Raw genomic sequence first — 144,179 nt, forward strand, 5'->3', positions numbered from 1 at the left:
AAATCAAAACCAAATGCAATAAAAAAAATGCCTAGATTGCTACTGATGTTCAGTATTAATGCAATAAAATCCAACAGTCACCATGTCACTCAGTTCGACCGAGATAGGTATACCTTCTCCGTCTGTGAAACTATCAACCATAGAGAAGGACTGCCGATGGGAGAATACAAGGTCGACCTGCGAAGTAAATGGTGTGACTGTTGAAAATTTAGGGCGTTACACCTACCTTGCTCACATGTCATTGCCGCATGTACTAGTTTTTGCTACGACTATAAAACATTTGTCGATCAAAAATTTACGAATGCGTGTGTATACTTTGTATACAATATCCCTTTTGACGTGGTTCACCACCAACATGATTGGTCAACTTATGTAGGCTCAAAGGTGGTTTCCGATTCAGCCATGCGTAGAGCAAAGAAAGGTCGTCCCGCAATTACTCGCATTAGGACTGAGATGGACGTTGTGTAAGATGACCGGTTATTCTAAAAAAAATTGCATTAATACTGAACATCAGTAGCAATCTAGACTTTTTTTTTATTGCATTTGATGTGTATTTTATTAAATATTTATTCTCCGTTTAAATGTATTGTACTTTTAAATGTGTCATATTAATAAATAATAAATATTTTCCCTAAAAAAATAATCATAAATATTGATTTCAATTATTTTTTTAAAATTTTTAAAATTAATTCTATTAAAATATTTAAATGAAAAACGAAAATAATTAAATAAATATGTCTCAAGTTGGACTTGAGACATATAATAAAGACAAAAATAAAATAAAATAATGCAAACTTTGAGAAGAGGATGTATGTCGCAAGTAGGAGTTGAGACATAGGGGGTATGTCTCAAGTTGGAATTGAGATATAGGGTATGTCTCAAGTTGGACTTGAGACATAGTGGTCAACTTTCTAAAAGTATGGTAGATTTGAAATTTTGTTTTCAAATAGGGTAGTTTTTAATTTTTGGTTTGAGCAATTAGCAAATATATATATAACTTTGATTTTGAATTTCTTTAAAACAAAGCATACAACATTGTGTGTGATATCTAGGTTGAAGATATTGAATATATATTTTTTTTGTTAAGTAGTTTAATGATTAGAGTCTCACACAATTTAATTGTGGAGAAGTAGGGTGTCCGGGGTTCGAACCCCGATCACTGCATATAATATGCGATATTCCTTAACTAAACTCACGGGGATGAAGAGATTGAATACTTATTAGATATTATTATTAAAAAAATATAAATAAGTGAATGCTCTGGTTCGAGAATTAAGCAACTCCTGATAGCAGCCTTTAACTGAGAAGCGAAATGATGAGACATATTTATGATTTTAATTTTTCATTTCACTGCAAGATTGTGGACCCCTTTTTCGTGGAAGTTGCGTTTGCCCCTTTGTAACAATCATATATTCATCATCGACCGTAACCTATGGCGTACTATAATAACAGTGTTTAAAGTGCATGAATTGTATGTAAGTCTGGTCTATTAAGTCATCAATTTCAATTTTCATGCCTTTGTCTTCTTCGATGTGTCCATGCATGTTCTCGTGAAACACATGCAATTTTTATTTTTTTTTGAGGATGCAAAATTAAATTATTGCCATGGTTTTTTAATGGAAATATAAATGATAAATGTTTCTAGTCTTATCTAATGAAGCATTCTAGGGAATTTACGATAGAAATATTCAACTTTTAAGTATTTAAATTGATCTTATGTGCACACTTCAGTTATTTATAATTTTTTAATCATAGTATTTATTAAGTACTCAATCTCTTCAACTCATCTTCTTAAAAAAAAAAAAAAAAAATAGGTCCCACAAATTATTATTCTATATCATTTCATTTCAACAACACCTTCTAATATTAAAAATGTGTAGGCCACACAAAATATAAGTGCTTATATTTAAGAATCTCAACTCAATAAACACCTTCTACTTTTTCTCCTCCATGGAGGTATCTATGTGCAACCAATGCTTATTGTGTTAGGCTCCTTCCATTGAAAATGGTCCTATAAAAACATGTCGTAAAATGAAATATATTTAAAAAAGTTATTTTTAGTATGTTTTTGAGTCAGTTTGGTAGACAATTGTAGTCATTATAGAGGAGTTTTAGAAAAGTTGTTCATGGTTTAAGGGTGTTTTCAATTAAGTCATGCAATTTTCTTTCTTCCCTAAATCAGACAATTTCATAGGTTTTTAGGTCTTTTATTGTCAAATCATGTAATTCAGCAAGCAAGGCACCTCATGAAAATTTTAGAAGACATGGAATGAAAATTTTCAAGGTTCTATAAAGCTTTGAATACATTACAAGTTGGAAAAATTATGTTCCAAGAACAAGTTGGAGAAGGAAAACACTTGAAGAATGGTGAAAAATACATTTTCTGCACTGAGGATGAAGCCACCTCTTTTTGATATTCCCAGATGATCCTTTTGTACCTGTGTTTTGACATAGAGAATTGGTTGCATATGAGGAGATGTCAAATATACTTTTGACTTGCCAAACAAAAAACAATTATTGAAAATATCTAAATAAATGATGGTTTAAGAAGAATATGACGCACCACAAACATGATCCATGCGCCCCAGGCGCATCAGAGACAAGATTTCCTCTAAGTAAAATGACCATGCGCCCTGCACATGCTAGAATGTTCTATGAAAAAACAACTTTTTGTTGATTTTTCCTTGCGGGTTGGAGGAAAAGGCCCAAAATTTCAACCCAAACTCAGTAGAAAATATGCATATGGATAAAACTCCATACACACAAAAATGTTCATTCAGAATTTGGCAGTTCAAGAGGAAGGCGACTAACTGGAGCATCTCAGAGCAGTCTGAAGCCTCCTACATTTTCTGTTCTAGAGTATGTTTTTCTTCTTTTTGATTACATATTTTGTTACCGTGATGACATGGATTGCAACCTCAGATGCCACATATTCGAGCATGAAATAGATAGAAAATTTTGAATTTGTTTGGTCTTTTTTTTTTTTTGACAATATAACAATTTGTAATGACTTTCGTTTCAAAGAAAAATCTAAAAAAAAATAATTTTTTTTTTATCAATTTCGTCCATGAATATGTGGCATATGAGTTGGGAGTCCACATCAGCGCTTAACGTTATACGTTATCACTGTTAACGATCCAACTTGATGGAGGAACTAAATTGATTGAAATTCATCAAATTCAAGAACATATTGTCCATTTTGAAAAGTTTAGGGATGAAATTGACTGGCATGTGTAAATTGAAGGATGAGAAAAAGCCTATCCACTTAACTTGGAATATGCAAGGCGAAAAATTCAATTTGGCTTGAATATGTATGCAATCTTATACCAACATATGCTTGTTGATTTGAGCATGACAATCTCGGTCATCATAACGACATATGCTTGTTTGACATAAGCATATTTGTCTCAATCTGCGTAGCCGCATATGCATTTTTTCCTTCTTTAAAACGACTTACTAAATTTATGTAACATATATTCATCACCACATCTTGAGTATCATAATGACTTACCAAGATACTCATTGTTATACCCTGTTTTTGGACCTAAAAATACTGGGCCCAATTGCATTTCAAACTTTGTCAAATATCAAATTTCAACTGCACAGTTCAAATTGTCTCTGCTACGCAGTGTTTTCAATCACATTTTACCTATGTTTTTTATGCATAAAACCTTTCGAAATGTCTTTACTTGTCTTGTAAGTCACTCAAAAGTGTCTCTGAATCATTACATTGCTTTTTTTCTACAGTTTATTTCAAAATTTGCAAAAAAAGTCATACAGAAGGGTATTTTGGTCATTTCCTGCAGTGGGACCCATTTTCATCCTTGTGACTGTCTCTGAGTCTTTTCAGATTGTTTTTTTAACATTTCATCAGTAAACCCTGTTAAATTCATTTCAAACTTGCGTCTGAGTCAGTGTTAAGTCAATTTGAATCTGTTTAGGTCATTTTTAGCCCCAGGGGCATTTTGGTCATTTCACACGAAATTTTGGCATAGAGAGGTTACTTTGAAGTACCTCATTTAGGCCATTGGCTCGTTTTAGTCCGTTTTATTTCGCTTTACGTTTAGTCAAATTACATATTTTTAATTCATTTTTTATTTTTACTTTGCATTTTAATCCTTCAACTTTTTAAAGATTGCATTTAAGTCCAAATTGTCCAATTCTCTTTTATTTTTGAGTCTGTTTTACAATTGCAGTCCAGTCCTTGTCATTTCACAATTTGCAGATTGGTCCTTAAATGAAAATAGCAAGCAGCGCCCAAGTGAGCAAGCCAGGACGCGTGTCAGTTCTTTATTGGGCCAAATACACATCTGTCAGCTTATAAATACAGTGCACAGTGCCACTCAAAAGAAAAAAATCACACGCCACATCACAAACAGAAATCACACTCTCTCTCTTTTCAGTTACAGATCAAAATCATCAGATTCATCAAGAACACCAAGAACAAAAACCCTAACCGTTTTTCCAGAAACCCTAATTTTCATCAGAATCAACATTTTTTAGATCAACTCTCAGAGATTCTGTGGAATCTTCATCACAGAATTGACCGTTTCTCTGCAATTCCAAACGCGAGCTCGCATTGAAGCAAACTCAAGCGTTGATCGCAGAGGAAGAAGAAGAAGGAAAGAAGCAAGGTTTACACCGAAGAAGATGAAGATTCAAGGCTAACAAGAACCACACTGATTTATTTTCAGTTTCCAGAAACGAAATCAGATCAAAACAGAAGCAAGATTTGAAGATTTTCCGAAGAAATCAACAATCTCCATACAAACTCAGGTAAACACGTGAATCTTCATCATTCTCATCATCAAAGCCAATAACAAACTCAGAGAAGATGTAGATCTGTGAAGTTGAAAACATTTAAGCCAAAAATCTAAAAAATTCCAAAAAACCGTAACACCAAAAGCACAGATCTACATCATCCAGGCCGTTAATCTCTTCATCTTTTCGTAAAAAAGGATCATCAGTACGTGAATCAACAGAATCTTAAAAAGATTCAAAGAATTTTATCAAAAAAAAAAGCAAACTCTAATTTTACGAAAAACGTAAGTGAGAAGACCAGATTCACGTTGATTCACGTAGTGTTTGTAAAAGCCAAGGCCAGAATCGTAATCGCAGTGAAAAGACGAAGAGAATGATATGATTTTCATCAAATTCTGGGTTGAAAGCTCGCCGGAACCCTGGGGAGCTCACCGGAGAAGATGAAGGTTCCGGCGAGCCTACGGTGGCTCCAGCCAGACCTTCATCTCTCACGGTGGCTCAACCCAAAATCTGGTGAGCTCATGCTAGAGAGAAGACAGAGCACTTGTGGTATAGAGAGAGAAAGACAAGGGGAAAGTGAAACCCTAGGTCTATCTCACCTCTTTTATAGAGGTTTTATCCTCTAAGCCCAATGGGCTTACGCTGTTGGGCCTAGGGTTTCAGCTTTCCCTTGGCTTCTCTTGCTATACGCGCCCCCCCCCTTTGCTTCCTGCACCCCTGCTTGCTCCAAATTTTACCATGAAATCCGAGGAAATTACCACGTAATTTTTACTACTTTCTTGATAATTTTTAGTGGTATTTTGCTTGGAAAAGACTGGTAAAAACATATGTGTTGTTTTGTTAGCGTATTTTACTATTTTAGTTGTTTTCTTCTCGTATTTTCTCCGTCATTTCATGTGCATAATGTTCGTGTTCGTCATGTTTGATTTGCATACTATTCCATGTGAATTTTGCTACTGTTTGCTATGCATATGTCACTGTTTTGATGTGTTGAGTTTTATTCTTGCATCATGCGCATTATTCATCACATGTTTCCGGCTTATTTTCATCGTCACTTTACCGTCTTATGCCATACTTTCTTCCATCGCTTTATGCCATATTCCTTTTTTACCATTTTCTACTAACATTTCCTTTCATGTTGATCACTTCATAGCACTTCATTATCTTCACTATTGTCTCCGTTAGTTTAGTTTTCTTTTTTTTACAAATTGTAATTCATTCGGTGATGTAATATTTTACCATTGGTTTGTAGCTTGGCAAAGAGGCCATAGAATGTATTTAGGCAATGTTGTAATATGGACTATGGACACTATGACGCACCGGCACGCACACACTCACCTTAGATGTATGCATAGGATTGTATGGTTAGATAAGCGTTAGGTTTAAATACTTAGAAAAAAAATCAACTTTTTCCAAGACATGCAAATAACCTCACTTGAAAACCTTTTTTTGAGAATAAAAAGGAGTCAAAACTCCTTATTTCCCCTTTTATTTTCTTAAGTAAAACTTTTAATGAATCTTAATCCTCCTTGGACTTTATTTTTGCAAAATGACTAATTCCACCTCACACTTTCCAAATCTTATGCCCTTGAGGCCTCTCATCTCTATTCTTCAAAATCTCTTTTCAAACTTAAAATCAACCAACAAAAACAAAAAACCATTTTTGAGAATGAACTACGAACGGTTTTGATCCCTTAAAAGGGTACGTAGGCAATGAGTCAAAACTCATCCAAGCCGAAATAAAATCAAAATTCTACTTCTTCTCACCCCCATTCTTAACTAATCACACCTTCTTTTTTACAAATAAGCAATAAAACTAAAGCGTAGAAATCAACTTAGGAAAGCGGTTCTTATGGAATACCATAATCGCTCCGGGTGCCTAACACCTTCCCGTAGCGAAAACGACCCCCGAACTTAGAATCTAAGGGTTTTTCTCAATTTTGCCCTTCCCAAGAAAAAATAGAGAATATCAACGGTCAAAAGGTTCAAGTCCAATTAATGGCTTGGCACCCAAAAACCACGATAACAGAAATGGCGACTTCACTGGGGACGACATTGTTTAGCGGGTCGCGCCTAGTTTTCCTTAGTTTATATTTACGCTTTGTTTTATTGCTTACATATGTGAATACTTGTTTACTTTCATTTGACGTGTGGGGTGAGAATATCAAAAGTCCTAACCCGGGCTGAGTGAACTTATGTTTAGGTAGAGATATAATCGACAATTCGATCCGGGGGTTGCCTCGTGTATTGGATTATGCGATCAATCTCACATAGCTGAGGCATTTTGAAGGTGATATTGTCGGCGTGTGTTGTCATGCTTAGGCACTTCACTTTCAATTGTTCGACGAAGCTATGAACCGTAGTTACCAAACCCATCCTGGCCTTTTTAGGACGTAGTGCGGTGGCTAAATTGAGTGTTGTCTCAAACTTTAGTCGTCACGCGATACTACACTCAAACTAGACCTTCTCACAAATAATCATGGAACGGGTGTCGTCCTGTACTACCATGATATATGTGAGAGAGGTTGCAGTTTGGGAACTGTGTTAGAACCTTGGTTACTACTATCCAAAGCCTTAGTTCACCGGACGCTGTGTCCATCCGTGGCCCTGTTACTTTGAATCTCAACCCACCTTGTTCTTTGTAACTAAACAAAACAACCATGCATACATGCATTCATGCATAAGTTTTTTTTCACGCATACATCGAAGATTTTTTTAGACAGATCGAAACATTGTAAGACACCGCAGGTGTGAACTTGTATTCATAAGTTTACCATTGTAAAACCTTATTTTGCTTGTTTAACAGTGTTTACAATGTTTCGAATTTGTTTAAAAAGTCCTTCGATGACATTAAAAAGAGTCGTTTTTGCATTTGCATCTGCATATCATGCATCATATGCATCATACATCGGTCACAAAGGCTTCCAATTGCTCACTACTTCCTGGTTCCTCTGCCACAGTTTGAAAAGTGGCTCGTGCTCAGAAGGTCTACGAACCTGACAAAATCGATCGAACCAGAGAATACAGAAGAAGGAAAAAGGCTATGGAAGAAGAGAACGCTCAGCTCCGTACCGAGTTAGCCACTCTAAGGGAGGAATTGGCTAAAGCTAATGATGTCATGACTGCTCTGCTAGCCGCTCAAGAACAATCAGCTACGGCTATCCCTATAGCCACAGCTGCACCGGTGACTACAAGCGTGCTCCCAACCACATCTGCAGACGCTCGCTTTGCTATGACAGCTGGGTTTCCGTATGGGCTTCCACCGTTCTTCACTCCCAGTACTGCAGCTGGCGTTTCTGGTACTGTCAATAATGGCCAGATTCCTGGGAAGAACCATGTCTCTGTCAATACCACCTTGCCTCAGACAACGGCCACTCTGGATCGATTGAGCTATCGGGGAACTCCCTTGGGAATGAGCACCTTTCTGGTTAAAGCCTTCGACGGATCCCGTAAGAACATTCTTGGGGAGATAGATCTGCCAATAACTATCTGTCCCGAAACCTTTCTGATCACGTTCCAGGTCATGGACATCAATGCTGCTCAGCTACCTCCGTCGTACACGTATGCGCAATACTCTCAGCATCCCTTCTTTCCACCATTCTATCATCAGTATCCTTTGCCATCGGGTCAACCTCAGGTACCCGTTAATGCCGTCGTCCAGCGAATGCAACAACAGCCTCCAGCTCAACAACGACAGCAGCAACAGGCTAGACCTACCTTTCCTCTGATACCAATGTTATATGCTGAATTACTCCCGACTCTACTTCTCAAAGGGCACTGCACAACCAGACAGGGCAAGCCTCCACCTGATCCATCGCCTCCCAAGTTCCGTTCGGACCTCAAGTGTGATTTCCATCAAGGTGCTATGGGTCATGATGTCGAAGGATGCTACGCGTTGAGGTACATTGTAAAAAACTCATAGACCAAGGAAAATTGACCTTTGAGAATAACGTCCCTCATGTCGTCGACAATCCTCTTCCGAATCACGCTGCTGTAAACATGATTGAGGTATATGAGGAAGCTCCCAGATCGGACGTTTGTAACGTTGCAACTCCTCTGGTGCCACTACACATCGAGTTATGCCAAGCCTCTCTGTTTGACCATGATCATGCCAGTTGCCCAGAATGCTTCCATAATCCTTGGGGTTGCTACGTTGTTCAGAATGACATCCAGAAACTGATGAACGACAATTATCTGACTGTCAATGACATCCAAGAAGGACAAGCTGCTGGCTGGGGCAAGTTAATACAACTCCTTGAGAATAAGCATAAAGAGGGTCTCGGATATTCCCCAACTTCAGGAGTCTCCACATGAATCTTCTACAGTGCTGAGTTTATCAATGCAATTACTGAAGAGGCGACTGGATGTAGTCCTAGGCCTATGTTTGTTATACCAGGAGGCATTGCGAGAAATTGTGATGCCATCAACATTCATTCAATCATGCATGTTTCCGAATAATGTGTCTTGTTGCTTAAGTGTTTTGTTTTTCAAAATAACCATCCTCTCGCTCTGCCCGAAGCGAAAGTGATATTTCTGGAAGGGCGTGTTTGTTTCGGCATCGCCGTTATTAACAAAAATCGTCGTTTCTTTCACGACTTTTATTTTTTAGTGATTTTTTTTTCTTTTTTTCTTGGAAATAATGGTAATACCAGAAAAAACCAAAACATCTTTATTTTTTTTATCAATTTCAAAGAACTGCATAAAAGAAAAAAAACCATTTTCTAAAATCATTCAACCATTCTATGCAGTTTGAACCATAATAAACCCGTTGAACACAGTAATCCTACGGTTCCTCCAAATTTTGAATTCCCTGTGTATGAAGCCGAAGATGAAGAGGATGATGATATACCATATGAGATCACTCGACTGCTTGAGCAAGAATCAGCCTATTGTATGGAACGATGAATGCCAGGAAGCTTTTGATAGCATCAAGAATTACCTGCTGGAACCACCTATCCTTGTCCCTCCCGTGGAAGGAAGGCCTCTGATTTTGTATATGTCAGTGTTTGATGAATCTGTGGGATGCGTGCTCGGTCAACGAGATGAGACTGGAAAGAAAGAACATGCTATCTACTATCTGAGCAAGAAGTTCACCGACTGTGAAACTCGGTATACAATGCTTGAGAAGACTTGTTGTGCTCTAGCTTGGGCTGCCAAACGCCTGCGTCATTATTTGGTGAATCATACAACTTGGTTGATATCCAGAATGGATCCGATAAAGTATATCTTTGAGAAAGCTGTTGTTACTGGGAAGATTGCACGCTGGCAGATGCTTTTGTCTGAATATGATATTGTGTTCAAAACTCAAAAGGCAATCAAAGGTAGCATTCTCGCCGATCATCTTGCTTACCAACCTCTTGATGATTACCAACCAATTGAGTTCGATTTCCCCGATGAAGAGATCATGTATTTAAAATCAAAAGACTGCGAAGAACCGTTGATTGATGAAGGTCCAGATCCCAATAGCAAGTGGGGTTTAGTCTTTGATGGTGCTGTCAATGCTTATGGTAAAGGAATTGGGGCAGTCATTGTATCCCCACAGGGGCATCACATCCCTTTTACCGCCAGAATTCTGTTCGAATGTACAAACAATATGGCTGAGTATGAAGCATGTATCTTTGGGATCGAGGAAGCAATTGACATGAGAATCAAACACCTCGACATCTATGGAGATTCTGCGCTCGTCATCAATCAGATAAAGGGTGAATGGGAGACCCACCATGCTAAGTTGATTCCTTATCGTGATTATGCGAGACGTTTGCTGACATATTTTACAAAGGTTGAGCTGCACCATATTCCTCGTGATGAGAACCAAATGGCTGATGCTCTTGCTACTCTATCTTCCATGTTTCGAGTAAACCATTGGAATGATGTGCCAATAATCAAAGTGCAACGCCTTGAAAGACCTTCGCATGTGTTTGCTATTGGGGATGTGATCGATCAGGCTGGCGAAAATGTGGTTGACTATAAACCCTGGTACTACGACATCAAACAGTTCTTGCTGAGCCATGAGTATCCGCCGGGTGCTTCCAAACAAGACAAGAAGACCTTGAGAAGATTGGCCAGTAGATTCCTGTTAGATGGAGATATTCTGTACAAGAGGAACTATGACATGGTATTGTTAAGATGTGTTGATGAACATGAAGCAGAGCAGTTAATGCATGATGTACATGACGGTACCTTCGGGACCCATGCTACAGGGCATACTATGTCAAGGAAGTTGTTACGAGCAGGTTACTACTGGATGGCCATGGAGCATGATTGCTACCAATACGCCAGAAAATGCCACAAATGTCAAATCTATGCTGATAAGATTCATGTGCCTCCGCACGCTCTCAATGTTATTTCGTCCCCATGGCCGTTCTCAATGTGGGGCATCGACATGATTGGAAGAATTGAACCGAAGGCTTCAAATGGTCATCGTTTCATATTAGTGGCAATTGACTACTTCACCAAGTGGATTGAAGCAGCATCTTATACCAATGTGACCAAGCAAGTGGTAGCTAAGTTTATCAAGAACAACATCATCTGTCGATATGGTGTTCCCAGCAAGATTATTACCGATAATGGTACCAACCTGAACAACAATGTGGTGCAAGCTCTTTGTGAAGAATTCAAAATTGAGCATCATAACTCTTCTCCCTATAGACCTCAGATGAATGGTGCAGTTGAGGCCGCCAACAAGAATATCAAGAGAATTGTCCAGAAGATGGTAACCACTTACAAGGACTGGCATGAGATGTTACCCTACGCTCTGCATGGCTACCGTACTACCGTGCGCAGTTCAACCGGGGCAACCCCTTTCTCTCTTGTATATGGTATGGAAGCAGTTCTTCCTTTGGAAGTGGAGATCCCATCTCTCCGTGTGATTATGGAAGCAAAGTTATCTGAGGCTGAATGGTGCCAAAGCCGGTATGATCAGTTGAATTTGATTGAGGAAAAACGTATGGATGCCATGGCTCGCGGACAGTCATATCAAGCAAGAATGAAGACTGCTTTTGACAAGAAAGTCCATCCTCGAGAATTCAAGGTAGGGGAACTTGTATTGAAAAGGAGGATAAGCCAGCAACCCGACCCAAGGGGCAAGTGGACGCCTAACTATGAAGGTCCTTATGTTGTCAAGAAGGCCTTCTCCGGTGGTGCTTTAATCCTTACACACATGGATGGTGTAGAACTTCCAAATCCAGTGAATGCTGATATAGTCAAGAAATACTTTGCCTAGAAATATGAAAAGAACAGCGTGGTAGGTCGAAAACCCGAAAGGGCGGCCTAGGCAAAAATGCGCTTCCCGGTGGATCGAAAACCCGAAAGGGCGGTCCAGGCAAAAATAAGGGACAAAAAAATATATATGAAAAGCTCGCTGAGATTGTACACAACTCAGGCAAGAATGAGCGTCTCGATGAGCCGAAAACCCGGAAGGGCGGTTCATGCAAAAATGAGATTGAAACAAAAGGCAAGTAACTATATCTGGCCAACCACCGTCCCCCTTGGGGCATCTGCAGCTGTTAATGACCGTCTTCATCAAAAGCTCTTATGCTTGCGAATTCAAAGTTTCTGGGAAATGTCATGATTACTGTGTTCAATGTACCACCAACCAATAAAATTACCATTTTCCAAGCTTTGTAAATCCGTGGAGTCACGCCTTCGGCTGACCACCACTCTTATACATCAATTTGAGCTTGTGCTTTTGTTTGAAACTCTGCTTTCTTTTTACTTTCAAAGCTATATACAAAACATTTTCTTTCTATTTTGATAATGATAATGCTTGAAACAAACATTTTTTTGAAAATTGAAAACTTTTTGTCTATTTTGAAAAGCAAACCTGAGCAACAGGGTACATTCAAATGAAACATGCATGAGCGAGAGTATGTTGATGTCTATTTCAATATATGTCACAAGCAGGTTCTCCTCCAGGATAGTCTGTGGTCAATGGCAAGAATGAAAAAACAGAATGAAAATGCATGAAAATGAATAGGCTCGCTAAGTTGAAAACCCGGAAGGGCGGCTTAGGCAAAAATGAGCACCCCGCTGGATTGACAACCCGAAAGGGCAGTTCAGGCAAAAATGGGGCATCGAAAAGAATTTATTTCCCCGGTGGATCGAAAACCCGAAAGGGCGATCCAGGCAAAAATGGGATGCAAAAAATGAATGAATGAAAATTGAGAAAATAACATGCAAAAAGCATTGACCACAGATGCAACGTCCATGATACATCCAACATGCCCAACACAACGGCGTTTTCCCCGGTGGAGTCTCTCAAGATTCTATCCCCAGCAAGTTGCATACCTACCAGCCCTCAGCCTTGGCTCTGATACGTCTCCCAACGACGTCATCTCCAAAGAGGATTTCCAAGAATGTGTAACATAGCACGAGCCACTACGTGCCCAATACTCTAATGTCTTGTCTTCCCCGTGAAGTCGTGCCTACAAACTGCCAACAGTCATGCATTACAAACATTCATACATGCATAATCATGCATATTACGTGCCCATGCATTTAACGAAACTGTTATATCATCCATGCATATCGCATTTCCAATGACAACATCAGTCTCAATTCAATACTCATGTCAGGTTCTCTGTCAAAACCTTGTGAGTCAATAATATCGGTCAATTTCTACCTTTCAAATCGAATCAACGTTAAGTCAATCTCAATCTATATTTTGTCAAAACAAACCAATCCCCAGTGAATATGTTTCTGTTTGGTCAAGTGGCTAGTTCAAGTCCAAGAACAGCTTGTACCTATCAATTTGCCTATATTATCGGTCGAGTGTCCAGCTCAATCCAAGAGCAGCTTGTACCTGTTAATATGTTTCCGTTTGGTCAAGTGGCTAGCTCAATCCAAGAGCAGCTTGTACCCGTCTACCTGTTTCTGTCCAGTGGAGTAACTAGTTCGAATCCGTAAGAACAACTCGTACTTGCCAATTTTCCCTTTTTTCCCGTCGAGTAACCAGTTCGCATCCAAGAACAAGCTCGCACCTGTCTATTTGCCTTGTTTTCAGTCGAGTCACTAGTTCGAATCCCTAAGAACAACTCGTACCTGCCAATTTTACATGTTTTCAGTCGAGTCACCAGTTCGAATCCGTAAGAACAACTCGTACTTGTCAATTTTCTCTTTTCCCAGTCGAGTCACCAGTTCGAATCCATAAGAACAACTCGCACTTTCCAATATCCCCAAGTGAGTTACCAGTTCGAATCCATAAGAACAACTCATGTTTGTCCAGTAACCTCTATCCCCTGTGAAGTGACCAGTTCGAATCCATAAGAACAACTCGCAGTTGTCTGTTTGTTTCATTCCCGGTCAAGTGGCTAGTTTGAATCCAAGAACAGCTTGTACCTGTCCAACTTGTTTCTAGTTTCCCGTTACTCTGCTATTCACTATCTTTGTCAATGTCTACCAATCCCGCAATGGATACGACATATTTTGTTAATTCCAATCCCCATGAGGTCTTGCATTCATAATCCAAATGATGCATGGCATGCATATTATTTGAAAATGGGTAGGCGTATTTTTACGTCCAAACACAGTGCAAATGCTAATATTTAAGTATCTTCGTCCTGTCAAGCCAAAGACTCCGTCTCTTGACTCTCCAGACAAAGAAACTTAAATAGGGGCAGCTGTTATACCCTGTTTTTGGACCTAAAAATACTGGGCCCAATTGCATTTCAAACTTTGTCAAATATCAAATTTCAACTGCACAGTTCAAATTGTCTCTGCTACGCAGTGTTTTCAATCACATTTTACCTATGTTTTTTATGCATAAAACCTTTCGAAATGTCTTTACTTGTCTTGTAAGTCACTCAAAAGTGTCTCTGAATCATTACATTGCTTTTTTTCTACAGTTTATTTCAAAATTTGCAAAAAAAGTCATACAGAAGGGTATTTTGGTCATTTCCTGCAGTGGGACCCATTTTCATCCTTGTGACTGTCTCTGAGTCTTTTCAGATTGTTTTTTTAACATTTCATCAGTAAACCCTGTTAAATTCATTTCAAACTTGCGTCTGAGTCAGTGTTAAGTCAATTTGAATCTGTTTAGGTCATTTTTAGCCCCAGGGGCATTTTGGTCATTTCACACGAAATTTTGGCATAGAGAGGTTACTTTGAAGTACCTCATTTAGGCCATTGGCTCGTTTTAGTCCGTTTTATTTCGCTTTACGTTTAGTCAAATTACATATTTTTAATTCATTTTTTATTTTTACTTTGCATTTTAATCCTTCAACTTTTTAAAGATTGCATTTAAGTCCAAATTGTCCAATTCTCTTTTATTTTTGAGTCTGTTTTACAATTGCAGTCCAGTCCTTGTCATTTCACAATTTGCAGATTGGTCCTTAAATGAAAATAGCAAGCAGCGCCCAAGTGAGCAAGCCAGGACGCGTGTCAGTTCTTTATTGGGCCAAATACACATCTGTCAGCTTATAAATACAGTGCACAGTGCCACTCAAAAGAAAAAAATCACACGCCACATCACAAACAGAAATCACACTCTCTCTCTTTTCAGTTACAGATCAAAATCATCAGATTCATCAAGAACACCAAGAACAAAAACCCTAACCGTTTTTCCAGAAACCCTAATTTTCATCAGAATCAACATTTTTTAGATCAACTCTCAGAGATTCTGTGGAATCTTCATCACAGAATTGACCGTTTCTCTGCAATTCCAAACGCGAGCTCGCATTGAAGCAAACTCAAGCGTTGATCGCAGAGGAAGAAGAAGAAGGAAAGAAGCAAGGTTTACACCGAAGAAGATGAAGATTCAAGGCTAACAAGAACCACACTGATTTATTTTCAGTTTCCAGAAACGAAATCAGATCAAAACAGAAGCAAGATTTGAAGATTTTCCGAAGAAATCAACAATCTCCATACAAACTCAGGTAAACACGTGAATCTTCATCATTCTCATCATCAAAGCCAATAACAAACTCAGAGAAGATGTAGATCTGTGAAGTTGAAAACATTTAAGCCAAAAATCTAAAAAATTCCAAAAAACCGTAACACCAAAAGCACAGATCTACATCATCCAGGCCGTTAATCTCTTCATCTTTTCGTAAAAAAGGATCATCAGTACGTGAATCAACAGAATCTTAAAAAGATTCAAAGAATTTTATCAAAAAAAAAAGCAAACTCTAATTTTACGAAAAACGTAAGTGAGAAGACCAGATTCACGTTGATTCACGTAGTGTTTGTAAAAGCCAAGGCCAGAATCGTAATCGCAGTGAAAAGACGAAGAGAATGATATGATTTTCATCAAATTCTGGGTTGAAAGCTCGCCGGAACCCTGGGGAGCTCACCGGAGAAGATGAAGGTTCCGGCGAGCCTACGGTGGCTCCAGCCAGACCTTCATCTCTCACGGTGGCTCAACCCAAAATCTGGTGAGCTCATGCTAGAGAGAAGACAGAGCACTTGTGGTATAGAGAGAGAAAGACAAGGGGAAAGTGAAACCCTAGGTCTATCTCACCTCTTTTATAGAGGTTTTATCCTCTAAGCCCAATGGGCTTACGCTGTTGGGCCTAGGGTTTCAGCTTTCCCTTGGCTTCTCTTGCTATACGCGCCCCCCCCCTTTGCTTCCTGCACCCCTGCTTGCTCCAAATTTTACCATGAAATCCGAGGAAATTACCACGTAATTTTTACTACTTTCTTGATAATTTTTAGTGGTATTTTGCTTGGAAAAGACTGGTAAAAACATATGTGTTGTTTTGTTAGCGTATTTTACTATTTTAGTTGTTTTCTTCTCGTATTTTCTCCGTCATTTCATGTGCATAATGTTCGTGTTCGTCATGTTTGATTTGCATACTATTCCATGTGAATTTTGCTACTGTTTGCTATGCATATGTCACTGTTTTGATGTGTTGAGTTTTATTCTTGCATCATGCGCATTATTCATCACATGTTTCCGGCTTATTTTCATCGTCACTTTACCGTCTTATGCCATACTTTCTTCCATCGCTTTATGCCATATTCCTTTTTTACCATTTTCTACTAACATTTCCTTTCATGTTGATCACTTCATAGCACTTCATTATCTTCACTATTGTCTCCGTTAGTTTAGTTTTCTTTTTTTTACAAATTGTAATTCATTCGGTGATGTAATATTTTACCATTGGTTTGTAGCTTGGCAAAGAGGCCATAGAATGTATTTAGGCAATGTTGTAATATGGACTATGGACACTATGACGCACCGGCACGCACACACTCACCTTAGATGTATGCATAGGATTGTATGGTTAGATAAGCGTTAGGTTTAAATACTTAGAAAAAAAATCAACTTTTTCCAAGACATGCAAATAACCTCACTTGAAAACCTTTTTTTGAGAATAAAAAGGAGTCAAAACTCCTTATTTCCCCTTTTATTTTCTTAAGTAAAACTTTTAATGAATCTTAATCCTCCTTGGACTTTATTTTTGCAAAATGACTAATTCCACCTCACACTTTCCAAATCTTATGCCCTTGAGGCCTCTCATCTCTATTCTTCAAAATCTCTTTTCAAACTTAAAATCAACCAACAAAAACAAAAAACCATTTTTGAGAATGAACTACGAACGGTTTTGATCCCTTAAAAGGGTACGTAGGCAATGAGTCAAAACTCATCCAAGCCGAAATAAAATCAAAATTCTACTTCTTCTCACCCCCATTCTTAACTAATCACACCTTCTTTTTTACAAATAAGCAATAAAACTAAAGCGTAGAAATCAACTTAGGAAAGCGGTTCTTATGGAATACCATAATCGCTCCGGGTGCCTAACACCTTCCCGTAGCGAAAACGACCCCCGAACTTAGAATCTAAGGGTTTTTCTCAATTTTGCCCTTCCCAAGAAAAAATAGAGAATATCAACGGTCAAAAGGTTCAAGTCCAATTAATGGCTTGGCACCCAAAAACCACGATAACACTCATCACCACATGTTGAGTACCAGATAAACTACTCATATCCCTTTGGATGATGAGATCTATATGTTTTCTTTATGGTGATTGACTCATATTCGTAGTAAGATCGCATTACAATCACATAAGAACCTAAAATTACAGGATTTTTGACGATTTTAAGCGAGTCTCTACAATTTTGGATCATGTCAATTTGGGTTGGGCCTTTGCGAACCGGACCGTGTCAAAATTTAAAACATATTTCTTGTATTAAATTGAAACCCATTCTTCTCACTCTCACTCAGCCTCAACAAAACAAACCCTAACCAAACAACGACCCTAGCTCGACTCTCTTCCTGCGAAGTCGTTGACTTAAACTATGTTTGTCAAATAACCTTTCTAATGGCTTCAAATAATAATGGATCTTCTTCTTCTGCCTCTGCTAGGGTTGCAAGTCAAAAAAATGCCGCTGGAAATAAGACCGGTTCATCATGGCAATGCACTGTTTCGCTTGATGCAGAATAAAAAAGGGTGAATAGTTAATTTTGTGAGCTTCCATTTACAAGAAGTGCTTACAAAGTGAAGCATCATTTGACTGGAACTAGTAGAGGTGTTCATCCTTGTATTTTGCTGGAACTAGTAGAGATGAGAAAATTATTTTGAACTTATTAGTTTTTTTTAGGCTTAATTGCTATTTTCGTCCCTTAAATATTTTTTTTGGTATCAGTTTTGTCCCATAATTAATAAAAAGTTCGTTCCTGACGAAAAAAAAAGACGTCCGTTTAAGTCCTTTAATTTCATTTATGTTACACTTTTTGGTCTCTTCCGTCAAAAGGTTAACCCCAAATGTGTTAGATGGACCAACATTATAGATGATCCATTGTAAACATCATTAATTTTTTTAATCTTAACCGTTTAATCTATTTGTTAAAACATAAACTATTGAATTTTGAAGGTCTATTGTAAGTAATAGTACACTTTCACCATCTGATTTTTTTCTTCCTTTCTTTATCTTCTTCCTTCTAATTTTTCACCATTTTCAACATCATCTTCATAAAATAAAAACCATCAAACCCAAAAACCTAAAATAATCATCATAATTTTTTTAGTACTTAGAAACTAGCAAACCCAAAAACCCAAAGTGATACTAAAAAAAAATTAAAGGACAAAAATAGCAATTAAGCCTTTTTTTTAGTACTTATAAACTTAATATTTTGAGTACTTATGAACTTAGTCTTTTGGATTTTAGGTACTTTATGAACTCATTACTTGGTAGTTATGAACTTGAGAAATGATGACTGTGTTTTTGTTATGAACTAAAGTACATTACTTGGTGGTTGTGAACTTTAGGAATGATGATTGTGTTTTTGTTATGAACTAAAGTAATTGAGTAAAATCATTCGATGTTAGATTGCGATTTTACGATTTTCGATTTTGCTATTCCCTTTCATCTGAAATAAAATCTTGATTTTTACAACCTTTATAGCATCTATATTAAGTGAGCACCAAATCATGTTTTTTATTTTCCGTCTTCTTTTATCTCTTTTGTTTTATCTTTTCGAAATTTTACTATATGCTAATTTAATTTGTTTGAATCAAAAGCATAAAAATAGTGATGTTACATTTTGCAACTATTTTCAATTATGGTTATAACTTATTTTAACTTGGGCACGATGTAAATCAAACACTTATGTTGGAAATTTAAATCAAGTACTAGCTAGAAAATCAGAGATGTTTGAATTGCTGCCATACTTCATCACTAAGAAAGTTTATTATTGGACTAAAGACAATAGGAGGCATTGTATGAATGACTTTGAACCACTGTTTTTTTGCTTTAAGAGACAAATTAAAAATGCATTGGCTTAATTGTTAAAAACTAGTATACTTTGCTAAAAAAAAACTAGTATACTTAATGCATTATAAGCCTATAAAAGACTGCTTGTAACTTCTTATTTATCAATTGAGTGACTCAAATATAGTGTTGAGTAAAATCTAACATGTATGTTAGATTTGTGTTGTTATTACGTCATACTGATATCAATTTATCTTTGGTTGTTCTTTACTATATCATATGGTTCACTGTATGCGTTTAATTTTGTTGAAAAAACGAAAAATTGTGAAATTTCACTCTATGTGTTCTTAATTGCTATATCATGATTCATATGGTTCACTGTTCCGTTCAGGTTCAGTTTCAGTGTATGATTGCTATATGGTACATGTTATAGTTACAATAATAATGACTTGTTTTTATGTTTATATAATGTTATTTTCAATTTCAATCGAAGATTGCTCTTTAAAAAAATTACGTTTTTATTTTTTTAGGACCTATTTTTATTATAAGAGTCGAACCATCAATTTTATATAGACAGCATTGGCCTGACTCCACCAATAATACCTTCCCAAACAAATTTCTCTTCCACCTAAGATCCATCACTCATATTCCAAGTTGGGAACTACAACAAGTTCATCCTTCTAGTTTGAGATGACAAGTGTTAGATATTAAGTTATTGGTCATATGTTATTGGACCTTATAAGTTTCTAAGTTACTTGTCTATAGTTTATTAGGTTTTACTATATATTTGCTTGTAACCTTTATTATATTATGTCATTGTAATCATGTGAAACCCTAGCCATCTCCTTCAGTTTGCATGTGAAGCACTATGCTATGGTGTTTCTTTTGTTTGTTTGGCGAGTGAGGACGATGCTAACAAATTGTTTGTTTAGTGAGTAAAGATAGTGCTTACAATTGGTTCGTAAATAGTTCTTGTTGAAGACAAATTTGAATATTTTGGTTGCTTCTTTTGTTTTTGGCTATTCTTTTCAATTTTGATTTGGTTTGAAATTGTTTCATCGCTTCGGCCGGTGTTTATTCTTTGGTTGCTCCTCTTTGTTGTCTATGTTATTAGTTGGTTTAGTTTATTTTTAGGGTTAAATTTAACAAAATTAAAGTTTAGTATGCTTTAGCTTGAGGGAAAGTATTTTAAGTTTATATTATTGATTATGCTTTTCGTTTTTTGCTTGAAAAACTCTTGATGTTTCTTGGTGCATCGTGAGTTTGAGGGGATGTGTTAGATACTAAGTTATTGGACCTATGATATTGGGTCCTTTAGGTTTTTAAGTTACTAGTCTACAATTCATTAGGATTTACTATATATTTAATTGTAGCTTTTATTATATTATATTATGTCATTGTAATCATATGAAATTTCCTTTGTTAGGTTTAGTTTATTTTTAGGGCTAATTTTGTAACAAGCGTAAGGGTTAGTAAACTTTAGCTTGATAGGTAATATTTTGAGTTTATATTATTGGGTATGTTTTTCACTTTTTGTTTGACAAACTCTCGATTATTCGTGTTTTTGCATCTTGAGTTTGACGGACAAGGATTCTCTCCCGTGTCCTTTTCACTGGACATGGTGCAATGGAAATCTCTACCGTCCAATTGTTTTTTTAATAATTTTGTCCTGCACTGTAGAGTGAAACAAGTTGCTGAGATTCCACTGGACTCTTCAAGCACTGCAGGGGATCGGTTCCCAAATTTGAGGGATATGTTAGATAATAAATTATTGGTCGTTTAGATTTCTAAGTTACTAGTCTAATCCATTAAGTTTTACTATATTTTTGCTTGTAACCTTTATTATATTATGTCATTGTAGTCATATGAAATTCTAGCCGCCTCCTTTGTTATTCTCTCTAAAACCATGTATTGTTTTTTTTTTTTTGTTTGACAAATAAACCATGTATTGTTAACAACCAGTCTTTGGGAATTGAATACAAAATTTAGTCGATATGGCCTCAACTAGTCAACATGCCAAAAAACAACTTCCCCTCTCCAATATTCTTTGACATGATCTAGAAGCCAATTAGAAAGAGTGGCCCTCTTCCCAAATCCTCAACAACATAAATTCGTGCACCAAACAGAAGAGGTAGAAGGAAGACATAAAAGTACACTTATCTAAAGAAATGTTGTCTAAGTTAATTGTGATTTTACAACTTTAAATATCATATAGTACGATTGTCATCAAAGACAGATTTATCTCAGAATTCCTAGTACACATGCGACACAAATCATCTCTCATTTTTTTGGGTAAGTAAATATTCATTGATAATGTCTAGCTACAACATTAATGTGTACAAAACTCTGCTTACCGTTTAGGAAGGGTTGCAGAAAAGGACACTGATGAATCATTTGCTAGGAAGCTAGACTGAGAAAATATCGTGCACAATGCTTTACACGAGCAAAATTACACCAAATAAATTTCTCTATTGTTGAAAAATTCTCTGGTTATGAACTTTTTTTAGTAAATCTTGTTATGCATTTGTTTGTATAAAAATGGAGAGATGAGAAAAGACTTTTACATTTTTTAACAAGTCATATCTTAAAGTTTTGGATCCTAAGAATAGAAAATTTAGGTTTTTTTCACATTGAAAACATTTTATGTTTCCACTTTTTTAAAATTTTGGTTAACTTAATTTAAAATGTCAAAAAATAGATAATAGATTTATGAATAAACAATTGTGTGTATTTTTTTTTAAACACTAAAAATGTTAAAACAATTTTTTTCGAATTAACAAAGTATTATTAAGCATATAGCAACCACAAGATGTGCAGAGCTAGCCACAGAACCAAAACAAATCAACGGACGTCGTGTATAGACGGAACACCCAAAATCCATTCAGCCACAAAATGGACTCGACTATGCTTCTAAAATCACCAAAGCAAACAACAAAAAACAAGCCAAAAGCCAAAAGAAAGCGAAAACAACAGATACAGCAGCAACACTGGCAGTCTAAACCGGACCAAAACATAAAGGCAGCCACCTGCCACGAACACACCAGCAAAACAGCAACAAAAAAACTTAAACAATGGCTCTAGAGCTTCCACCCACTGAACAAAAACCCCCTCCGCCTGCAGCAGAGACTGCGGCGAAGGAACTGCCAAGCCCAAAATCACCAGCAGCACCTAACATCAACAACTGAAAGTGCTACAACTCTCTAACTTTAAATTCAGTACTTGTTAACTTTTCTTTTTGATTAATAATTTATTTTTAAAAGCGATAGATTTTATCTGACATTTGATCGTGTGATCGGTTTGAAAGTCCAGTTATGAATCCTTCTTCTTTGGAAAATCTTTAACTGTGGAGCCATTGATGGATAGGGTTAAATTCTGCATGTCAAAATGTTTTTTTGGTAAGAAACTGGTTTTCCATGTTGCTACAATGAGTAGGTGACAGCACCTGTCACATGTTTAGTGTATTTTGTTGAATTTAATATGCACGTGAATGAACTCAATTAACAGTCACACTTTCGATAAAGGCAAGTAAGAGCGTACAAAAACAAAAACACCAATGGAGATCCCACTCCCCCCAATAATAGGTTGCTAGAACTTTTTTTTCTTTTGTGACAATAATAGCATGCTAGAACTGATCAAAGTTCATTAGGCAAATTATAATAGTACTTGGATACCTAAAAATGAGATTTTTTTTTTAACTTTTCAGTTCCAGAAAAAGGCGACCTAGATAATTTGAAGTTCAATCTAAAAATAAATATAGTCTGATAAAAAATTATTTCAAGTTGAAAACTATAACAAGTTCATCCTTCCAGTTTGAGATGACAAGTGTTAGATATTAAGTTATTGGACCTATGTTATTGGACCTTCTAAGTTTGTAAGTTACTTGACATTTATTTGGTTTTACTATATGTTTGTTTGTAACCTTTATTATATTATGTTATTGTAATAATATGAACCCTAATCGCCTCCTTCCGTTTGTAACAAAATATCTCTTTTTTTTGTTTGTTTGGTGAGTCAAAATAATGCTAACAAATTGTTTGTAACAAAATTTAAGTTTGGTATGCTTTAGCTTGAGAGGAAGTATTTTAAGTTTATATTATTGAGTATGTTTTTCTTTTTTTGTTTGAAAAACTCTTGATATTTCTTGTTTTTGCATCATGAGTTTGAGGGGATGTGTTAGATACTAAGTTTTTGCTCCTATGGGATAAGTAAAAATATCTCTTTCATGACAGAGATTATCTCAGAATTCCTATTACACATGCGACCCAAATCATTTTCTATTTTTATGAATTTGTTTGTATAAAAATAAAAATATGAGAAAAGACTTTTACATGTTATATATGCACAAGAAGGGAATGATGTATAATAATAACATGAAACCATTATTTGTATACAAGGAGACAAGTCAAACCACTCTCAATATTAATTTAATGCAACTGTGTTTAAATGTTCAAACTTGTCATCCAAGATTGGAGTCAATCTTTTCTCCATTTAGGTTTTCTCAATTTATTCCTTTTCATTTTATTGATGTGTGACATGTGACAAATGTAAAAATAAGGGTTGAGATTAAAAGCTTTGCATGAACACTCTCAGCACCTTCGCCACTCACCCTTTCACTCTCGCCGATGCCGTCGTTCAGTCTCGTCTCGCAAACAGAACCGCGGTGAATCAAGACAACCACTGAAAATCAAAGCACAAAATATTTTTGAATTGAATCACAATAAATAAGGTACAACCACCGTAAATCAATTAAATCATCTATCATTGAGCTTTTACAAGTTTCTGAGAATTTGATTTAGATCAGCAATAAATAAGCAATTTTGCAGGACAAAATGGTGCCGACAGCGAAATTCGCGACGACGAGTTGTGTGAGGCTGTATGTGAAGAAGGGGGAGATCGCCGCAGCGGAGGGTGATGAACGGCGGCGGCGGCTCCGATGACAGGGAGACACAACCATGATGGTGAGAGGAAGAAGGAGGAGGAGTGTTGTACGTTTCTGAGAAAAAAGATGAAGAGAGCGCGTCTTTCTGTTTCCAGAGAAAGAAGAAAGAGAAAACATGTGTTTTGTTGGAAAGGGTGTATTTTATTTTGAGTAAATTACACTCCCTCCCCTCAAAGATGCTTGAATTACACTACCCTCCCCTCTTATGTTAAAATATACACTCCCCTCCCCTCTTATTCAAAACATATTAGAAAATATTTCACTCCCCTCCCTTGAGAGAAGCTTGAATTACATTCTTTTCCCTCTTATGTTAAAATCTACGTTTTAGTCCCTCAATATTTTTTTTTTTATTTCTAATAATCTAGCAAACAAATAATCTAACACACTTCAAAAGAAAAATAACATTGCGGGTTCATTTTAATATATCAAATTTTGAATACATATATTTCTCTATTTTTTATTCACAGTTTCATTAACATATAGTTTTAAACCCTATTACAAAATATGAAACAACCAAAAATAAAATTAAAATATGTGAAAAATTACTAAAGTCGGTTAAGTATGGTTATTTAAAGGTTAATTTTATACTCTAAATTATAAAATTAATAACAAAATATTTAAATTTAATTCTCATTGACATTTAGGTTGTAAAGAAACGAATTTATATTTTTTAAATGGTGATTCAAAATTAATATATATTATAAAAATATTTATTTATATTAAAATAAATTAAATTGTAGTCTATATTTAATTATTAAGGGAAGGGGTTGTAATTCAAGCATCTTATAGGGGAGGGGAATATAAATTTTACTTTTCAAGGGAGGGGAATGTATATTTTAACATAAGAGGGGAGGGGAGTGTAATTCAAACATCTTTGAGGGGAGGGGAGTGTAATTTACTCTTTTATTTTTTATTAAAAAGTGTTCACGCCATAGCTTTTAATCTCAACCATTGTTTTTACATTTGTCACATGTCACACATCAATAAAATGAAAAGGAATAAATTGAGAAAACCAAAAGGGAGCAAAGATGGACTCCCAAGACTACAACATTGTTTAACAAGTTATCTCTAAAAGTTTTGGATCTTAAAAATAGAAAATTTAGGTTTTTTTTTCACACTGTGAAAACATTTTATGTTTCCACTTTCTAAAATTTTGGTTAACTTAATTTAACATGTCAAAAAATAGATAATAGATTTATGAAGTAAACAATTGTGTGTAATTTTTTTAAACAAATAAAAATGTCAAAATATTTTTTTTAATCAACAAAGTATTATTAAGCATATAGCAAGCACAAGACGAGCAGAGCTAGCCACATAACCAAAACAAATCAACTGCCGTCCTATATAGGTGGAACACCCGATACCCACAACAGTACAGCCACCGAATGGACTCGACTGCGCTTCTAAAACCACCAAAGTAAACAAACAAAAAAAAAAAAAGTCAAAAGCCAAAAGCCAAAAGAAAGCAAAACACAACAGATACAGCAGCAACACACCGGTCTAAACCGGACCAAAACCCCTAAGTCAGTCACGAACACAGTAGCAAAACAGCAACAAAAAAACATAAACACCAGCAGCAGCCAAGAACCAAAGGAAAAACAAGAGCAGCACCTAACATATAAATACATTATCCCTATCTAGCATTTCTTCTTATCTCCATTATAATAATTCATTTCAAGAGTCTCATATCTTCTTATGAACAAGGTCATATGAAATATGAACACATTCTAAAAATAGAAAAGTTTTAACTTCACTTGTTAACTTTTCTTTTTGATTAATTTTGAAAAACGATAGATTTTGTGACATTTAGTTGTGTGATCAGTTTGAAAGTCCCGGAATGAATCATTTTCTTTAGGAAATCTTTAATCGTCGAGTTGTTGGAGGATAGGGTTGAATTCTCCATGTGGAAATGTTTTTTTGTACGACACTGGTTATCCATGTTCCTATGAGTAGGTAACAGAACCTGTCCTGTGTTTAGGATAGTTCGTTGAATTTAACCCATGTTGCTAGAACTTACTCCTATCAAAGTTCATTAGGCAAATTATAATAGAACATGCGAAACCTAAAAATGAGATTTTCCTTGATTACTTTTTCGTTCATGTGGAAGGGATCTTGTAATTCGAAGTTCGATGAGAGGCAAATAAAGTAGAATAAAGATAGGTTGACACTTTTAATGTGTACATCCCTTTGTATTATTCTGAAAATTTTCAATTAACTAAATATATGATTTGTGTGATTACATTTTTTCAGTTGTACGTGACCACGCAACTAAAATGTGTGTGACTGCTATTTTTCCACTTAGTTAACCAAATAAATAGTGATCACGCAACTAAAACAATGTTGTCACACAAATTATATATTTGATTAACTTAAATTTTTTAGAATGGTACAAATGGGTGTACACATTAATGGTGTCAACCTATCATTGCTGATAAAGTATGACAAAAAATTATTTCATTAAAAATTTGCTATGGTTCTCCTAATAAATTTATCTTTAGTGGGGTTCATTAATTACTTGAGCTTAATTTTTGTTTTTAAGGATTGAGCTCAATTGTTTATTTACCAAGGGGAATATTATATCATCCAACATAATTTATTTATGAAACAAACAATTATTAATTCCGTTAAAAAAACAAAATTAAAGCAATTATTAATCATGGTTACATTCGAAACAAAGAAAGAGAAAATTACAAAGACACTTATTTTAAAACATTAAATTCCAATTACAAAACACTAACTAATAGAGTTACACTAAGACGCTTTTAATCAACCTCTAGCTCCCAATTCTCTTATGGATACAATGTTATGTTTTATTAAATATAAGAGAAATAGAGAGAATAATTTAATTTTAATACACTATTAATGTGCTACTCTGGGCTAAAATATAAGTAAGAGATTCAAAAAAAGTTAATGTATCTAGTTTAAAATCTAAACAAGATACATTTACTTTGTTTGATTTTTTTTCTTCTTCTTATATTCAAGATCGGAGGAAGTAGTGCATTTTACACTGTCACAAATCACAACAGATTATATGACTTTAGAAATAATTATAATTAACGTCAAATATGTTAAGTAATATAACAACCATGATTAATTGACAGTGTAAAATGTCTTTAACTTGATCGTGCATATAAATTAAATTATGAGAGAAAGCTAGCAGAAAAGAGAGTTAGATAGAAGAGTGTCATCACATTAACATTGGATTCACACCTTGAGGATTTGTGCACATTTTAGGTCCTTCCATTAAACATGGACTCAACCTAAACATAAGAATGCAAAACTCCATTGGATTTAAAGCACCATCTCCATCCAAATCACCTTCCATTAGCATGTACACGAGCTCATCATCCTTCACCTCCATACCAAGCATGAAACAATTCATCTTCAAACTCTCAAATGTTATAAGACCCTTGTTGACATCCATAAGCAAATGAAACCCGTAGCAAAGTTCACCTATAAATGCTTCTGCTCCTAAACTCGCAACCATGGATGGAAAGTAGTCCTCAAAATCCAAGTCAAAATCCAACTCCATGTGGAAACTTGTGAGTGAAACTTCAAGTAGAAGTTGCTAGGAACAATGTGAAAGGGGATTAATTATTAGCTTGTGCTAGAAGGGTGTTGTAAGTTGTGCTTTTTATATAAAAAAATTGTGTTTTCTAAATTGTGTGAAACTAAGTTTTTTCTACATTATCCCTTGAATAATTGAGGGTAATATACCCTATTAGAGAACAATTATATTTTCTTCATCTTTATTTCTACAATCAGTTACCATTTTCATCTTAAGAATATCAAACTTCTTCATCTTCTTCATTACTCTTACAATCAGTTACTATTATCACCTTAGGAACATCAAAATTCTTCATCTCCTTCATTTAACATATGATCTTCATCTCTTTCGTTTCATAATCGAATCATATTTTTCATTAGGATTGAATTATCCCCAATTCATCATTGGAAAATCTAGGCATCATTGATAGGATTTTTTCTCCTTACAATTAGTTACCATTTTCATCTCAAGAACCAAACTTGTACATCTTCTTCATTCAACATGTGATATTCATCCTCTTCATTTCAGAATTGAATCTTATTTGTTATTAAGGGTAAATTACCTCTAATTCATCAATGCGTAATGTAGATCTCACCGCAAAACTATAGTTTGGTTGTTTTAAAATTCTAGTAATTAAACTGTCTAATTAAGCCCTTGTACTCATTAATTTATGTTTCTTATCCAAAAAAAAGTAATTAAACTGTCTAATTAAGCCGTGACAAACACCTTAGACAGACCTCCAAAAATATAAGAACATGCACGGATGGATCCATGGCAGGCTAATAGCAGACACAACCTGGAACATGCACGGATGGATCAAATGGCAGGCTAATAGGGGGAAGCTGCCCCACTTTGTTTTACTTTCTTTGGTTAATTATATGCTGTTTTATTCTGTGACCCCCCTTAAAAAATGTCATGCTCCACTAGTTTTGTGCATAATTAATCAAAGACCTAAATGTATAGAGGAATTTCTATGATAAATTAAAAAAATTGAAGTATTCCGAGACCTAAATGTTATTTGTTGATTTTTTATATTTTAGAAAATATCATTTCATAATAAAAAACATCATTTTATTTTTATAAAAATCATATTAATTTTTTCTAAATTTTATGTTAAAAAATCAATATTTATTATTACGAGGAATGAAATTTTAAAATAAATAAATTTTATATCGCCAACACATTCGATAAATAATATTTAATTATTATAATTGTAAGCGATAGAAATAAATTTTTTCTTCAAAAAACAACTCGTTTAATAAAATAACTAACTACACAACCACGATACAACATGAAAAAAGAACCTCAAGCCATGGAAAATTCTATTCAAATATATTAAAATAAGATATCGAGTTTGTCTACTAATTAAAATAAACAAGACTCTTATTTCTTCATTTTCCATGAATGAAGACCATGAATTTAATTTTTCATTTTCATTGCAAAATTATGGACCCCTTTGTCGTGGAAGTTGCGTTTGCCTCTTAGTAACAATCATATATTCATTCATCATCGACCGTATACGTATCCTATGGCGTACGATAATAGCGATGTTTAAAGTGCCATGCATGTAAGTCTAGTCTACTAAGTCTGGCCATTTCATGAGAAAGTTCCATCAATTTCATGCATTTGTCTTCTTCGATGTGACCATGCATGTTCTCGTGAAACACATGCAAAATTGATGTTTTTTAGAGGATGCAAAATTAAATTATTGCCATGGTTTTTTAATGGAAATATAAATGATAACTATTTCTACTCTAATCTGATGAAGCATTTTAGGGCATTTATCATAGAAATATCCAATTTTGAGTATTTAAATAGGTCTCATATGTACACTTCTTTTATTTATATCTTTTTAATAATAGTACTTATTAAACACTCAATTTCTCTAACTCATCATCTTTAAACAAAATATCTAAATAGGTTCCATAAATAATTATATATCATTTCATTTCAACAACACCTTCTAATATTAAAAATGTGTTTCCTTCAAAAAAAATATTAAAAATGTGTAGGCCACACAAAAAATATTAATGCTTTTATTTGAGCATCTCACCTCAATAAACACCTTCTACTTTGTCTCCTCAATAGAGGTATCTATGGCAACCAATGCTTACTGTGTTAGGCTCCTTCCATTCAAGATGATCCTATAGAAACATATCATAAGATGAAATATATTTTAAAAAAAGGGAAATGCTAATACTGTGAAAGCAAGTTCGTAAAGTGTTCGTGAATTTGTTGACAAGTTAATGACCATTGGATTAATATTTATTTAACTTCATCATATAAAAAAGGTGTTTGCTATATAGTGCGAAAACTTTAAACACGACTTGCACACGATAAAGGAAGAGTAGTGGTAGTACTATATTTTTAAATAAATAAAAGTGAACATAAATAATCATCTGAAACACATCCAAAGGTTACTATTCATTCGTTATTTTTCGTGCATTGACTTGTCGCACTAAAGAGCTTTTTCCTATAAAAAAAAAAAAAAAAAGAACATGACCCCATGTTTTTCGGCCAGCAACTTATTCAATTGGTTAGATTACATTTTGCGACTCCTTCTCCATAAAATCCTTCAGGATATATAACATTGTTGTAAAAAAATAAAATAAAAATACACACACTTTGATCCGAAATGTTTTAAGCTTTTAGTTGAAAATGGTCTATAACAGAATTAATTAAGGGTTGAGCCGGAAAAAAATCTAATTTTTATTTTCTATCACTTCTTTCTAAAGATATCATGAGTTTTTTTTTTTTTTTTTTTTATTTCGATCCAAAGACAGTTTTCTTTGGGGAGGATTGAAAGACGTGAACAAAATATCTTGCATTAGGTGGTCAAATGTTTGTAAGCATAATGTAGATGGTTGATGACAAGTCATCTTACATTATTTTTAGTATGTTTTTGAGTCAGTTGGGTAGACAATTGGAGTCATTATAGAGGAGTTGTTCATGATTTAAGTGTGTTTTCAAGTTATGTAATTATGTTTCTTCCCTTTAATCAGACAATTGTATAGGTGTTTTTAAGTCTTCCATCGACAAATCATGTAAATTGGCAAGCAAAACACCTTATGGAAATTTTAGATGACATGGAATGAAGGTTTTCAAGGTTCTTTAAGGCTTTGAAGACATTACAAGTTGAAGAAGTTATGTTACAAGAACACGTCGGAAAAGGAAAACACCTTATATAAATTTAGTAAATTGCCTAGTTGAAAACAAAAACCCATTAGGAGAGGATAACTTATTACTTAGAATGGTTTGATGCACTTGCAAAAGTTGTACTCGACGATGGATACGGGTTAGAGATCTAAGCCTTTTTCACATGACTTTGGTTGGAAAAAGGAGGTAGAAGGCTATCTGAAGAGGCCATACTCTATGGAGACAGCTGTTTATTGCTAGATATCATAGTTAGTTCTCTTCTTTTTCTCTTAGGGACTGTCCTTTGATGGCCCACCATTTTTCAACATGGTGGAGGAAAGTTTTTTTGTTATGATCCACTCTAGATTCTAACTCTCATTTGTTCTCAAACGGAGTCGCGAAGATGATTGTTGATTTTTTTGGTGACTTCCTTTTGGTCTGATGTCTGGGTGTAATATTTTACCTTAAAACAATGTTTTCCTTGATTATTTCTTATGTCGGATTATAAGTCATATAGTATTTTTAGCATCATTTAAAGAGTTATTTTTTAGTGCTTTTAGCAAGTTATCAATTGTTTTAGTCGATTTTATGTAAATAATTTAATGGATGAGCCTAGGAAAGTAATTCGAAGCATAAGACCTTGACCACATCGAATCATTCAAATTAGACAAATTTGTTATCATGCTATAATTTTTACAAGAATAACCAAGTGATTTCTTAGGATATAGTCACTACAGACGTTTTAGTAAGGAGAAATGAGACAAAAGATGATTTCTTAGGATATATTTCCAGCAGACTTTTAGTTACGATGCATGTTATATGATGTGCATCACATGACCATAAATAAGGATCAAGTTTATATCTATTGGACAATACGTGATGCATGCACTAGCATGCGCATCACGCAACATGGAACGTAATTGGATGTGTTTAGTCTCTTCGTCATACATGATGTGTGCTATGAGTATCCCAGAAATATTGTAAATTGCTCACCTATAAATAGAGACACCTTGCCTCACTTGAATAAAAAATGCTCTGATGAGTAGAAATAGGCGAAATTAAGGAAGGGTACTAGCGATTGGAGACATTAGAGGCGAGGAATCAACCATGGTTGATCCTAATTCATGTATTTTCATGCATATTCTTTTGTTTATGTTTTCAGACTGATAAATCATATAATTTAACAAAGCAAGACACATCATGGAGGATTATGGAAGTTGAAGAATGAAAATTCGTCGTACTTGAAAGATTTTTGAAGATAATGCAAGTAGAGGGAAATTCATCCCAATAAGTCCTAAGTAATTTTGAAGAAGGATGAAAAACTGCAGAATTTTCCCCTAGGAACTGTCAAAAGATCCCATGAAAGGTGTAAAAAGAAATTTGGAAAATTTCCAATGCTCCTCTACGCATGGTTTTATGATCCCTGCGAATTATGTGCGGGTTTTGTGAGTTTTCAACTATTTTCCAAGCTAGTTCCAAGGAAAAGGCCCATAATTCTCAACAAAACCTAGATGGAAAGATGCATGTAAATAGAGATCATTGGTGAAACTTATATTCGTTTAGAAACTTGGCGATGAAGGGAACATCTAGGGTTTTCCAACTCCTCTATTGAGTATGTTTTGTATCTTTGTCTTGTTTATGTTTTCTATTGCCATTCGTAACTAAAATTCCTTTGAGTAGGTTTCTAAGATGAACATCTATTTATTTTTTGGAATTAATTAATGTTAGGTTTGTAGACTATAGTTGGCCGCATTTTGTTAAAACAAGTGTTCTAGTGAGATGTTGGACAAGATGTCTAGACATGTTGGTATGACATTGTAGCGTATCTTGTTTCTTGGAGATTTGTTTTAATTGTGAGATCTCAGAATATTTATTCATAGGGAGTGTTGACCAATAAGTGTGTATTTTCTAGAAGCAATGATATGCGGTTTACTTTTGTCGTGTTTCTTAAGTGTGATGTTGTAACATTTAAGAAAACAATATATATGCTTCCGGTAAGATTTATGCGGTTTACCTATGTAATATAGGTCATTTCCGATTTCCCCCTGTAAAATATTTTTTTTGATTTACCCCCCTGTAATTTTTTTTTTGGAATACCCCCCTAATAGGTCATAAAAATCGATTTATTTTTTATTTTTTTTGCAGAAATTTTTCGATTTTTTATGACCTATTAGGGGGGTATTCCTAAAAAAATAAAATTTACAGGGGGATATAAATAAAAAAAATGGTTTACAGGGGGAAAACCGGAAATGACATATATTATAGGGGGTAAAGCACCATTAACCCTTGTTATCATGGTTTTCGGGTGCCAAGCCATTAATTGGACTTGAACCTTTTGACCGTTGATATCTCTCTTTTTTCTTGGGAAGGGTAAAAGGAGAAAAACCCTTTAAAAAGTTCTAGATTCGGGGGTCGTTTTCGCTACGGGAAGGTGTTAGGCACCCGGAGCGATTATGGTATTCCATAAGAGCCGCTCTCCTAAGTTTATTTCTACGCTTTAATTTTATTGCTTATTTGTAGAAAAGGAAGTGTGATTAGTTAAGCATGGGGGGTGAGGAGAAGTAGAATTAGATTTTTATTTCGGCTTGGATGAGTTTTGACTCATTGCCTACGTACCCTTTTAAGGGATCAAAACCGTTCGTAGTTCATTCTCAAAAAGGTTTTGATTTTGTTGGTTGATTTTAAGTTTGAAAAGAGATTTTGAAGAATAGAGATGAGAGGCCTCAAGGGCATAAGATTTGGAAAATGTGAGGTGTAATTAGTCATTTTGCTAAATGAAGTCTAAATATGGTTAAGGTTCATTAAAAGTTTTACTTAAGAAAATAAAAGGGAAATAAGGAGTTTTGACTCCTATTTTATTTTTGCAAAAAATGTTTTCAAGTGAGGTTAATTGCATATTTTGGAAAAAGTTGGATTTTCTCTAAGTGTTCAAACCTAAACGTTCGTCTAATCATGCAATCCTAGCCATACATCTATGCATACAATCCTAAACATATATCTAGGGTGAGTGTGTGCGTGTCGGTGCGTCATAGTGTCCATAGTCCATATTACAAGAATTGCCTAAATACATTCTATGGCCCCTTTGCCAAGCTACAAACCAATGATAACAAATTACATCACCAAATGAATTAAAACTTACAAAAATAAATGCTAGGCTAAAGAAAGTGGAGGGAATGCTAAATGAGATGCATGAAACATGGAAATAAACTTGTTAGTGAAATAAAGCATAAAGAGTAGCAAGAGGCAAAAACGCATAAAATGCCACAAAGATAGTAATAAAATGGTAATAAAACCTAAAATTTTGATATGAAACCTAAGGCATTTGTAGCTTCTAATTCTCATGCTATAGCAAGTTTGAAATAGTTTCTTTTATCTCAAGCTATAATCATAGGATCATTAGAAACAAGCAAGCTTAGTTTCATACCAATTTCGAGATAGAATTAGCATTTTATTATTTTCTAGAATATGCATACATTGCTCATACAATCAAGGTTTCATGAATCAATCTAAAACAGCAAAATCAACATAGGATTGTAGGCATGAGCACCTCACATTAACATATCAAATGGCCTTTATCACATATTCACAAATCAATGATAAAATTGACAAAAAACAATCATAAGAAAATAATCCAAGAAAGAATTAAAATGCCATGGATTAATCATACAAGAATTTTGCCAATCCCAATATGCAAAAATACCATAAAACATCAAGAAAATATCAAGAAGTAAGCATGGATTTTCTAGGAAATTTATCAAGATTTTTAATCAAAACATTGGTTCAAATAGCAAAGAAGAACAGTGCAAATAGCAAGAAAAAAAAAACAAAAAACGTAAAAAGCAATGGATAAAGCCCAAGCCCAAACCTAAAAGATCCGGATGCGCAGGAGCCACACGATTGATCCAGGATCCTAAAACCCTAGATCAAACGGCCAGGAATCAAAGGAGAATGGACCGGATTGGACCGGTCCGGTTCGCTGGCTTATATAAACAAGAGAGCACCGGTTTTTTCATTTTGCAAAATCCTTTCTCTCTCTAACTCTTCTCTCATCTCTCACCTCTCTCTAACCTTCACCGCCGGTGAGGATGAAGTGACGGCGGAGACCTTGAAGGTCCGCCGGAAACTTCATCTTCTCCGGTGAGACTATGAACTTCCGGTGACCTAAAAATTCCAGAACTTAAAGATTTTTGCATATTTTGATTCGTCCTTTAACCCTAAACACGAATCCAGCAGTCATTTTTTCAAATTCAGTTTGAAACGATGTAGATCTGGAAATTTGTCGTACGGCTTTGAAATTGATTTTGATCTTTTTTGAAATAAAACGTTTAGATCCTCGAAGATCTACATCGTTTCGTTGTTTAGCACTTCTTTGATGTTTGTTCTTGCTTTCAAAACATAGATCCTTATGGATCTAGGTTTTGTGTTTACGGTTGCGGTTTTTGTCTTTGAGTTCTGGAAATTTTGGATCTGTTGCTTGCGTGATTTTTACAGGTTTAAACTATGATTTTATTTGTTGAAAAGAGGTTCTGAGTTTTACCTGAGATTTTATGGAGATTCTGTTGAGTTTCTTCGGAAACGCTTGGATTTGGCTTTTGCTTGTTGATTTCCGGTTTTGAAACTGAAAATAAATCAGTGATTCTTCTTCTTCTCACTGATTCCGTTTCTTCATCTTCTTCGCCGGTTTAGAACTTTGCTTCTTTCGCTCTTCTTCTTCCTCTGTGATCAGCGCTTGAGCTTGCTTCAATGCGAGCTCGCGTTTGGAATTGCAGAGAAACGGTCAATTCAGTGATGAAGATTCCACAGAATCTCTGAGAATTGATCCAAAAAATGTTGATTCTGATGAAAATTAGGGTTTCTAGAAAACGGTTAGGGTTTTTGTTCTTGGTGTTCTTGAGAAATTCTGAGAAATTTTCTGTTTTTGATCTAACTGCTGAGAGAGAGAAAGTTAGAATTGTGTTTATGAGTTGGCGTGTGATTATTGCTTCTGAAATCTGACTTAATGCTTTTATAGCTGACATGTGTGCATTGGAACCAATAGGAAACTGACATGTGGCATCTGAACTTGTATGAAAGAGGCACGGCTTTGGACTTAAAAAATGAACTTTGGACTTTTCTGCAAAAATAAGAACTTGAGGACTAAACTGCAATTGTCAAAAAGGACTGAAATGAAAATTGGAAAAGAAACTGGACTGAAATGCAATTTTGGACCTCTTCGAGGACCAAAAATGCAAAAATAATAAAAACAACAAAAATAAAAAATAAAATTGGTAATTTGACCAAACGTAAAGCGAAACACAAATAAAATTGACAAAACGGACTAAAACGAACCAATGGCCTAAATGAGGTACTTCAAAGTAACCTCCCCATGCCAAAATTTTATGTGAAATGACCAAAATGCCCCTAGGGCTAAAATGACCTAAACAGAATCAAATTAACTCGACACTGACTCAGATGCAAGTTTGAAATGAATTTAACAAGGCTTACTGATGAAATGCAAAAAAAAACAATCTGAAAAAGACTCAGAGACAGTCACAAGGATGAAAATGGGTCCCACTGCAGGAAACGACCAAAATACCCCTCTGTACGACTTTTTGCAAATTTTGAAATAAACTATAGAAAAAAGCAATGTAATGATTCAGAGACACTTTTGAATGACTTATAAGACAAGTAAAGACATTTCAAAAGGTTTTATGCAAGAAAAACATAGGTAAAATTGTGATTGAAAAGACTGCGAGGCAGAGACAATTTGAACTTGTGCAGTTGAAATTTAATATTTGACAAAGTTTGAAATGCAATTGGGCCCAGTAATTTTAGGTCCAAAAACAGGGTGTAACAACCCTTTTTTTTCCGTGGTACGATTCTAGATTTTGAATTTAGTAGTTTTACTTGCAAGAACACCGTCCCACCTAAAGTAGAACATATTTTGGCGAGTGCCTTTTTTAGTAAAAGTGTTCAAGATATGGAAGTGAAGTTTGAGATGACCAAAACACAAAGCAATTTTTGGGTGTTTACAAGTAGCACATGATAAATATTTTCTTCTAGATATCCATATTGATGGGTTAGGCCAACATATGTCATAAGTTAAGTATCGTACTTTCCTCTGATGTCACCTCATGATTTCCTTTTTTTTTTTTTTTTTTATCGATGACATGTGCTCTATTTGGCGTAAGGCGTGTCTGGATACCTTTAAGCATCACACAGTTTATTGTAAGGATCTTCCCGGCTTCAAATACAAACATGAATTTAGGGATGTACTTTTTTATAAATTTAGGTGGACGAGGGTATCTATGTAGAAGGAGACATCTATGAACTTCTTAATCGATCCTCAAGAAGGAAGGTCGAAACGTTGACCAACAAATGTTATGGTGTATGGCTGGGTAGAAGAGAAACGAGCAACTGTGGACTTGGATGGGGTTTCCTCGTTGTGGGATTGGTGATTGGGGTCTATACCATGTGACACGCAAGCCTTAAAATTGCTTCAAGCAAAGTGGTCAAATATGACAAAACACGTTTTCACAATCAACATATTTTTATATCATTTGCATTTGATATTTTGTCTTCCTAACACAAGAGGTTGTTGACCTTCTACAAAGAATTCACCTTAACCTATAAAAATTGTATTTAATCGTCTACCTGTATTTCTATATAAATTCTCACTGAAATAAATATGATTATTTACTATCTCATCTTGTTCTTCAAATAATAATAATAATAAGATTATATCTCTAACTTTTCAACACAAACCTCCTTCCATTTAGAGATTGTCCCATTCCTATGAAGCCATATTTTAACACAGTAGACAAACACATCAAATGACGGGTTTTTTGTTCTTCCTTCTTTCCCCTAAATGAAGTTTTTTTTTTTTTTTTTTTTTTTTTTTTAAATTTCTTCTTCCTCCGAGAATTTTTTTTTTTTTTTGAAAGATCTTCTTCCACCAAAATTATATCATTCCCTTTAATAATATTGTATAAATCAATTTTAGTCGGTTAATTTAGTTTCTTTAAAAAAAAGTATATTGTATAAATAGACTTCTTTGACTCAATATATTATGCTTTAAACATTTTAGTTTATACAATTAAACATTTTCTAACCAAATAAAATATAAAACAAGAAAGAGAATTAATTTATTTGGGTAACCCAAAAATAACTTTTTGAAGCACCATTGTCAATTCACAAATTACAACCGGATAAAAATTGATGCAACATGAAAATAGCAATCCGCAATAGAAATACGAGTTACAGCACCATGAGATTGATATGTTTAAAGATGTGCGTTTTAGGCGTTTATTTGAGCTAGTAGTTGAAAAATCATGTACTGTTTCGTTTATTTCAGCTCTTGGGTGGGAGGACGGGGGAGCGGCGTGGAGGTGGAGGAGACGGTTGTGGGTGTTAGAGGAGGATATGTTACGGGAGTGTGTTACATTACTTCGCAGTGTTACTTTGCAGTTTAATTTTACAGATTCTTGGAGGTGGCAGCTGGATCCTTCTGCAAGCTACACGGTTCGTAGTGCTTACCAGCTCTTAACCACTCAGGATACCGCTTAGGTTAATCATGCGGTGTATTTGATTTGGCATAAACATATTCCCCGGCCTGAAAGTTTCAAGTTTTGCTTGGAGGCTCTTGCGGGATCGGTTGCCTACAAGATCAAACTTGTTGGATCGCGACATTGTTACAGACGTTGATGCGGGTTCGTGGCGGGTTGCGATCACTTGGAGACATCTCAACATTTATTTTTATCATGTGACTTTTAGGGCTCTTTATGGCAAGAGGTGCGATCTTTGCTTGGTGTGTCGGGACCGGACCCTCACAGTATCTCCGAACATTTGTATCATTTTACTGATTCGTCGGGTGACTTGCGTGCAAGGCACTCCTTTTTGCAACTAGTTTGGTTACTTTGTGCTTGGACTATATGGAACGACCGTAATAATAAAATGTTCAAAAATGTAGAAAATTCCATATCTCATTTATTAGATTGAAATATATCTTATAATTTTTTAAGGGTGTGTTTGGATTGAGAGTTTAGGAGTGGAAGGAAGGGGAAGGTTCACTTTTAATTTTTAAATTACGAACAACGTAAGATGTTTTATTAAAATAAATTAAGTGTTTTTGAAGTATTATATATAATCATTTATCATGTTGTTAATTCAATTTTCTAAAAATCATTTTATAATGTCCATAATTTTTTTAAAAAAAAAATAAGCCCTCCACTCCTAAACCCTCCATTCAAATACACCCTAAACTTTTTTATTTATGTTGTGCATCTAAAAATCTATTTTTTTAATGCATAAATCATATTATTCCACTTGGCCCCTCAATGCTAAAAACGTGGCTCTTGTCCCCCTCCAAGACTGAATACGAAAATGAACATAGAAGAAGAGATTCCATTCTCGACATTTATCTTGCCAATCACGCACACAAACAAGCATTTAAGTTATCAAGTATTAACTCTAGTGAGTATAAGATTCTTTTCTTATACTCATACAACTCTCATATTCGGAGGAAGCTACATGCTACTTTACAACTAGTCTAATCATATAGTACCTTATTTGCCCTAGACTTGGGACAGACCCAACTCATTTATGCCCTAAATGAATGAATGCATTGCTTATAAAAGAAAAACCTGAATATAAATCTAAACGGTCATATTTTCCATTTAGAATTATGTGGTCATTTCAATATTCCAACAGAAGATTGATCTTGGCATATTATGATCCCAGCCGACATTACTATATGGTATACTAATAGTACAATATTTGATTTGATCTTGTGGTTGAATCGTGACATTTTACCGAACAGGTACTATAAGTGTCGATACCAAATTTCAGAATCTTTTTTGAGGAAGGAAATTTCAGTATCTTGATTACGGACATAATTATTAAGTTCTAAATTGGCGTGGTATTTGATGGACGCAAATATTATAAAACTTCCTTATTTAGATGGCACAAATATAGTAGCATTAGGATAAGTTAAAATAGGAAAATGAATAACGAACAAATGATTGATTAAAGTGATAGAGAATTTGAGCTTCAATTATTGTGTTATGTGATGAAAATTTCGTACTAATTAATATCATAATAACAAAACAAAAGCACAAATTTCGTACTAATTTAGTTACCGAAAGTGTCGACGAAATAAAATTTTACATTTTTTGAATTTTTGTTACATATAACAAAGAATATTTATTATTTTTTATGAGAAAATGTTAAAAATTTAATATGATTCTTATAAACAATGAAATGATGTCTTATAAAATATAAATATTGATAAATAACTCTTCATTTCATAAAATAATCGTTAAATTGTAAATATTTGAAGCAGGAGTACCGGTACACCTCAATTTGTAAGGTGTACCGTAGAAGTTCCCCTAAAATTAACATTTCAATAAACTAATTATATGAAGAAAGAAAATAAAACAAAGAATTACATTATTTATTTTTTACAGTAAACAACTCATTCATTAGATATAAAAGGATTCATCAAGACTTGGATCCTACACTTCTAGCTACTCCAACAAATTAAAGCCATGAGCAGCAAAATTTTCGCATCTCTTTACAGAATAGCATTAACATTAAACAGACTAAATAAAAGTTGGTTAAATTATTTTTTTGTCCCTTAACTATGCTTTTGGTATTATTTGATCCCATAATTAATTTTACGTTCGTTTGAGTCCCTATAGTTCATCTCCTATTATACAACTTGGAGGGTAAACCTTTTGTTTAAGGAGTTGTACTGTTATGGATCGTACTTTAATTGATGGTTTATACCGTTTCAATCTTGATGTTAATTTTGCTCTACATGAAGGTCAATTGGAGAAAATTAATAGTTTTGGTCAAAGAAGAAGTGCAGAAACAAAAAGTGTCATTTGAAACATATTATTACAGTTTTAATAATAATAGTAACGGATCTGTTAACTAAAGCTTTACCGTCCAAGACATTTATTGACCTCATCCAAAAGATGGGAATTATGGATGTGGTCTATATATGAATGTACATGTATGGTTTTAATGCTCACATTGCATGACACATGTGAATTTAAGGTTATGTTTTTATCTATTTTCTTCTTATCCACATGATATGGTATACATTATGGTTTTGTTGTGATAACAACATGTGTGTTTGAAAAGACATGAAAAACACAAATTAAAGTATCTTTATAAAAGTATCAAGAACATTAGAGAAATCCGTATAATGGGTTCGGGTATGTTTTCCTATCTCTTATAGAAATTTATGGTATAGTGGAAATCATGATATCAAGATCTTAAATGAAAATTTGCTAACAAAATATAGCCATTAATCACACAAATAAGGAGCGTCAATGGTCATCTAAAAAACTAGAGAGGATGGGGGGCATATCTAGTAGGGCGGATTTAGACTTTAGGTATATGTGGAGTTAAAATTTTAAATAAATAATAATACAAACAATTTTTTTTAATCGACAAATATTATTACCTCATTGTTTGATACAATACATTACAATGAAAATCGTCTCCTATCCATTTGTTGAAAATGAACTAAAATGATATCATTGCTAATTGTTAATAGAACATCTCTTTCTATATAAGTTACAAGACATTCATTTAACTGTATGAAAGTGAGTGAGTGTGTTGAATGTGTTCTATCTATTAAAAAAAAGAAATAAATAGGGAAAAGTATGTGGAGCTATAGTTCCACATAACTCCAACATGGATCCGCCACTAAGATCTATACATTTGGTTCATGTGGGACTAAAATTTCTTCATCCTATAAAATATAACAATGACATTGTGAGCATAACAAACAAACAATTCAATGGCCAATTAAGAGTTACTCCTTCCATCAAAATTGTGAGCGTAACAAACAAAAGCCATGAAAATAGTTGAACGATGATGCATTTAAAAGCCTTTATTATCTCTGTTCAACATATAATGATCTTTGTTGCTTCAACTTAAAGCCTATAATGGTCTTTTGTGTTTTATTTATTATAAAAAAAAAGAAAAGAAAAATATGAAAAGTGGGCGGGGCTATAGCCACACATAGCCTCAACACGGATCCGCCTCTGAGAGGATGTGAGTGACATTTTAACAAACTATAAGGAAGGTCAATATAATTTACCCTTTACATGTTATACTAAAAAATGACAATTATTTTTTTTCTCAAGTAATCATCCATAAGGGATGCTTCCAAAAGATTACATTCCATTAAATTTAGGGCATTACTTTTTCCACCTTATGAGTATCTCCCATGTCCTATTCGAATTCTAAAATTGAAATGTTTTAATGTGTTTTGGAAGATTTTTATGAGGTGTTTATGCTATTCGGATTTAATAATCCAAATTGCATAAGGCGCATGAGAAATCAATACGGTGGAAAAAGAAGTGTTAAATTTATACATACAGTAATCAAACCAATATAATTTCAGAAGAAACATTAGTTACTTTTTTTATTAATGGACTCTTCCCCAACCCAACTTCAAAAGGTAGTATATCGGATTTGTAAAATATAAAGATTTGTGCTTATATAACCATGAAAGTCCAAATAAAATTCATAACAAGTCACATATGCTTTGTATATTGATTTTGATGGTAAGTATAGGACGATTACATTAGAATTAGAGTAATGGACTTGCAGTGCATTCCTCTATTTTATGGAAAGACATTCTAAGATAACTGTCATATACCTGACAACTATTTTAAAATGTTTAGCACTTTTTTTCAACAATGTTATATATGATATGATTTTTTTTTTTTGACCGGGATTTGAACCTTAGACTTTACATATATTATGCATTGTCCCTACCAACTGAGCTAAGCTCATGAGGGCATACATGATATGATATTATATTGTAGGTGTATTTAGTGCAATATTTCATAATACATATGTATCAATTAAACGTCATTGGAACTTAATACTGATTTTTTTTCTCTTCTCCTAGAGCTAAATTTAGCATACCAACTAATCTTTCACTAAGTAATGCTAATGCTACTCTCACCTTCACACTCTTACTGCAAAAATCTGAAGTGATCCAAACAACATAGAAAGCAATGCTATTTGGTCATCTTTAATGAAGATGCATATATGAATTTTTAACTAGAAATTGTTCCCTTAAGTTAGTACTTATACACAAATGCCAAATTTATATTAACAGGAGAATTGGCCCTTAGTTTCATATAGACTATCTTCCTTGTAACAATGTCATGGAAACATCATTATTTGAATGCAGGTTACTAGTTCCCGATGAAGAGTCGCATTGACGCGGATAAAAGGCAGGTTCCTTTGGATTAGGCAATGCTTTTTCACCATTCAGCATTAGAACTGCAGCTGACATGTCTGGCCTATCATCAGCTTTCTCTTGAACACATAAAAGCCCTATCTGAATACATCTCAATATTTCAGCTTCTGCTCCAACAGTGGAATCGCGTAGCGATTCTTCTATCAGCTCCAACGGCGTTGTTTCGCTCCACAATCTCCATGCCTAAGGATACAAAAGTTAAGATAGTGAGTTTTGAGTTTACTTTTCAATCAGTGTTATCAAAAAGATATAGTAACATAATAGTGCTACAAAATGTTATTGTTCGGCGATAAACAATTTAATGAAAATGTTGTCAAATGGCTTTTTGCAATACGTGATTGACAACACTGCTTTGAATATGCCAATACATATGTTGTTTCAAGTGGACTAAATCCTTAGACTTACATATCCAAGAAGATCAAGATCATCATAGTCACAATATTCCCGGTTCTTGTTTCCACTAATTGTCTCTAGTATAATAACGCCAAAACTAAAGACATCAGATTTCACCGAGAAAAATCCACGTGTCGCGAATTCTGGAGACATGTAACCACTGAAACACAGTAAAGAAAAAAAGGATACTGGGCTTAGAAAACATGATAGTGAATATTTATAGTTTATAAAGAAACAAATTAAAGTCATCAATTTAAGCATACTTACTAAGTTCCTACTATTCTTCTTGTTTCTCCTTCAGCTTCATCTCCCCATAATGTTCGAGCAAGACCGAAGTCTGATATTTTAGGATTCATATTTTCGTCTAGAAGAATATTGCTGGTCTTGAGATCTCTGTGGATAATCCTTAATCTAGAATCTTCATGAAGATAGAGAAGTCCTCGAGCAATCCCACAAATAACTTGGAATCGTCGAGTCCAATTCAGTAAACTTTTTCTAGTTTGATCTGATAATAAAAAGTTTCCGGCTTAGTTAGAAGAAGAAACAAATTGATCAAGGTACATAAAATCAAAACAAATGATGTATAGGAATAATTCTCCAACCAAAAATGAAGTAGTCCAGGCTTCTGTTGATCATGAATTCATATATCAAGAGTTTCTCATCGTTTTGAACGCAACAACCAAGTAGCTTTACTAGATTTCGATGCTGAAGATTGGCAATTAGCTTAACTTCATTTATGAACTCTTTTGGTCCTTGTCCTGAAGTATTGCAAAGCCTCTTCACAGCTATATCTTGTCCATTTTCCAATTTACCCTAACAATCATTATTTAGAAAGTTAGAGAAGCTAATGCGAACAAATTTCGATTAGCTTCTAGCTGATACAAGTTTTTCAGTTATCAACCTGTTAAAAAGCTCTTAAAAGTTTATAGGTGTTATGGATAAGTTAAATGAAATAGCTTATAAAAAAGTAGTGGTGCAGAAGTTAATTTTGAACTTATATAAGTTTAAAATACTCATGGTTACTATAAAATTATCCTAACTTTTTCTTTCCTACAAGTACTTCTATAAAACTATACCAACATTACATTACTTCGCACCAACGACATGGTTACCAAAAATAAATAAATATACCCATTATACCTTGTAAACCGGTCCAAATCCTCCTTGCCCCAATTTATTATCAATCGAGAAGTTATTGGTTGCAATAGCTATAGTTGATAATTCAAATATTGGTATGTCAATGTCTTCATTCTTTTTGTTGTCAGTGTGATTGCTCAAGCTAAATACTTGGTTCTGCTCTGAAAGGATAGAAGAATGATTGACAATGGTTACCAACCATAATATTATATCAGAACTTTTTTTTACTCTTGACCCTCCGATTCATGAGGGAAAGGAGCCATGATAATTTGGAGTTCAACTAGGTTGTATCTTAAGTCTGCCGAATAATTATTTCAGTTAAGATTCAAATTCGGATTCTCATGAACGGTTTTAACTGAAACTCATCAACCATTTAAGACCAACCACTTAGTTCATTTTACCAGAGAGGATAGTTTCAATTATTGAACAATCATTTATACATAAACAAAATAAATCAGTTTAAAATAACTGAGATTACCAGGGTTCTCTAGTTTCCTCCTCTGATTGCGATGTATGGCGACTCCAAGTATGACCATGATCGCAATAAACAAAATACAGCCTACTAGAATTCCTGCAAGTTTCTTCTTGTTCAAGCCTGTGCTATGGTCTGATAGATTAAAAGAAGTGTTAGTTAACACACCAAAGTTTTGAGCAGGTAAGAATTCCAATAGTTAACATCAAAAAGCACTTCACTGTCAAAAATTTATAACAATAATTACATGCAGCCATGGATTTCTCTGTATAATAACTAATATTGAACAAATTAGGCTTAGAATGAGTTGAATGCCACATCATCAGAATATTAAATGGAATAAAAATATTAGCAGTTTAATACCTAATTCTGAAGCTGCAACTCTTATGTAAAGGTCTTGTCCTCCAGAGGGTAATTTTCTGACATCCAAAATGTTATTAAACCAAAGCAAGCAGCCACTTCCACCATCTCTGACATCTAAATTTGCATATGCTGTACAAGAACAGTTTCTGATACAGAATCGCTCACATTCTTCGAGGTTCATGCTCTTATTAAACCAAGATTTTGATGTATCTGGCAACTTCATTCCCATACGTTTCAAAAAGCGATCCCTGTTGTCACAATCTAACTGAACTCTCCTAACACAACCATCAGTCCAATTTTGGGAACTCCACTTTTCCTGAGATTTTGGAATGAAACCTTTAAAACATTCACATATTGGAGAATTATCAATATCACAATTAGAATTTGCACCACAAAGAGCATAATTATCGCACTGATCCGAAGGACCAACAAAGACAAGTTGCCAACTCTTTGTCTGATCGGACAACATGTAACGCGATACTTGACCGATTGGAGTTAGCATGTACCTTGAAACAATGGACTTGTCCAAAAGTTCATATCCATAAGAAACTTCCTTTTCAGTAATCACAAATGAAATATTGAAGGATTTGTAAAGCGTCGTAGAAGAGATTCCGGATAAAAAATTTCCATTCCATGAACCTACTCTAAATAATAATGTGTTTCTTTTTTTAATCACTACTTGAGGATAACCATTAATATCTATATGATATGAATACAAACCAGTAGCAGGATCTTGCGTGTCTCGCCAAGATACCAAACTTGTATAATTTCCAGTTAATAAGTTACTTCTAATTCTCATACCTGGAATCAAAGTATCACTAGGAAGATCAAAACTTTGCCACAAAATTTTATCCGGGTCGATTTCATCTTTTACAACTAGATTTCCAGTTTCCAAGAGCTGCAAACTTGGTTTTACTGCTGTTGTTGATGTATTAGATGACCATATCATAACCTCTTTGGAATCGACAATAACAAGAGTTCCTTTATCTGTAAGATTCAAAACTCCTGATGAGTTTCCTAATGGAACATCTCTATTTGCTATCCACACAGGAGTTTTTGGTGAAATGTCTTTGTACCATATACCAAAATATTGAATATTTGAATCTCCAAAGTTGAAGAAACCTGCTTCAAAAGTCTCATTTGTAGAGATTAAAGTCTCATTATGTTTGAGAGATTGTCCTGGAACAATGGTTTCTAAGGTATTGGACGTTGGGATGAAGTGGAAGACAAGGAAGCAATAAACTAGCACCTTGAAGCTTTCCATTCATTAGTTCTTGCTTAAAAAGTTGGTCTAAAATATCCTATAAATGTTGGCTTTTTTTAACTATAAATTATAAGCCAAAATCTTCAAGAGTAGGTTTTGTATTTGAATTAATTGACAGGTTATTTTGTGCTTTGGTTAGAGGGTCAAAGCATATGTATATATCTACATTAGAGGTCAAACAAGGTTTCTTATTTGTCAATATAAGACAACAACATTAACTTCTGGCCACAGAAAAATCATAACTCCTCTTAGCTTACTTCCTCCCATCTTTATTATAAGATAAGATGAAAAATAATTTTTTTTTTTTTATCAAAATCAATAGAATCATTAACTATTGCAATTTTTAAACACTTTTACACAAATATCCTTATAGAAAATTACGAAACATTAAATACATCCATTAATATCAAAAATACATTAAATGAGGGGTAAAAAAGTCATTTAACTAATAACTATATTTTAAAAGTTGTAACATTTTTTTTATAAATATGATTAATTTTTTTTTGCTTAAATGCAGTTTTACCCCCTATTTTGGCTTAATTTGGATTTTACCCCCTATTTTATATTTTTCAGAATTTTGTCCCCTCTAAAATATTATAATATATTCCACATCAGCGAAAATGAATTCAACTGTGGCAATGGGGGAAAAAATCCTGTAAAAAATAAAATATGGGGAGGGATAAAATTCCGAGTTTTAAAACAAATGGGTAAAATAAAAATTAAACCAAAATAGAGGGGTGCATTTAAGCTTTTTTTAATTTTTCTTTCTTAAACTCCTATTTACAAGGGTTATAAAACTTTTCACATATATTAAAACAAAAGATAAACATGGTTTTTTGAGTTTGGTACAATTAGAAAGTCACACATATTTGTACTTATAATTTTAATCAAAATCAAAATTTCATATAAAATACCGTCCATAATTTACACGCATTAGCGCAATAAAAAAAAGCGAAAAAGTAGAGATATCCGTCTTTTCACTAGTGTTTATAATGGGAATGCATCCTATCATATAATATGAGGGTCCATTAAAATCCCCACAATTGCAAATGAGAGAGAATTTTTTTTTTACCGCAAAAAGTGAATTTTAATGGTTGAGATCTAAACAAATGAGAGAAAAATTGAGAGAATCCTCTTCTATTTATAATATATACTATTAATCAATGACTACATGGACATATATATCAACATGTTTAGAGTCTCAAAAGTTAAAACAAATTTTATTGTCATACCTTTTACAATAAAAAAATAACACAAGGCTTATGATGATCATAAAAGAGTTATATATAATCTTGACATTTATATAAACATAAATTGGTCATTAAGGATCAAAAACAAAATAAATAAAAAATTGTGAGGATGAAAATAATTAATTTTATTTTTTAGGAAATATAATCAAAATTCGCTATATTTATAGGGATGGAAAGCTTATTTAACCCAAAAGAAAAACGTGGTTAGACTTGCTTATGACTTTAAATTTGATTTGTCAACAATTGAAGTACTTAACATATAAATTTATTGCTTTAATTTTTTTTTAAAACGGCAAAATTTATTAACAATCAGGTTTCTGCACAAGATAAACAGAGACGGGCCAAATTTTATTGTTTCGATTATTTTTGATGAAATGAAGCAAAACTGATTTTTCAATAAGTTAATCACTTAACAGAGAAATTGTATTGCTTCAATTATTTTTAATGAAATGAAGCAAATCTGATTTGTGAAACTAATGATTATAATAATAACAATCTTTTAGCTGAGATAACTTGAAATATAATTAAGGCCAAGTTGCATATGTGATCCTGTAATATTTTAATTTTAGATTAGTCCTTCATGTTGTGTGTATCTTAAAAATCTCACAATTCAAAAGGTAGAAGTTTGAAAAATGCAGCGGAAGTTGATCAAATCCACAAGGCGTAATCTGCAGGGGCGTAACGCTGAATTGGTTGTCATTTTTTGGGGGACTTTTTTTGCCTGCCTCTTGCGCAAGGCAGGTACACTGGGGCACCAAGGTGCCTAATGTACGGTTGGTGATGATCGCTAGGCGGAGTACACTAGGAGCAAGGTGCCAACAAGCACCGCTATTTAAGGTTTCTTCTTCATTTTGTTGTGAAATCTTGTCAAAACCAAACGAAGAAACTTTAAGAAAATTTAGACGTTAAAGGTTAAGTGTTTTTAGGTGAGATTATTGAGTTGAAAAAATCTTTTTATACACCTTAGATAGTAAGATCTCATAAGAGAGAGGATCAAATTTTTCTATCTTGATTTCTCTTACGATCTCATTGTGGATTGAGTGACTTGATAAATGGGTATAAATTATTTTTTTTTAAAGCTATTGGATCTATTTTCGTATAACCTCTTTGCATCACTCATTTAATAATGAATTGGAGAGTTGTTATATACCTAGACGTAGGTTATATTGGGCCAAACTTGGTTGTTGTAAGTATTAGACTGTAAATAGTAATTTGTATTTACTTCAGAATAATAGAATGAGGCTCATCAAACAAAGTTCATTGTCTTTACATTTCTCTTTATTACATCATTGTGGAAACAAATGCAATATATCAAAAAACTCATTTTTACAATATGGTATAACAAAGCTCTCGATATTTGGGACTTGCTTTCGCATAAACCCTAGTTATCTATGCTGGTTTTTTTTTTCCTTCCTCTTTCACTACGGATTCTTGTTATTTTTCAGTAACCTTTACTGTTTTGTGCTCGGATCGTCATTAATTGACGATTCATTCGTTTTAGAGCCGTCGATTAACATTTATCATTGTACATTCATGTCTGTCCCACTTAGGCAGTGTTTTCTCACCAATGGCCATACCATTGTGACCGCCATCCTTAGATCAGTCAGACCCCAAAATTGCATACCGATCCACCGCCACACGACCCGACATGTGCCTCCTTCATCTTGGCGCGCTTGATGAACACTCTTAGTTTTGCCTTTCCAACCTCTGTTTGTGACGATTCAAACATCAGTTTTCTCGTGATTCTCTCCTCATTCCATTTAAGTGGTCAAAATCAAATTCTCCCATACTTTAATTTTTGAGGACTGAAGATTTGACATATGTCGTCAATGTGGTCAGCCAATTCATGCATGATTCAATAGTGAGATACTTGCAAGTTGTAGATGCTTCTTAAAATAGCTGGAAGTCCAACTATAAAGGCTTATACTTATGTTGAATATGCAAGTTCGGTGAGTGGTATGAGATCTATGGAGTCTTCTACTAGAAAGTGCTCTACAATATCTTATATACACTCCAAATAAATTACTCTTGTTTAAAAGAGGTGGAAACCTAACTATGGAGGCTTATACTTATGTTGATTTTGCAAGTTTCGTGAGTGATAGAAGATCCACTTCAGGCTATTGTACCTTCCTATGTCGGGAACCTTGTTGCTTGGTGAAGGAAGTAGAAAGAAAGCGTATGTAACTCGATCAAGTGATAAAGTAGAATTTAGAGTTATGACACAAGGATTTGTGGACTATTATGGATGAAATAAGTTCTAGAATATTTAAAGATGCAACGTAAAAACCCTATGAAATGTTTTTGTCGGAATAAATAAGACATCAGTATTGCACATAATCAACATGATAAGACAAAACACATTGAAATTGACCGACATTTCATCAAAGAAAAGTTTGATAATGGATTGATAGCTACAACCTAGATCTCTTCTATGTATCATCTGGAAGATGTGGTAATGAAGAGTTAACCAACATAACGATTCAACCAACTTACTTGCCATCTTTGAAATGATTGATTTTTATTCACTAGCTTGAGGAGAGTGATGTCACTACACCATTTATCCTTTTTAACAACAATCGAAAAATGTTGCCAGAACTATGAAAAACGTCCCCTAAAGGTATAGGGGACGTTTTTCGAGCGTCTCCTATACGAGCGTCGCCTATAGTCTATGGGGACGTTTTTCTCACCTTTTGGGCACACTATTTATAATCGTCGCCTAAAGTATATGGAATAGGAGACGTTTTTTCCTAAGCATCTAAGGCGACGTTTTCAAGTGTTTCCTTAATGTGCAACTATGAGCACTTAAAAAAACGTACCCATAGATTACTTGGAACTTTTCCAAAACGTAGCAATAGGTTATTGATTTAAAAAAAAAATCAAAAAGATAATCTATTTCAGAATTAATAGCAATAAATATTCTATTAGATTTCTGTATAAACAATTGCACAATGAGTGTGAAGATAATCTCAAATAACTATTACATTATTAATCATTCTAATAATCTTGAACTTCGCCAATAATCATGGCTACTTTTTGTCTCCTAAAAATTGTTACTGCAAATTTTAAGTCAACAAAAAAATGTAACTACATAGATGAAATAATACACCAAGGCTCGCTATAAAGAGGCATAATTGCTCCCAGGTTTACACCGGTGGATATTTGGAGATAAGTTAAAAATGTTGGACTGCACACTTGAATCTCATGTTGGATCACAGGAGACATTGCCACTCATGCAACCCCACCAAAAACTAATGCAGCTGAGACTTGACATTGGTAGCTGCACATATTTTAAAGGAGTAAAATTAGTGGTCAATTGAAGGAGCAAAATCACTTAAAATGAAAGTTTTGAAACTCAAGTTCAAAGGGTGTCTCTTAACAAGCTTCGATGCTATAACAACTATTGATTCTTGACCAATATGGTGCAGTAACAAGTTGTTAATAGATTCAACTACACTTGTTTACTAACAACCCTCTTTAAATTCAACTACACTTGTTTAACCGAAAGAGTTAATAGAACAAGATACATAATATTTACCCAAATCGAAGGCATGTACTGAATGATAAATCAAAACCTAAGAGATAATAATAATAAATCACGAAATAATAGTATAACTTAATATTGATATTTTAAAAAAAGTGGTAGTAAAAATGATCTAATTAAAGTCTAAGAAACCTAAAACTACTAATATCATGTTTTCTAGAGACAATATCATAATCCACCAAGCGTCATATCACTAAACTTCAAGAATGAAGTTGTGTATAGGAGTGATGTATTCTCTTTCAATTTCAAAGATGTCAAACTTCTAATAACTTAGTAGTTTTGAGATTAATGACAATCCATCAATCTTTTACTTATGAATCACTTCATCCCATATATTTGATATATATTTTTTTATTTAATTTAATGGCAACTTACCACAATCCTCAGCGAGTTCATTCCACTTAAGCAAAACTTCCTCCCTTTCGATCCTGCCATTTCTTGGTGAAGCAAAAACCTTCCAGACCCAAACCTTTCATTATAGAAATTCCCAACATAACTTCTCCAAAAAAAATCAATACAAAGAATTGTGGACTCGGACATCAAATTCAAATGAATACTCGATAACATCAGCAAATAAATAAATAAGTTAATTGACACTAAAAAAAAACTCACTTGATCTTAAAGGTGTCACCATCGTTTCTCCGTTCGTCACCGCGTCTAACTAAAGCCCGTACACCAGGCTCACTGGTTACGCGCGAGGCTTGGAGGGTGTCGGCCAGAATAGGTTTTGTCACAGTCTCTTGATGTACCTTGCAGACTTTCAAACCAACTCCAAAACCAAAACAAATATACACAAATTTAGTTCATAACTTCGATCAATTCAAAATTGAACAAGTATCGATATATTTTTAAATTCAAATTATTCATTACCCATGAATCATTGATAAAAATTAGGGAAAAACTTAACTGAATCATGAAACTCTAGACCCAATAATATGTATATGAAATTGAATGAACGCGAACTATTTAGGTGAACGAAGAAAACAACCCTGTGAGAAATAAACTTCAAATTCAAATGCAAATTGCAGTTATCACAAAAACCACAAAAAATTGTCAAGAAATTCCAATACACTGTAGATTGCTTACAAGAACCATAACCTGGGAGAAAGAGAGAAAGAATTATCACACAATTCATTTAGCCATGAACAAAAATCATGAAATGAACCATAAACAAAAACTTCCCAAGTTAAACAATTTGAGCAAAAATATATTAAGTAAAAAAAACTTCAATACAATAAAAACTTCAATATCATAAAACTTCAATACAACAAATCATGAAGTAAGAAAAATTAGATTAAACAAAAACGAGATATTTACTTCGTACTATACAAAAGTTGTGAGAAAGTCTATATCAATAATTAGTGAACTATAAATTGAAAGCAGAGAAAAATTAAGCATACCATAAGACTGAAAAATCAAAATCGATTTGAGGAATGAAGATCTGAGGAACTCACGCTTCTGTCTCAGATTTGATCTACTGTGGAAAATCGATACGCAACGTCGATACGCCAAATCAATTGAGGAACGAACGAAGAGATGAAGTGTGAAGAGAGAACAAAAACAGTCTGAGGAACGCAAAATCAGTGTTACATCGAAGGATATGATGAACAAAAACAAACAGATGAGGTATTCATAAGAGAACACGATCTGGAGAACACGATCTGAGGAACACGAACAGACTCGATATAATGATTATCAGGATCGATTTCGATGAGTATGAAGATTTATGGTTATAGCAATTTGGCGTCAACTCAATTTAGGGTCAAATCGATTTGGCATTTATTTTTCTTTCTAGGTGGGGTTTTTTTTTCACGTTAATTTGTCCTTTTTTTTAGAAAAAATGGTTATTTATGTGTTGAATAGCTGAATCGCTATCACTATAATATAATATTATTATATCATCATCATCACTATAATTTTTTTTTTTTTAAGGAAATCATCACTGTAATTAATATTGCCCATAAATATATATTATATAACTTTTATTTTATTTTACTTTGACGTTAATATCAAGAGTTTTTCTACTTGCACCCTAGTTAATCATGGTTACACCCCAAAATGACAAGATTATCCTTTCATAAAATTTGATTTTCAAAAAGCCTATTCCTTCTTTTTTGGTTACACCCCAAAACCCTTCTTCAAAAACCATAATTCTCCAATCGATTGATTGTGTTCTGCGAAGATTTTCAAAACCATATTTTCTCACGTCCATTCATGATTTCAAAGAAAATTCGAAGCAAATCAGGTTAGCAAGTGTTGTTCTTCAATCGATTGTGTTTTTCTTGTTATGGGTTCTCAGTTCTGATTTTGTGTTTTCCTTGTTCTGCGATTCACAGTTCTGCGATTTTGTAAAATCAGTTTAAGTAGGTTCATGTAAACTCAGTTTAAGTAGGTTCATGTAAACTCAGTTTAAGTAGGTTCATGTTAACTCAATTTAAGTAGGTTCATGTAAACTCAGTTTAAGTAGGTTCATGTAAACTTAGTTTACATGAACCTACTTAAACTGAATTTAAGTTAACCTTGCCAATGTAAATTAAAACCGTAATCGTACAGTGCATCATTGCAGTTGAAGGAAAAAAATTGAAACTAGCAAATAGAAGAAGAAATTCACTTACTTATATCCAATTGAGTATGTATGAAAAATATTTTGATTCACTCTTTAATTTTCATGGAGATTGATATTAAACATCAAATTGTTTGATCGATCGCTTTGTGGGATGAAAGAGGGTGAAACTCACTGACAATGAATAAAATTAGGGTTTTAAGAAAATTTATATAAAAGGGAAATTTTAGTATTATAAAAAAAATTAAGAAAATTTGGGTGTAACCAGAAAAACATGGGGTGTAAATAGAAAAACTCTAATATCAATTTGATTACGATGAATCACAATTTTACCTATTATTTATATTATCTTATATTATATTATTATTATTTTTTTTTGGATTAATTAAGTAATGTCCTAAATGAATGGTCACGAGTTAAAGCTTTCAGGGATGATTGCCACAAAAAATTTGATGTTGGTAAAATTTTTATGCAACAATCTAAAATTGTCCCCAAAGGTATCTAAGGGGACAATTAATGGTTGTCAGCAAAGAAATAATAGTGCAACGCTCCAAAATCGTCTCCAAAGGTATCTAAGAGGACAATTAATGGCTCACACCAAATAAATAATAGTGTAACGCTTCAAAATCGTCCCCAAAAGTATTTTAGGGGACGTTTATCAAGGATTGCGGAAATATTTTTTGTAACACTCATAAATCGTTGCCTTAGAGACTTTTAGGGGACAATTTTTACTCGTCCCCTAAAAAAGTGTTGCCAGAGACATAAAATGGTGTAGTGTGTAAATATTAGACTAAATTAGCGATTTGTATTTATTTCACATTATTTCAACAGGGCTCGTTAAACAAAGCTTATTAGGTCCACCTTTTTCTCTATTTAAGCATTTTTTTTGCATTGTAGTCAATTTATAAATAAAAAAAATCCTAATTACAACACGGATAAACAAACATTAGTGTGTTGTTCTTCTACTCCTTTATCTTTGCTAGTTGATTATGTGTGTGGATTTACTTTACACTTAATTGTTATATCTATTATAGTTTTTTTACATAGTTTGATTTGAGTTCGAATTCACAACAACAAAGTTCCATGACCTTCTACCATTTCCCTTTTTAAAAGTTCTGTTTTAAAACATAAACACACGTGATGATTTACTATATTACATTTATGAGTCACGATTTTGTCACCTTATTTTCTTCCTTCTCTCATGTCACAAATCCAAAATTGAAAAGTTCCAGAACCTGATAAAAGGCTACACTCAGGGACAAATTAACATCCTTATATATAATTATTAAATCTTGCAAGTTTCAGAAAATGATTTGAAAGGGAAAAGAAAAAGCATTGAATTTTCCTCAAATTTTTGTATTACTTGTGAACACATTCAAACATGGGTCCACCACCATCAATCTCGTGCGTTGGACCTAAGTGTGTACATAGCTATTTTATTCAAAAACAAGCAAGTTACACAAAAATACTCAAACTATATATATTTTTAAATCAAAGGTGGATCTTCTTTGGAATATTAAAATAATCAAAACATTGAAAACATCCTTGAGTTGACTCAACAAAACATTATTTCATCAATGTTTGGTTACCCCGTCAATATCCCAGTCCACTAAAAATTATTAGGTATGACTTGCTAGCTTGGTGGGTAAAAATTAATGCTGTTGTATTATATTGATTGATAAAGATGAAAATCTTTTTGACTTTATAAATCTTTGATGCATTCTAATACTATTTTAGATGCATTTGCTTTTTGACTATAATTATAACATCAAGTTTTGAAGATTTTGGCTTGTTTTATAGTTAGAGAAAAGCCAAATATTTGATGAGTTTATAGATTAAAATGCTTTTGATGGAAATCTTCAAGGTGCTAGTTTTGTGTTTTCTTGTATTCAACTTCATACCATGCTTCAATACCTTGGAGACCCTTGTTCCAGGACAATCAATCAAAGATAATGAGACACTAATCTCAAAAGATGGAACTTTTGAAGCTGGTTTCTTCAACTTAGGAGATTCAAATAACCAATATTTTGGTGTATGGTACAAGGATATTTCACCAATAACTGTTGTGTGGATAGCAAATAGAGATTCTCCATTAGGAAACTCATTAGGAGTTTTTAATGTAACTGATAAAGGAAACCTTGTTATTGTTGATTCCAAAGGGGCTATGATATGGTCCTCTAATACCTCAACAACAGATGCAAAACCAACTGTGCAGGTCTTGGATAGTGGTAACCTAGTTGTGAAAGATGAAACCAACCAAGATAAATTTTTGTGGCAAAGTTTTGATAAACCTGGTGACACTTTACTCCCAGGTATGAAAATCAGAAGCAACTTAGTAAATGGTGATATTAAAGGTTTGGTATCTTGGAGAGATACACATGATCCTTCTACTGGTTTATATTCATATATTATAGATACTAATGGTTTACCTCAAGTAGTGATTACAAAAGGAAACTCATTTTATGTCAGAATAGGTTCATGGAATGGAAATATGTTAACTGGAATTCCTTCTACGACGCTTTACTCAAACTTTAATTTCACTTTTTTTTTTACTGAGACGGAAGTTTCTTATGGATATGAACTTTTGGAATCATCAATAGTTTCAAGGTACATGCTCACATCGACAGGGCAAATGACGCGTTACATATTTTCGGACCAGAAAAAGAGTTTTGAACTTTTCTTTCTTGGCCCTGCAGACAGTTGTGATAACTATCTTATCTGTGGTGCAAATTCTAATTGTGATCCTAATAACACACCAGCATGTGAATGTCTTAAAGGTTTCATTCCGAAGTCTAAAGAAAAGTGGAATTCACAAATTTGGTCGGATGGTTGTGTTAGGAGAGTTCAGTTAGATTGTGACAACAGGGATCGCTTTTCAAAACGTATGGGAATGAAGTTGCCTGATACATCAAAATCTTGGTTTAATAAGAGTATGAGCCTTGAAGAATGTGAGAAATCCTGTCTAGGAAACTGTAATTGCACAGCATATGCAAGTTTAGATGTCAGAGATGGTGGAAGTGGTTGCATACTTTGGTTTAATAACATTCTTGATGCCAAAAAACTACGTGCTGGAGGACAAGACCTTTACATAAGAGTTGCAGCTTCAGAACTAGGTTCGAATTCTTTATTTTCATCTATTTAGTTTTTATATTGAATATAACTCATCCTAACAAAACTAGTTTGTAAGGTGAAAGGTACTGCTGTTTATAAACTTTTTTCAGGCTATATCTCTTTCCAATATGATGTTAGGTTTTTCCCAATAAAGCAACACTATTGAATTTGGTTTATAGATAATATGATCCTCAAATTGATAGCATTCGTGTTAAATGGCGGCCAGTGTGTGGCGGATTTTTCACAATCGCCATAGTCAATTTGTGAAGGGATGCCCACCATTGGTTGCAATTGTGTGTTTATATGGCGGATTTTTTACATTCTGCCATCTGCCGATGACAATAGTGATTGATAGGCTCTAATATCATATTAGATTTATACTGGACCTAACTTACCCTTATAAAGTTAGTTTGTAAGGTGATGTGTGTCACTCTTTATAAACTCTTTTCAGAGCTTAACTTATTTTCAACGTAGGACTTTTCCGAACACATCTTGCTTCCTTAATTCTTGTCTTCCATTAAAATACAGAAGTAAAATATAGAATTTCTAAGCCTTACTAAGCTGCAGATAATTTTCATTGCAGACAGATTTATAGGGATGCATATGTTATAAGTTTCATCTTTTAATTGAAGGTAGAAAACAGAACATGAAAGGATAGGTAGAATATCGCCAAGTTATGCTAGTTCGTTTAAAACTAACTTTGGGATTTCTGAACAGTTCAAAATTTTGGTGTGTTGACTAACAATGCTCTTAACCTATATCAGACAATAACACAGGCATCAACAAGAAACTTGCTGGAATTTTAGTAGGCTGTATTATGTTTACTTTGATCATGATAATTCTGGGGGTCGCCATATATCGCAATCGGAGGAAGAAACCAGAGAAGCGAGGTAACCTTTTAGTTATTTGAAACTGAATTCTTTTGTTTTATGTACAAATGATAGTTCAAAATTGTAAATATGCATTCACAATTAATCATTCTTCCATCCTTTTTCAGTGATGAATCCGGTATTTAGCTTCAAGAATCACACTGACAGCAATGAGAGTGAAGATATTGACATACCAATATTTGATTTATCCACCATTGCTAATGCAACCAATAACTTTTCCATTGATAACAAATTGGGGCAAGGAGGATTTGGACCAGTTTATAAGGTATAATGGAGCTTTTTTTTCTTTTTTCTTTTTAACCATGCCATTGACGTGAGTATACATTAGCTTTCCCGATGACGAATCTTTGTCGGATCATTTAACAGACCACCTTAGTTGAGGTCTCTCCTCCCAACCACGTGTTTTACCATCATCAAGGCTCGTACTTGAGAACTTATTTAATGGACCTGAGTCCAGTTCCACTTGAACCAACTTAATGTTAGCATAGTTTTATATGAGTACTTGTAGAAAAGAAAAAGTTAGGATAATTTTTTGACCAACTTTTGCACCTAAATATTGAAAACTTGTATAAAACAAATCTAAAATGGGTGTCATTAGCTTCTCTAACTTTCCAAATAATGATGGTTAGGGTAAATTGGAAAATGGACAAGATATAGCAGTGAAGAGGCTCTGCAATACTTCATCGCAAGGGCCAAAAGAGTTCATAAATGAAGTTAAGCTAATTGCGAATCTTCAGCACAGAAATCTTGTGAAACTACTTGGCTGTTGCATTCATCTGGACGAGAGACTCTTGATATATGAATTCATGATAAACAGAAGCTTGGACTACTTCATTTTTGGTTTGAAATTTTATCCTATATATTACTTGTTTTGATTTTCTGTACCAACAAGCTGTCTTTTTATGACTAAGCTGAAATTTTTTGATCAGATCAAACTAGAAGAAGTTCATTGCATTGGACTCGAAGATTTCAAATTATTCGTGGGATCGCTCGAGGACTTCTTTATCTTCATGAAGATTCTAGATTAAGGATTATCCACAGAGATCTCAAGACCAGCAATATTCTTCTAGACAAAAATATGAATCCTAAAATATCAGACTTCGGTCTTGCTAGAACATTATGGGGAGATGAAGCTGAAGTCGAAACAATTAGAGTAGTAGGAACTCAGTAAGCATGCTTAAACTACTTGAATTTTTTGCTTTATGAAACATAAATATTCTGCTGCTCCTTTTCCTAAGCCCGGTATCTTTTCTTTCTTTATTATTTTTTTCAGTGGTTACATATCTCCAGAGTATGCAGCACGTGGATTTTTCTCCGTGAAATCAGATGTCTTTAGTTTCGGTGTTATTATACTAGAGACAATAACTGGAAAAAAGAACAGGGAATATAGTGACCATCATGATCTTGACCTTCTTGGATATGTAAGTATAATGATTCAGTCCAATAAAACAACATATGTTTTGGTACATTGAAAACAGTGTTTCCAATCGAAGATTACACAAAATAGACGTTTGTTCAAATTTTGCTACGTTGCAAAGCAATAGCGCTGCTATAACTGCTATTTAACAATACTTTGTACTGAATCACATATCACGAAAAAATATTATTTATCAACAATGATTGAAAAGTAAACTCAAAACTCACAATCTTAATTTTCATGTCCTCTAGGCATGGAGAATGTGGTGTGACTCAACGCCGTTGATGCTGATAGATGAATCTCTAAGCGATTCGATTGCTGTAGCCGAACCTGAAATATTGAGATGTATTCAGATAGGGCTTTTATGTGTGCAAGAGAGACCTGATGACAGACCAGACATGTCAGCAGCAGTTCTAATGCTGAATGGTGAAAAAGCATTGCCTAAGCCAAAGGAACCAGCCTTCTTTCCACACCAATTCGGCTCGTCATCAGGAACTACTAAGTTGTATTCAAACAATGAAGTTTCCATAACAATGTTAGAAGCAAGATAGTTTAAATGAAACCAAAGGCCAATTCTCTTGTCAATATAATGTTGGCTTTTTTGTAGAAGTACTTAACCACAAAAGAAACTTCTGGTAAAAGTTTTTTTTTTTTTTTTTTTTTTGTATTTGTACATCATTATTGTTGTCTTTGTACCTGTGTTTAGGTTTAATCCATTGAGAGTGATAATAGAATGATCAGAGGCTTAAAAGAATGATCTATCTAACGCATATCAGTTTGGAATATCTTTTCTCACCCCCTCAATTTTCTTAAACACTTCTATATTTTGCAATAAAAAATAAACCTTCCTTGTGCTATAAACTGAATCTTTGAAGACATGAAAACATTACATGGGGAAAAAACACATTACGAGGAACTTAACTGGGAATTTGGTGAAACCAATGAAAAATATGGCTCCTGAATCCTTTCTTCTGAGGAATTACGTTCACGAGGTTTCTCTATACATCGATGAAGCTCATATTGTGGGGACGAAAAAAAAATTCAGTTTCAAAGCTAGTGTATATGCAAAATAAATAAAAACTATCATCATAAAATAATATATAGATTTTTATTTATCTTCTCTTTATCAAAAAAATAAAGGTTATATTTAATTTGTTTTGAGCTTGGAGCCTACTTGAACAAGGGGCCATGTGACTAGGTCGGTCGTGGTCGTAAATGTGTGTTTCGATTGATGGTTTATGAGGGGAAAGGAAGTAAGAGTTTACTTCTCTTTTTTAAATTTCAGAATATATAATACTACTATGTTTTTTTAAAAATTAAGTGTGATTGAAGTGTTATATGATTGTTTATCATGTTAATATGTTAACTTTTTAAAAAATATTTCATAGTGTTTGTAATTTAAAAATGAAAAGTAATCTCTTCCCTCCCCTCCCATTCTAAACCCTTCATCCAAACACACCCGTTTGGTTCGGGGTTTTGATGGGGAGGGGAGGGAAGGGAATATTTTAAATTTGTTGTGTTTGGTTCAATTTTTAGAATGGGAGGGGAGGGAGAGGAAGGGGAGCAAAATCCCTCAAAAACTCATTTATTTTGGAGGGGAGGGGAGGGAAAGATAAATGAGTTAATGCAATTTTAATTACGTTGACATAATTATCCTCATATTTATTTTTAAATAACAAAATCGTCCTTATTAAAAATTTAAGTGTTTTCAATATATTGCTTATTACCCTTTTTTCTTATCGTGCCTATCTCATCATTTTCTTCTTCGTTTTTTAAGTAGAACCACATATTCTTCTCTTCTAATATTTTTTTGACGAGAAATTTTTTTGTACTAACGTTGTTCTCATTTTTTTTATTTAATATTTTTTTAATAGTATTATATATTAAAACTTTATCAACAAATTTTGTGCTGGATTTTTTATAAATATATTTTATAAATCAGTTCTAACAATAATTTTTTTATAAATATTTTTATATTTTCCTACATTATTTTATAAGTCAGTGCTCTAATATTTATGAATACCCAATATCTTGTCAGAAGTTTTGTGTATGATTATTTATGGAGTTTTCGGTTACTGAATTTTTATGTTTAATTTTTTATGAAGTGAATAATTTAAAAATTGTGATACTATTTTAATATTATAGGGATAAAAAAGTAATTTAGTTTTAAAATCCCTCCCCTCCCCTCGTGAACCAAACATATATTTGATTAAAATCCCTCCCCTCCCCTCCCCTTCCATCATTTGAACCAAACATATATTTAATTGAAATATCTCCCTTTCCCTCCCCTCCATTAAAACTCCTCCCCTCCCCTCCCCTTCCCTTCGTTGAACCAAACAGAAGAGTCTATCACAGCGTAGATGATAGTAGTCGGTCGTACCAATCTAAAGTTCACCAAAAGTCAAGTGGTTAAAGCTGTTAGGATAAATATATTTTTGGCCTTAGAGATACATGTTAGTGTTTGCATAATTTTAAAGAGTTTTTCTATGTGCAAATTTGCACATGCTGAGAAATTTAAAATTTTTTTAGGGATACTTTTAATTGTTTTTAACATGTGCCGTAGCGAAAGGAACTTTATCTTTTCATTATATGTGCTGAAGGATTGTCCGCTTTATTAAAAAGAGCTGAAGCGAAAGGAGAGATACATGGCATTAAGGTGTGTCGAGGAGCTCCGCTTCTCACACACCTATTATTTGCTGATGATTGTTTTTTGTTTTGCAGGGCTACCATGCGAGAAAGTACAAAAATAAAGGAGATTTACAGACTTATGAAGCAGTTTCGGGCCAAGCGATTAATTTCCAAAAATCAGAAATTTTCTTCAGCAAAAACACATCAGAAGCAGTCCAAAATTTGTATCAGGTTACAAATACAATGGGAAGTGGAAAGTATCTTGGAATGCCATCACTGATTGGCCGAAGTAAAAGGGCGATGTTTGGATATTTGAGGGATCGAGTGTGGAGGAAGATTCAACAGTGGTCAGGGAAGCATCTTTCGAAAGCGGGACGTGAAGTTCTCATCAAGTCAGTAGCTCAAGCAATACCAACATATTGTATAAGTACTTTCTTATTACCAACGTCCTCAAGGTGAAAGAGATCCAAAAGATGATTAATTCCTTTTGGTGGGGTTCGAATAGAAGGCAAGGTAGAGGGATCAATTGGCTCCGATGGGATAAATTAACAATGAGGAAGGAGTATGGTGGTATGGGGTTTAGACACTTTTTTTGCTTTAATTTGGCTATGCTAGGGAAGCAGGGTTGGAAGCTTTTAACTAACCAAGATACAATTGTTTCTCGCATTTACAAAGCTAAATATTTTCTGAAGACTGATTTTTTGGGGGCCCGTCTAGGTCATAACCCAAGTTATATTTGGCGTAGTATCTTTGCTTCACAGGTAATAGTTAGAGGAGGTCAAAGATGGCGAATTGGAAATGGTAAGAGTATTGCGGTGTGGACAGATCCGTGGCTAAGGGAAGATGAGAAGGTTGCAGATTTGATGAGTGGAGAAAGCTGGAATTGGGGGATGATAGCAGGGATTTTTAATGATCATGATAGGAAAGCGATATCTAATTTAGCATTACTAAACCGGGATGGGGAAGATAGGATCATTTGGAAGTTTAATCGTTATGGAAATTATACGGTAAGGTCGGCATATAGATATGCAATGGAAACACTTGTGGATAATGTTGAATACCGAGTTTCGGGAGAATGGTTAAAAATGTGGAGTTTAAAGATTCCTCAAAGGATAAAAGTTTTCCTTTGGAGAGCTGTGAGGGGTGCTTTGCCTACGCGTATGCGGTTGCAAGATAAAGTTGTTCCGTGTACGGATTGCTGTCCTTTTTGTGAAACAAATTACGAGAACAATTGGCATGTTTTCATGGGTGTGAAGAAGTGAAAACTGTTTGGCGGACAGCAGGCCTATGGGATTTAATTGTTGAGACAGTTGCTGATGTCGCGAGTTTAGTAGACTGTTTTTTCTCATTATTATGCAGGTTAACAGCTGATAAGTGCAAAGACATGGCAATGATACTTTGGTGCATACGGCGTCGCCGTAATGACAAAGTATGGGACGGTGATCTGAAGCTAGTTTCGATCGCAATTCAGTTAGCACGTGAGGCGCTATTCCAATGGCAGATTGCGAGATAGACCACTGCAGCACCACATCAGACAGAACAGCAACAAACAATACAGTGGCAGCCACCAGCACAAGGTGTTCTAAAATGCAACGTCAACGTGGCCATTTTCAATGAGCAGAAGAGTTTTGGTACATGTATTTGTATTAGAGATCATCGTGGCCAAATTATAAAGGCTGCTACAAATTGGTACAAAGGAAATCCTCTTCCTCAAGAAGCTGAAGCGGTGGGTTTACGTGATGTTATTTTGTGGCTTGGACAGTTGGGATTATTGGATGTGCACATTGAACTAGATTGTAAGCTAGTGGTTGATAGCATATGTGATAAGAATAATAACCAAACCGAATTTGGCAATATCATAGCTGATTGTATGTCACTTTTACAACAATTCACAAACTTTAAGATAAATTTTGTTAGGAGACAAGCGAATGTTGTCGCTTATAGCTTAGCAAGAGTGTCAATATTACATGTTCCTCACCATGTCTTTGATTTGATTCCATCTTATATTACAAACCTTGCGATGAATGAAATAATATGAGTTTATGGTTGTCAAAAAACATGTGCAATATTGCACATGTTAGAGAAATCCAAATTTAAATACTAACCAAAACCTTCAAAAGTTGATGTTATAATTGAATATCTTCCTCGGTTTCGCAAAGAATATCATTTTTGCTCATGCCGCACGTATTAATTAATCAATAAATGATTATAAATAGAATAAATATTAACTTTAACTATTTAAACTTATTAACTACTCCCTCCGTCCCAAATTGTATGTCATTTAGAAAAAAATATTTGTTCCAAATTGTATGTCACTTTACAATACCAATGAAACATTAATGTTATTTTTCCTATTATAACCTTAACTATTTATTACTCTCTCTTCTTTCAAGTCTTTTATTTATCTTTTCCATAGGACAATTTTGTAAAACAACTCATAATATCTCTTTTCCACACAATATTAATTACATTTCTTAATATGTGTGAAATGCCCAAAACACCATACAATTTAGGACGGAGGAAGTATTTTTTTTTTAAAGAAAACTTATTAACTATTTGTATGTTTCTAACTATCATTCAGGCAAAATGTAACATAACATTTTTGAGATCGTAATGTATATAGTATTGATTAAGTAGATAATAAAGTTAAAAAAGAACGTAAGTTATACTTACATTACAAACTGAAAGTTGCATTTCTTTTGAGACGATTTTCTTTTCCTAAAATAACATCTATCGCAATCAAATAATTGTGCTTAATTGGTTAATGAGCTCTAATAAAAGAAAACAAGGAGTTTGATATTTGGTGGAACAATTCTTAACTAGATTTTGCTTACCTCTTGTTGAACTATGAATTACATGGTCCTTTTCTTGAGAAAAGAAGGGTGTTTTTAGGCATGGCAACGGTGACAGATCAAGAAATTTTGATAAGTAGAGACAAAATTATATCATAAAAATTTATATCAAACTATATAAATGCATAAGCGTGCAAAAATTATTAAGTTATGTTTATAATTGCTTTAAAATGTTGATTTTTTAAAATATTTTTCCACTTCTAGTAGAGTATAAAAAATAGAATTTTTCTATCGTGTGCAAATTTGCACATGTTAAGAAATTTAAAATAGTAATTTTTCATTGGAACTTGAACATTTTTTATTAAAAATATATAACTTTTTATAAAATAATTGTTGGTTTTCAATAAAAACTTACTATTTTTAGTTGCTTTAACATGTGCAGTATTATACATGTTAGACAAACCCTAAAAAATATAACCCTAATTAACTATATTTTAAACCACCAACGACAATCATAAAGCCTTTTTCAACAAATATAAGAATAGTTTAGAACATAATAGTAGTTTTAGGGTCTTGCTAACGATATGTTTTAAGAGAATTGGTTAAATTTCCTAAAAAAAAATTAATATCATAAAAATAAGCAGTATATTTATTGATATAATAATTTTAACAACTTTTTATAAAAAAAAATGACTTCTTTTGATTTCTTAACTAGTGCTCTTAAAACACTCGTTAAGATCCTTTTTAGTTTTGTAATTTTTTAGTGTTATGGATGGACCATATGATAATACTATATAAGTGAGGTCAAACGACATAAATATCTAATTTTATATTAAAAATACAATAAGCAAGTGGAGGCAAGTGGGGTCGGTTGACCCCATTGCCCCCACACTGCATCCGTCCCTGCATGGCAACAAACCCATACATGCGGGTACTCACTCAAACTAAACCCAATTTGACGGTTTTTTCCGCTTTGATTGGGTTTTTGTATGAGTTTGAGTTTTTCTCAATTTCAAAACACGGGTACGGGACATGTATCGGTTATATTGGCACCCACTTCGAACTCATACTCAAACCCGTCCTAGATGTAGAAAGTCAATTTATTGCCCTGTTTATATAAATAGAAACTCAACTCTAAATCATTTCACTAACACAGTCAGAGTCTCAGTCTTTCACATGACACTCACTTATCATAGTTCGCTCTTTTCTCCTTCGATATCTCACACTTTCGGCCTCTCTCTTCTTAATCACCATAGTCATAGATCATCATCATCTCTTTGCTGGATAATGCATTACAACATTGCGTTCAAGACTGAAAAATACTTTTATTATTATTTAAAAAAAAAAAATCCAATGCGGAGATAGGGATGGGTCGGGGATACCCGAATGCATTAGGGATGAGGACGAGATTCATTTTCTCATCCTGGTTGGGAATGAGTAGGATAACTAGTAGGTATATAGGAGTATCATACGAGAACGAGGAAGGTAAAACTCGCCCCCACCCTGTCCCATTGTCATGCCTAGTTATTTTTCTTTTGGACATCATTCCGACAAGGCGACAATCTGTACATTCCCTCCTCTTTTGGGACATCTTTGCCATTTAAAAAAATAATAATAATATTTGTACAATTATTTTTTGACAATTTTCTCTCTCATATTCACATTATGTTTTTACTTTTTCTTTCTATTGCTATAGTTTTTGTGTCAATACTTCATTGTCTTTATAAATAATGGTTGTCCAAAAGTTATCATTGAAATGATTGTTCAAATAACACAACTAAAAATATCTTATTTTTCAACAGTAACCAAAATTAACTTCTAGCCACCGCCTATCAAGCCAAGTTGTACTTCGGTGGGGATATTATGGATTGGATGGGGAACCAAACTTTGATGCAATAATGTTTTATTTAGTCAACTCAATAATATTTTAAATGTTTTTTATTTTTAAAAAATAAAAATTCATCGTTTTGATTATTTTTATCTGTCAAAGACGATCCAACGTTGAATTGAAAATATGTCTAGATATTTCCTAACCGACTTGATAGGTGAAATCAAATACATGAAAAATTATCTTGAGATATGAAAATTTAATTAAATTAAACATATCTAATACAAATTAATCACAATGTCACAACATTTCCTAATGAGTGTGAAAATTGTTACTACTATTACATATGGATAGCGGAAGTATTAATTAAGCTTGGTGGCTAGAAGTTCATGTTGTATTATATTGACCAACAGTTTGAAACTTTATTTGACTTCTAATTTAGATACATTAATTTGCTTTGATCCTCTAACCAAATCACGTACTCTATGAACTATCATAGTTCAACTATAATCCAAACTTTTGAAGATTTTGGCTTACATTTTATATTTAAAACAAAAAACATAAACTTTTTGAGTTTTTAGACCAATTCCTTAACAAAAAGACAATATATGGACAGTATCAAAGTACTAGTTTATTGCTTTCTTCTCTTCCATTTCATACCAACTTTCAATGCCTTGGAAACCATTGTTTCAGGACAATCAATCAAAGACAATGAGACACTAATCTCAAAAGATGGAACTTTTGAAGCTGGTTTCTTCAACTTTGGAAATTCAAATAACCAATATTTTGGTGTATGGTACAAGAATATTTCACCAAAGACTCTTGTTTGGATAGCAAACCGAGATGTTCCACTAGGAAACTCATCAGGAGTTTTGAATCTCACAGATAAAGGAACTCTTGTTATTGTTGATTCCAAAGAGGTTACGATATGGTCATCTAATACATCAACGACGACATCAAAACCAAGTTTGCAGCTCTTGGAAAGTGGAAATCTTATTGTAAAAGATGAAATCGACCCGGATAAAATTTTGTGGCAAAGTTTTGATCTTCCTGGTGACACTTTGCTCCCAGGTATGAGTATTAGAACAAACTTAGTAAATGGTGATTATAAAGGTTTGGTATCTTGGAGGGATACACAAGATCCTGCTACTGGTTTGTATTCATATCATATAGATACTAATGGTTATCCTCAAGTAGTGATTACAAAAGGAGATACATTATTCTTTAGAATAGGTTCATGGAATGGAAGAATTTTATCAGGAATTCCTTCTGAGACACTTTACAAAGCCTATAACTTTTCATTTGTGATTACTGAGAAGGAAATTTCTTATGGATATGAACTTTTGAACAAGTCTGTTGTTTCAAGATACTTGGTATCTTCAACTGGTCAAATAGCGCGATACATGTTGTCGGATCAGACAAATAGTTGGCAACTTTTCTTTGTCGGACCTGCAGACAGTTGTGATAATTATGCTATCTGTGGTGCAAATTCTAACTGTGATATTGATAAGTCACCAGTATGTGAATGTCTTGAAGGTTTCGTTCCAAAGTCTCAAGCAAACTGGAGTTTACAAAATTGGTCGGATGGTTGTGTTAGGAAAGTGAAGTTAGATTGTGACAACAATGATGGCTTTTTGAAGCATATGAGAATGAAGTTGCCAGACACATCAAAATCTTGGTTTAATAAGAGCATGAACCTCGAAGAATGTGAGCGATTCTGTATCAGAAACTGTTCTTGTACAGCATATGCAAATTTAGATGTCAGAGATGGTGGAAGTGGCTGCTTGCTTTGGTTTAATAACATTTTGGATGTCAGAAAATTACCCTCTGGAGGGCAAGACCTTTACATAAGAGTTGCAGATTCAGCTTCAGCTTCAGAACTAGGTAGTAATACTTTATTTTCATCTGTTAGATAGATATTTATATTGAATCAAACTCAACCTTACAAAACTAGTATGTAAGTTGAAATGTACCACTTTTTATAAGTTTTTTTTTCCCAAACTATATATCTTTTCCAGTGTGGGGTTTAAGTGTTAATGGAATTCAAGTGTGAGTGGTTAATCCCACATCGGCTAGGAATGGAGGAAATGGTGGATATATAAGATAGGTGACTTATATACCTAACTCCTTAAGGTTTTGGAATGAGATGTGGTGTCAATGTCTCTTAGAAGTCGTGGACGTTTCTTGAAAAGGTGGCCATGGCGTGGTGAATTTATATAGTCACCATATGAAATTTACGAAGGGATGCCCGATATTGCAGTGCCATAGGCTGCAATAGTGTGTTTATATGGCGAACTTTTGGCATTCCTCCATATGTTGTCGACAACATTGATCGATAGACTCTAATTCAGCTTGTAAGGGATGTCACTCTTTATATGCATTCCTAAGCTGCACATAGTTTTTCATTGCAGACAGTTTGGGGATGCATGTAATAAATTAATCCTTGTTCTCGACTTTCATTGTGTAGTCCTTCAGATGCCTTAACTTTTTGTATTTCTGAACTGCTACAGATTTTGGTGTGTTGATTGACAGTACTTTTAACCTATCAGACCATAATACAGGCTTGAACAAGAAGAAGCTTGCAGGAATTCTAGTGGGCTGTATTGTGTTTATTGCGATCATACTGATAATATTGGTAGTGTCCATACATCGTGTTCGGAGGAAGAAACTAGACAAGCCAGGTTATCTTTTAGTTATTTGAAACTGATTCAACAATTGTAACTACGCAGTCTGATAGAATTTTATAGTTTTGTAATGCATTATCAAATATTCTTCTGTATATTCTTCCAGGGAAGAATTACGATTTTAACTTGAAGAATCACACCGACAACAAAGAGAATGAAGAAATTGACATACCAATATTTGATTTATCAATCATAGCTAATTCAACCAATAACTTCTCTGTTGATAACAAATTGGGGGAAGGAGGATTTGGACCAGTTTACAAGGTATCATGAAGCTAGTTTGGATACATTTCTCTAACAGTAATTATAGTTAAGAAAAAAGTTAGAAAAATGTTAAGAAAAATGTGAAAATTGTATAAGCTAGAAGCTAACTTAAATTGGTTCTCGTTAGCTTATCTAGCTTTCAATATAATGATCGTCAGGGTAACTTGGAAAATGGACAAGATATAGCTGTGAAAAGGCTTTGCAATACTTCAGGACAAGGACCAAAGGAATTCATAAATGAAGTTAAGCTAATTGCGAATCTTCAGCACAGAAATCTTGTGAAACTAATCGGCTGTTGCATTCATGATGATGAGAGACTACTGATATATGAATTCATGATCAACAGAAGCTTGGACTACTTCATTTTTGGTTTGAGATTTTATATTCTATATCATTTGTTTTGATTTTCTTTACCATGATCAAAAAGTTTCCCTCTTCTAACTAAGCCGAAAACTTTCATAATCAGATCAAACTAGGAGAAGTTTACTGCATTGGACTCAACGATTCCAAATTATCTGTGGAATTGCTCGAGGCCTTCTTTATCTTCATGAAGATTCTAGATTAAGGATTATCCACAGAGATCTCAAGACCAGCAACATTCTTCTAGACGAAAATATGATTCCTAAAATATCAGACTTTGGTCTTGCTAGAACATTATGGGGAGATGAAGCAAAAGGGGTAACAAGAAGAGTAGTAGGAACTTAGTAAGCATACTTCAATGACTTTAATTTGTTGCTTCATAAATTATAAATATTCACTACTCTTTTCCTAAGCCCCGTATCTGTTCCGTCTTTTTTTCTTTATTATTTGTTTCAGTGGTTACATATCTCCAGAGTATGCAGCACGTGGATTTTTCTCGGTGAAATCTGATGTCTTTAGTTTTGGTGCTATTATACTAGAGATAATTAGTGGAAACAAGAACAGGGAATATTGTGACTATCATGGCCTTGATCTTCTTGGATATGTAAGTCTAAGGCTTTAACCCACTTAAAAGGGTTGTCATGCAGATCGTAAGAACTACTGATTTGTTCAAAGTTCACTACTCTACGGTGCTATAGTGATGTTACAGCTGCTATTTAACAACACTATATTAAATCACATTCAAGAACAATAGTAGTTTGTAAAAATTCGGCTATGCTTTGGCGTTTCTATATCTGCTATTTGACAACACTGATTGAAAAGTAAATTGAAAAACTCACAATCTTAATTTTCGTGTCCTCTAGGCATGGAGAATGTGGTCCGAAAAAATGCAGTTGGAACTGATAGATGAATGTCTAGGCGATTCGATTGCTGTAGCTGAACCTGAAATATTGAGATGTATTCAAATAGGACTTTTATGTGTTCAAGAGAGATCTGATGATAGGCCAGACATGTCAGCAGTAGTTCTAATGCTGAATGGTGAGAAAGCATTGCCTAATCCAAAGGAACCAGCCTATTATCCACGCCAACCTGGCTCTTCATCAGAGAATAGTAAGCTGCATTCAAACAATGAAGTTTCCATGACATTGCCACAAGCAAGATAGTCTATTATATGTTATTGCGTATAGAAGCACTAAACTACCAAAGGAACAACTCTTGGTAAAAGATTTTCTTTCCGTCTTTGTATATATTTATTATAGTTGTCTTCGTACCTGTGTTAAGCTTCAATCGATTGAGAGTGTTAACAGAATGATCAGAGGCTTAGTATGCATGTTTGGTATCATGGCATCGTTGAGTTTGTCAAAATCATAGCGAGTAAAAGCTATGTAGGTGGCTCACCCACCATGATTCCAAAGCACTTAAATATTTTGGTGCATGGCATTAAACAGTATTTTTATGAATCAGCATATTTATTAAACAACCGGTATCATACAAGACGTACGATAGGGGACAAAGACAAAACTGTACAAGGGGCCTGAATTTGCGGTAACCCCAAAACCAAACCTAAATCTACTGTCATGACAGCAGCACTGCCGATGCCAACACAGCAGGCAGTAACCGCGCCAGACCCCAAACTCGCAGCTGTACAGCAGCACAAAAACAAAGCGAAACTCCCCTAACGCAAAAGACAATCATTTGGGTTCCAACTCCATTCGTATAAAAGACATGGGGGGATCTTCAACCAAGATAAACTCCATTGCCAAGACAAGACTTTAATTTCCTCAACTAATTCTTCCTTATCCTCGACAGAATTATTAAAAGGGAAATGTTAAAGTGTGCCCTTAAGACATTGGTTAAGAGGATAAAAATAGAAATCTTGCATTGGGAAGTGGTGAAAAGTGATGAATTTAAGTTTTTAAAAGTTAAAATATTGTTGAACTGCAAGCCTACTACTTTTGGTTCCCTAAGCGCACTTGTTAGCATAACCCTTATTAAAAATCCTATCATTCCGCTCTTTCCATGCCACCCAAAGAGGAGCTTGTCACAACAACCAAAACCCTTTATGAAATTTTTTATTCCAGATCTCCGCACTCCAACATTCAAAATGCTCATACAAGTTGTGCGGTGTAATGAAATTGATCTCTAAACAACTCAAAATCTTCGACAATACTTCAAAAATCACTTGACAATGTAAGAAAAGATGAGAAGAAGTTTCCACCATTTGCTCGCAAAACACACAATCTTCCGAAGCACCTATTGGCAATGCTCTCCTTATTGCAAGGTTGGCTTTTGTCGGGATATGGTTTAACAGAAGTTGCCAAGAAAAAGCCACAACCTTTGAAGGTATCGAGCTTTTCCACACATTCCCATATACCATTTCTTTTGTTCAACTCAACTTCTCCCCTGGCAACAATAAAACCACAAGCAATTTATAGGATGAGGTAACTTTAATAACACTCTTCTGGCTTCCACCATCACACGTCCTCCTCCTCCGATCTCCTCCAACCATCCAATTCCCCCACAAGAGCTAACAACAAACCATTTTTCCACTCGAAAAGGTTTCTTCGCCAAGCAAATAACCAATTGTTCAAACCATCAATCTCTTCCCACAAATCACCAACATAGTGTCTTTTAGAGTTGAAATTGTAAATAGCCAAGGGCTATGAAGCACGGAAACTCCTCGGATTAGGCGTGTCCCGCCGACACTTGTAATTGCATAGAATTATGTATTTTTTTCAAATTATTAGCTGTGTCGGCATATCAGTATCCGTGTCCGTGCTTCATAGGCCGAGGGTAACTCTCACAAAGAGGTGTGTGCATTACGCACCCAATGGTCATTCCAAAAACTAGTTTTTAAACCATTTCTCTCCTTCTTACCCACCTCTCTATTAAACCAATTTGTGCCTATGGAATCCTTCAAAGTTACAATATCCATCCATCATCGCGATGGATATGAGGGCCAATGGATGTCATTACTATTCAACAAATAATTAATCTGGTTTCCATATTTACAATGAAGAACCTCCTTCCAAAGCATAAGTGTAGTTACACAGATTTTGGAAGATTCCATGAGTTCTATCACACCACATAGCATAAATATTGAAATTAAATAATGTAGGTTATGTCTATACGCTATATTTTCAGACAAATATTTGCCAATTCATGTCTTCTTTTTTTCCTTTATTGTGGAAAGATAGCTTGTACCAGATACTCGGGAAAGGCCCGGTAATAAAGGAGGTACAAGGTCTAAAATAGTACTCCTTCCGTTTTAAAATACATGTCCATTTTATAGAAATTTTTTGTTTCAAAATACATGTCCATTTCATAATTTAAGGATACATTTTGTCTATTTTACCCTTGTCTATCAATTAATTGAATTTTAGATTTTCTCCACAATAATTATTTTCCACTAATAAATGTTGACCCAATTTTAAGTAGATTTACTCATGCACTCTCCCAAGAAATTATTTTCCCATGACTACTGCACTCTAATCCATCGTAACTAACTACTCCTAATTAATTGGACTCTCTAATTTGTTTATAAAAATTGAGTTTTTATAATTAAAACTACCGAGAAAAAAAAAATGGAAAACAAAGGAAAATCTGTGAAACTTGAATCTCTGCACAATGAAAGAGTTGAAGACTCTTTTGACAGCATACAATATGAAAGGGTTGAAGACTCTTTTGATGGGTTACAAAGTGACACAAACATAACCTTGCAAGAACATGGAGATTGTGGAGAAGCATCTTCAAAAGCAACAAAGGATTTTGACTTAAATACAAAGGCAGATTGTGGATTTGATTTGAATGAATATCCAGTAGAAGAAGGAGGAGGAGGAGGAGGAGGAGGAGGAGGAGAGGGAGGAGGAGGAGGAGAAGGAGGAGGAGGAGAAAATGTGGTTAACAAGATGTTGAAAATTTATCTTCCTAATCTTAACTGAAACTTTTGTCAATTTAAATTCATGAATTCAATGGAAGTGATTTAGAAGATTTTGTTGTATTGCAAAAAATATATGAAAATGTACTATGAAATCCTTTCTAATATTTTATGTACTATCAAATCCTTTCTTAGTGTTTTATGTAATGTCTGAGAGTGGTACTTACATCTCTGAGTTTAATTATAATGGAAGAAGGAAAGGGATTGAACTCTGCATAAAATTTGAATAAGTTGTTCCATTAAACAGCGTTGCAGAAATTATGAAAATGACAATCATTCGAACACCGAAAAAAAAACTATAGTTTTTAATTGTAATAGTATTTGTAAATGGAAAGGCAAAAGAGTAATCATGAGAGTAAGCATACGAGGGAGATAGCAATGATGAGAAGTTTTGTAGGTGCACGTGAGATTATTATGGAATAATGGAATGTTTGAAAAACAAAGCATGACACTAGTATTTGGATTAAAATATGAATGTGATTACAACCCAACCACAATAGGTACTGTTAATTGTTGTTTAAGTAATCCAAAGTTTCTTGCACTAATATTGGGTCACACTTCAATTGAATGGGCAGTTGTTCTTCTCTTTCTAATTTTTCCTTCTGCATATGTGGAGATGGATATCTATTGGAACCTTTGGCTTTCATTGTCTCTATCATGTATCATGCATAATTGTAATGAGAGAAATATGAAATTGGACTTCACCACACAATAGTTTTCAAACGACTTCACAACTGCATTGACAAGTTCATCAATAGTTTTAGGTGCTTCCTTGTAATGCAATGATTGTATAGCACTGAAAAATCCAAGGTCCAAGACATTAAAATCTGGCGAATTAGGAGGCTGACACATTAAACGGATGTCAAATCCATCTTGTGTGGCTGCCTGAATAAATTCAGGATCATTAGGATTAATATGAGTTCTTGCATTATCTTGTTGAATGAATATCGTTGATCCCAATTCGTCTCTTAGCCACACTTCCTTTGTAGCTGGAAGCACTTTCTCAATTAAAAATGACCTTATGAGGTCTCTATTTATCGAAGTTATTGCTTTTGTCTCCATTGTTCCCGCCACTCTGTTAACACTTGTCCTTTTAGCCGGTTCTTGAGTAACAAATGGGAAAATTCCAATTTTCCCTGAAAAGGTTACATTTTTTTCCGAGTCAAATCTTGGTCGAGCTACAACAGTTAAAAACATAACTTTCGGAACAAAATTTTTGCTTTTACAACTACGATGTGGTTTATCCTCGTCTGGCAGCAAATAGTATCTCTCAGATTTCTTCGTCATATAGAACCATTTTTCGTCAATGTGAATAATATTATACATACTTTTAAACATTGGATCATGTGGTATACCTTCAAGCATCGACAAACAAAACTCCAACCGCAATCTTTTACCTTCCTCTGTTAGTTGTGGCTTTATGGCACTCGAATGACGTTGTATTGCACCTTATAATATAAGCCTATATACTGCACTTGTATTTGTATTCATGGCAACAACTAAAGTTCGAACAAGATTGAATTTAATTAATTTTGGTATTGGTATTGGGAGTAATTATGAGATGGGGTAAATAAATGTAAAATGGAGGAAATCAAAGACAAGGGTATAATAGGAACTTTTGTGTCAAACTAGCTTGTCCTTGGTTACTGCAATTTCTCCAAAATGGACATGTATTTTGAAACGGAGGGAGTAGTAGTCCAATAATGTTTTGTTTTAGAGTTTGGAGTGGTGAGGAGGCTTTGGATGAGGGAAATATAGAGAGAAATCTAAAAATATTTCTATTTTTTAAAGAATGATGAATTAATATTTATAATTAATATATTTATAATTTTAGGAATATTATAATAAAATTTGAACACATTTTATTTTATAATGAATATATTTTCATACTCATAACCTTACAACTTGCAATCCTTCATTTTTCATCGAATCCACCACTAATCCATTAAATTTTGAAGTTTCAAATTTTTACGAAAGACGTTAGTACAAATTTTCTCACCACTGCCGACTACCCCTTCCTTGATCAAGGGTTGTTGTCGGCATTCTCAAATGTGGCACTCAAGGACTAGCTAAGGATGCTACATCTACCCATCCAGGGTCTTTTGCTTGACCACACAAAATTGTCCAAACCTGTGGGGCCTGTCATGATATGGTGGAACTATTTGGATCTGACCCAGAGGAAGCTAATCAGGAAGTTGAAAGGATTAGAGGGGTACATGTACACTTCAACTTTTTGAAATGTGAGTACAAAAAAAGTCATGTCATGTGAAGCAAATAAATATTGTGATGAGAAAGGTTGTGAAGTGATCAGATATAAATTTAAAGTGTTATAGATCGGTGCATCTAAAAACAAAGAATTTAGGTTTAATATATAGTTTTGATTTTCCCCTTATTTTACTAAATTAAGCGATGTAGGACATAATCATCAATAACTAATATTTTTTAACCTTATTCTTTATTTTTTAACTAATATTACCGGCATACTTGTATAGATAGATAGTTGAATGATGCGTGGAAATTCAAGACAAAGCAACTTGCTTGTTACATGACACTGCTTCAAGTAACATGTTTATTTTACACATTCAAATTATATAACTTCGACATGTATTTTACATATTTTAACTTTGTCTAGATTCATGATCCGAAAAGAATTTAAAATTTCAAAATCTAACGGATTTAAAACATGATGAAAATTGAGTTTTACACTTCTAGACTTTAGAATCCAGACACAAGAAATATTCACTCTGTCTCATGATATTTATCTCTTTATCATTTTTTATTTTTTTTAAAATAATTGTCACTTTGGAATACCAATGCAGTATTTATTATTTTTTTTCATTATTATACCCTTATTTATTAAATTTCATTCAACTTAAATACTCCATTAACTACAATTAATAAGGGTGTTTTAGTAAATAATACTAAGTTTACCATTAAAATCAATATAATTATTCATTTCCTTAATAATCGTGCACAAACCTTAAACACTACTCCCTTCGTTTCAAAATGAGTGTCGCTTTAGCCAAAAAAATTGTTTCAAAATGAATGTCACTTTACATTTTCAATACAACTTTAATTTTTTTTCTTCCAACTTTTCTCTCACACAATTTTCAATGCAACTTTAAGTTTGTCTTTTTCTTATAAAGTAAGGGCAATTTAGTAAAATTATTATGTCTAATGATTATTTCATTTCATTCCTTAATCTATGTGCAATTGGCTAAAGCGACACTCATTTTGAAACGGATGAGGTATTATTTTGAAACGGATGGAGTATTATTTACAAGACAGGAAAAAAACTAACATAATCCATGTCTTGTATATGTGTCCATGTTCCAGTATGTCCTAAATTCAGAATTTGGATGTGTATTTCGTTTTTATCATAAAAATAAGAAATTATTATGCATTCAGTTTCCAAACTCCGAAAAAATATGCGTCCTAATTTTAAAATTCAGACGGGTTAATTTGGAAAAATTGAGGGGTGTGTGAAGGGGAATAATACACTTGCAATTAAATGTTAGTGATATATTTTTATCATCATTTTTTTTCCTTTCAAATATTTTTTTTTTTATCATTTTTTGGTGTGGTAAGTGTCCAATTTGGTTATTATCAAAGAAAATGCTCAATTTAGTCCCCATTTTTTCATGTCCTATTGATTTGGTTTCTTCCAACTTGATAAAATGTCATGTTAGTCTTTCACTTAGCAGAAGTTTTCAGTTAATTATTTAATTCATCTCATAAAGTGTGCCTAATGACATATTTAATTTCTAATTGATCCTTAAAATGTCAATTTTTGTGTGCTTGGGAGAGGGTCTGGTTGTGTATTGTTGTTATGCTTTGTCTAATGTTATATTGCAGGAAAATACTTCAGATAGGTAGACATCGAGACTTTGTAACAACCCTACTTATTAAGCTAAATTCTTTAAAAGATTGTTTGAAATAAGGTGGTCCTTTTAGATGTCTTCAAAATTCTTTTTTTTCTTCCTGAAAATATGCTTCCTACTAATGATAATTTGGTTCATTATCTTAGTAGAAAGCAATACACAACCAGACAGTACCATTTAGGAAATCTAAAAGACTAAAAACAGAACCTCTACCAAAAAAAAAAAAACTAAAATAGACCGTACCATTTATTTTTTTAAAGATAGACCGTACCATTTACAGACGCAACAATCTGTTTACCAAATAAATAGTCGTATGTTCTATTTACCACATGTTCCATTTAGTTCATTTAGGACCTTGAATGAATGACATATGGTAAAAAAGAATTTAATGGTTCAAATTTTAAAATAAACAAAACATTTATTATTTTAATAAGAAATAAATAAAACGATGGTGATTGAGATAAACGACGGCGCAATCGAAGGATGTTGGCCATGGGGGAGAGGAAGAGTTTATGAGGGAAGCTAAAAAGAGAGAAACGTAAAACCGTACCAGACATGATGATGGTGGTTTATGAGTTTTAATTTTTAATTTTTTTAAATAAAATAAATGTTTTGTTGCTTTTAAATCTGAACCATTGATTTTTTTTTTACCACATGTCATTCATCCAAGTCCTAAATGGACTAAATGGAGCATGTAGTAAATGGAGCATACATGCACTCCCAAATAAAGGGAGTGCAGATCTGCTCTAGTTGGTAACTTGTCCAGTTTCCCAGTTTATTTTATTGATATTTGACATGTGTTAAATTTGGTTTCCACGGTTCAGATTTAAGAACAAAATCAGTGTTGCACCATTATCCATGTGTGCTCCTCTGTCTCTCTCTTTCTATTTCAACGTGCATAATTCGTCCTCTTCTCTCTTCTTCTCCCATACGATGTTTTTCCTCTTCTGTGTTTCAACTGTTCTCATCCGCTTTTCTCCCTATTTTGCATTTCAACAGTGCTCAATTTCACTATTTTGATTATGATTTTTTTTTTTTTTTATCTTCTTAAATCTTTCTGCAAAATTTGTTCCCAGATCTTTGAAAAAGGGGAAATGGCATACATGACGGCGAATCGAAGAGACTGAGATGATTGGATCAGTAGGAAATTGGAGCAGATAGGAAAGGGGTAAATTCAACGATACCTTTTTGAGTTTGTATTGGAAGCGACACGGCGAAGCACAGTTGGAACAAAGAAGAACGGTCGAGCATAATTGAAATTTGAACAGAAGAGAGTGAGAAGAGTGGAGGAACGGCGAAGGAGTAGGCGGAGGAGCGGAAGAGCGGCGAAGCACTGTTGATAGGAGAAGAGGGAGAAGAATGTGTAAAGCGTAACCATGCTTCTCTGATTTTTTGTTTCAGCAAAGACTAGTATTGTTTTAAAATCTGGACCGTTGAATTCATATTTGCCACATGTCACATATCAGTGAAGTAAACCGAAAAACTGGAGCAAAAAGAAACTGGAGCAGATCTGCACTCAAATAAAGGAGTCCATCTTTGCTCCATTTAAGATTCCTCAATTTACCCCATTTCAAGTTATAGATGTGTGACATGTGGAAAAAAATAAAATCAATGCCTGAGATTAAAAGCTTTGAAAAATGCAATTGTTTAATGAAAAAAGGAGCTCACGTTCTTTCATTCTTCAACCGCGGCCCTTCTTCTTCCTCTCACCCTCATCATTGATTCTCCCTCTCCTTCTCGTCGGCGCCACCGCCACTAACCTCCGTCTCCCTCCATCTATCGGCGGCGCCCTCCTCTTCTTCTTACCTTGCCCAACTCACCTTCAATATCGCAGGTCACGATTGTCACCGGCGTCACCGCAACTTCAAACCGTTAAAGCTCCACTACTTCTGTTTGTGTCAAGGTATTATTCATCATTTCATGACTCCACTTTTTGTTATTGGTTCTTTATAGAATGCGATTTTGCTAAGTTTTGTGTTGTACGGTGATGCCATGATTTTAGATTGTTATTTGTTTAGTTGATGTTACCTTTATTTGTTAAACAATATCAATGAGTATCCTACCTTATTTTATTCTAGCATTTCATTATCTTTACTCTTTTCTGATTCTTTTTCACAATTACCAACAATTCTTTTTCAGAATCACCAACACCGTGACTCTGTGCTTTTCAGAAAACATGAACAAGCCAAAAACAATTAAGGTTTGATTAAGCATGATTTAGGTGAGGTGATGTGGAGCAGAAGGGGAAGACTGAAGAATGCGCCGGTGGATGGAGGGAGAGGTGCGGCGGCAGGGGGAGGCGGCACCGATTGGAGGAAGAGGGAAAGGGAGAGGCAGCTGTGAGAGAAGGAAGAAGAGTGGGTATTGTATCAGAGAAGCGCGTATGCTTCTTTTTTCATTAAACAATTGCTTTTTTTCAAAGCTTTTAATCTCAGCCATTGGTTTTATTTTTTCCACATGTCACACATCTATGACTTAAAATGGGGTAAATTGAGGAATCTTAAATGGAGCAAAGATGGACTCCAAATAAAGGGGGTCTTCTTGCATTCTTCCTCCACATTTTAAAGAAATTTTTGACACCGTTTAGTATATTTGTTTTTTTGGACAAAGAAAAATAGAATATATATTAATACCAAAAAACCCATTTTTATCTAGCACAACACGTACCAAAAAAGAATGTCAGAGTTCAACAACAATGAACAAGCCGGCAAAAAAACCAACCGACAAAAAATTGCATTAGCCAATGTCCAAGCAACCAAAAGGACACAACCACCAACTATGAAGAGCACACGACAAATGAGCGTATTTTGCCTTCAGCCGCTAAAAGGAAAGCAACTTAAATTTTTCCACAAGCTGATGAGTTGAGCTTATTTTATTGTTAAAAATTATGTTATTCATCTCCATCCAAATAACCCAAGAACAAGAGAGCCAGATTAAATGCATAACTACTAGATGTGCTTTTGAGACACCTGCTATGGGACCAAAATGAATAAAGTGATATGAAATTCGAAGAGGATCAACGGAAGAATACCCAAGCCAAATGCGTACAAGATACCAAAGAGAACTCGATACATTACAAATCAGAAACAAATGATTGGCCGATTCAATGTTGCCACATCCATTAGCACAAAGTTGATAACCAATAAGAATTAATATTATGCCTCGCCTGAACAAATTATCCTTGACAGGCAACCTGTTTCGAAGAAGTCGTCAAGCAAATAAAGATATCTTCAAGGAAGCATCATATGCCTAAATAAATCAAAAACATAAGTAAAATGATGTGATTCCTAACTGGCGAGAAAATCGTACACACCACACAATAAATAGCCTGCACATGGATCTAGGTACCAAATCCAATATTTTTGGTCACTAGATTACTGATCGGACCAATGAGTCGTTGGTTGAACCGCACAACTATTGACCAAGTCAGAATAAAAAATTTAAAATGATTTATCACTTAAAAAATATTCATAAAAGTTTTTTTTTTAAAAAAAAAAGACAATATTTCAATTCCCCTCATTGTTTTCATTTGATTCACATATATAATATGTACCATATAATATTATATTATTATTTTTGATTTGATCGTAAAGTTTGATGGGCCGATCATTTTTTATTCGAGATCAGGAGTCAGTTCTTTGGATCAAGTTTGATTTTGGGCTTTTTGTGGTTTCTTTCGGTGGATCGGAGGTTGAGAGGTGGTGGAAGCTGAATGATCTTTCAAATAAGAGCTTTTCAGATGTGGCTCAACTTTGGTGTTTAGGACTGAATTTTTTTTTTTATGGGTGTTTTTTCTTTGGAGGTGAGTAGTTGCGACGGGTGTTGTTGGATATCGTTTTTATAGTGGTCGTTTTCGTGGAAGAGTCTGTTTAGATGGTGACGTGTATTTTGGTGGATGTTGTTCTAAGGGGTGTTTTTACGATGTTTATTTTTTGGTGTTCCGCCTATATACGGCGTCTTTTGTTTGTATTCGCAGTTCACCGATCTCTGTTCGTCTTGAGCAGAGATATGGTTGTTTAATAATATTTACTATTAAAAAATATTATATTATTATTATTTTTTTAAATTTACTCTTAAGAAAAAAGAACCTCTATTAAAAAATATTATTATATTATATTTTCTAATATATATTATAGAGACTCCTTCAAAAAAAAATAAGTAATAGACAATTTTAGTGAGAATGATGTATTGTAAAAATGTTGTCTCCATACATATGTGAAAGGAGACTAATCAATTTGTGTAGATATAATGTTGGGACCAAGTGAAATTAATGATTATTAAATTATTAGTTATATACTCCTATAAGTTATATGCATTTCGTCTCTCAAAAAAAAAAAGATATATGCATTTCGAATACAAAAAGATAACCCAATCGAGTGGTTAAGCATGTTAGCACCTTGTGTGTTGACTCTAGTTAGTTCGATTTACATCAAAGCCATCTACTTGGTATTTTTTTTAAAGTATTTCTTCAATCCATACCGGTTCGGGTCACACCGGTTTTAACCAGTTCTTCGGTTTGATCATCGACTTGTTCGGGTCACACTCAGTTTCAACGGTTTTCTTTTTTCAGATATGGTCATGTCGGCTGACCGAACCGTCGAAATCTTTGATTCTCAATCGAATCGGTTCGATCGGTCGGTCCAATCCAAATTTTAAGACATGGAATAAAACTAATAATGCAAATTTAAACTCAAAATAACATGGTCAACGAAGGTTCCCTGCATAATCAATTAAATTTTTTTTGAGCAAATTCAATATTTTTAAATCGTTGCATTTTATTTTGACAAAAAGATGTTACAATTAAATGCCTCTCATTTTTCTCCTACCTAAAATTCTAGAACTCTAATTAATTCTCTATTCAAAGTCTTCATAACGTTCTAAACATTCATTACCTAAAAGCCACCTATCAAAGCATCTAATTTATGTCAAATTCTAAAGTTATCTCAAAAGGTCTTGGTAAGAAGGGTTTTGGTAACACTTGTTAAGGATTAAGAAAATGAAAATTATAAGTAACTTTGATATAAATAAATTTAGTTTTTTTATATTTCAATCTTTCAATTTACAAATTTAAAATGAAATTTTTTATGAAAGGCTATGGAAACATTTCTTAGCATTTCCTATTTCAATAGGTTATGCTAATTAGTATTTTTCATGTATTTGTTAAATTTGTGAACCTTCCACTAAAACATAAATTAAATGTTTTATTAGCATTTCATATTTAATTTATGTTTCGTTACAATATTCTATATATTACTGTACAATTTTATTAAAAAATATATAAATTTATTTAAATATAGAGATAAAAAGTGTTGGTTGAAAATTTTATAAAAAAAAAAATTAAAGAAATTTTTTGAAGAGACTAAAACAAAAAGTTAGTATATTATAAGACTAAAAAACATATCTAGCCCTTTAAATTATCACCAAATTCACGACTTTAGTCTTAACTAAACCATCATTCCTTTTAGTTAAAAAAACGAAACCCATCATTATCAATACCCAATATTTAATGAAATAAATCACATCAAAATATCTCCTCCTTTACATTTCTACCCTTTAGAGAACCTTCCACGAAAAAACTAGGCAAGTTCACTCCAACTCCAAATTCCAATGAAATCCGTGTCTGTCTCTGACCAAGTTAACTTTGTTCCCTTAGCTGTCTTCAATGAATCTATGTTATGTCCACTTACACTTACTCACACACCTTCTTAGAAAAAACCACACCTCTTTCCTCTCTCTTTCCTCTTCATATTTATATATACACACAAATCTTCAATTATATTTCATTCTTCATCATTCATTATAATTCATAACCCTTAATCTCTCTTATCTTCTCTTCTACAATATTTCTTTCCCTATGGCTTCACAAAATACTCAAGTTCAATTTCAAGACTCATTACCCTTGATGGCAAACAAGCTTGGTGGTGATGGATTAATAGATGAATTATGCAATGGTTTCAATCTTTTGATGGATTCTACTAAAGGTGTCATTACTTTTGAAAGCCTTAAGAAGAATTCAGCTTTGCTTGGGTTACAAGATTTGACCGATGTGGAACTTCAATCCATGATTGTTGAAGGTGATTTTGATGGTGATGGTGCTCTTAATCAAATGGAGTTTTGTGTTTTGATGTTTAGACTTAGTCCTGAACTTATGGATGGGTCTAAGATGTGGTTAGAACAAATGCTTCAACAAGAAGTCCAAGATTCTTTCTAAATTTTCTTCATTGTTTTGGGCAATTTTCCCATATATTTGGTCATGTAAAAAAAGAGAAAAGTTTATTGATATGAAATTGAAGTAGTGATTCATCTAATGATTTTTACTTGTTTTGTATATTCTTTTGTTCAATTTGACTACCATGCTCAAAGCCTCAAATGTTGGTTAACCATTAAACGTTAATTTCAGTTTATTTTCGGTTTATCTTATCTAAAGTTTAAGGCCAGAAAATATGAAGGGTTTAGAACAATTGGCTTTAAAATATAGAAAAGCTTAGCAATTAAAGAAATAAAAATAGAAGTAAAATGAAAGACCAAAATGCAAGTACTACACAATATGGTTTGGAGGACTTTATGAAGCTCGTGTGTGGAATTTGACCTCTAAATTTGAATGTACATATTTGAAAATAATATAAATTTTGTGCAGTCCAAATGTGGCCTATCTTTCCAGATGAGAAAAAAAAAAACTAAAATGCAAACTTGTGTCCAAAAAAAAAAACTAAATTAATGCAAACTCAATATAGCATGGTCAACTGAGGTTCCATTAGAAAGTAGCTACTTTTCACACCCCCCAACCCCATTCAGATGTAAATTTTGGGTACTATACTGGTCGAAAAATGCTCTTCTCCAAAAAAAAATTCTCACTCACAATCAAACTTTTCAAAATACCCCTGCGTGAGTTAACTCACGCTGAATATAACACCCACTTGAGTTAACTCACGCATGTGTTAAACATGAAAAACACCCGCTTGAATTAACTCATGTTGGGTATAACACCTGCGTGAGTTAACTCACGCATGAGTATTTTGGGAAGTTTGGTTGGAAGTGAGCAAAACGTGATGGAAGAAGAGAATTTTTCATAGTGGTCTATTCTTTCAAAGTGATAGTCATCATCTCTAGTGGTCTACTTCCCTCCAAAAAAAAAAAAAACTTTAGTGGTCTATTCTTTTTCAGATGAAAAAATAAATTCAACTTTGTACTAAAGAGGTATTTTCAGGGAACTATGTCGATAGACTTGAGATGAAATGCATTTTGTTGATCAGTTTTTATATTTGGAAAATGTTAACGAGTGTCCTAAGACACTCTTTAAGCACCTTTAATAGTAAATTTTTATTCAAATTTGTGTAATCAATGCATTGAAATTTGTAATATTTGACTTTTTTGAGTAATATTTACTAAATTTGGGATGAGCACTCGTTAACAAGACCCTTCATATTTAAGTAAATCCCATTTCGAATTATCGTCGATCATGTCTATAGACATGACCTCCTACACTCGATTATCATTAACAACAAGACTCAATTTACAAGTCGGAGGTTCCGAGACTTCTGTAGCGACCTTGACATTAACCTGAAGTTCACCTTAGTAGAACACTAAAAAATAAACGTAGAATCGTCTTTAGACGATTGAGAAATAAATTGGAACAAATAAAAGGAGAATGGAGTGAGGAGCTTATTCGAGGTTTATGGCCGTATCACACTAAACCCTAATCATCAACGCATGAAACACCCTTCAAACTTGTCTACATATTGGATCCAAAAATGACTTACATTTGGTTTATTACTTGACTTGACCATGCTTCTTTTGGAGTCATTCCTTTTAATCTCTTTGTGGGACTTCTGTTTTGAATGAATGTTGTAGTTTATTCTCAAGGTATTCTCAAGAAGGTGTCCATTATAATAAATATCAGAGAAAGGTCTAGAAGTCCTAGCTCAACTGGCAAATGCCGAAATTGCAAGGTCGGATGTTGTGATCTGAGTTTGAACCCGAGACCTCATAGTTGTGTGAGTTTAATTTCAGTAGATCACCACTTCATCTAAGACCAAAATATATATATATATAGGAGAAAGTAGTTTATTAAAAAATACTTCATCGAAGAGACTCAATCTAATTCTTAATAATTGCTTAAGACCATATCAACGGGGAGTCTTAAACTTTTTAAACTTGATACCTATTAGGTACCTCCATTGGGGAGAAAAGTTGTTGCGGTCTTATAAGACTCAAAGTTTCACTTTAAGACCTTCAATCTTAAGTAGAACCCACACTTTTTAATATTAAAAAATTGAAATGTAATGATATAAAGTTATTGATAATTGATTAGTGGGTCTAATTTAATAAATTTGTATGAGATTGATGTTATTGATAATTGATTAGTGGGTCCCAAAAAATTAACCCTTTTCAATATTCAATATAATATTAATTACTTTTTTTCATTTATAACTTTAATTAATACTATTTTCATCACTCCTAATTCAATATTTTTGCATTTATGTAAGGAGAAATGCACCAGTACTTGACAAGACACTAAAAATTATTTTTCTCCCAATTTTATTTATACATTTTTTTTCATAATGTGTGAAATTAACAAAATGCTCACTTAAAATGGGACGGAGGGAGTACATTATTTTTCATTTCATGGGTAAGTTTTATGTCCCTCAATTTTTTGTCTTTTTAGGAAAATGTTTACAAAGTTTTTTTTTTTGTTCAAGTTTATTGTTTTTTTAGGGTGGAGTGTTCAAATGTATTGCCGACATTTCACCGGAGCAGGTAGGAAAAAATATTCAACAATAATAGGTTTAAAACATGGAGAAAGCAAATCATTGCCCTTGGAACATTGATTAAAGTACTAAAATAATTAAGTTTGTATCGAAAAAATATGGAGAAAACAGTATAATTATTGATAAGAGAAAAGTAAAGTCTCGTATTTTCAAGATAAAATTTTTATTAATAAATTTTTTAACCATTATCCTGATAGCACTAGTTAGCAAAATCCTTAAAATATAATAATCCATTTCATAATTGTAATCGTGCTTTGAAAAAGCATCCTTAAAATAAACATTGAAAAAGCAGTATATGAAATCATTGTCATGTTGTTTTTTTGTATTAAATATATAAACGCAACTTTTGCTAAGAATAGGAAATTACAAATCGTTGAACATACATGTTCCCACGAGCTTAGCTCATTTATAATGGATAATGCATAAAATGTGCAAGGGTCGAAGTTCGAACTCCAAACACCCTCACTTATTCATTTTAAGATGAATTTCTCTAGTCACTAAACTATTTGACAAAAAAAATAATAGTTGAACAAACATAAACAAAACATAACCACAAAACACCCCTGTAACCACAAGGAAAAAAAAAACAAAATCATCATCATGAAGTATGATCAACATTAAAGCATCTCAAAGGTTGTATACTACAATGATAGAAATCAAATGAAAAAATGGAGTAAATTTGGTTAAAGGATTAAAATATATATTATAAGAAACAATTTTAATATGAATATATTTTACAAAGAGTAAAACAAAATAATGTCCAAACAAAATGTTTTATATTGGCAAGGACTAAAACTAAAAAAAAGTATTTTTACAATGAATAAAATCAAAACAGTTGATGTTTGCGGTGAAGATTTGTGTATTTAAACCAATTAACGATGATGGTGGATGAATAAATTGGTTTACCAACTACTAGTATTTAAATTAAGACTAAAATACACTTTTGACCCTCTAATTTGAACTGATTGTAATTTTGGACACCTATTAAAAAAAAAACCACATTCCAGCCTCCTAATTTTTTCCCCTTTTGCAACTTTCAATTTTGATCATTCAAAATCAACCATTCAAGACAGTAAAACACAAGTGGGGTGTTCCGTTGAGGACGTTTCAAATTTATAAGGCAAACAATATGGCTTGGGACTGGTTTCTTGATCTTCTAATGTCTTGAATGGTTAATTTTGAATGATCAAAATTAAAAGTTGTAAAAAGGGAAAACTTAGGGGGTTGGAATGTGTTTTTTTAATAGGGAACTAAAATCGCAACTAATGCAAAGTTAAGGGATTAAAAATGCGCTTTTAAATTATAAACTTTATTCCTCTAAAAGACCAAAATAGTGGTTACTCGGTCCTCACTGGCCTATATAAGTCATTCAACCTGTAGTTCAAATCTCACATCTTGCTTACTTACTTTCCTTTGTTGATTGCAAGAATGGGATTTCAGCACCTTCTCATTTTCATTTCAGTTCTCTCTGTATGTCTTTCCTGCTCTAAAACCTTTCATTTCCATGACCCTCTCAACACTTTAGAATTCTTGGACTTTAGTCACCAATTGATGTACTATAAACTTAACCAGCAACCTAAAATATGGCAATTAAAGTATTATTTTGTTAGTAAAATTATTATTTACACATGTAGAGGGCGTGGAGGTTGTTTTTTATTTTTTTTAGGGAAGGGTTGGATGTTTAATAATGTAGTTATTCATATTATATCACATTATATATATATATATATATATATATATATATATATATATATATATATATATATATATATATTATGGTGTGAATGTTTGTTAAGATGTTAAAGTGAATATTGTACATGTTTGTTGTGATGTGCAGCTTGCACTTGCAGGAGGAAGCCATGCATCGGTGCCTGAAGAAGAATATTGGGAAGCTGTTTGGCCCAACACTCCCATTCCCACTTCTCTGCTAGAACTTCTAAAGCCTGGACCTAAAGGTTGTTATTTAATATTAATTTCTAATAAAGCCAATAAAGCCTCTTTTCTTGTTTTTTTTCCTCTGACAAGTAAACACATTACTTCCAGATTGTGTAAATTTTTTTACACAATAGTGGCTTTGTAAAAAAAACTTAACAAAAAAAGACAGACGTGAAGGTTTTAAAAACAAGTATAAAACATGCTTTTTAATTACACTAAGCTAAGAAAACAGCCACTTGAAGAGATTTTTAATTGCACTAAACTAAAAAAAACTTGTTATGAAGCCTTTTAACTACGCTAGCTTGTAAAAAAGAATAGATGTTGGTTTATTTAAAAATGATTAAATTGGGAACAATATTAAGGAATTAGTGTAAATATATGCTAGTATAATTACATGTTTTTTTAGTACAATGTAGGATATATTTTTAAGTAAACAATATTTAAAATGATGAGAGTGAAAGTCGTCAATTAGTAAGGTGGGTGTAAATAATTTAATAAAACTTATAAAAATAATTATAAATAATCAAGTGAGCGTAAATTGTTAACTTACACCTTAGTATTTTTAGGTTGTGTAAATTAGCAACTCCATATATATATATATATATATATATATATATATATATATATATATATATAATTAGCAACTCCATATCAAGTGAGAGGACTATTTAATATGAGAGGGTGAGAGGGTTAATTATTAACCATTAGATTGAGATAAACGGTTGAGATTATATTGGTCACTAAAACAACACATGTATCTCATAGATGTTTGTTTCGGGGCTTTTTCAAGTCCAACGATTGTTTCAAGTCCAACTCTTCTTCTTCCAGCAAAACCCAACATCGGTGATGAAGAGGAAAAACACAGTCATATTTATTTATTTATTTCATGAATGCCGTTTTTCTTGTTGCTACTAAATTTGTTGAAGATAAGTCTTTGCAAAAGCAATCAAATCCACTTCTCTTTTTATTTTTTCTTTGCTCTACGAACCATAATTGTTGGTTAACTACCTATAAAAATTAAGCTAGAAAATCTATCCTACAAAATTCAAGGTCGAAGAAAGAGGGGTCTTTAACTAAGATAACCAAAATTGTAAATGGGTTTCAACTTGATTGAAAAATTCATGGCTGCCGGATCTGGAATGGAAGAAGATAAAAACGGGTCTTCAGTTGAGAAAACCAAACTATGAATCGGCTTCGAATTGTGGTGTAGATTTGATTAAAATTTCGTTGTTGTTGTTATGAAGTTGAAGAAACATAAAGTCCATTGTTGTTGTGATGGAGCAAGAGAGAGAAGAAAGGTGAAAACCAGAGAAGGAGGAAGGAGAAGGGAAAATAATCATGTGCTATCAATTTTATATGAAGCTTTTAATTTGATCCGTTCAATTTGATCTAATGGCTATTAATGAGTCCTCTCATTTGAAAAATCCTTTCACTTGATATGCCCTATATATATATATATATATATATATATATATATATATGAGGAGAGATATTTTGACTCCAAAAGTAAGTCTATAGACTTACTCCAAATCTTAGCCTTTAATTCCAAAATCAATTAATGACTAGGATTGAATAATAATAATTGTTAGGGTGAGGTTTAATTTTTTTCTCTACTGGAACAAATATAACACATCAAAACTGAAACGCTTCTTGTTGCAAAACAGCAAAACCATCATCTGCATCATCATAATCTTAAGCATAGATCTCATACTCTTCTCTATTCCGGAAATCAACTTTTTTGTATGCAAATTATAGTAGTCTTTCGAGTGTCTCGATTTATTGTACCAAAAAAGAGTTTGTTAATTTTTTTTTTATATTTCATATAAGTGTTTTCAAACTTCAATAACTCCCAAAAATAATTTCTTACGTCAATTTTTGTGTAGATTATATGTGTCAATTGAAGAGGTGAAAAAGTCCAAGAATTGAAAAATCTGAAAAATCTTCAATTTTCTTTTGATATACTGTAAAGAAAGATCTGAAAAGTTGCTGTGATAAAAAAGTGTAAATAAATAGTCCAAGAATTGAAAAAGGAAGGGATAATTTTTGCAAAGGAGGTGAATAAAAAAAAAATCAATCAATTAAAAGTTTTTTTTTTTTTTTTTACAAAATCAATCAATTAAAAGTTATTAATTGTTTTGTTATTTTGTGATGATGAGTGTTTAACTACCATAGAAAAGAAAATTAAAGTCTACCATATCAATTATTAATAATCAACCTAAACCATTGATTGCTATTAGAATTAATGACGAAGATTTGGAGTAAATCTATAGACTTACTCTTGGAGTCAAAATATCCCTACTATATATATATATATATATATATATATATATATATATATATATTATATTTCGGGGGTGGAGTGAGGTTAGGTTTGATAAAAAAATTGTTTATTTCTAGGTGTGTCTATGATGTGTTTTGGTTTTGTTATAGTGAGTGGAGTGGGGGTGGGGCGTGGTCACTAAAGAAGATCAAACATTTTTTTTTTTGTCTTAAATGAAGTGGTAATTTATTGAAATTAAACTCATACACAACTGTAAGGTTCTGAGTTCGAACTCGAGTCACGACGTCTGACCTTACAATTTCGGCATTTGCTAGTAGAGTTAGGACTTCTAGATAGATCAAACATCTTTTATTTGAGTTTCACACGATTATTAAAATATTGGTTAATAGTGTTGAATTAATAGTAAAATATGTATCATTTATTAAAACACTCTTATTAATTAGAATTAGTGGTGTGATTGTAGATGATTGAAATGCAATAAATTATAATATGTCAGAGAAATAAAATAGTAAATGTTGTATTGATATTATATTAAATGAATAATCTTTACCTATTAAAGACTTCAACCTATTAAGAACCTCCATTGAAAGAAGAAAATAATAGATACCAATTAGTTACTAATGCTTATACACAGATTCTCTCTTTTCAACAATAACAAGCCCCACTGTTAAAATAGAAAGAAAAAAAAAAAAGTTAGTCTCATCATCTCAAATTGATGCGATTCTTGCTCTTATCAATTTTATTTATGGGAATATTAACTAGTGCTCTAGGAGACTAGTTAAGAAGACTAATATAATTTTTTTTTATTGGAAAGTGATTAAAAGTGGAATGTTCTATTTTATGAAAGTAAAAAAGTTGTTGTTTTGAAAATTTCTATTTTAACTTTCTTAATTAGTGCTGCGAAGACACTGGTTAACAAGACCCTTTATTTATTATATTTATTTATTTAACGAATTTTATTTTCCTACCATCGAAGTTATTAATTCCTTAATATATACTTTTATCAAAAAATTATAAATAAATAATATGTACACGTAAAACTCATTTTTAAAAATATTTTTTTAATTTGCTATGATCGTGGATTTTGTAAATGACATTCATTGTATAAAATTAAGAAGGAGTTATGCCAATAATTTAAAGGAATGTTGACTTTTGCCGTTAGACACAAGTTAATGAGTCAAAAGTAATTTTTTTATATTTTTAATTACTCCATCCGTTTCAAAATATAAGCAAATTTGACATTTTAGGTTCATTCAATTAATGATTATGTGGTTCATATTATGGACCACATACATCATTAATTCATTAATTGAATGAACCTAAAAAATAAAATTTACTTATATTTAGGAACGGAGGAAGTAATTAAATACACAAAATTTAAGATTTTTTTTTTTTTCACTTTTAGGTCACTTAACATTTGCTCTAATTTAAACGTATTACACAGGTGTTGAAATTGATGACCTCCCAACGGAAATTGATGACACACAATTCCCAACAAACTTTTTCTATGAACATGAACTTTATCCTGGCAAAACAATGAACATGCAATTCAGCAAGCGTCCCTTAGCACAACCTTATGGTGTTTATTTTTGGATGCATGACATTAAAGACCTTCAAAAAGAGGGATATACTATTGATGAGATGTGTGTAAAGAATAAACCCAAGAAGGTTGAAGAAAAATTTTGTGCAAAATCCTTAGGAACATTAATTGGATTTGCAATTTCAAAACTTGGAAAAAATATTCAATCACTTTCAAGTTCCTTCATTGATAAACATGAACAATACAAAATAGAATCGGTGCAAAATCTTGGAGACAAAGCAGTGATGTGTCATAGGTTGAACTTTCAAAAAGTTGTATTTTATTGTCATGAAGTTCATGGAACAACAGCTTTTAAGGTTCCATTGGTGGCTAATGATGGAACAAAAACTCATGCAATAGCTACTTGCCATGCTGATATTTCAGGCATGAATCAACATATGCTTCATCAGATTATGAAAGGTGATCCTGGTAGTAACCATGTTTGTCATTTCCTTGGAAATAAGGCTATTTTATGGGTACCTAATTTAGGTTTGGACAATGCCTATGGTGCCAATGCTGCTCTTTAGGAGTACTCTCCAACATGGACACACCATGCCACCATGGGATTTTGTAACATAAATAAATTGTCGTTTGCAATGTTTTTCATTCTCGTACCTTTTGTAGCCAAGGCTATAGAACTGGACTTGGCTACAATTATGCACTGTGTTGTACTTGTACCCTAAAGAGGCACGATCTTGCTTGCTATTGATGTACTTTGATCATGTTATAATAATGAAAATGGATTGTGCCTCATTGTAGAATTTTAGAAGTGTAGTTATCGATTATGTTATATTTTCTACTTTATTACTCCATCCGTTTTTTCACAATACTTATCACTTTTGAAGAAATTTTGTTATTTTTGATGAAATTCTGTGTTTTTTTTGTAACACCCTTACCCATTTATTATTTCATTATGTTATTTCTCTCTCTACAATAAATAGGTAAGGATATTATTGATAAACCAATATTTAATATTGCATTAAAACTTAAAAGTGACCAGTAAAATGAAACAAAATTATTCTCTAAACACGACATGTATTGTGAATCGGGGGAGTTGAACTTTAGAAGTTGAACCTCAACTAATTAACTATTTTAACTCTTTAAGTTAATAAATCAGCCAAGTTAATTAACTCTTGTGCCTGAATGTATAATATAATAAAGTGAAATGCTAAATTGTGTCATTAAAGTATAAGTTAATGAATCAAATATATAAATAATTTATTGGAATGTATGCATTACATTTTTGTTTTGTTTTGGTAGATAGACTACATGGCAAAGCCATTATTAACTCACGCACACAAGTGGAGGTACCGGGGTTCGAACCCCGATCATGATATCCGGCCTAACAATTTCGGCATTTTATCAGTTGAGCTAGGACTTCTAGATTGTATGCATTACATTTAATCTTTAACATTTTAATGAATAAAATGCAAAAAAAATAGAAAATATTTCTTCTTTTAATTTCTTAATGTGTGTTCTAAAAACACAAGTTAACACTACCCTAATTTATTTCTTCTTCATTTTCCTCCCATCTACTTCATTTACTTGTTATATTTTTTGTTAAAGACACTCAAATGTTGAAGTTAGCTAGAGTGTTTGTCAAATAAGAGTTTCTTTTTTCTTTCTCATGAGCTTAGCTCAATTGATAGGGACAATGCATAATATTATGCAAAGTTTGGGGTTCAAATTTCGACCACCAAAAAAAATAGATTTTTTTGGGACAGTGAACATTTATTATGGATTATGACTTCTTCTCCTTCCTTATTATAATTGAAAGTGTGGGTCTGCCTGACTGCCTCATTTCAGCTAAATGTTGCACATCAAACAAATAAACACATGCAAATAAATACATACATATAGTACGTTAATAACTTACTACATAGTAACTTGTTCCTTGAGGGGATTAATTTATATAACTAGATAATGGAACTAAAATACTAGCTATGAAAGAAACATATACACATACACCGAATATGACACTGCAACATTGATAATAATTTGAAAAAATATATTTATTAAATGTAAACACACATCTATCAATTTCGAACGACACACATCGAAAACTGAACACACCTTCGTTCAGCTGAATTAGAAGTGACGATGTTACATTATATATGTTGCAGCATAAACCCTAATTAAGAAGAATTCATAGTTTCCATTTGCATGACAGTGGTATCATCAGTGGAATCAGAATTAGAAACCAAAGTGATCAAAAAATCAAAAATATCAGTAGCTATAACAGCAGAAGCAACATCTTCTTTATTCAAAGTTCTTCTTTTAGCATCAATAGCCATAATCCAAGACCTTCTTGTAAGTTCTTCAATGAAAAGTTCACAAGCTTTTGAGAAAACAATTGGAGCTACACCTGATATCATTTTCACGTCTTCACTAGAATTCTTCATTATCTTCTTTATTCTTGCTAATGGTAATGAATGTGGACCTGTTCTTCCTATGCCACCATTTAGTATACCTGAATATGCACCTGCTTGTCTCATATTGTTTCTTTATTTTTCTCTGTTTTTGAGTTGGATTATGAGTCTTAATTTCAGTGTTATATATAAACAAATTAATAAATAGCGATTAAGTTGAAGCTTTCACTCTTTTTACATTGCCGGCTATGCCTGCTTTTGCCGGCTAATTGAGAATTTGAGATTATTAGAAATGAATAAATTAATATGTGTGTATTTTTTTATTAGACTTGTTGACTGTGTCAAAATAAAAATTTGACTTGTTGACTCCTACACTCTTATCGAATATTCAATAAGAGTGCAAGACAATTTGTTTATTGAGCTTTCACTCTTATTCAAGTAGTTATTGGAGTTGATGACTCAAAGCGGACTCAAAGCTTGATTTGTTGCTTTTGTTAAGAAATATTTGGAATCATGAAGTAATTAAAAAGAGTGCAAGACAATTTGTTTATTGAGAATTTTAATTTTTGTAGCGAAGTATCTATGCTGTATATAAAGAAATGAGTTCATTTTAGGTTGATTTTTTCTTCTTCTAATTATAATTTTAAGCAAATTTAATCATAATAGTGTTATTTTGTTGGTGTCATTTAAAAAGTTAAAAAAATTAGAGTATATTTATTATACTTTTTCGAGAGATATTATATTTATTATATTGTTGGTATCGTTGAAAAAGATAAGTATAATTTGTTGACAGTCTACGAGTTGTTTAATGAGTGGCATTTCAATGGTGAGCTTGAAAATGGAGTGAGTCATTGATGTGGTGAAGTGAATATCTTCTTGTTGATTTTTTATTGTGATCTTGTGTTGTAGGCGATGGTGATGCACACAGTAAGAATTCAATTTAATGAATGTTTACTGGAATTTTTGGACAAACATGCAGCAAGAATTCAATTTAAGGAAAGTCTCACCTAGAAGATGTATCACAAGATACTGGAAGGAGAAATTAACTCAGTGCATGTATTAACCTCAAAGCTTCAACCTAAATGACACGAGTGGCAATGTCTTAGAATATGGTCTATGCTTTGAACAAATATGCATGATCATCTCGGATTTTCACTAGGTGTCTTGTAATGCTATGGCTTAGCTTATGACGTGTGTGCCTTGCCTCACTTTGCTGCGTATTGGTGTAGTGATGTCCAAAACCTATAAAAAGTATGGAAAACAGACGTAATAGCTTTCTGGCATAGTTTACGTAAACTATAAACAATATTTATGTATACTTAGGGGTTTTGTATTAATTATTTGTAAAATAAGTCGATAAGTGCTATAAAAAATAACAGTAATTTGACAATTATCATCGATGTACAGACCATAGTGTATGATGCATACTATCAATGCTAAAAAAATTAAAATTTTCATGTTCTATGAATGGGGCATGTCCATAACTGAACCAATGGTAGAAAAATTCATAAAAGGGCCAAAAAGTCGATTTCTAGGCAGCAAAGACTGAAGATACAACTTGGAAACTAGATTGAAATTATCTCCTTTTCATCGTTGATTTATGTGTATTTTCTTAATGTTGTTGATATGTATTTGAACCAAGTAATCATAAAGTAATTCTTTATGCAATTGAAGTTTAGGCTGTGTTTGGTAACATAAAAAAGCTAGCTTATAGCTTGTTGGATTAGCTTATAAGCTCGTTAGATGAAAACGTGGTTTGTTTGGTAACAAGCTTTTTTCATGAGCTTATAGCGTTTTTTGAAAAGCTATTTCAAGTAGCTTTTTAACTTATAGCTGATAGCTTTTTATATTGTCTTCCAACTTTAACCCTATTAATTTATATTAATTATTTTTTTCATTAAACAACTACCCATGTTCATCATTATAACCGCCCCATTTTTTCCCTTAAAAAAAATGTCACGTTTTTTTTTGTTTTTTTAAGGAGCACTTAAAAAAAAGTTTTTTTTTTTGTTTTCCCTTAAAAAAAGCTGGTAGCTTTTTATATATAAATTATATATATATATATATATATATATATATATATATATATATATATATATATATTAAGGAAATGCTTTATATTTTGATATAATTAACCTGCTGTACACCACATAAAAAATAACTAGCCTATTTTTTTTTTAAAGGAAAAAATAACTAGTCTATTGTACGTTGTAAAATTTTATATATTCTAGCTCACATTTTGTTTCCATCTTTCTCTTATTTTTGGGATTCATAAAGCAAGATCAAAATTGTCGGTGAATTTTTTTTAGGATTAAAGATCAAAGAATTTTTTTATGGAGACTAAGACTAAAAGTTTGAATATTTATAGGAACCAAAAACATTTTTAACTATAATTAAAAATATTAAAAATAAATACATTACAAAAAAATGTGTGTGTCTATATGTATATTAAAAAAAATATATCCTTTTATGTCATTTTATATTTATCAGCCACTTCAACAGCTAATTTTAACAAAAACATTATTTTTAATAAGCAAGCTTTTCAGCTATCAGCTAACTTATAACTTATTTTTACCAGAGTCTTAGTATTATTCAATAATTACTTGTTCTTAATGATTACTAACCGGTATGAGTTTTAAAGATATCGTATTATCAAATTCTCAACATTTGAAAAGCCTTCGATGAACAGAGTCACCTAAGACATTAGGGGATATGCTCAAAGAAGAGGCTAAGCAACAAGCTTAGCTATTTGTTGTTTAAATCGTCGTGAAACCAATGAAATCAATTGTAGTAATTTAGACGTGGTTATCGCATAGCAAAGAAGAAGGGATTCTAAAATGACCAAACCACTTTATTACAAATCTTACAAAAAAAATTTCTACTTTTAGACTCATTAACATTTTTAAGACTCTTTAAAATAAAATATTTACTTTTAAAGACACATGTTAACACACATATTTGAATTTTAAAAAGATAAATACACAACTTTTTATGACTTTTGAATTCAATATTTTTCAATAATTTCCTTAACTAGTGTTACAAGAGCTTTAGTTAGACACATAAAATAAATGGAGAGGATTCTAACTCCTCTAGTTAGTATTCTCCATTATTGTATTGTAAATTGACAAGGATCATCATTTATTAATCTCTGACCATCTAGGGCGAAAGCATACTTTTTTATTTTTGAATTTTGCATAATAACCTAGGGCGAATTTTTGACATCTCAAAATCATGATAAGCTGCATGCATCCCAAGTGTCTATGTTGTCCTTTCATTCAATTCATATGGTTCTCTTTTGATTGTCTTAAGTTCCCATTATTATAATGTCCTTTCATTCAATTCATTTTATCAATCTTCGTGTTACCTTGTAAATGCAAGCGCACTTGCAACTTATTTATTTAACTTTAGTTTAGACTGCAAGGATGTACAATTACTTTTTTTCTTTTATAAAAGAAATGACTTGATTTTTTTTAAGTATAGTTTAGTTGATAGTTAAAGAAAGTATTATTACGGAGAGAAGTTTGAATTTTGGATACATCACTTCTTGATATTTAAAATATGTAAACATCAGCCACTAAACTATTTAAAAAAAAAATTGATCAACTTTGATTGATCATGATTTAGATTTTTACGTATGGTAAAATTAGGTTGAAAGAGGTGAATCAAATTGTCTCACATTATTTCCTAACCGAGATAAGTCATAATTAAGGAACGGTTAAAACTTTTCCTTATAACATAATAACTAAAAAAATATATATTCCCTTAATAGGAGCGAGTATATTAGGCAATTTATCGACATCATAATAATTAGAGTAAATTACACTCCCCTCCCCTCAAAGATGCTTGAATTACACTCCCCTCCCTTCTTAAGTTAAAATCTACACTTTACTCCCTCAATATTTTTTTTTATGTTAAACTTTATACTCCCCTCCCTTATAAGATGCTTGAATTACAAACCACTCCCTTAATAATTAAATATGCACTACTCTTTAATCTATTTGTACATAAATAAATATTCTTATAATATATACTAATTTTGAATCACCATTTAAGAAAAACTAATTCATTTCTTTATAGTTTAAATGTCAATGATAATTAAATTTAAATATATTGCTATTGATTTTATAAATTAGAGTATAAAATTAACTTTTAAATAATCATGCTTTGATGATTTTAGTAATTTTTCACATATTTTAATTTTGTTTTGGGTTGTTTCATATTTTATAATAGGGTTTAAAACTACATGTTAATGAAATTGTGAATAAAAATAGCAAAAAATATGTATTCAATTTTTTATTATATTAAAATAGACCCGCAATACTATTTTTTTTAAGTGTGTTAAATTATTATTTTTTGCTAGATTATTAGAAATAATAAAAAAGAATATTGAGGGAGTAAAGTGTAGATTTTAACATAAGAGGGGAGGGGGATGTAATTCAAGCTTCTCTTAGGGGAGGGGAGTGAATTTTTTTCTAATATGTTTTGAATAAGAGGGGAGAGAAGTGTATATTTTAACTTAAGAGGGGAGGGGAGTGTAATTCAAGCATCTTTGAGGGGAGGGGAGTGTAATTTACTCTAATAATTATTATGCACTCTAATATAATCCCTCCGTCTCATATTAAGTGTCACGGTTGATTCTGTCACACACATTAATGTATAGTTTTTTCATTTAATATCTTTAATTATATATTAAAAAATTATGAAAAATTAATATTTTAAAAATATTCATCAAAGACGAATCAAACAACATCTTATATGATACTCATTCCGTCTCAAAATACACGTCACAATTTTAATATATGCACTATTCACATAGCTTACTTTGACCATATTTTTTAACTAATACACTCTCTAGTCACTAATATAAGCAAAAATTCACTTTTTAGATACATTCAATTAATGATGTATGTTGTCTTTATTATATGTCAGATACATCATTAATTGAATGTATCTAAAAAGTGGATTTTTGCTTATATTAGTGACCAGAGGGTGTATATAAATACAAATGTTAGCATGTAAGATGTTTGATTTGTCTCGATGAATATTTTCAAAATATCAAAGTTTTTATAATTTTTTATTATATAATTAAAAATATTAATGGTCAAAGTTGTATATTAACATGTATATATGCAGTGGTCGGATGCAACATGTATTTTAAGACGGAGGAAGTGTCATTTATCTTTATATATTAATAAAAAAATATGGTTAAATATGTCAAATCAACAATGCACTTTTTCAAATAGATTATCTAATATGGATCGGAGGGATTATTAAATATTCATGCAATTATCAATTCATTATTATGTGAGTGAAAGTGTTTAGTTGTTAAGTTATTTATGACAACCTTTATTATACATCTTTTCTGTCAACATGTTCAAATCACCAAGTCATGTAATCACCATCTTTTTATTATAGTTGCTACCCAACTTCTCTCTTCATTGTTGTAACTTTTAACCCTATCATATCTAGTTATATTACACATCCAACACAACATTATCATATGTACTACACATATATTTTAAAATATGCGAGTTTAACTTTTAAAAACAATGAGTGCTTTGATAAATAAAAAAAGTGCATCAACACATTACAATCTTTCAAACACTCAAGTCTTATATTAGTTGAAAATTAAACGAGTTATTTATTTAGATTTGAGATAAATGTTTAGTGAATAGAAAATTATGTATTAAAACAAGGTTTTTTTTTAAATTATCTTTGAAGAATGGTGAGTAATTTACCTACCAACCAATGAAAATGAGCAATTTATTTGTGGGGTCAAGATAGTTTATGAATATGTGCTTATGTGACTAATGTGTATTGATTGAGGTAAATTACCCATCATTCTTTCATGGGTAGCCTAGTTGTCACCTTAAAACAATTATGATGTTGGAAGAATTGACAACCTGACACTCTTTTAAAGAGAAAAATAAGTCTTTGATTTTTGGAGTCGCTCATTTGAAAGGTGGCCTAAGCCTGGTAAAAAAAACTAGATGTTTGTTGTTGATTCGAATATGAGAAATGATATTTGTACAACCACTTTCTCACAACTTTTTGACAACTTTCTCTCTTATACTCACGTTATTCTCTTATTCTTTCTCTTCCTTTTTCCCTCTCCATTGTTTTTGACCAATGAAAAGAGAGAAAAAAATAAGTTGTCACAAAAATTGTCTCATATGGTTGTTCAAATAACACTACTCTTCGAATATAGTCCTGCAACAAATCCAAAATACCTAAATCACGAGGATACTTGAGACAATATTTGGAGGTCAAAAAACTTCAATGCAGTGGAATAGTAAAAAAATCTGTATATTTAAAATTGTGTAAGATAACCAAAAAGTACTTGATGAGATTGTAAGGGATCTCTTGCAGCTTAATTAGAGGTTATGGGTTCAAATCCAAACCAAAATATGCAACGGTGTTATATCTCTGAAGGGAGAATTTGTCATCCATTACGATCACACTTAGTTCGAGAGGTTATTTTCTACGGTTGTGCGCATAGGATATATACTGATCCACAAAAAAGAAAATGTTAGATAATGTACTATTGTATGTCTAATTCAAACAAAATATATGTCTATATTTAATATACGAGGATTAATTTTGTCATCCAAAAAGATCTAATAGCGCAATTTGTTGTCGGTTTGCCTCATATTCATGTGTAAGTAATATTGATATTAAATATTAAATTTAAAAAGAAACATAATATCTAATAAACCGACCGGTGGCCTATATAAGTCATTCATTCCACAGTTGAAGTCTAACATATCTTGCTTACTTACATTCCCTTGTTGACTGCAAGAATGGAACTTAAGCACATACTCATTTTCATTTCGGTTCTCTCTGTATGTTTTTAGTGCTCTAATAAAACCTTCCATTTTTATGATCCTTTCAATTACTTAAAAATTTCTCGACTTTAGTCACCAATTTTTGTATCTACTTAATTATGTCGTTACTCACAATATAATATTAATTTTGTTGTGAATGTTTGTTAAGATTCTAAAGTGAATATTGTACATGTTTGTTGTGATGTGCAGCTTGCACTTGCAGGAGGAAGCCATGCATCGCTGCCTGAAGAAGAATACTGGGAAGCTGTTTGGCCCAACACTCCCATTCCCTCTTCTCTACGAGAACTTCTGAAACCTGGACCTGAAGGTTTGATTGCATGAATTATGCACTTTACAATTTTTTTTTGTTTGCAAATGACTCGGTTATTTTGGGACGGAGGAGGTAATAATTTTTTATTATTATGACACAGGTGTTGAAATTGATGACCTTCCCATGGAAGTCGACGACACACAATATCCAAAAACATTTTTCTATGAACATGAGCTCTATCCAGGAAAAACAATGAAAGTGCAATTCAGTAAGCGTCCTTTTGCACAACCTTACGGCGTTTATACATGGATGCGTGAAATCAAAGACATTGAAAAAGAAGGATACACATTTAATGAGGTATGTGTAAAGAAAGCAGCTGCAGAAGGAGAACAAAAATTTTGTGCAAAATCCTTAGGAACATTAATCGGATTTTCAATTTCTAAGCTTGGAAAAAATATTCAAGCACTTTCAAGTTCCTTCATTGATAAACATGAACAATACAAAATAGAGTCAGTTCAAAATCTTGGAGAGAAAGCAGTGATGTGTCATAGGTTGAACTTTCAAAAGGTTGTATTTTATTGTCATGAAATTCATGGAACAACAGCTTTTATGGTTCCATTGGTGGCTAATGATGGAAGAAAAACTCAGGCACTAGCTGTTTGTCATACTGATACTTCAGGCATGAATCATGAAATGCTGCAACAGATTATGAAAGCTGATCCTGGTAGTAAACCTGTGTGCCATTTCCTTGGAAATAAGGCTATTTTATGGGTACCTAATTTAGGTTTGGACAATGCCTATGGTGCCAATGCTGCTGTTTAGGAGTACTCTCCAACATGGACACACCATGGGATTGTGTAACATAAATAATGTGTCGTTTGTAATGAATGCTCGCAACTTTTCTAGCTAATTAAGCTAGAGTTGAACTTGAGCTACTTTTATGTACCCTAAAGAGGCACAATCTTTGCTGTTGATGTACTATGATCATGTTATAATATGATGAAAATGGAGTGTGCCTCATTTTATAATTTTTATTTTCCTGAGTATATGTTTTTAGGGCTAAACACCTTATAAAAAAAGGTCACTTAGAATATGAAACATGAACTTTTGTAAAAAAGTAGAGATTAAAATTGAAATCAAAAATTTTTATAGGATCAATATTCGAAGAATTTTTTTAGAGGGATTAAAATTAAATATAGTTTCGGACTGACCCAAGGCACAATCCGGCTCCGCTCGGGTTCGACCTGAGTCCACCATGCATCTGTCACCTTACCATTGACACGCCCTAAAATACATTAGATCGCAGTACAAATTGAGAGTTACCCATGGATCCAGGAGTTTGACCGTGAGGTAAGGATAAATTGATCAATAGTTATTCCACTTAGGAATCAAACTCGGGTTTTTTCGAATGATACATCCATGATGAAGCTGATTAACCGCTTGAGCTTAATTCCCCACCGTTGATTTTGATGAAGATGATGAACACAAATTTTTTGGGTTAGTTAAATGTTTATTATTTTTAAAACAATTGAGGGAGATTGTTTTTTAGTTTTAAAATGTTTGTAATTGAATTAAAGAAATGAGTTATGATATGTATAATAAATTTTTTCATTTAAGCATGTAAGCATTGACATGCTTAATATATTTATTTTAGATAGGGAAATCAAAACTTAATATAATTTTTTTTAGATTGGGAAATCAAAAATGTATTTAAGCATTTTTATTTTGATCAATGTTTTTATATGAGTTGTAGCGTCGGTCCAATCAAATTGGAGATCATAAATGGATCCCGAATCAAATTGGTAGGTATTATAATTGTAAAGTTATCCAATTCATGACATAGTGTCCATTAAGTAAATAAGTCAGTACTCAACTAGTAAAAATGTTAAAATTATTAGTCTGATGTTATAACCGGGATTTAAATCACGACACCTTCACTTATATGTATTAATTTCAATGGTTATTTTTCTATTTCTTCTGTTTACCAAAAAATCAAAAATGTTCATTACACACGTCATTTTGTAGAATTTTTCATCTTGGCTTTACCGTTGATAAAACCATGGGAGTTAACTAAAATTAACTTTCATGCACCGAAAATGTAAAAACTTTTTTATGCATTCATCTAATCATGACAAACATATATTTGTAGATATAGTTTAAAAACTAACCTAAAAAAATAACATTTGATTTTGTTTTTTGATGAATAAAAAGTGAAGGAAGACATCGGGGTATAACTTGACACCCCAACTAGGTTGGCATCCCAAGGTTATCTCCATCCTCTACCACCACGCCCAAAATTGGTCAAATGCATTTAAAGGTCATTTTAATTTTTTCGTTTTTCCCAAAGTCGTCATTTAGTTTCAAAAGTCCCAAAGTGGTCTTTAAATTTCAAAAGTCTCAAACAAGTCCTTTTAGTTTTTAAATCGTTTCGAACAAGTCCTTTTAGAGGATGATGGTGATCATTCAAATGATAGCAACAAAGAGCATTATCCACCATTTGTCATGCCTAAAAAGATGACTAATATTAAGTGGGTGTTAGGAGCCAGATTTGATACCAAAGATGAGTTCAAGAAAGCAATTACCAACTATGCTATCTACAATAGGACTTGTTTGAAACGATTCAAAAACTAAAAGGACTTGTTTAGGACCTTTGAAACTTAAAAGACCGCTTTGAAAAAAATGAAAAACTTAAAGGACCTTTAGATGCATTTCACCCCCAAAATTTGATTTGAGTATGTATTTATAAAAAAAAAAAAATTATATATTTTTTTTTTGTTGTGAGAAAAAAGTTTTACATATGAAATTGTGCTAGTAACTTATATATAATTTGGAAAATGAGGTGATATAAAAAAAGTTTTATCCAAGGAAGAGAGTGCATGAGTGGTACCTTCACTATCTACAATCTAAAATGGTGAATTCTAAGTGGTCTCAAATTTTGTTCAAAGACATCATAACATTGGCAGCCCTTTTCCTATGCAACATCATATTAGCCTTTACAACTGACCACCAACAAGAGCAAGACAGGATTGGAACAGCACTCCCAGGTCAAAACTTCAACATCAACTTTGAACACTATTCTGGTTATATTACAGTTAACAAGGATGTTGGTAGGACACTATTTTACTGGTTCATTGAAGCAGATCATATAGATCCTACTTCAAAACCTCTTCTTTTATGGTTCAATGGTGGTCCTGGTTGTTCATCTATTGCTTATGGTGAGGCTGAGGAAATTGGTCCTTTTCATATTAATTCAGATGGCAATACCCTTCATCTTAATCCTTATTCATGGAATCAAGGTGAGTGGTTTTGTGTTTAACCATTCAAAAAATGTATGCTATGAACTATTGTGTGTTACATCATTTTCATTTCGATTTTTTTGCAGTTGCCAACATTCTTCTTATTGATTCTCCTGTTGGAGTTGGATTTTCATATTCAAATGCTTCTTCTGATATTCTCAACAATGGAGATAAGAGGACAAGTAAGAAGATATTACTTAATGGGATATGGATTCCCTACATTTACAAATATACGCGGCTGCATGCATTAATTGATCTCAGCTATTGATTTGATACCTTAATTAAATCATCTTTAAACAGTCTTCACCTTTGATTTAGGATCGAATGACTAAGATTAATTAAATTGTCATGCATTTAAAGTGAGGAATCCAAAATTAATGAACTAGTCTTTTAGGACGAATTGTCCCTCTTAATTTAGGAAAATGCTTGTTGGCACGACACCAACACAAGCCTGAATACACACGACAATGATATAGCCCTTGGATGAAAAATGTGCAGCATTGCTTTTTTCTCTCTCTCCCCCGTGTATTGTATCCTACCCGTTGATTCCAACGTCGTGCTAAATAGCACTGCTCCTTAATTTATGCTCATTGCAATGTTGCTTTTGTTGAGAGGTTGACTTCCCGAAAAGGCTGTCCACACGGAGGGTTTTGACAGGTGAGAAATTTAAGTGAAGTGTCACTGAGTATAGTCGCATGACTCTCGAACTGTGGCACAGTGTAAGATTGATTTTAGTTAAAATTGAGTTAAATGCAAAACAATTTATGCTTGGTTACATTTACCTAAAAGTCAGTTGAACAATAAATTTAAAATTTAAAATAACATTTGCTGGCAAAAGCTTTAAATCACAATTTCAAGTTAGAGTCTGTTCTCAAGTCAAAATCAATTTAACTCAATCACATCCAAAAATATCAAAATCAACCAACCAATTTTCATGTATGCCAATTGAATCAAATCAAATTATATTAATAATCTTTTTGTGCAGCTGAGGACTCTCTCATATTTCTCTTGAAGTGGTTTGAGCGTTTTCCTCGGTATAAAGAAACAGACTTTTTCATTAGTGGTGAGAGCTATGCAGGTAAATACAAATGGTGAGATAGATAAGGAAACTTTATCATTTCATGTGTTTGAGTTCTTTGATTCTGGCTTTCCTTGTTTCAGGACATTATGTTCCCCAACTTAGCCAAGTTATTGTCAAGCACAACTCAGCTACAAAACAAAATTCTATAAATCTCAAAGGTTACATGGTATGAATTTAATTTTTTTTGCATAAAAACTAGTAAATATCCCTAGCAAGATTGCATTGATGTGGAGAATAAATAGCAGAAAAAAAGGATGTGAAATTCCACCGCAAGTCATTAGGGAAAGACTTTTCTTTAACTCAATCAATAGTATATTTCACTGTCTGCTGCAGGTAGGAAATGCTCTAACAGATGATTTCCATGATCAATTGGGAATGTTCCAGTTTATGTGGACAAATGGTATGATTTCAGATCAAACATTCAAGCTCTTGAACCTGCGATGTGATTTTCAGTCGGTCAAACACCCGTCAGAGTCATGTGAAAAAATCTGGGAAATTGCTGAAAAGGAACTTGGTAATATAGATCCATACAGTATCTTTGCCACTCCTTGCCATGCTAATGATAATCAGATGGTTAAAGGAAAGCATGTTAGTCTACCTTTCTTGCTTCTACTATTGTCTTACTTGTGTGCTTTTTAGTTATTTTTACATGGGTGGGAGTTAAATTTTAGAGGGCTTAGTCTATATTTTGATATATATTTAAAATTTTAAAAATATTGAAAAATAAGTCCTCCTCTCTCCTCCAAAACCCTCGATCCAAACTGATAGGAACCAAACTATATTGATACCAGAAAGGTTAAATAATAGAACACTGCCCCTTATAATTTGAGCTATATCCCTATGTAACACAATAACAGTAAATATGATAGAAGTGTATAAAGAAGAAAATATGAGAGGACGTGGAATTCGTGATAATTTTCAGTTTATGTCGCAACCTTCGCAAACTCACTGGTCATCTGTCAAGTGCATTCTTAGATAAAAGGACACCTGATTTTGGTCTTGTTCTACAACCTATTTCTGTTTAGTGGACTCTTAGTTTACAAGCTTTTGTGATGCAGAATGGGCTTCAAATGTAGATAATAGGAGTTAAACATTGTGCATGATTATTACTTGGGAAAAATTTAATTTTCAAATGATCAAATAAGCAACTCTTAAGTCAAAAGTGCTGAAGCTCAATTCAAAAGCTTAGCCTTGGCAGCCTCTCGGAGCAAGGGACCCCAAGTTCGTAAAGACCAAACCCATAGTATTTAAGATGCAACCATAGCAAGACTTCTACATTCGGCCACTGCACTATACCGAGCCACTGATGTTCGCTTCTTGGACTACCATGAAATCAAATTTGGGCCAAGAAAGAGACATGCACCATAAGTGAGGCTTCTGTCATCAATTTCTAAGGTCCAAATCCACATCACAAGAGGCAGATTATGGTGTTTAGCACTCAAAGCAAGTTGTAGACAGAAACCACAGTCAATGTGCTTTTTAAATACCTCAAGATGTGTTCTCATAGTATTTCAATGATCCAGCAGAGGTTTTCGTACAAATTGACACATTTTGTTAACTGAAAAACTCGATTTTAGCCTAGGGACAGTAACATTTTGTAGTTCCCCAGCAATAAAGTATTGGATCTGCTAATATATTGAGAGCCAAACCTTGAAAGTTTGACCCCTGGCAGGGGCTGGAGATGCCATTAGAAGTTCAAAAACCTTAGGACAGCGAGAGAAGCAACAGAGATACATAACCTCTATACCAAGAAAGTTTTTAGATTTTGTGGACAAATGGGAATGTTCCATGATCAATTGGGAATGTTCCAGTTTATGTGGACAAATGGTATGATTTCAGATCAAACATTCAAGCTCTTGAACCTGCTCTGTGATTTTCAGTCGGTCAAACACCCGTCAAAGTCATGTGAAAAAATCTGGGAAATTTCTGAAAAAGAACTTGGTAATATAGATCCATACAATATCTTTACCACTCCTTGCCATGCTAATGATAATCAGCTGGTTAAAAGAAAGCATGTGAGTCTACCTTGCTTTCACTACTGTCTCTTACTTGCGTGCTTTATTTTTTTTAGGCTTAAATGCATTTTTAACCCCTTAACTTTTAAAAAGTTGCGATTGTGCATTTATATCAACCACCTCAAGCCTTACTGTGAATAGAGCCCCTCTGCAACAGTCTCAGATTTGGCTATGTTGTATGAAAACAGTTTCAGTTTATGTCACAACCTTTGCAAACTCACTGGTCATCTATCAAGTGCATTCTTAGATACCTCAAAGGGACATCTGATTTCGGTCTTGTTCTGCAATCTGTTTCTGTTCAGTAGTCTCTTAGTTTGCAAGCTTTTGTGATGCAGAATGGGCTTCTGATATGGATGGTAGGAGTTCAACATTGTGCATGATTATTACTTGGGCAGAATTTAATTTCATAAAGATCAAAGTAGCAAACTCTTGCGGCAAAAGTGCTAAAGCTGAAATCAAAAGCTTAGTATTTAAGATGCAACCATAGCAAGGCTTCTATATTCGACCACTGCACTAGACCAAGCCACTAATGTTGTTTATTGAACCACCATGAAATCAAATTAGGGCCAAGATAGAAACATGCGCGGATGCACCATAAGTGGGACTTCTGTCATCAATTTCTAAGCTCCAAATCCGCATCACAAAAGGCACTCAGATTTTAGTGTTTAGCACTCACAGCAAGTTGTAGACAGAGACCATAGTCAATGGCGCTTTTTAAATACGTCAAGATGTGTTTTCACAGCATTCCAATGCTCCAGCAGTAGTCCATAATTAAATTTTTTAATTATTGCCTACATACTGTCCATATCTCCCACAAACATCCACAATAGTAGAAATTCAACTATATAGCTTATAAACTCCAACAATGGATACTGATGCATATTATCAACACTGAATTGAAGTCCAGAATTGTATAATTTTATAGTACAAATCCTTATTCATATGCTTTGTCTTGTAACAGCGTGTTGGAAATCTCAGAACTGTATATGATCCTTGCACCTCCAAGCACAGCACTACATACTTCAATCTACCAGAGGTCCAAAGGATTCTACATGTTCATCCAGATCATAGGCCTGCTAAATGGCAGACCTGCAGGTAATTCTCATAAGAGAAATTTTTGAAAGCCTCTACTTACTTCCACATTATGTGTTACAAAATCGATTAACCGTCTTATTTACATTGAAATATAGTAAGTGACAAAAAAAATCAACTAGGAGCAAGCTTCTACGATGAGTTGCGATGTAGAAACTTTATGAAAATAGGACTGAAAACAGAAATACTACCATAGAAGCAAAATCCTATTCTGCACTATTAACTAACAAGTCAATGTTTCTTGCAACTAAATCATTTGATAATTGGTAGGCACAGCATAAAGTGCACCACTGTATAATTCTTTCCACGTTATAATAAATTCACAAGATCAGAATCCACTTATTCTTGTTCATTACAGTGTTGTGGTAGCTATTAACTGGAAGGATTCTCCTAGAACAGTGCTCAATATATACCGAGAACTTATTCCTACCGGACTGCGAATATGGATGTTCAGGTTCTTCCCATTTTCTAATATATAATACACATGCCTTACATATGTGCTTATTCATCCACCGTGAAGTCGTATAACATTTTCTTATCCTGAAACAATTTTTTGGGTGCCAAAGCAGCTTACATTGTTTTCTTTTGTTTCCTCAATTCATGTCGTGTCAGTGGTAATACAGATGCTGTACTCCCGGTAACATCTACTCGCTATTCCATAGATGCTCTCAAGCTTCCAACTGTGAGCCCCTGGCGTGCATGGTATGATGATGGGGAGGTAGCAGGGTGGACTCAAGAATATGCCGGACTCACGTTTGTAAATGTAAGGGGTGCAGGGCACGAAGTTCCTCTGCATAGACCAAAACTTGCTCTAGCATTGTTCAAATCCTTCTTGGCAGGAACCTCGATGCAAACGCTTGAACCACCTACCCTCAGAACCGCCTCTTGATATGATTCATTCAAGTTTAGGGTTGTTACATTGCAGTTTGTGTTTGGTTTCCATGGAATATTCTTGAATAATATTTTTGTAGCAATGCTATGGAGCACAATTTAGGGATATCCACGAGCGCGATATGTCTAGTTTTTAAGAAACACGAAGTGGTCATCATGTAGTATAAAATAGTCAATCAAAATGTTTTAGTTAATTACATTCATAACAAACAATAAACATTGTGTTAAACAGTGCTGGAAACTTTAACACGGTGACAAAAAAAAACACTACTTATTGATTTTTACTCATTATAGTCTTGTGCTCTAAAGAGAGATTATTTAACTAGATGAGTCAACTCCTTATCAACTGAACTAATATTCATTAGCAATGAAATTCGTTTTTTATTTAGGGTCTTGTTAACATTTCCCTTTTATTTATAGGTATTAGGGATAGTTCACGTAATTAAGAAGGTGTAAGCATACTTATTTATGGGGCTATTTTTCTTAAATTTCAGCATAGTAATGTTGATAACGTAGGAATTTGGACACATATTATTGTCATTATTAAATTTTAACAGAGTTTTGTAAATTTTGCTTATTGTAAAATTTTAATTAGCCTTATTATTATTTTTGTTTTGAGAGGAGCCTTCTATTTTTTCGGTCTCTAAATTTCCTTCGCAATTTTATTTAACTTTTTATATTATTGAGACTTGTTTCTAGGTCTTGTTTAACATGCAGTAAGAAAGTCGTGCATCATGCTTCATTTCAGCTAAAGGTTGCACAACAAAGAAATACATATAATAATAATGGAACTCAAATATGAGGTAGCTTCAGCTTAAGAGCAATTCATATTTCATATACTTTCCATTTGCATGAGAGTGGTGGCATCAGTACTAGAATCAGAATTAGAAACCAAAGTGATCAAAAAATCAAAAATATCAGTAGCTATAACAGCAGAAGCAACATCTTCTTTATTCAAAGTTCTTCTTTTAGCATCAATAGCCATAATCCAAGACCTTCTTGTAAGTTCTTCAATGAAAAGTTCACAAGCTTTTGAGAAAACAATTGGAGCAACCCCTGATATCATTTTCACGTCTTCACTAGAATTCTTCATTATCTTCTTTATTCTTGCTAATGGTAATGAATGTGGACCTGTTCTTCCTATGCCACCATTTACTATACCTGAATATGCACCTGCTTGTCTCATATTGTTTCTTTATTTTTCTCTGTTTTTGAGTTGGATTATGAGTGTTAATTTCAGTGTTATATAAATACAAATTAATTATCAGTGATTAAGTTGATGCTTTCACTCTTTTTACACTGCCGGCTAAGCCTGCTTTTGCCGGCTAATTGAGATTAATAGAAATGAATAAATTAGAGAATCTGTGTTTTTTTAATTAGATTTGTTGACTGAGTCAAAATAAAATCTAGACTTGTTGACTCTAAGCTTAATTTGTTGCTTTTGTAATGAAATATTTGGAATTATGAAGTAATTAAACACTTTGAAAAATTTAAAGCTTTCTTCTTTTGCTTTCTGACAACAGATAAATTGAGGGGTTTGTTTTTTCACATAATTGTAATTTTAAGAAACAAGGCATAGCACTTTTTTTTATATATATAATGTTAGTCTAATAACATTCAAGTTCGATAAATTCTGATTAATTAAATCATATTAGGTTTTTTCTGTTGTTAGATAAATGTATGTTCATGGAGTTTGTTTGTGATATTTGTCAGCGTTGTCAAATTGCGGCGAAATTTAAACAAATTGCTATTCTTCGATAATACGCAATTTAGTAGTTAAAGCGGGCACTATAACACTAGCAAAGCAAAACTCTGCTTTGATCATGTCAGAGACAAATGTCAATGTCCATCCCACCTCTAGTACCTGAAAAACTAGTGTTTATGTTGCATTTCATCTTCCCTCGCGATGGCATGGTCCTTCTTGGTCGAGTAGGTAAGACCATCGTTGTGCTACTTCTTACGCCTGAAGCAGTGCCACCACCAAGACAACCAGTAGCCAAATTCCACCCTGTCAAATCTATACTGGCTCGATGAAGAATTAGGATTGGATCCTCAATATCGAAATCAAAACTACCATGTTACTACTCCACCATAAGTCAAGACCATGGCCAAATTGACCGATTGATGATAGTCGAGACCTGCTACAACAGAAAAGAACAGGTCGCGGAATCTCTCAGCCTCCATCAGTTTAGGCTCTACAAAACTTCACATATTACATCCCCAACACTCAACTTAGTATTTACCCTGTAACTTACTGATCAAGTTATTTGAGTCTTGTTAGTGTTGGTTCAATCTATAGCCACCTATACAGGAATACCCCCAATTGTAATCATTCAATAATTGATAAATGAAAAATCGGAACTGAATATTATAGAGAATTATCCAATTGAATGAAGGCACTCACTGTCCATCTTAAAGCAGCAGCAGGGACCGCACTCGATAGGGACATGGATGCACCATCTTTGAGCCAAGGCTGGTGCCAATAGCTTAATTGTTCGACCATCACCTATTCAAAACAACTCTTGCTATGCAAATACTACGCCATGAAAAACTCGGACTGTGGCCAATGTTGACTTCCATGAGGTCACATATGGAAAAATATTTGGCTTTGAGAAAACGCGATACCATGACGTTAGGTTGAGTCCTATTTCTCCGCCATTGGTTTGCTATCAAGGCTTAGTTGAATGCATAAAGGTTTGCTAAACCCCAAACCACCTTGGGTTTTATGGATTGAAACTTTCTCCCAAAACAACTATTTGATTAGACTCACTACGGTAACTGGTGGAAATTTATACATTAGTCTAAATCTAAATCTAAATCTAAACGAATTGCTATAATTGAAAATTAATTTATGATAACAAATTTGATAACTTTTAGAGTAGTGATATATGTACAACCATTTGTGACAACTTGTATTTTCTCTCTTTTTATTGGTCCAAAACAATAGAGAGAGAGAAAAAAAAAGGAAGAGAGAGAATAAAAATATAATGTGAGTATGAGAGAAAAAGTTATCAAAAGGTTGTAATAAAATGGTTGTACAAATATTATTTCTCTAACTTTTACCTGAATTAGATTTATATGAATTGGAGTAGAATTTAGTTTTTGGTCCTTATCTAGTGCTATACGGTTGTGATACAAGTAACACCCTGTTTTTTAATGATAAAGCTTTTTATTACGAAACACCTAACAATTAAGGGGTTGTGTTATTTGAACATTAATATGAGTATTGATACAAAAACTAAAGTAATAAAAAAAAAAAGTAAAAAAATTATGTAAATATAAAAAAGAAAGTTATCATAAAAATTGTCAAGAAATGGTTGTTTAAATATCCTTGAGATAGCACGAACATTTTGTGATATGTATTATTATTAACCCACGGACGTGATTTCCTCAAAGTGGGATCTTATATATATTATTTATTTATTTTTTAAAACCGCTTCTTTGCTTTTCTTACCATTCTTGTGCAAATTGTTCGTAAAGTAGAGCAATACACTTAAAAGTATTATTTTGTTAATACAATTATTACTTGCACAAGTTGGGGGTGTGGGGGTTGGATGTTTAATTATTTTTTATAGGGAAGGGTTGGATGTTTAATAACGTAGTTATTTACATTGTATCATACTCCATCATGTTTTATTTATAAGAAAATTTTTAAAAATAAATTTGGTCTAATATAGAAAGAAAAAAAAGTAACAATTTTAAGGTTCATTTATTGTTTAAAAGACTTTTCTAACCCTCAATTAATGTTTGTCTTTTTAATATTAGTGGTTATACTACCTCCGTTCCTTTTTAATTGTCAATTTTTTATATTTTACACAAACCAAGACATTCAATAATTGTTACTACTTTTGATATAATAATATATATTTTTACTATAATAACTGTTATCGCGATTTTCGGATGTCAAGTCATAAATTAGGCTTGAACCTTTCAATCTTTGATATTCTCTATTTTTTCTTGGGAAGGGCAAAATTGAGAAAAAACCCTTAGATTCGAAGTTCGGGGGTCGTTTTCACTACGGGAAGGTGTTAGGCACCCGCGGTGACTATAGTACTCTATAGGAGCCGTTTTCTTAGTTTATGTCTACGCTTTATTTTTAATGCTATTTATGAAAAAAGGAAATTTATTTATGTTAAGAATGGGGGGAGAAAGTGTTTGAGGTTTTATTTTAGTGGACTTGGAGAGGTTTTGACCTCATGCCTACATACCCATTTAAGGGATCAAACTCCATGTAGTTCTCTCTCAGAAAAAAGCTTTTTGTATGTTTGGTTGATTTTAATTTTTGTTGGAAAATGGTTTTGAAGAAAAGAAAGAGGCCTTAAAGGCATAAGAGAAGAAAATGGTGAATGGTTGGTTCAATTGTTATTAAAAAAGTCTAAGTAGGAATTAGGAGTCATTTGGATTTGTTTAAGAAAATAAAGAAAAAAATTCAATGGAGTTTTGACTCCAAGGTTTGTTTGGAAAAATTTGAGTGATGGAATTGATTTATTATTTTTTTGAAAATTGACATTTGTCTAAAAATCGCGTTTCCTAAGCATACATCTAAACGGTAAACATGCAACGTGTGTGCGTGTCGGTGCTTGTGTCGGTGTACATCACTTATAGCGTCCATAGTCCTTTACATCGAGTCCTAGATACATGCTATGGTCTTTCAAGGAAATTAAAAAAGAACTAATCTATCTAAAATTATTACAAACCCAATTGATATAGAAAAAAATGATGCTAATGGGATGAATGAAATGTGAGATGAAAGGGTTAGTATCATAAGGCATAAAATAGTAGAAAGGGAAACAAAATTGAATAGAATAGCAAGAGAGAAAAAAAAAAGTTTAATGAAATGAAATAAAGTGGCAAAATATACCTAAAATTGGTTATGACACTTAGACATGCATATGACCTATAATCCCCTCATTATAGCAATGTTAAAGGGGTTTGATTTTGAGCTATAATGTGGGAACAAATAGGACATATTCAAGCCAAGAATCATGACACATTTTCAAAGATATTTTGCACTTTATTTCTTGATAAAAACACACATTGCTTGCAAAACAAGAAAGACATGAAAATCTACATCCACAATCAGCAAGATATACACATGATCAGCAACATATTCATCATGAAATTACACACCAATCATCCACATCACATGCCAACATTTTGTGAGAAAATATACCACAAAAATACACAAACTTAGATCAAACACAAAATTAATCAAGAAGAAATAACACACATATTTTTATCATTTTTTAAACCACTGAAAAATATCACAAAAGTATTAAAGTGTGTTAAGAAACATATAACAATTTTTTTGGAATTTTTAGAGAAAAGATTGAGCATGCAGAGGTTCAATTAGCAAGAAAACAAGGTGTAAATAGCAAGAAAAAGCAAAAAACGCAGAAAACCACAAACAGAAACCCAAGCCCAAAACCCATGGATCTGAATGCACAGGAACCGTTGGATTGATCCAGGAATCCAAGACCTAGATCTAAGGGTTGAGAACGAAAGGAGAGAACCAGGAATAAACCGGACCGGTTCAGTGGTTTATATAAAGGCTTTAGGACCGGTTTATTTCATTTCCTCCTTTCCTTTCTCTCTCTTCTCTCATTCTAGTGAGAGAAGCTCTCACTTCTCTCTTCCCTCTCTCGCCGGAAACCGCATCCCTCCTCCCTCTCCCTCGCCGGAAACTGCATATGGAGGATGATCTTCATCTTCTTCGGTGAGGTTTGTTCCTCCGGCGTGGTGGCGGCGCCGCCGCCGGAGTTTGAACAAACTTCTTCGTTTAAGAAAATTTTTACATTTTTGGATATCCTTTTTTATGCTATTCACGAATCCGAACTTAATTTTTTGAAAAAAAGTCCCAATCGGAGTAGATCTAACTTCAAAGATTCAGAAATTTTTTGAATTCAAAAGGAGGAAAGAGGAAAGAAGAAGTTATTACCTATTTGTGATGTGTTGTGGAGCAAGGGAGAGAGCTTTGCTTTCTTCCAGATCCGGAATATTCCTTCCTTCTTTCTCTTCTTCTTCTCGTGACTCTTTGACCGAATTTGTGCTTGTTGTTTGGTGATGTTCTTGGTGATTTGGTTCGGACTTTGTTGATTTTGGTGGTTCTTGGCGCGGATTTGTTGCTGGATTCGGCACTGGATTCGGTCTTGTTGCCGGATTTGGTTTTGTTGCTAGATTCGGTTTTGTTGCTTTTTTCCCTCTTCTCCGTGATCGTGCTCGGATTCGCCGCTTTCGGTGGCGAATTCGTACTTGAATTGCGGAGCAGAAACGGTTCAGTGATGAAGATTCACGAAGAATCTCCGAGAATCGCACAAAAAGAATGATGAATTTGATGAATTTGTGATGATTTTTGGTTAGGGTTTATGTGAATATTCTTGATGATTTTCTATGATTTTTCTGTTTTGATTTGTAACTGAATGGAGAGAGAAAAAAAAATCTGTTTGTGATGTGGCGTGTGATTAATGGATCCTTTGAAAATCTGACACTGTGTTGTATTTATAGCTGACATGTGTACTTGAGACCCAATGAGAAAGGGACACCTGTTTTTGGACTTTGCTTGGCTCTGCCTTGGACTTTTGACTTTAAGGACCTTTCTGCAAAAAAGAAAAATTGAAGGACTAAACTGCAATAATAAAAAAAAGGACCGAAATGAAATTTTTAAATGTTTTGGACTAAAATGCAATTTTAGAAACTGTCTCAGGGACTAAAATGCAATAAAAAATAAAATTGGACTAAAATTGGTAAACTGGACAAAACGTAAAGTGAAACCAAAAATAAAATCAACAAAAGGACTAAAACGAACCAATTACTGACATGAGGTATTTTAAAATACCTCCCTGCCGAAATTTTGACAGGAAAAGACCAAAACGCCCCTAGGGACTAAACTGACTCAGATGCAATTTTTGAAATGACTTTTGAAACAAAGACTCAACAGTGATTTGTACAGACAAGTTGAAAAGACTCAGAGGCAAACACAGGGACTAAAATGGGTTCCACTGCAGGAAATGACCAAAATACCCTTTTGTATGATTTTTTGAAATAAAATGCAAGAAAAGTAATGCAATGATTCAGAGAGTTTTTTCAAATGACTTGTAATGCAAGAAAAACACTTTGGATAGCTTTATGCAAGAAAATCATGATTGAACATACTTTGAGACAGAGACAGTAAAATATGCAGATGAAAAGAGAGTAAAGGTTCGGAGTAAAACAACAGCAAATTGACACATATCAGTGGTAGAAAATAAATTTGAATGAGTATTTTTAGGTCCAAAATCAGGGTACAACAGCTGCCCCTATTTAAGTTTCTTTGTCCGGAGGGTCAAGAGACGGAGTCTTTGGCTTGACGGGACGAAGATACTTAAATATTAACATTTGCACTGTGTTTGGACGTAAAAATACGCTTGTACATTTTCAAACATCATGAATGCCATGCAACATTTGGATTATGAATGCGAGACAAACGAGAGTTGGAACTAACAAAAGATGTCGTATCCATTGCGGGATTGGTAGACATTGGTAAGTTAACAGATAACAGGGTAGATAGGAGACTAGGAACAAATTGACGGGTACAAGCTGCTCTTGGATTGAGCTGGGCACTTGACCGGGGATAAAAGCAGACAAACAGGTGCGAGTTGTTCTTGGATTCGAACTGGTCACTCGACCGGGGACATGGAAAAGATGGACAGGTACGAGTTGTTCTTGATTCGAACTAGTCACTCGACTGAAGGCAAGGCAAATAGACAGGTGCGAGCTTGTTCTTGGATGCGAACTGGTTACTCCACCGGAGACAAAGACAAATAGACAGGCGCAAGCTGCTCCTGGATCGAGCCAGCCACTTGACCAAAATCATAGACACATAGACAGGTACGAGCTGTTCTTGGATTCGAACTGGTAACTCGACCGGGGTCATGGAAAAGTAGATAGGTACGAGTTGTTCTTGGATTCGAACTGGTCACTCGACCGAAAGCAAAGGAAAATAAACAGGTGTGAGCTTGTTCTTGGATGCGAACTGGTTACTCCACCGGACAGAAACATATAGACAGGTACAAGCTGCTCTTGGATTGAGCTAGCCACTTGACCAAACGGAAACATATTGACAGGTACAAGCTGCTCTTGGATTGAGCTGGGCACTCGACCGATAACATAAGCAAATTGATAGGTACAAGCTGTTCTTGGACTTGAACTAGCCACTCGACCAAACAGAAACATATTGACAGGTACAAGCTGCTCTTGGATTGAGCTGGGCACTCGACCGATAACATAAGCAAATTGATAGGTACAAGCTGTTCTTGGACTTGAACTAGCCACTCGACCAAACAGAAACATATTGACAGGTACAAGCTGCTCTTGGATTGAGCTGGGCACTCGACCGATAACATAAGCAAATTGATAGGTACAAGCTGTTCTTGGACTTGAACTAGCCACTTGACCAAACAGAAACATATTGATAGGTACAAGCTGCTCTTGGATTGAGCTGGGCACTCGACCGATAACATAAGCAAATTGATAGGTACAAGCTGTTCTTGGACTTGAACTAGCCACTTGACCAAACAGAAACATATTGATAGGTACAAGCTGCTCTTGGATTGAGCTGGGCACTCGACCGATAACATAAGCAAATTGATAGGTACAAGCTGTTCTTGGACTTGAACTGGGCACTTGACCAAACATAAACAAATTGATGGGTACAAGCTGCTCTTGGATTGAGCTGGGCACTCGACCGATAACATAAGCAAATTGATAGGTACAAGCTGTTCTTGGACTTGAACTGGGCACTTGACCAAACAGAAACAAATTGATGGGTACAAGCTGCTCTTGGATTGAGCTGGGCACTTGACCAAAATCATAGACACATAGACAGATACGAGCTGTTCTTGGATTCGAACTGGTAACTCGACCGATAACATAAGCAAATTGATAGGTACAAGCTGTTCTTGGACTTGAACTAGCCACTTGACCAAACAGAAACAAATTCACAGGGTATTAGTTTTTTTGACAAAATATAGATTGAGATTGACTTGACGTCGATTTGATTTGAAAGGTAGAAATTGACCAATATTATTGGCTCACAAGGTTTTGACGGAGAACCTGACATGAGTATTGAATTGAGACTGATGTTGACATTGGAAATGCGATATGCATGGATGATATAACAGTTTCATTAAATGCATGGGCACGTAATATGCATGATTATGCATGTATGAATGCTTGTAATGCATGACTGTTGGCAGTTTGTAGACACAGTTTCGCAGAGACAGACAAGACATTGGAGTATTGGGCACGTAGTGGCTCGTGCTATGTTACACATTCCTGGAAATCCTCTTTGGAGATAACGTCGTTGGGAGACGTATCGGAACCATGGCTGAGGGCAGGTAGCTATGCAACTTGCTGGGGATAGAATCTCGGAAGACTCTACTGGGGATAATGCTGTCATTGCCGAGCATTTCAGTGCTGGGTGTACCGTGGATGTCGCACCTGTGGTCAATGCTTTTTGCATGTCATTTTCTCAATTTTCATCATTCATTTTTTTTGCATCCCATTCTTGCCTGGATCGCCCTTTCGGGTTTTCGATCCACCGGGGAAATCAATTCTTTTCAATGCCCCATTTTTGCCTGAACTGCCCTTTCGGGTTGTCAATCCAGCGGGGTGCTCATTTTTGCCTAAGCCGCCCTTCCGGGTTTTCAACTTAGCGAGCCTATTCATTTTCATGCATTTTCATTCTGTTTTTTCATTCTTGCCATTGACCACAGACTATCCTAGAGAAGAATCTGCTTGTAACATATATTGAAATAGACACCAACATACACTCGCTCATGCATGTTTCGTTTGAATGTACCCTGTTGCTCAGGTTTGCTTTTCAAAAAACTTTTTCAATTTTTAAGATGTTTGTTTCAAGCATTTGTCATTATTAAAAATAGAAGGAAAATGTTTTTGTACATAACTTTGAAAGTAAAAAGAAAATAGAGTTTTAAACAAAAGCACATGCTCAATTTGATGTATAAGAGTGGTGGTCAGCCGAAGGCGTGACTCCACGGATTTACAAAGCTTGGAGAATGGTAATTTTATTGGTTGGTGGTACATTGAACACAACAATCATGACATTTCCTAGAAACTTTGAATTCACAAGCATGGGAGCTTTTGATGAAGATGGTCATTAACAGCTGCAGATGCCCCAAGGGAACGGTGGTTGGCTAGATATAGTTACTTGCCTTTTGTTTCAATCTCATTTTTGCATGAACCGCCCTTCCGGGTTTTCGGCTCATCGAGACGCTCATTCTTGCCTGAGTTGCGTACAATCTCAGCGAGCTTTTTCATATATTTTTTTTTTGTCCCTTATTTTTGCCTGGACCGCCCTTTCGGGTTTTCGATCCACCGGGAAGCGTATTTTTGCCTAGGCCGCCCTTTCGGGTTTTCGACCTACCACGCTGTTCTTTTCATATTTCTAGGCAAAGTATTTCTTGACTATATCAGCATTCACTGGATTTGGAAGTTCTACACCATCCATGTGTGTAAGGATTAAAGCACCACCGGAGAAGGCCTTCTTGACAACATAAGGACCTTCATAGTTAGGCGTCCACTTGCCCCTTGGGTCGGGTTGCTGGCTTATCCTCCTTTTCAATACAAGTTCTCCTACCTTGAATTCTCGAGGATGGACTTTCTTGTCAAAGGCAGTCTTCATTCTTGCTTGATATGACTGTCCACGAGCCATGGCATCCATACGTTTTTCCTCAATCAAATTCAACTGATCATACCGGCTTTGGCACCATTCAGCCTCAGATAACTTTGCTTCCATGATCACACGGAGAGATGGGATCTCCACTTCCAAAGGAAGAACTGCTTCCATACCATATACAAGAGAGAAAGGGGTTTCCCCGGTTGAACTGCGCACTGTAGTACGGTAGCCATGTAGAGCATAGGGTAACATCTCATGCCAGTCCTTGTAAGTGGTTACCATCTTCTGAACAATTCTCTTGATATTCTTGTTGGCGGCCTCAACTGCACCATTCATCTGAGGTCTACAGGGAGAAGAGTTATGATGCTCAATTTTGAATTCTTCACAAAGAGCTTGCACCACATTGTTGTTCAGGTTGGTACCATTGTCGATAATAATCTTGCTGGGAACACCATATCGACAGATGATGTTGTTCTTGATAAACTTAGCTACCACTTGCTTGGTCACATTGGTATAAGATGCTGCTTCAACCCACTTGGTGAAGTAGTCAATTGCCACTAAGATGAAACGATGACCATTTGAAGCCTTCGGTTCGATTCTCCCAATCATGTCGATGCCCCACATTGAGAATGGCCATGGGGATGCAATAACATTGAGAGCGTGTGGAGGCACATGAATCTTATCAGCATAGACTTGTCATTTGTGGCACTTCCTGGCGTGTTGGTAGCAATCATGCTCCATGGTCATCCAGTAGTAACCTGCCCGTAACAACTTCCTTGACATAGTATGCCCTGTAGCATGGGTCCCGAAGGTACCGTCATGTACATCATGCATTAACTGCTCAACTTCATGTTCATCAACACATCTTAACAATACCATGTCATAGTGTCTCTTGTACAGAATATCTCCATCTAACAGGAATCTACTGGCCAATCTTCTCAGGGTCTTCTTATCTTGTTTGGAAGCACCCGACGGATACTCACGGCTCAGTAAGAACTGTTTGATGTCGTAGTACCAGGGTTTATAGTCAACCACATTCTCACCAGCCTGATCGATCACATCCCCAATATCAAACACATGTGAAGGTCTTTCAAGGCGTTGCACTTTGATTATTGGCACATCATTCCAATGGTTTACTCGAAACATGGAGGATAGAGTAGCAAGAGCATCAGCCATTTGGTTCTCATCACGAGGAATATGGCGCAGCTCAACCTTTGTAAAATATGTCAGCAAACGTCTCGCATAATCACGATAAGGAATCAACTTAGCATGGTGGGTTTCCCATTCACCCTTTATCTGATTGATGATGAGCGCAGAATCTCCATAGATGTCGAGGTGTTTGATTCTCATGTCAATTGCTTCCTCGATCCCAAAGATACATGCTTCATACTCAGCCATATTGTTTGTACATTCGAACAGAATTCTGGCGGTAAAAGGAATGTGATGCCCCTGCGGGGATACAATGACTGCCCCAATTCCTTTACCATAAGCATTGACAGCACCATCAAAGACTAAACCCCACTTGCTATTGGGATCTGGACCTTCCTCAATCAACGGTTCTTCGCAGTCTTTTGACTTCAGATACATGATCTCTTCATCGGGGAAATCGAACTCAATTGGTTGATAATCATCAAGAGGTTGGTAAGCAAGATGATCGGCAAGAATGCTACCTTTGATTGCCTTTTGAGTTTTGAACACAATATCATATTCAGACAAAAGCATCTGCCAGCGTGCAATCTTCCCAGTAACAGCAGCTTTCTCAAAGATATACTTTATCGGATCCATTCTGGATATCAACCAAGTCGTATGGTTCACCAAATAATGACGCAGGCGTTTAGCGGCCCAGGCCAGAGCACAACAAGTCTTCTCAAGCATTGTATACCGAGTTTCACAATCGGTGAACTTCTTGCTTAGATAGCAGTCGGTATATCCAAGTTGATGATCTCGATCTCTTCCTGGTGAGGCTGAATGGCTCTTCCCTCTTGTTCAAGCAGTCGAGTGATCTCATATGGTATATCATCATCCTCTTCATTTTCGGCTTCATGCACAGGGAATTCAAAATTTGGAGGAACCGTAGGGTTACTGTGTTCAACGGGTTTATTATGGCTCCATCTGAGTAAAATGGTTGGATGATTTTAGAAAGAGGTTTTTATGCAGATTTTTTGAAATTGATAAGAAAATACAGATGTTTTGGTTTTTTCTGGCATTACCATTATTTCCAAGGAAAAAAAGCACTAAAAAATAAAAAAAAAAAAATAAATAAATAAATAAAAGTCGTGAAAGAAACGACAATTTTTATTAATAACGGCGATGCCGAAACAAACATGCTGTTATACCCTGTTTTTGGGCCTAAAAATACTGGGCCCAATTTCGTTTCAAACTTTGTCAACTATCAAATTTCAACTGCACAGTTCAAATTGTCTCTGCCTCGCAGTATTTTCAATCACAATTCCACCTATGTTTTTCTTGCATAAAACCTTTCGAAATGTATTTACTTGTCTTGTAAGTCATTCAAAAGTGTCTCTGAATCATTACATTGCTTTTTTTCCACAGTTTATTTCAAAATTTGCAAAAAAGTCATACAGAAGGGTATTTTGGTCATTTCCTGCAGTGGGACCCATTTTCATCCTTGTGACTGTCTCTGAGTCTTTTCAGTTTGTTTTTTAACATTTCATCAGTAAACCTTGTTAAATTCATTTCAAACTTGCATCTGAGTCAGTGTCAAGTCAATTTGAATCTGTTTAGGACATTTTTAGCCCTAGGGGCATTTTGGTCATTTCATACAAAATTTTGGCATAGAGAGGTTACTTTGAAGTACCTCATTTAAGCCATTGGTTCGTTTTAGTCCGTTTTGTCAAATTTATTTTTTGTTTCGCTTTACGTTTGGTCAAATTACGTTTTTTATTCAATTTTATTTTTAATTGCATTTTGGTCGCTCAATTGAGGTCCCAAAATTGCATTTCAGTCCAGATGCTTTCCAATTTGCATTTCAGTCCAGATTTCTTTTTGCATTTTTAGTCTTTTTTGTTATTTTCATTTTAGTCCCTTAATTTTTCAATTTTGCAGAAAAGGGCTCAAAGTGTCAAACTTGCGTTTTTTTCAATTAGAGTCCAGATGTCACAATTCTATTGGTCCAAGATCACACATGTCAGCTATAAAAGGTGTACAGTGCCACACAGACCCATTAATCACACGCCAACTCATAAACACAAATTCAATTTTCTCTTTCTCAGTAATTGAATCAAAATAGAAAAATTTCTCAGAATTTCTCAAGAACACCAAGAACACAAAACCCTAACCGTTTCCAGAAATTAAAAAGTTCATCAGAAATCAACTAATTTCACATCAATCCTCAAAGATTCGTGTGAATCTTCATCACTGGATTGAAGATTCTCCTGCAATTCCAAGTGCGAGCTCACATTGAAGCAAGCTCAAGCACTGATCACAGGGTTTCCCTCACGCAGATCTAAGAAGCAAGCTCAAGCACGTAATCACAGAGAGAGAAGTAGAGAAAGAATCGGAGAAGATGAAGAAACAGAACCGGTAAACCGATTTATTTTCGGTCCAGAGAAGATCAAAAATCATCAAGAACAGAATCAAGTTTTCCAGAGATTTTCTCTATCAAAAGTTTCAACCAAAACTCAGGTAAAACTCAGAATCTCTCTTCAAAATAATATCATAGTTTAAACCTGCAAAATCACGTGAATAAACAAATCTAAATTTTCCAGAATCACAAAGAAAACCATAACCGTAAACACAAAACCTAGATCCATAAGGATCTAAGTTTTGAAAGCAAGAACAAGCACCAGAGAAGTAACAAACGACGAAACGATATAGATCTTTAAAGATCTAAACGTTTTCTTTCAAAAATCAAAAATCATTTCAAAACCGTACAAAGTTTTTCCAGATCTACGTCGTTTCAAGCTGTGTTTGAGAAAATCTTTGCTGGATTCGTGTTTAGGGTTAAAGGACGAATCAAAAGATGTAAAAATCTTTAAGTTCTGGAAAATTTTTCACCGGAGAGTTCATAGGCTCGCCGGAGAAGATGAAGTTTCCGGCGGACCTTCAAGGTCTCCGCCGTGGCTTCATCCTCACCGGCGGTGAGATTTTAGAGAGAGGCGAGAGAAGCTTAGAGAGAGAAAGAGATGAAAGAAATGAACTGGACCGGCGTTCATGTCCTTATATAGACGCCTGGACCGGTCCGGTTCATTTTGTTTTCATTTTGGACCGTAGGATCTAGGGTTTTTCATTTGAATGGCTGTGATGCGTTGTTTCCATGTGCTTGATCTGTGTTACCATGCGCTGCTTGTTTTGATCCGTCAGATCTAGGTCTGGATCAATCCAACGCCTCTGAGGCCTTTGGATGATCCAGGCCCAGTCTGTATTGGGTTTTGGTTTGGGCCTAAGGTTTCTTTTACATTTTGGTTTATTTTCCTGCTATTTGCACCATATTTCTTTGCCGTTTGAACCCCTGCATGCTTAAATTTTCTCTAAAAAATCTCCAAAAATTATCACATGTTTCTTGATGTATTTTCATATTTTTTTTTTTTTATTTCTCAATGGTTTTAAAATGATAAAAAAAAAAAGCATGCGATATTTCTTGGTTAATTGGTGTATTTAGACAAGAATTTGCGCATTTTTTAGTGGTGTATTCCTCATGAAATGTTGGCATGTGATATGAATTTTTGGAATGCAATTTTGTGATAAGTTTGTGGCTGATTACATGTTTAATTTGCTGCTTGTGTATCTCAATTTCATCCCCCTTTTTGTTTTGCAATTAATATGCATTTTTTACTAGTAAATAAAGTGCCAAAATATTTTGAAAGTGTACCATAAACTTTAGCATCAAATATGTCCCATTTTTTTTCACATTATGACACAAAGCAAGACTTCTAAAAATGCCATAATGAAGGGATTATGGGTCATACATATGCTAGAGCCTTGTGACCATTTTCATGCACATTTTGTCACTTTATTAGTTTCTTTTATGTCTTTCCTCTTAATATTTTTTGTGCATTTCTTTTACTCTATGCTTTATTTTAATAATCATCTCATTTCTTTTGTTCCATTCATTTCATGAGTATTCCTCCATTTCACCACTATCTCCTCCCCTTTCTTTAGCTTAGCATTTATTTTTTGCAAATTTTAATTCATTTGGTGATGTAATTTGTCGTCATTGGTATGTAGCTTGGCAAAGGGGCCATAGAATGTATTTAGGCAATTTGTGTAATATGGACTATGGACACTATGGCGCACCGGCACGCACACACTCACCCTAGATGTATGCCTAGGATTGTATGGTTAGATGAATGCTTAGGTTTAAACACTTAGAGAAAATCCAACTTTTTTCCAAAAAATATGCAAGCAAATTCACTTCAAATATTTTTCATAAAAAATGGAGTCAAAACTCCAATAATTTTTTCCCTTTTTATTTCCTTAATCAAATTCTCAAATAAACCTAACCATTAAGACTTTTTTGCAAAATCACTAAACAAACCCTCACTTTTTCATACTCTAATGCTCATGAAGCCTCTCAATCCCCTTCTTCAAATCATTTTCAAAATTTAAAATCAAACAATTAAAACAAAAAACAACAAGTCTTTTTTAGCAAGAACTACGCCGGTTTTGATCTCGTAAAACGGTACGTAGGCAAGGGACTTTAACCCCTCCAAGCCGAAATAAAATCAAATTCTACTTCTCCTCACCCCCATTCTTCACTAATCACACCTTCATTTTTTTTTTTTTTTACAAATAGTCTCTAAAAATAAAGCGTAGAAATAAACTTAGGAGAACGGTTCTTATGGAATACCATAATCGCTCCGGGTGCCTAACACCTTCCCGTAGCGAAAACGACCCCCGAATTCGGAAACTCAAGGGTTTTTCTCCTTTTACCCTTCCCAAGAAAAAAGAGAGATATCAACGGTCAAAAGGTTCAAGTCCAATTAATGGCTTGGCACCCAAAAACCATGATAACAGAAATGGCGACTTCACTGGGGATTTTTTTTTAGCGGGTCGCGCCTAGTTTTCCTTAGTTTATATTTACGCTTTGTTTTATTGCTTACATATGTGAATACTTGTTTACTTTCATTTGACGTGTGGGGTGAGAATATCAAAAGTCCTATACCCGGGCTGAGTGAACTTATGTTTAGGTAGAGATATAATCGACAATTCGATCCGGGGGTTGCCTCGTGTATTGGATTATGCGATCAATCTCACATAGCTGAGGCATTTTGAAGGTGATATTGTCGGCGTGTGTTGTCATGCTTAGGCACTTCACTTTCAATTGTTCGACGAAGCTATGAACCGTAGTTACCAAACCCATCCTAGCCTTTTTAGGACGTAGTGCGGTGGCTAAATTGAGTGTTGTCTCAAACTTTAGTCGTCACGCGATACTACACTCAAACTAGACCTTCTCGCAAATAATCATGGAACGGGTGTCGTCCTGTACTACCATGATATATGTGAGAGAGGTTGCAGTTTGGGAACTGTGTTAGAACCTTGGTTACTACTATCCAAAGCCTTAGTTCACCGGACGCCGTGTCCATCCGTGGCCCTGTTACTTTGAATCTCAACCCACCTTGTTCTTTGTAACTAAACAACACAATCATGCATTCATGCATAAACATTTTTCATGCATTCATCGAAGGGCTTAAACAAATGGAAATTTTTGTAAATAATCACAGGTATGAAGAAGACTAAGTGCTACAAGTTCAAGGAAGTGGATTTGGTCAGTTTAAGAGAGTTGGCACTCAAGGTCAAAAGTCAAACAGGGTTCCGACTCCGGTATGGGGGATTGCTTACTTTGCTCCGAACCGATGTGGACGAGAAGCTAGTGCACACTCTAGTGCAATTTTATGATCCGAGCTTCCGTTGCTTCACTTTCCCGGACTTCCAGTTGGTTCCTACTCTCGAGGCTTACTCCAATCTAGTGGGTTTACCTATAGCCGAGAAGACGCCTTTCACCGGTCCCGGGACTTCTCTTACTCCTCTGGTTATTGCTAAGGATCTCTACCTCAAGACTTCCGACGTCTCCAGCCATCTTATTACCAAGTCTCACATCCGGGGGCTCACTTCGAAGTATCTTCTTGAGCAGGCTAATCTCAGTACTACTTGTCAGGATACACTCGAGGCTATCCTTGCTTTGCTTATCTACGGACTCATTCTCTTTCCGAACCTCGACAACTTCGTGGACATGAATGCTATCGAGATCTTTCATTCCAAAAACCCGGTTCCTACTTTGCTAGCGGATACCTACCACGCCATTCATGACAGGACTCTCAAGGGCCGTGGGTATATTCTTTGCTGCATATCTCTTTTGTATAGGTGGTTTATTTCGCACCTTCCGAGTTCCTTCCGTGACAACTCGGAGAATTGGTCCTACTCGCAGCGGATTATGGCCCTCACTCCTAATGAGGTCGTCTGGCTCACTCCTGCCGCTCAGGTGAAGGAAATCATTATGGGTTGTGGGGACTTTCTCAATGTACCTCTCCTTGGTACCCGTGGAGGAATCAACTACAATCCCGAGCTTGCTATGAGACAGTTTGGTTTCCCTATGAAGTCGAAGCCCATCAATCTTGCTACATCTCCAGAGTTCTTCTTCTACACGAATGCTCCTACCGGACAAAGGAAAGCTTTCATGGATGCTTGGTCCAAGGTTCGAAGGAAGAGTGTGAAGCATCTAGGTGTGAGATCCGGTGTTGCTCATGAGGCCTATACTCAGTGGGTGATAGATCGAGCTGAGGAGATTGGTATGCCTTATCCAGCTATGAGATACGTGTCTTCATCTACTCCATCTATGCCTCTACCTTTGGTCCCCGCGACTCAGGATATGTATCAGGAACATTTAGCTATGGAGAGTCGTGAGAAGCAAGTGTGGAAAGCTCGGTACAATCAAGCTGAGAATCTAATCATGACTTTGGATGGTAGAGATGAGCAGAAGACTCATGAGAACCTGATGTTGAAGAAGGAACTAGCTAAGGTCCGGAGGGAATTGGAAGAGAAAGACGAGCTGCTTATGAGGGATTCCAAGAGAGCCAGAGGACGACGAGACTTCTTTGCCAGATACTGTGATTCAGATTCCGAGTCCGATGATGCTCCGACTACTTCCTATGCTTGAGGGCTTCATTTGTTTATCTTGTTGAAATTTCAAAGTCTTCCTTTTGAAAATACTATGTAGTTTTGATTATTTGCAAGATTTCTAATTTGTTTAAAAATCCTTCGATAAAAAAATAAGTCTTTCGCATTTGCATTTGCATATCATGCATCATATGCATCATGCATCGGTCACAAAGGCTTCCAAGTGCTCACGCTCCCCTGGTTTCTCTGCCTCAGTGTGAAAAGTGGCTCGTGCTCAGAAGGTCTACGAACCTGATAGAATCGATCGAACCAGAGAATACAGAAGAAAGAAAAGGGCTATGGAAGAAGAGAACACGCAGCTCCGTACCGAATTGGCAGCTCTAAAGGAGGAATTGGCCAAAGCTCATGATGCTATGACTGCTCTGTTGGCTGCTCAGGAACAACCAGTTCCTATAGTTTCTGCAGCTGCAAATGTGACTCCTACCGTAACAACTGATCCCCGCTTTATCATGCCATCTGGGTATCCTTACGGACTTCCGCCGTACTATACTGCTAATACAGGGGCAGGTACCTCTGGTACCACCAACAATGGCCCAATCTCAGGGGCAAACTTAACTCCTGTTAGTACCGCCTTGACTCAAGCCGCAACAACTGTTACCGAACCCATTGTGAATACGGTGCCTCAATTTGTCCATGTTAATGCGCACCACGGGAGTATTGCCACAACCGGAACCATGGAAGAGAGAATGGAAGAACTTGCCAAAGAGCTCCGACGGGAAATTAAGGCCAACAGGGGAAACGGAGACTCCATTAAAACCCAGGATCTCTGCTTAGTATCGAAGGTAGATGTTCCAAAAAAGTTCAAAGTCCCGGAGTTCGACAAGTATAACGGGCTGACTTGTCCTCAAAATCATATTGTCAAATATGTCCGGAAGATGGGCAACTACAAGGACAATGATTCCCTTATGATCCATTACTTCCAAGACAGTCTGATGGAAGATGCTGCAGAGTGGTATACTAGTCTGAGCAAAGATGATGTCCACACTTTTGATGAGCTAGCCGCCGCTTTCAAGAGCCACTACGGGTTTAACACTCGATTGAAGCCGAATAGGGAGTTTCTCAGGTCCCTATCTCAGAAAAAGGAGGAAAGTTTCCGTGAATATGCGCAAAGGTGGAGAGGGGCAGCTGCCCGTATCACTCCTGCTTTAGATGAAGAAGAAATGACCCAGACGTTCTTAAAGACCTTGAAGAAAGATTATGTTGAGAGAATGATCATCGCTGCCCCGAACAACTTTTCGGAGATGGTCACCATGGGAACCCGTCTTGAGGAAGCCGTCAGGGATGGAATCATTGTGTTTGAGAAAGCTGAATCCTCTGTGAATACGTCGAAGAGGTATGGTAATGGACACCACAAGAAGAAAGAAACGGAAGTGGGGATGGTGTCAGCGGGAGCCGGTCAATCCATGGCTACTGTTGCTCCTATCAATGCAGCTCAAATGCCTCCGTCATACCCATATATGCCGTATTCTCAGCATCCTTTCTTTCCGCCATTTTACCATCAGTACCCTCTGCCACCGGGTCAACCTCAAGTGCCCGTCAATGCAATTGCTCAACAGATGAAACAACAGTTGCCGGTTCAACAACAACAACAAAATCAGCAAGCTAGACCTACTTTCCCTCCGATACCGATGTTATATGCTGAGTTGCTTCCAACTTTACTCCAAAGAGGGCATTGTACAACTAGACAGGGTAAGCCCCCACCTGATCCGTTGCCTCCAAGGTTCAGGTCTGATCTCAAATGTGATTTTCATCAAGGTGCCCTAGGTCATGATGTCGAGGGGTGTTATGCTTTGAAGTATATCGTGAAGAAGCTCATTGATCAAGGAAAGCTGACTTTTGAGAATAATGTCTGTTATACCCTGTTTTTGGACCTAAAAATACTGGGCCCAATTTCATTTCAAACTATGTCAATTAACAAATTTCAACTGCACAGTTCAAATTGTCTCTGCTACGCAGTGTTTTCAATCACAATTTCACTTATGTTTTTCATGCATAAAACCTTTCGAAATGTTTTTACTTGTCTTGTAAGTCATTCAAAAGTGTCTCTGAATCATAACATTGCTTTTTCTACAGTTTATTTCAAAATTTGCAAAAAGTCATACAGAAGGGTATTTTGGTCATTTCCTGCAGTGGGACCCATTTTCATCCTTGTGACTGTCTCTGAGTCTTTTCAGATTGTTTTTTTTTTACACTTTATCAGTAAACCTTGTTAAATTCATTTCAAACTTGCATCTGAGTCAGTGTCAAGTCAATTTGAATCTGTTTAGGTCATTTTTAGCCCTAGGGGCATTTTGGTCATTTCACACAAAATTTTGGCATAGAGAGGTTACTTTGAAGTACCTCATTTAAGTCATTGGTTCGTTTTAGTCCGTTTTGTCAATTTTATTTTTGTTTCGCTTTACGTTTTGTCAAGTTACCAATTTTATTTCAATTTTATTTTTGTTTTTGCATTTTGGTCCTCGAAGTGGTCCAAAATTGCATTCCAGTCCAGTTTTCTTTCCAATTTACATTTCAGTCCTTTTTGGTTATTTGCAGTTTAGTCCTTAAAGTTCTTATTTTTGCAGAAAGGTCCAAATTTCATTTTTTTTGTCCAAGGCCGTGCCATTTTTCTCCAGGTCCAGATGTCACAATTCTATTGGTCCAAGATCACACATGTCAGATTATAAATAGTGTACAGTGCCACACAGAGCCATTAATTACACGCCAACTCATAAACACAAATTCAATTCTTTCTCTCTCTGCAATTGAATCAAAACAGAAATTTCCCCAGAATTCATCAAGAACACCAAGAACACAAAACCCTAACCGTTTTCCAGAAAACCAAATCATCAAAATTCGTTGGATTTTTCATTGATTCTCAGAGATTCCTAAGGAATCATCATCATTGAATCATCTTCTTCGCAATTCAAGGCACGAATCCACTGCAGAAGCAGTAAACTCCAGCGCCGATCACGAAGAAGTTTCGAAGAGAAGAAAAGGAAAAGAAGCAAGGCGTTAAACCGGCGAAGAAGATGAAGAAACAGAACCGGTGAATCACCGATTTATTTTCGGTCCAAAAAGCAAGCAGAAGAATCAAAAATCATCAAGAACATTCAAGTTTTCCAAAGATTTTCCTCCACCAAAAGTTTCAACCAAAACTTCAGGTAAAACTCATTTTCCTCTTTTAAAAAGTTTATAATCACAGTTAAACCTGTAAAAATCACGCAAGCAAACGGATCTAAAATTTCCAGAATACAGATAAAGCCGTAACCGTAAACACAAAACCTAGATCCATAAGGATCTGAGTTTTGAAAGCAAGAACGAGTACCAGAAGAGTAATCAAACGACGAAACGATGTAGATCTTTAAAGATCCAAACGTTTTTGTTCAAAAATCAAAAATCATTTCAAAACCGTATAAAGTTTTTCCAAGATCTACGTCGTTTCAAGCTGTATTTGGAAAAATAATTGCTGGATTCGTGTTTAGGGTTAAAGGACGAATCAAAAGATGCAAAAATCTTTGAGTTCTGGAAATTTCAGGTCACCGGAGGTGCTAGGTCTCGCCGGAGAAGATGAAGTTTCCGGCGGACCTTCAAGGTCTCCGCCGTGGCTTCATCCTCGCCGGCGGCGAGGTTAGAGAGAGGTGAGAGATGAGAGAAGAGAGAAGAGTTAGAGAGAGAAAGGAGTGTAAAGAATGAAAAAAACCGGCGCTGATGTACTTATATAGCCAGTTGAACCGGACCGGTCCAGGACCGGTCCAACCTCTTTCATTCCTGGCCGTTGGATCTAGGGTTTCCTACCCTGGATCAATCCAACGTCTCCCATGCAATCTGGGTTCTAGTGTATTGGGCCTTTGGTTTGGGCTTTGTTCTTTTACGTTTTTGTTTATTTTCCTGCTATTTGCACCATATTTCTTTGCTGTTTGAACCCCTGCATGCTTGAAATTTTCTCTAAAAAATCTCCAAAAATTATCACATGTTTCTTGATGTATTTTCATGTCTTTTTTTTATATATTTCTCAATGGTTTTAAAATGATAAAAAGGCATGTGATATTTCTTGTTTAATAAGTGTGTTTAGACATAAACTTGTGCATTTTTCTTAGCATATCTCTCATGAATTGTTGACATGTGATTTGAACTTTTGGAATGCAATTTTGTGATAAATTTGTTGCTGATTACATGTTTGATTTGCTGCTTGTATGTCTCAATTTCATCTCCCTTCTTGGCTTGCAATTAGTATGCATTTTTGCTAGTAAATAAAGTGCCACGATGTTTTGAAAGTGTGCTATAAACTTTAGCATCAAATATGTTCCATTTTTTTCACATTATGGCACAAAACAAGACTTCTAAAAATGCCATAATGAAGGGATTATGGGTCACATCTATGCTAGAGCCTTATGACCATTCTCATGCACATTTTGTCACTTTATTAGTTTCTTTTATGTCTTTCCCCTTAATATTTTTTTGTGCATTTCTTTTATTCTATGCTTTACTTTACTAACTATTTCATCTCATGTGACATACATTTCATAGCATTTCACTACCTCCTCCACTTCCTTTAGCTTAGCATTTATTTTTGCAAGTTTTAATCCATTTGGTGATGTAATTTGTTGTCATTGGTTTGTAGCTTGGCAAAGGGGCCATAGAATGTATTTAGGCAATTTTTGTAATATGGACTACGGACACTATGACGCACCGGCACGCACACACTCACCCTAGATGTATGCCTAGGATTGTATGTGTAGGTGTATGGCTAGGATTGCATGTTTAGATGTATGCTTAGGTTTAAACACTTAGAGAAAAATCCAACTTTTTCCAAAACATGCAAATAACCTCACTTGAAAACCTTTTTGAAAATAAAATAGGAGTCAAAACTCCTTATTTCCCTTTTATTTTCTTAAGTAAAATTTCTAATAAATCTTAACTATACTTGGACTTCATTTTGAAAAGGCTAACTCCACCTCACTTTTTTCCAAATCTCATGCCCTTGCGGCCTCTCATCTCTATTCTTCAAAATCTCTTTTCAAACTTAAAATCAACCAACAAAAACAAAAACTTTTTTTTGAGAATGAACTACGATCGGTTTTGATCCCTTAAAAGGGTACGTAGGCAATGAGTCAAAACTCCTCCAAGCCGAAATAAAATCAAATTCTACTTCTTCTCACCCCCATTCTTCACTAATCACACCTTCTTTTTTACAAATAGGCAATAAAACTAAAGCGTAGAAATAAACTTAGGAGAGCGGTTCTTATGGAATACCATAATCGCTCCGGGTGCCTAACACCTTCCCGTAGCGAAAACGACCCCCGAATCCGGAAACTCAAGGGTTTTTCTCCTTTTACCCTTCCCAAGAAAAAAGAGAGATATCAACGGTCAAAAGGTTCAAGTCCAATTAATGGCTTGGCACCCAAAAACCATGATAACAGAAATGGCGACTTCACTGGGGACTCTTTTTAGCGGGTCGCGCCTAGTTTTCCTTAGTTTATATTTACGCTTTGTTTTATTGCTTACATATGTGAATACTTGCTTATTTTCATTTGACGTGTGGGGTGAGAATATCAAAAGCCCTATACCCGGGCTGAGTGAACTTATGTTTAGGTAGAGATATAATCGACAATTCGATCCGGGGGTTGCCTCGTGTATTGGATTATGCGATCAATCTCACATAGCTGAGACATTTTGAAGGTGATATTGTCGGCGTGTGTTGTCATGCTTAGGCACTTCACTTTCAATTGTTCGACGAAGCTATGAACCGTAGTTACCAAACCCATCCTAGCCTTTTTAGGACGTAGTGCGGTGGCTAAATTGAGTGTTGTCTCAAACTTTAGTCGTCACGCGATACTACACTCAAACTAGACCTTCTCACAAATAATCATGGAACGGGTGTCGTCCTGTACCACCATGATATATGTGAGAGAGGTTGCAGTTTGGGGACTGTGTTAGAACCTTGGTTACTACTATCCAAAACCTTAGTTCACCGGACGCCGTGTCCATCCGTGGCCCCGTTACTTGGAATCTCAACCCACCTTGTAACTAAACAACACAATCATGCATACATGCATTCATGCATAAACATTTTTCATGCATTCATCGAAGGGCTTAAACAAATGGAAATTTTTGTAAATAATCACAGGTATGAAGAAGACTAAGTGCTACAAGTTCAAGGAAGTGGATTTGGTTAGTTTGAGAGAGTTGGCACTCAAGGTCAAGAGTCAAACAGGGTTCCGACTCCGGTATGGGGGATTGCTTACTTTGCTCCGAACCGATGTGGAAGAGAAGCTAGTGCACACTCTAGTGCAATTTTATGATCCGAGCTTCCGTTGTTTCACTTTCCCGGACTTCCAGTTGGCTCCTACTCTCGAGGCTTACTCCAATCTAGTGGGTTTACCTATAGCCGAGAAGACGCCTTTCGCCGGTCCCGGAACTTCTCTTACTCCTCTGGTTATTGCTAAGGATCTCTGCCTCAAGGCTTCCGACGTCTCCAACCATCTTATTACCAAGTCACATATCCGGGGGTTCACTTCAAAGTATCTTCTTGATCAGGCTAATCTCGGTACTACTCGTCAGGATACACTCGAGGCTATTCTTGCTTTGCTTATCTACGGGCTCATCCTCTTTCCGAACCTCGACAACTTCGTGGACATGAATGCTATCGAGATCTTTCATTCCAAGAACCCGGTTCCTACTTTGCTAGCGGATACCTACCACGCCATTCATGACAGGACTCTCAAAGGCCGTGGGTATATTCTTTGCTGCATATCTCTTTTGTATAGGTGGTTTATTTCGCACCTTCCGAGTTCCTTCCATGACAACTCGGAGAACTGGTCCTACTCGCAGCGGATTATGGCCCTCACTCCTAATGAGGTCGTCTGGCTCACTCCTGCCGCTCAGGTGAAGGAAATCATTATGGGTTATGGAGACTTTCTCAATGTACCTCTTCTTGGTACCCGTGGAGGAATCAACTACAACCCCGAGCTTGCTATGAGACAGTTTGGGTTCCCTATGAAGTCGAAGCCCATCAATCTTGCTACATCTCCAGAGTTCTTCTTCTACACGAATGCTCCTACCGGACAAAGGAAAGCTTTCATGGATGCTTGGTCCAAGGTTCGACGGAAGAGTGTGAAGCATCTAGGTGTGAGATCCGGTGTTGCTCATGAGGCCTATACTCAATGGGTGATAGATCGAGCTGAGGAGATTGGCATGCCTTATCCAGCTATGAGATACGTGTCTTCATCTACTCCATCTATGCCTCTACCTCTACTCCCTGCGACTCAGGATATGTATCAGGAGCATCTAGCTATGGAGAGTCGTGAGAAGCAAGTGTGGAAAGCTCGGTACGATCAAGCTGAGAATCTAATCATGACTTTGGATGGCAGAGATGAGCAGAAGACTCATGAGAACCTGATGTTGAAGAAGGAACTAGCTAAGGTCCGGAGGGAATTGGAAGAGAAAGACGAGCTGCTTATGAGGGATTCCAAGAGAGCCAGAGGACGACGAGACTTCTTTGCCAGATACTGTGATTCAGATTCCGAGTCCGATGATCTTCCGACTACTTCCTATGCTTGAGGGTTTCATTTGTTTATCTTGTTGAAATTTCAAAGTCTTCCTTTTGAAAATGCTATGTAGTTTTGATTATTTGCAAGATTTCTAATTTGTTTAAAAATCCTTCGATGAAAAAAGAAGTCTTTTGCATTTGCATTTACATATCATGCATCATATGCATCATGCATTGGTCACAAAGGCTTCCAAGTGCTCACTCTCTCCTGGTTTCTCTGCCTCAGTGTGAAAAGTGGCTCGTACTCAGATGGGCAACTACAAGGACAATGATTCCCTTATGATCCATTACTTCCAAGACAGTCTGATGGAAGATGCTGCAGAGTGGTATACTAGTCTGAGCAAAGATGATGTCCACACTTTTGATGAGCTAGCCGCCGCTTTCAGGAGCCACTACGGGTTTAACACTCGATTGAAGCCAAATAGGGAGTTTCTCAGGTCCCTATCTCAGAAGAAGGAGGAAAGCTTCCGTGAATATGCGCAAAGGTGGAGAGGGGCAGCTGCCCGTATCACTCCTGCTTTAGATGAAGAAGAAATGACCCAGACGTTCTTAAAGACCTTGAAGAAGGATTATGTTGAGAGGATGATCATCGCTGCCCCGAACAACTTTTCGGAAATGGTCACCATGGGAACCCGTCTTGAGGAAGCCGTCAGGGATGGAATCATTGTGTTTGAGAAAGCTGAATCCTCTGTGAGTGCATCGAAGAGATATGGTAATGGACACCACAAGAAGAAAGAAACGGAAGTAGGGATGGTGTCAGGTGGAGCCGGTCAATCCATGGCCACTGTTGCTCCTATCAATGCGGCTCAAATGCCTCCGTCATACCCATATATGCCGTATTCCCAGCATCCTTTCTTTCCGCCATTTTACCATCAGTACCCTCTGCCACCGGGTCAACCTCCAGTACCCGTCAATGCAGTTGCTCAACAGATGAAACAACAGATGCCGGTTCAACAACAACAACAAAATCAGCAAGCTAGACCTACTTTCCCTCCAATACCGATGTTATATGCTGAGTTGCTTCCAACTTTACTCCAAAGAGGGCATTGTACAACTAGACAGGGTAAGCCCCCACCTGATCCGTTGCCTCCAAGGTTCAGGTCTGATCTCAAATGTGATTTTCATCAAGGTGCCCTAGGTCACGATGTCGAGGGGTGTTATGCTTTGAAGTATATCGTGAAGAAGCTCATTGATCAAGGAAAGCTGACTTTCGAGAATAATGTTCCACATGTCCTCGACAATCCTCTTCCAAATCATGCTGCCGTGAATATGATCGAGATATGTGAAGAGGTTCCCATGCTGGATGTCCGCAATGTTGCAACTCCTCTGGTGCCTCTACACATCAAGCTGTGCAAAGCTTCTCTGTTCAGCCATGATCATGCCAAGTGTCTAGGATGCCTCCGTAATCCTTTGGGTTGCCATACTGTTCAAGACGACATCCAAAGCTTGATGAACGATAATTTTCTGACTGTCAGTGATGTTTGCGTGATTGTGCCAGTTTTTCACGATCCGCCTGTCAAGAGTGTACCTTTGAAGAAGTGTGCTGAGCCTTTGGTGATAAGGTTGCCAGGACCAATTCCTTATGTTTCGGACAAGGCTGTTCCATACAAATACAATGCTACTATGATAGAAAATGGAGTAGAGGTGCCTCTAGCCTCCTTTGCCACAGTAAACAATACCGCTGAAGGAACTTCTGCAGCGCTAAGAAGCGGGAAAGTCCGTCCGCCGTTATTTCAGAAGAAGGTAGCTACGCCGACCATTCCACCAGTTGAAGAAGCGACTCCAACCGTTGTTTCACCCATTGCTACAGATGTGAACCAGCCAGGCAAATCTATAGAGGATTCGAATTTAGATGAGATTCTGAGGATAATAAAGAGGAGCGACTACAAGATCGTTGATCAATTGCTGCAGACTCCTTCGAAGATATCTGTCTTGTCATTACTCTTGAGCTCTGAGGCTCACAGGAATACCTTGTTGAAAGTGCTGGAGCAGGCTTATGTTGACCACGAAGTTACGGTAGATTGTTTCGGTGGCATAGTGGGAAATATTACTGCCTGTAGCAACCTCTGGTTTAGTGAAGAAGAGTTGCCGGAAGTGGGAAAGAGTCACAATCTGGCTTTGCACATCTCGGTGAATTGTAAATCAGACATGATATCAAATGTGTTGGTGGATACCGATTCCTCTCTCAATGTAATGCCCAAGACAACTCTAGATCAGTTGAGCTACCGTGGGACCCCTTTGAGGAGAAAACCTTTCTTGGTCAAAGCTTTTGACGGATCTCGAAAGAATGTGCTGGGGGAGATAGACTTGCCGATAACCATTGGCCCTGAGAATTTCTTGATTACCTTCCAAGTGATGGACATTAATGCATCCTACAGTTGTCTGCTGGGAAGACCGTGGATACACGATGCGGGTGCGGTAACCTCCACCTTACATCAGAAGTTGAAGTTTGTGAAGAATGGAAAACTCGTTACAATCCATGGTGAAGAAGCATACTTAGTCAGCCAGCTGTCTTCCTTCTCTTGTATTGAAGCAGGGTCTGCTGAAGGGACTACTTTCCAAGGTTTGACCATTGAAGGTGCAGAGCCTAAGAAAGCTGGGGCTGCTATGGCTTCATTGAAAGATGCTCAGAGGGTTATCCAGGAAGGTCAGACTGCCGGTTGGGGCAAGGTGATACAGCTCTGTGAGAACAAGCGTAAAGAAGGTCTCGGGTTCTCCCCGTCATCAAGGGTTTCCTCGGGAGTCTTCCACAGTGCAGGGTTTGTTAATGCTATCTCTGAAGAAGCCACTGGATCTGGTCTCGGGCCTGTATTTGTTACACCAGGAGGCATTGCGAGAGATTGGGATGCCATTGACATTCCTTCAATCATGCATGTTTCCGAGTAATGTGTCTCGTTGGTTTAGTGCTTTGTTTTCAAAATAACAATCCTCTCGCTCTGCCCAAAGAGAAAGTGATATTTTCTGTAAGGGCATGTTTGTTTCGGCATTGCCGTTGATTAATAAAAATTGTCGTTTCTTTCACGACTGCTTTTTTATTAGTGCCTTTTTCTTGGAAAAAATGGTAATGCCAGAAAAAACCAAAACGTCTGTATTTTCTTATTAATTTCAAAAATCTGCATGAAAAAAAAACTCTTTCTAAAAATCATCCAATCATTATATGCAGGTTGAACCATAATAAACCCGTTGAACACAGTAATCCTACGGTTCCTCCAAATTTTGAACTCTCTGTGTATGAAGCCGAAGATGAGGAAGGTGATGACATACCATATGAGATCACTCGGTTACTTGAGCAAGAAAAGAAAGCCATTCAGCCTCACCAGGAAGAGATTGAGCTTATCAACATAGGTACCGAGGGGAACAAGCGAGAAATCAAGATTGGTGCTACTCTAGAGGAAGGGGTTAAAAAGAAGATCATCCAACTCCTCCGGGAATATCCGGATATTTTTGCATGGTCGTATGAAGATATGCCAGGTCTAGATCCATTACCTCATATTGATGTGCTTGTTGATAATACCGCTCAGTCTAAGGTGTTTTCCTTCATGGACGGTTTCTCCGGTTACAATCAGATCAAAATGTCTCCTGAAGATAGGGAAAAGACGTCTTTTATCACTCCATGGGGTACTTTCTGCTACAAAGTGATGCCGTTCGGCCTAATAAATGCTGGTGCCACCTACCAAAGAGGGATGACTACTCTGTTTCATGACATGATTCACAAAGAAGTCGAAGTATATGTGGACGACATGATTGTGAAGTCAACAGATGAGGAGCAGCATGTTGAATATTTGACAAAGAGGTTCGAAAGGTTGAGAAAATACAAGCTTCGATTGAATCCCAACAAATGTACATTCGGCGTCAGATCTGGGAAGTTGTTAGGCTTCATTGTCAGCCGAAAGGGCATTGAAGTCGATCCTGATAAAGTCCGGGCCATCCGAGAGATGCCAGCTCCACAGACCGAGAAGCAAGTCAGAGGTTTCCTCGGACGTTTGAATTACATCTCCCGATTCATATCTCACATGACCGCAACCTGCGGGCCGATCTTCAAGCTACTCAGAAAGAATCAGCCTATTGTATGGAACGATGAATGCCAAGAAGCTTTTGATAGCATCAAGAATTACCTGCTGGAACCACCTATCCTTGTCCCACCCGTGGAAGGAAGGCCTTTGATTATGTATTTGGCAGTATTTGATGAATCCATGGGATGTGTACTTGGTCAACAAGATGAGACTGGAAAGAAAGAGCATGCTATCTACTACTTAAGCAAGAAGTTCACCGATTGTGAAACTCGGTATACAATGCTTGAGAAGACTTGTTGTGCTTTAGCTTGGGCTGCCAAACGCCTGCGTCATTATTTGGTGAATCATACAACTTGGTTGATATCCAGAATGGATCCGATAAAGTATATCTTTGAGAAAGCTGCTGTTACTGGGAAGATTGCACGCTGGCAGATGCTTTTGTCTGAATATGATATTGTGTTCAAAACTCAAAAGGCAATCAAAGGTAGCATTCTTGCCGATCATCTTGCTTACCAACCTCTTGATGATTATCAACCAATTGAATTCGATTTCCCCGATGAAGAGATCATGTATTTGAAATCAAAAGACTACGAAGAACCATTGATCGATGAAGGTCCAGATCCCAATAGCAAGTGGGGTTTAGTCTTTGATGGTGCTGTCAATGCTTATGGTAAAGGAATTGGGGCAGTCATTGTATCCCCGCAGGGGCATCACATTCCTTTTACCGCCCGAATTCTGTTCGAATGTACAAACAATATGGCTGAGTATGAAGCATGTATCTTCGGGATCGAGGAAGCATTTGACATGAGAATCAAACACCTCGACATCTATGGAGATTCTGCGCTCGTCATCAATCAGATAAAGGGTGAATGGGAGACCCACCATGCTAAGTTGATTCCTTATCGGGATTATGCGAGACGTTTGCTGACATATTTTACAAAGGTTGAGCTGCACCATATTCCTCGTGATGAGAACCAAATGGCTGATGCTCTTGCTACTCTATCCTCCATGTTTCGAGTAAACCATTGGAATGATGTGCCAATAATCAAAGTGCAACGCCTTGAAAGACCTTCGCATGTGTTTGCTATTGGGGATGTGATCGATCAGGCTGGCGAAAATGTGGTTGACTATAAACTCTGGTACTACGACATCAAACAGTTCTTGCTGAGCCGTGAGTATCCGCCGGGTGCTTCCAAACAAGATAAGAAGACCCTGAGAAGATTGGCCAGTAGAGTCCTGTTAGATGGAGATATTCTGTACAAGAGAAACTATGACATGGTATTGTTAAGATGTGTTGATGAACATGAAGCAGAGCAGTTAATGCATGATGTACATGACGGTACCTTCGGGACCCATGCTACAGGGCATACTATGTCAAGGAAGTTGTTACGAGCAGGTTACTACTGGATGGCCATGGAGCATGATTGCTACCAGTACGCCAGAAAGTGCCACAAATGTCAAATCTATGCTGATAAGATTCATGTGCCTCCGCATGCTCTCAATGTTATTTCATCCCCATGGCCGTTCTCAATGTGGGGCATCGACATGATTGGAAGAATTGAACCGAAGGCTTCAAATGGTCATCGTTTCATTTTAGTGGCAATTGACTACTTCACCAAATGGGTTGAAGCAGCATCTTATACCAATGTGACCAAGCAAGTGGTAGCTAAGTTTATCAAGAACAACATCATCTGTCGATATGGTGTTCCCAGCAAGATTATTACCGACAATGGTACCAACCTAAACAACAATGTGGTGCAAGCTCTTTGTGAGGAATTCAAAATTGAGCATCATAACTCTTCTCCTTATAGACCTCAGATGAATGGTGCAGTTGAGGCCGCCAATAAGAATATCAAGAGAATTGTCCAGAAGATGGTAACCACTTACAAGGACTGGCATGAGATGTTACCTTATGCTCTGCATGGCTACCGTACTACTGTGCGCAGTTCAACCGGGGCAACCCCTTTCTCTCTTGTATATGGTGTGGAAGCAGTTCTTCCTTTGGAAGTGGAGATCCCATCTCTCCGTGTGATCATGGAAGCAAAGTTATCCGAGGCTGAATGGTGCCAAAGCCGGCATGATCAGTTGAATTTGATTGAGGAAAAACGTATGGATGCCATGGCTCGTGGACAGTCATATCAAACAAGAATGAAGACTGCTTTTGACAAGAAAGTTCATCCTCGAGAATTCAAGGTAGGGGAACTTGTTTTGAAAAGGAGGATAAGCCAGCAACCCGACCCAAGGGGCAAGTGGACGCCTAACTATGAAGGTCCTTATGTTGTCAAGAAGGCCTTCTCCGGTGGTGCTTTAATCCTTACACACATGGATGGTGTAGAACTTCCAACTCCAGTGAATGCCGATATAGTCAAGAAATACTTTGCCTAGAAACATGAAAAGAACAGCGTGGTAGGTCGAAAACCCGAAAGGGCGGCCTAGGCAAAAATGCGCTTCCCGGTGGATCGAAAACCCGAAAGGGCGATCCAGGCAAAAATAAGGGACAAAAAAAAACAAATATGAAAAAGCTCGTTGAGATTGCACGCAACTCAGGCAAGAATGAGCGTCTCGATGAGCCGAAAACCCGGAAGGGCGGTTCATGCAAAAATGAGATTGAAACAAAAGGCAAGTAATTATATCTGGCCAACCACCGTTCCCTTGGGGCATCTGCAGCTGTTAATGACCATTTTCATCAAAAGCTCTCATGCTTGCGAATTCAAAGTTTCTAGGAGATGTCATGATTACTGTGTTCAATGTACCACCAACCAATAAAATTACCATTTTCCAAGCTTTGTGAATCTGTGGAGTCACGCCTTCGGCTGACCACCACTCTTATACATCAATTTGAGCTTGTGCTTTTGTTTGAAACTCTGCTTTCTTTTTACTTTCAAAGCTATATACAAAACATTTTCTTTCTATTTTGATAATGATAATGCTCGAAACAAACATTTCGAAAATTGAAAAAGTTTTTTTGAAAAGCAAACCTGAGCAACAGGGTACATTCAAATGAAACATGCATGAGCGAGAGTATGTTGATGTCTATTTCAATATATGTTACAAGCGGGTTCTCCTCCAGGATAGTCTGTGGTCAATGGCAAGATTGAAAAAACAGAATGAAAATGCATGAAAATGAATAGGCTCGCTAAGTTGAAAACCCGGAAGGGCGGCTTAAGCAAAAATGAGCACCCCGCTGGATTGACAACCCAAAAGGGCAGTTCAGGCAAAAATGGGGCATTGAAAAGAATTTATTTCCCCGGTGGATCGAAAACCCGAAAGGGCGATCTAGGCAAAAATGGGATGCAAAAAAATGATGAAAAAAAATGAGAATATAACATGCAAAAAGCATTGACCACAG

General features: G+C 34.8%; 10 protein-coding genes across 13 annotated transcripts; 6 read left to right on the forward strand and 4 right to left on the reverse strand.

The window, feature by feature from the left end:
- Nucleotides 1-27,078: 27,078 nt before the first annotated feature.
- Nucleotides 27,079-28,031, reverse strand: LOC11411899 (calcium-binding protein PBP1). Its single transcript, XM_003596472.3, has one exon. It carries the CDS (start codon nt 27,878-27,880, stop codon nt 27,536-27,538), a length of 345 nt encoding a protein of 114 aa, XP_003596520.1. The 5' UTR covers nt 27,881-28,031; the 3' UTR covers nt 27,079-27,535.
- A 14,808-nt stretch (nt 28,032-42,839) lies between these two features.
- LOC11405755 (G-type lectin S-receptor-like serine/threonine-protein kinase At4g27290) lies at nt 42,840-47,014 on the reverse strand. The gene is made up of 8 exons (XM_039830723.1): nt 45,664-47,014; nt 45,307-45,435; nt 44,832-44,989; nt 44,294-44,504; nt 43,959-44,196; nt 43,704-43,851; nt 43,104-43,481; nt 42,840-43,047 (listed from the first exon to the last, which is right to left on the reverse strand). Exons 1-7 carry the CDS (start codon nt 46,925-46,927, stop codon nt 43,182-43,184), a joined length of 2,448 nt encoding a protein of 815 aa, XP_039686657.1. The 5' UTR covers nt 46,928-47,014; the 3' UTR covers nt 42,840-43,047; nt 43,104-43,181.
- An 8,872-nt stretch (nt 47,015-55,886) lies between these two features.
- On the forward strand, nt 55,887-60,465 carry LOC11406881 (G-type lectin S-receptor-like serine/threonine-protein kinase At4g27290). Its single transcript, XM_003596478.4, has 7 exons — nt 55,887-57,394; nt 58,157-58,282; nt 58,390-58,547; nt 58,912-59,122; nt 59,212-59,449; nt 59,556-59,703; nt 59,951-60,465. The coding sequence occupies exons 1-7, from the start codon at nt 56,122-56,124 to the stop codon at nt 60,248-60,250; spliced, it is 2,454 nt and encodes an 817-aa protein (XP_003596526.1). The 5' UTR covers nt 55,887-56,121; the 3' UTR covers nt 60,251-60,465.
- Nucleotides 60,466-67,422: 6,957 nt separating this feature from the next.
- On the forward strand, nt 67,423-71,594 carry LOC11408437 (G-type lectin S-receptor-like serine/threonine-protein kinase At4g27290). 3 transcript variants are annotated; one of them, XM_024775597.2, is made up of 7 exons: nt 67,423-68,831; nt 69,458-69,628; nt 69,738-69,895; nt 70,054-70,264; nt 70,362-70,599; nt 70,712-70,859; nt 71,119-71,594. In XM_024775597.2, exons 1-7 carry the CDS (start codon nt 67,556-67,558, stop codon nt 71,416-71,418), a joined length of 2,502 nt encoding a protein of 833 aa, XP_024631365.1. In that variant the 5' UTR covers nt 67,423-67,555; the 3' UTR covers nt 71,419-71,594. The 3 variants fall into 3 exon arrangements, with proteins under 3 accessions (XP_024631365.1, XP_003596527.2, XP_013464791.1); XM_003596479.4 differs by having other exon boundaries at nt 67,424-68,831; nt 69,497-69,628; XM_013609337.3 differs by having other exon boundaries at nt 67,424-68,831; nt 69,509-69,628.
- A 12,185-nt stretch (nt 71,595-83,779) lies between these two features.
- LOC11416496 (calcium-binding protein PBP1) lies at nt 83,780-84,416 on the forward strand. The gene has a single exon (XM_003596484.4). It carries the CDS (start codon nt 83,928-83,930, stop codon nt 84,282-84,284), a length of 357 nt encoding a protein of 118 aa, XP_003596532.1. The 5' UTR covers nt 83,780-83,927; the 3' UTR covers nt 84,285-84,416.
- A 3,752-nt stretch (nt 84,417-88,168) lies between these two features.
- LOC11426328 (unknown seed protein USP) lies at nt 88,169-93,405 on the forward strand. Its single transcript, XM_003596485.4, has 3 exons — nt 88,169-88,311; nt 88,679-88,796; nt 92,502-93,405. Exons 1-3 carry the CDS (start codon nt 88,270-88,272, stop codon nt 93,161-93,163), a joined length of 822 nt encoding a protein of 273 aa, XP_003596533.1. The 5' UTR covers nt 88,169-88,269; the 3' UTR covers nt 93,164-93,405.
- Nucleotides 93,406-94,623: 1,218 nt separating this feature from the next.
- Nucleotides 94,624-95,206, reverse strand: LOC11410869 (nuclear transcription factor Y subunit C-1). Its single transcript, XM_003596486.4, has one exon. The coding sequence runs from the start codon at nt 95,129-95,131 to the stop codon at nt 94,772-94,774; it is 360 nt and encodes a 119-aa protein (XP_003596534.1). The 5' UTR covers nt 95,132-95,206; the 3' UTR covers nt 94,624-94,771.
- Nucleotides 95,207-101,753: 6,547 nt separating this feature from the next.
- LOC11409473 (embryonic abundant protein USP92) lies at nt 101,754-103,134 on the forward strand. The gene is made up of 3 exons (XM_003596487.4): nt 101,754-101,847; nt 102,040-102,157; nt 102,261-103,134. The coding sequence occupies exons 1-3, from the start codon at nt 101,806-101,808 to the stop codon at nt 102,920-102,922; spliced, it is 822 nt and encodes a 273-aa protein (XP_003596535.2). The 5' UTR covers nt 101,754-101,805; the 3' UTR covers nt 102,923-103,134.
- A 1,811-nt stretch (nt 103,135-104,945) lies between these two features.
- Nucleotides 104,946-110,669, forward strand: LOC11411911 (serine carboxypeptidase II-2). 2 transcript variants are annotated; one of them, XM_003596488.4, is made up of 8 exons: nt 104,946-105,396; nt 105,483-105,578; nt 106,382-106,474; nt 106,558-106,643; nt 106,811-107,065; nt 109,454-109,587; nt 109,943-110,038; nt 110,197-110,669. In XM_003596488.4, exons 1-8 carry the CDS (start codon nt 105,009-105,011, stop codon nt 110,471-110,473), a joined length of 1,425 nt encoding a protein of 474 aa, XP_003596536.2. In that variant the 5' UTR covers nt 104,946-105,008; the 3' UTR covers nt 110,474-110,669. The 2 variants fall into 2 exon arrangements, with proteins under 2 accessions (XP_003596536.2, XP_039686659.1); XM_039830725.1 differs by having other exon boundaries at nt 110,208-110,435.
- Nucleotides 110,670-111,219: 550 nt separating this feature from the next.
- Nucleotides 111,220-111,687, reverse strand: LOC11407904 (nuclear transcription factor Y subunit C-1). Its single transcript, XM_003596489.4, has one exon. The coding sequence runs from the start codon at nt 111,659-111,661 to the stop codon at nt 111,308-111,310; it is 354 nt and encodes a 117-aa protein (XP_003596537.1). The 5' UTR covers nt 111,662-111,687; the 3' UTR covers nt 111,220-111,307.
- Between the last annotated feature and the right edge of the window lie 32,492 nt (nt 111,688-144,179).

The sequence above is a fragment of the Medicago truncatula genome, chromosome 2, assembly GCF_003473485.1.
Source record: "Medicago truncatula cultivar Jemalong A17 chromosome 2, MtrunA17r5.0-ANR, whole genome shotgun sequence".
NCBI classification, from domain to species: domain Eukaryota; kingdom Viridiplantae; phylum Streptophyta; class Magnoliopsida; order Fabales; family Fabaceae; genus Medicago; species Medicago truncatula.

What these genes read in the sequence shown, in the direction of transcription:
- LOC11411899 (XM_003596472.3), bottom strand. Translation starts at nt 27,880, where the DNA reads ATGGAGTTGGATTTTGACTTGGATTTTGAGGACTACTTTCCATCCATG.
- LOC11405755 (XM_039830723.1), bottom strand. Translation starts at nt 46,927, where the DNA reads ATGGAAAGCTTCAAGGTGCTAGTTTATTGCTTCCTTGTCTTCCACTTC. An exon ending in CCTGGACTACTTCATTTTTG is followed by an intron (nt 44,197 to 44,293) that starts GTTGGAGAATTA and finishes TTTTATTATCAG; the next exon opens with ATCAAACTAGAAAAAGTTTA. An exon ending in AGAAGAATAGTAGGAACTTA is followed by an intron (nt 43,852 to 43,958) that starts GTAAGTATGCTT and finishes ACTGTGTTTCAG; the next exon opens with TGGTTACATGTCTCCAGAAT.
- LOC11406881 (XM_003596478.4), top strand. Translation starts at nt 56,122, where the DNA reads ATGCTTTTGATGGAAATCTTCAAGGTGCTAGTTTTGTGTTTTCTTGTA. An exon ending in ATTAGAGTAGTAGGAACTCA is followed by an intron (nt 59,450 to 59,555) that starts GTAAGCATGCTT and finishes TATTTTTTTCAG; the next exon opens with TGGTTACATATCTCCAGAGT. An exon ending in ATCTTGACCTTCTTGGATAT is followed by an intron (nt 59,704 to 59,950) that starts GTAAGTATAATG and finishes CATGTCCTCTAG; the next exon opens with GCATGGAGAATGTGGTGTGA.
- LOC11408437 (XM_024775597.2), top strand. Translation starts at nt 67,556, where the DNA reads ATGGACAGTATCAAAGTACTAGTTTATTGCTTTCTTCTCTTCCATTTC. An exon ending in GAAGAAACTAGACAAGCCAG is followed by an intron (nt 69,629 to 69,737) that starts GTTATCTTTTAG and finishes ATATTCTTCCAG; the next exon opens with GGAAGAATTACGATTTTAAC. An exon ending in GCCTTGATCTTCTTGGATAT is followed by an intron (nt 70,860 to 71,118) that starts GTAAGTCTAAGG and finishes CGTGTCCTCTAG; the next exon opens with GCATGGAGAATGTGGTCCGA.
- LOC11416496 (XM_003596484.4), top strand. Translation starts at nt 83,928, where the DNA reads ATGGCTTCACAAAATACTCAAGTTCAATTTCAAGACTCATTACCCTTG.
- LOC11426328 (XM_003596485.4), top strand. Translation starts at nt 88,270, where the DNA reads ATGGGATTTCAGCACCTTCTCATTTTCATTTCAGTTCTCTCT. An exon ending in TTTTCATTTCAGTTCTCTCT is followed by an intron (nt 88,312 to 88,678) that starts GTATGTCTTTCC and finishes TGTGATGTGCAG; the next exon opens with CTTGCACTTGCAGGAGGAAG. An exon ending in TCTAAAGCCTGGACCTAAAG is followed by an intron (nt 88,797 to 92,501) that starts GTTGTTATTTAA and finishes CGTATTACACAG; the next exon opens with GTGTTGAAATTGATGACCTC.
- LOC11410869 (XM_003596486.4), bottom strand. Translation starts at nt 95,131, where the DNA reads ATGAGACAAGCAGGTGCATATTCAGGTATACTAAATGGTGGCATAGGA.
- LOC11409473 (XM_003596487.4), top strand. Translation starts at nt 101,806, where the DNA reads ATGGAACTTAAGCACATACTCATTTTCATTTCGGTTCTCTCT. An exon ending in TTTTCATTTCGGTTCTCTCT is followed by an intron (nt 101,848 to 102,039) that starts GTATGTTTTTAG and finishes TGTGATGTGCAG; the next exon opens with CTTGCACTTGCAGGAGGAAG. An exon ending in TCTGAAACCTGGACCTGAAG is followed by an intron (nt 102,158 to 102,260) that starts GTTTGATTGCAT and finishes ATTATGACACAG; the next exon opens with GTGTTGAAATTGATGACCTT.
- LOC11411911 (XM_003596488.4), top strand. Translation starts at nt 105,009, where the DNA reads ATGGTGAATTCTAAGTGGTCTCAAATTTTGTTCAAAGACATCATAACA. An exon ending in TAAATCTCAAAGGTTACATG is followed by an intron (nt 106,644 to 106,810) that starts GTATGAATTTAA and finishes TGTCTGCTGCAG; the next exon opens with GTAGGAAATGCTCTAACAGA. An exon ending in AGATGGTTAAAGGAAAGCAT is followed by an intron (nt 107,066 to 109,453) that starts GTTAGTCTACCT and finishes GTCTTGTAACAG; the next exon opens with CGTGTTGGAAATCTCAGAAC.
- LOC11407904 (XM_003596489.4), bottom strand. Translation starts at nt 111,661, where the DNA reads ATGAGACAAGCAGGTGCATATTCAGGTATAGTAAATGGTGGCATAGGA.